General features: G+C 35.9%; 1 protein-coding gene and 1 pseudogene across 1 annotated transcript; both read left to right on the top strand.

Annotated features, from left to right (window-relative positions):
* The first annotated feature begins 33106 nt into the window (after positions 1-33106).
* On the top strand, positions 33107-84370 carry LOC131056791 (putative expansin-A17). The gene is made up of 5 exons (XM_059218816.1): positions 33107-33112; positions 33164-33231; positions 83401-83549; positions 83653-83974; positions 84061-84370. Exons 1-5 carry the CDS (start codon positions 33107-33109, stop codon positions 84368-84370), a joined length of 855 nt encoding a protein of 284 aa, XP_059074799.1.
* Positions 84371-143263: 58893 nt separating this feature from the next.
* The window catches only part of LOC131056836 (putative expansin-A17), a 10239-nt pseudogene continuing 9323 nt past the window's right edge, over positions 143264-144179 (top strand).

The raw sequence follows: 144179 nt of genomic DNA, 5'->3' as shown, positions 1-144179 counted from the left end.
AAGGTCCACAGTGTGGTTCACTCAAACTCCAAGGGGTAGTTTGACCGAATACCCCTATTTTGCTCGAACACCTAAAAAATTGAAGTTCCCACTTTCACCAAATTCCTTCGTTGGCAAAAGTGGGAACCAACTTTGTGAATTCACCCTACAACAATCTGTGACCCAGATCAGAAATAACAATCCTAGTCAATCGAGAAGCTATTCCTTCATCAACATATGTGGATCCAGAATCCTTGAAACCTTCCACGTCAAAGCAAGCAGAGCTCAAAGAAAAGTTCAAGTTTAAAGACATGGGATGTGGTGAGTATATATTTCATGTTGATCAACTCCCACTATGTCCTAACACATTTAGTCAACAAGAACAACCTATAAACAATTTGCAATGCCAAGGAATTGGGTACGAAGCACCTAGTGTTGTGGCTACTAAGTCTGAATGCAAACCTCCTCTAGTGGTGCAAGCATCTCTTGATATCAATAATCCTAAGAGTGGTTCCAACAAAGAATATATTGAGCGTATTGCCAACCCTCTTGAGAACTCACATAGCTTTACCATATCATCCACTCATTCCATTTCCACTTCTCTCCTAGACTTGGATCAACAAGAATCACAAAAGCCCTTACTAATTGGGGATCAAAAATCAAGATTTGGAAAGAAAAATCTAAAAGTCAAAAATAAAGAAAAGTCCTTTAGTACAAATCAAAATCAAAAGCTATTGGACTGTGCAAAAATCAAAGTCAAGGATAAAAATCCTATGAATGAAAAAGAACAAGGGATGATCTCCCCTAATATCAAAATAACTGGGGGTAAAAGTTCTACAATTTTAAGTCAAAAAACATACTTGTTGATCCTAAGTCTCCATCATGCTATCCTACTTTCACTTCTTTTCGCAATCATAAGCCTTCATCACTCATCCACTTGTTCCACACATCCTTTCCCTTCTAGCGACACATCATGGACCTCTAATGGAACTTCCTTGAAGGACTTTGATATTAGGGATTCCCAAACTTCTTTAGGTGACATGCATATGCGGCTGTGTAGTCCACACACTAGTAATTCTATCTCAGTTCCTTTATCAAGGAAGATAGTCACTCAAGCTACACATCATTCAGTCGAGGAACAACACAGTTACAATCACAAGGTCAAGCCTCGCACATTTCAAGTAGGTGACTTAGTTCTCAGAGAAAATCCTAAAAAAATAGCAAGACAGAGAGAAGAAGGGCTACGAACCAAACTAGCTTGGTCCTTACATCATCACAACAACATATGGATCTAGTGCATATCAGCTCTCAAACACAGAGGGTGAACCTTTGGAGGATCATATCAACAACATGTACCTTTGCAGGTTTTATACATAGCTCTTCAGAGTATCCCAATTCAAAAATACAAAAAAAAAAATCATCAAAAAATTCAAAAATACAAAAAAATCATAAAACATAAAAAATCGTTACTTGGTGAAAACCTGGCAAAGAGGCGCCTTGTGACACAAAAAAATAAATTGAAAAATAGAAAACATTTCATCCAACAGGGAAAACCACTTCGGTGGCGCCTTGGGCAAGTATCGTGGTGAAAACCAGGTCACCGACGCCATGTGTAGAGACATTGCTCCTCCCTTCTTCAGGATTCCATTTCATCCTTTCACTTTGCACACACTCATAGCCTTCTCATCCATAATAAACTTACCCACTCCCATCATGGCTTGTTATTGATCTACCTAAGATTGGTTAGCCATTCATAATAATCCTCCTTTTCATGCCTTTCCATCCATAATAAATCAGCTCCTATCTGTGGCTAAGGCAAATCCTACGTCTAGTGATGGGTGTGCAACTGAGAACATCACATGTTTCGAGGAGTACAGTTTCTTCCAATTTTCTTCAGTCTATCCACCCACAATCCACAATAAAGTAGCATTTGCATCACCAATCTACAATAAAGTTTCATCTTCTCCGCAATAAAGTATCAGTTGCATGGATTCAATCAGTTTTCGATGAGACACAGTAGCAACAATGGGCTTCAACAAATCAAATTTTTCAACAGACTCAGACAACATATGGTTCAGTGCTATCTATCCTTTTTGCGAAAGTAAACATTGTGACCACAATAAAATTAGACGTATACAAGTGACAAGCGACACTAAAAACTTGAGGACTACAGTGGATGTTGGTGTCGAGTCTTGGTTTTCTTTTGATTTTATCTTTTGGTGACATGTCTTTTAGATTTTTCAGGATGTCTCTGACTAGAGATTCTATCTCCAGGATGTCTTTGACTAGAAAGGCGAGGATGGGGTATCATCACCTATTTTTATTTGCTGTCTATGGATTGTCTCTTAGTAATGCTATGACTTGTCCAAGGATATGAGGACACTGTGAGTCTAGTATGAATTGGGGCATTCTTTGTTTGTAACTATCTTATCTCCATGCAAATGGGTACAATGACTTTTTGGGTCAAACATATGCCTCAATTGTCATAACCTATTTTGCCATAATAAAGCTCAATGATGATTACACACAAGAAGCTCTTTTCACTTTCATATCTTCTATCTTTCATCCCCCTTTCTTGATTGACTTCCATCATCCTTCTTAGGTCCATGTAGCCTTCTATCACATGACTGAGTATAATGACACGCCAAAAATATTTGCATTTCATGTAGTCGCACCTACATTATCACATATAAGCATTTCACACACACACACACACACACACACACACACACACACACACACATATATATATATCACTATTGCATCACATCCTGCACACAACACATGTTAGCACATTTTACATTTTCATCATGTAAATAGTTATTTGCATTATCATATTCATCTACATTTCATACATTCACATTCACATTTGCATCATGCATAACATATTAAACATATACATATTTGCATTTCCTCATATACATATTTGCATCCATATCATAAGCATCACATAGAAACATACATCATGAGTCATATAAAAGCATCACATAGGTACACATGCATATAGCTACTGCAAACATGAATCATCTCATATATATATCTCATAAAGTGTCATGATACAATGATGTCAAAATCATATGGCTACAATCACCCAAAGGTGTCTACATCATAATACAAAATGGTACAAAACTGATACATAGGGAGCCCTCTAAGTCTATGATGAACTCCCTCCCTCGGAGCCGCCTGGCCTCGATAGAGTTTGAGCCCTGGAAGGACCCAACCTAGGATCATCTCTCCTATCCCCACTATCTGGTGGTGGTGGAGGACCCATAACCCCACCGCTAGATGTCGATCTCCTATGACTCCCTCCAGTGGTCGTCGCTATCCATGATAGTCTCCAGAAGTTCCTCGCCCGCTACTCTGGTGGAACTGCCCCATAGTATAGGTCTCGCTAGTAACCGATCTCCTCCCCTGCCCACAAAACATAGGCATATCTAGCCCCTGTATCCTCTGACATCTGCCTCCCAGCCCTCAGTGTTGTCTCCACCTCAGTGTAGCACTGGATGGCCTGATCTCTCTCCTGCTCAGTGTCCCTGAGCTGCCTCTTGAGTCGATCCCTCTCCCTCTCTAGATCTTGGATCTTATTTGCCTATCCCTGGTAGATCTCCCTCAACTCTAATAGCTTAGCCTCCTCCTCCTCGGCCCCCTCTACCTGTGGCTCCTCCTGTACTAGTGGCTATGCCTGTGCCTGTACCTATACCTGCATCTGTCCCTACACCTATCTAGGACCCTGTGCTACTGGCACCTATAATGGCAACCCACCTTGACCCCTCACCACCCAAGCCTATCTCTCCTCTCCACCCTCCCTCCATGGAGCCACTCTCCTCTCTCCTACTACACCCCACCTCCTTCGTCGGCCTCTACCCCCACCATCATCATCATTATCATCATCTCCTCTACCATCCCCATCTATAAGCTCTCCTAGATCTATAAGGCATGGGAATGGATGCTAAGCCCAATATGCAGTATACTCTGCATCTATCCCTACATCCTCAATCTCTGGCCACATATCCCAGGGCAAGGGAGTCATCTCTACTAGCTGCATCATGACCTAATCATATGATAGAAGTGGCCCAAAGTGTCCCTGATCTCGCACTATCCATGCATACATACCAAACCCTTGTGGCATACACTGAATCCTACAAAACTGCCTGCATACCTGGTCTACCAGCTACCTCTCCAATACATAGGGCATCCACCCAATCAGATATCTACTCCAAAAGGTGTATGGTAACTCTACTGCATCATCCTCCCACTGTTCTCACTCTCGGTACAACCTCCATATCACAGTGTCAATCTCATCTAGGACTCGATGCCAATGCCCCAACCTGCCAATCGGTTGCTGCAATGTAATCATGTCATACAAATGTACAAAGCTGCATCCATGCCCCCTGCCCCTAAAGTGTATAGGTCGTGTCACTGGTAGATTATTATAGGCCCATACCTGTAACAGAGTCACTCTGTAGCCCAATACTATGGATCCATGATAAACAAACTGATGAAGCTCATAGTACAAGTGTGCCAACATGCATGGTCCCTAGGCATATCTAGTATGCTATGTAACCAGTGTCTCCAAGGTGCTCCCCCAACCCACAGCCAACCCTCGTGTTTCCCTATCTAGACAAAGGAACCCACTAATCACTCCTCCCAACATTGTTGGTAGCACTAGTCCTGTCACTGTCATGGTGTCCCAAGCAACATGTCCAACTCTCATCTCTAGTCCCAGATCTTGGAACACTTGTCTCAGGGCCTCCCTGTCTCCATCTCAATCATAGGGTATCAACTCCCTATTGACCGATAACCTCACTATCCTGTACACATCCTCTAAGGTGATTGTCATCTCACCCATCGACAAATGAAATGTACAAGTCTCTGAGTACATCTCTTAGCCAGCGCAATCAACAAACCCATGTTCACCCAAAAATCAGGCACATACATAATATATCTCAAGCCCATACCCTCAATGGTAGCTCTCTCCTCAAATGTCAGCTCTCGTAACCTCTAAGTCAATGGGAATCTCTCTCATGACTCCAGCATAGGTAGATACTCCTACAATCAAGCAAATCAATCATGTCAGTCAAAGTGACACTCACTTTTCATCACAAAGTGTTGCTTCTATTCTAGTGACACTCATTGTTCATCACAAAGTGTTTCTTTTTATCCTAGTGGTACTCTCTGTTCATCACAAAGTACTACGTGTTTTCACTCCATGTTCATCACAAAGTGCTGCTCTTTTGGTACTCCCTGTTCATCACAAAGTACTATGTTTTGCACTCCCTGTTCATCATAAAGTGTTGCTCTTTTGGTACTCCCTGTTCATCACAAAGTGCTACTCTATCTTGGTACTCACTATTCATCACAAAGTGCCTTGATCTATCCTATCCTAGGGCTATACTTGAGTGTATCCTCTTGAGTAGTTTCCTAATTGGCAATGTATGTTCTATCACAAAATTATCAATCCTAGCCCTATCTGATATCCTAGTCTTCCCTAGAGGACCTGCTTGAGTGTATCCTCTCAGCAGCTTATCCAATCGACAGCGTATGTTCATCATAGAACTGTCAATTTGACCTTGAAGACATAAATGTGCTTTCATACTACATAAATGCGCCTGCTCTGCACAGACACTTCTGAAGCACACATACGTGCCTTTGCACTGCATAGTGCCTGACCTGCATAGACACGCCTATCCTGCACAAACGTGCCCACATGACGCAAACGCGCCTGCACAATGCAGATGTGCTCACATCTGATGCAGATGCATTTTCCTTCACAAACATGCCTGGCACCAACGTAGACCCACCTAGCTAACCCAGATTCGCCTGGCACCAATGCAGACCTGCCTCCATGTTTTTGACATATTTTGACATTATCCTAAAGAACTTTTATTGCACTACCTAATGTGCATTAATGACAACATTTATTGCGATAAAGTACAAGGAGGTTTTGTGGTACTCACCAGCTCTCCTGTATTTGTTGGCCTTTAAAATCGGTGAACGCAATCAAATCTATGCACCATTGCCATCGTTGCTGAATGTTGCTGCTCTATTCTCTCTCTACACTCTCATCTCTTGGATGTGTGGATGACAATGAGGATGTTTTCCCTCATATTCTATCTTATAGACTACCCTAGCCCTCGTCTCCTGAGTTAGTCTTCTTTATCCTGTGACTCTGTCACTCTATCCTATCTGGTCAGTACATTCTAGCTTTTTTTTTTCTTATTGAGAGATTGTCTGCGATCTTTCAGGACATTCTCATCCAATCTCTTGAGGGGGCATATCATTCCCATCTTGGGGCAACTTTGTATCAGTTCATCTTATCTTCTTTGAAACAACGCGACAAGTTGTATTGTCTTAATGAGGGGCAAAATGTAGACACCTAAAATTGTCATGTCTAATTAAATAAATATCTTTATTTATTTAATTACTTTAGCCTAATTCTTCTAGTAATTAGATAAATCTTTATTTATTTAATTAATTCATTTATCCTCTTCTAGCTTTATTTCTCATTTAAATAAATATATTTATTTATTTAAATTATCCTTTTCTCTTAAATTAAATAAATACTTTTATTTATTTAATTGATCCCATTTCCTCTATTAATTCAATGAATCTTTATTTATTTAATTAATTCATTAACCTTTTCTACCTATGACACATGTCATTTATCTCTTAATTCATACACTACCTACCCTCTCATTATTTTATTATTTTCTTTACCTACCCTTTAATCATAGCCAACCATTTATCTTTTACACCTCTCAATCTTATCCCTCCATTTCTTATGGTGTCTTCTATATAAGGAGATTCTTCCTTCATTATCAAACCCTAATCAATCTATTCTAACTACCTCATGCATTCGAATACACTATGCCTTTTGCACTTGCATATGTGATCCTACTTACAACCACATTTTCGTTCTTTGTTGAGCTCTTGTGCACATAAAATTTTAGAGCAAGTATATATATCAAGCAAGATCAATGGAGATAGGAAGAATGGAGATCCAAACCCTGTTGGACATTTGATGGTATAATCTTTGTGATTTCATTTTATTTGCATTGTCTTAGGTAACCTTCATATGTTATGGTGGATCTTTGTTGTTGTTAGGCTAGGGTTTTATGGTTGAATCCACTTAGTCTTTCAATATTGTCATTGTTGTTATCCATTTTCACCATAAACAGATACTATGGTATTTTGGATGATATGCTTGAGTGTGACTTTAATTCCTTCAAATTAGTTTTGTTTGTCATCAAATGGTATAGGCTAAGACTAAATAAAAATGATCCTGATATAACTGTTATTGAACATGATAATGGATTTACAATGGTTAATAGAAGGTTGTTTGAGCCAGTTGGGATGTGCCCTATGTTCTTCCAAGACAATGTGAGTAGGTATTTTACTCAGAGGTTCCACATAAACTGGGTTTGTCATTTGTTGTTAGACATGATCCAAGAGGAAGGCCGATAAAGTATATTGAGATGGAAGAAGAAGATACCGAAGAAGTAGAAGTTGATGTAGATGATGATGATGATGATGATGATGATGATGATGATGATGATGATGTTACTAATGATGATGATGATTGTGATGGTGATGATGGTGATGACGATGACGATGATGACGATGATGATGATGATGATGATGATGATGATGGTGATGATGATGATGATGATGATGATGATGATGGTGATGATGGTGATGATGATGATGACGATGATGATGATGATGATGATGATGATGATGATGATGATGATGATAATGATGATGATTGTGATGATGATGATGGCGATGCTGATGTTGATGGACATGATGATGAGTTGGATGAAGAAGAAGATCAATGACATGAATGAAATGTATGACATTTTTCAACTTTGTGTGTATTTATGGAATTTGGACTATTTATTAGCTATGTGATGGATGGTGATTTAAAATACATATGTGATGGATTACATTTTATGATGATACATTTGACATTTTTTGAACTTTGTGTTTATTTAGGGGAATGTGAACTATCTATTAGCTATGTGATGGATGGTGATCTATGATATAAATGGGATAGATTACATGTTTATGATGATACATATGTGATGCCTATGATGCTCAATTACATATATGATGATACATATGTGATTCTTATGATGCTCATGATACATATGTATTTCTTTTGTATCAAATTACAAATGTAATACTTATGATACTCAATTGTTGGTGTTGATTTCCTCTATATATTTTTGTGTGATGCTGGCACCCTTGGTGTAAATAGGTAATTGACTATAGACATCATCAACCATTTAGTTGAGGATCCTACACAACCTACATAAAGTAAAGGTAAGAAATAAATAAATATACAATGATTATGATGATTGTATATTGTTCATGTTGTGTACTATGTAATTTTTAGTATATGTATCATGTAATTTTTAGCTAACATAATGTTAGTGGACGGATTTTGCCTTTCTTAAAAATGATTAATTTCAAACTCTGTCGCCTTCTATTAAAGATAAATGTTCAACTGAAAAGTTGGGTAAGTGTAATATACTACTTCCCTCTGAATTTTCCATAGGTACAACTCCCTTTATTAGTTATTTAGGGAATAATCTAATTAATTTTTGATTGGTATGCTTTTAAACTGAAAGCATATAAGGCTGCCTACTTCATTCTTGGATGAGAGGCCAATGTTTCACACACATTTTAGAGAAAAAATAGCTTTCTAACCACTTCAACATGAGAGATAGAAGTAACTGAAATAAAGTTCAGAACACCATTTTAACAATTCATATAAGAAAAGAACAGATAAGAGAGACCAAGTCTATCTATAAACACAAATCTCTTTTTAAAAAAAAAAAACCAAACATAGGAAGGAGTCCCAGAAAAATAATAATATTCTGCATTAGAAAGGTGATCATTGTTGTTTGATTAGATCAACATATGCAAAGATATGCCACTACACAATTTCAAAACCCACAGGTTTTCCTTCTCCCAAAAATAGTATGATCTTTTTATATATATATTTTATGTGACAAAGGCACGACAATACATCTATAAATCCTTTTCCATTCTAGATTTTTAAAGTCTGATCCTTTGTTCCACAAAACAGGACCTTTTTTAAAACAAAGAAAATGAAAACCCAAACTCACTAAAATTCTAAACAAAATATAACCCTTATTCCATCTATCTTGCTCTAATTTATAGTTTTTAGAACAGAGGAGGTCTCCCTGAAAACTTGACCTCCCCCTAATCAGTTATGAAAACTAACAAGATATAATTGGGATAGATGTCCTAAAGTCTTTGCATAAACATGAAAAACACATAAAAATAGGGCCTTGATCAATGCATTATGCTGCTTTCCCATCATCATCTTTTTCTTTGCTTTCCTGGCCATTGTGGGTAGTTGTGAGTTCCTAGATTATTGATTGGTTCAGAACCTTCATTGCATTGAGTTTTTCCTTCGCCGCTTCCTTGTTCCACCTATGCTTTACCTTCTTTTCAGCATGTTTCGACAACTGATCGTTATCGATAAACGTAATTGAATCAATCCGAGCAACCCGCGTTATATCCTCAGGAGTGAAATTGCCCTTGGCTTTGATTTTCTCCATGTATATCCTGAAAACTTTTATCGCATCCTGGATGTTCAGCCCGCAGATCCCCAACTTTTAATCGTGGTCAGGATTAACCACTTTGTTATCCTTAACTAAACTACATTGGAGATCTTGAAGTTCATACACAGAGGTCTTGGCATCAGAAATCACATGTTTGAAGGTGAGCACCCACCACATTATGGTCTTCTTCAGCACGAAGAGTTGGCATTCATCTGTTACCAATTTAATCGAATGCTCTGTCAGGAATCTAGTAACTCCATACTCTTCTATTTTCATGAACATCAACAAGACGTTCTCCCATTTGTGTTCCTCTTTCTCCCATGGTGAAATCTGATTTTGAACTTCTGCGATGAGGCTCTGCATCTCGTCACATAACTTCCAGGAGTTCGCGATATACTTTTCTTTGTCTTTGATTATTCCTTCAATCATCTCTCCATGGCCTCTGCAATGCTTTTGGCCCATTGAACTTGGCTCATTAGCTTTTTATTTTCTGGTGAAATCAGATCAAAGTTCTCTATAGCATGAGATATAGGAAGTGCCCCAAACAACCAATGTTGTCGATGAACTGAGCAAGAATATTTATGTGCCGCTTTAGCTCTCTCTTTTCCCGCCTGTCTTTCTCCGATCTAGTGAGCATTTTCTTTGCCAATACCTAGAAGAAATGATTATCTAAGTCTCTACTCATATTTCCCAGCTCCACCTTAGTGATCTCAAAATCTTCTACACTGGCTTCCTTGTTTTCATCCTTAGGCTTGTATGAGGCAATTTCAACAACCCATTTTCTGGTTCCTTCATCATTATCCAATCGAGCAGCTGTTTTGAACCTTTTTGGCTTGGGGCCCTTATCTATGTACTTAACAACCAGCTCCTAAATTGGAATAGTCACGGGAATGAAATTCCACTTTTCGTTTATCGAAGTGGTAAGCCACTTAGGGGTTGCACTGGAACTGGTTACTCCTTTGACGACTTTGGGAGGTGGTGTCAAAGTTGCGGCAACTTCATGGGAGTCCATGGTATGGATGATGTCACTATCAAGATCTTCAACCTCGAATACGTGAGCATTAAGGATCTTATCCTTCATCTCTGTATCCTTGGCTTGGTCCATCCTTCTCTGAGCAGCACTTCATGACCGGGTATGTCGAGGAGTGGAGAAATCCAAAGCTAGATTAGACTTGTGTCTAACCTAAGGCGGCTTTTTATCCTCACCTGCATGAACAGACATAGAAGCATTGTTAGAAAAATGCTTAGGTGAATGTAGGGCAACTTCACTACTTCTCGCAGAATTAGACTTGGAGCCTAATTTCACTACCCACTTTGCAGTTCTCTCCAAAACTCCTTTTGTTTTTAGCTGTATATCATCCTCCTCTTCCTCATCCCAATTGATACAAGGCACCTCAGTTTCAACTTGGGATAAGTATCCAGGTTCAAACAATTCTAGATAATCCTCTTCAAGCCCTTTGAAGTCCAGCTCTATTTCCCCTTTTGAACACCTTGAGTTCATCGCTGCAATCTTCCCAAAAGTCCTCTAATTGTGGCATTGGGAGATATAGCATTAGACCAAGACTTTGGGAAAAAACCTTATTATCAAAACCTTTCCTTTCATGGTACAGGGGAAAATTGAAGTTCTTCAGATCCACTCCAATACTCAAGGCATCCGACATTGAACTACAGGACAACATACCTAACTGGATGGGAAAATGACCCTCCCATTTATCCCTGGATTGCACCTTTTCAATCACAAAAGTCAGCTGCCTACATATCTCTCCTAAAACAAAACAATCTGAACAAAAATGAGGGAGCTTGAAGGGCTCTTCTTCAAAACCGCCTATCCTTATATAGTAGAAACAAGGAAACTGGATAAAGAAACTGCCAAACCTCTTTACCAATGCCTGTGCATCCTCAGAGATTCTTTTGGTTTTCATATTCTTCAATTCGTAACATAAATCCCCCAGAAAAGCATTGTGTACCCTTCTAAAGTCCTGCAAGGCATTATCCTTTTGCAACATGGGGTAAGAATCATATACGGGGACCTCCTCCTCAGTGGGCTCTCTTGGTATTCCAACTATCTCCTTAACACATGCCAAATAGTATATAAGGTATGAAGACATGAAGAAATTTTTTTAAAACTGTTTAGCCATACTTAGTTGCTCCCTCATTGAATCGACAATCAGCTCCACCCAATCAAGGTATTGCTTTCCCTCTAATACTAGATACACATAACAATAAATCTAGTCGTCGAAACTATAGGCTTCTGCAGAGCCTTTGACTTGATGTAGCATAAGCATGACATCGTGAATGTGAGGCAACATATGATTCTTATTGGGATTCTTGGGCAATCTGGAACCACCCCTTTGAGGAACCTTCAACCAATATTTTGCTATGTTATTTCAGTGCCTGGTTCTATTTACGTTGAACTCGGTGATTGACTGAGCAGGAGAAAAGTTAGAGAACTAGTAGTCAGGTATCTTGAAGACAGAGGAAATTACTTCGTGGTTTATGGCAAGGAGGGTTTCACCATTGTCTCTCCTGATGGTTTCAGAGGCTAGATCATACCTAGCAATACATTCCCTAACCAATTCTGGGCAAGGGATAGCTAGGGGAAAGGCTGCCGCCTCTATGAGACCGCTACTCAAAACCTCCACACCAAAGGAACCATCAATTCCCTTGAATACCCTTTCTTTTAAAACTTCAAGATTTTCCCCTTTAAGGTCGGTATCGCTAACTATGGGCTCTATACATTCAAGGCTAAAAACATTCCCGAACAAGTGCAGTGTGGACTTCATAATTCAAAATGATAAGCCTTAATTTGTTGCAGCAAACCCTACTATGAGAGAAGAAATATAGGTAAAAAGTACTGGAGAGAACAAGAAATGGACTAACCTTCACAGTTGAGCAACTAGATGACTACTAGTGATTAAAACTTCTATCCAAAATAACACCGCAGCGACAAGGAATAAATTTTTAGAGAATTAATCCTTCATACCTTATAGCAAGAGCAATGATATGGAACTATTAAGTGTAATAATTCCAATTGTCAGTTTTAGTGTGTTGAGTTTTTGGATTGGACATCGCATGCATGCATTGAATGCATGGCGGTGTTTTTGAAGTAACCACCAGTTCCCAAAATGATTCCTTACTTCGAAACTCCAACAATTGATGTCACTTAAGATATGGTTTGCCTTCCTCATATTTGGCAATAAATGCACCATCAAATATTTTAACCCACGGGACCCACCAAATTTGAACACATATGAACATTCTGAACAGACTTCATTGGGGTTCAAATAGTTCAAGGTGTACACTGCACTCAAGGGAAATCTTTTCTGAGGTATTAATTGTGTCAAGTGCTGCCGACCATTTGAGCTGTGTTGAACATGTTGAACATGTCTGAACCTTTTGAACTAGGTTCAAAGAGTTCAATGCCTAGAGAGAGATGACATAACACATCACCGAACAAGACCAATAAAGAGCCACTACAAAACACTTTAACAAAATGTTAGTATGAAAAACCCCCTAAACACCTAAGAACCCGCGAAACCTAAATGAACCTGATGAACTTGGTTCAAGATGGTTCAATGTGTTCACAAAGTTCAACCAATTACTAAAACTCGACATTTTTGATTGAAAGATGATTTACAAATGGACTAAGGGCTTAAACCGAGGCATTGCAAGAAAGACAAGGACTCTGAATAAAATTTTGAAAAGGAATTTATTCATATTATGGAGGAAGAATGATGCGATAACACATAAGATAATTGAATTACATATGTAGGAACCTGAACCCCTTTGACAAGGATCCTGCACTGTCTCATGGATCGACAGGTATAAGTCAATACACCCTATAGAAATAGTTTATTTTTTAAAAATTACTAGGAAAACAAACTTCCTCAATTATTCAAAATCAACATTAGAAACAAATGTAATACAATTATCAACACTTGAGGCCCGACGTGGACTTATTCAATTTTTAATCTCAACATCAACTTTAGGGCTGACTTGTTCATCAATATTACCATGATTTGGAAAAAATCTCTCATTTGATTGAGTGCAGGTACCACCAAATAGGTATTTATCAGATGTGTCTTCCTCGAGTGAGGGAAATGTAGGAATAGTCAATGAAAGTAATACATGTAGTAGGTCTAAAATAGGGAGATCAACTAGAGGTCAAAAGATTATAAGAAAAATCAATAAGTGCATGGAATTTTTCCTTGCTCAAGGGGAGTCATGTTCTTATGATGATGAGACCAAAGGCAACATCGAGTTTCCATTGAGGTACAAACATCTAGATAAACAATGGGTACCCAAGGAACTTCCTCCAATAAACACTGATTTTGTGTTAACGAGAGGATATATCTCATAGCACCTTCATCGCTACATGGTTTGGGCCAATTTTCCATGGACAACACAAAGGTATGTTACAAAAAAGTTGTTGAATTGATGGAGTATGTCGGACCTTGTTACAATTACAAAAATTGGATGCAAATTGTTTGATATAAAAAAAGTATGCATAGGTATGCACTGTCAGCAAATTATATACAACAAAAAGATAATGATCAAAGTAATCGAGTGGCTATATACATTGAGGGAAGGCAAAAAGAAACAAGGATATTGTAAGTTTTATAAATATTATGTGACATGGGTCAACTAATAAGCAACCCAATTGCATACTTGAGGCGTGCGAGGGAAATCATGTATTCGTATGTGCGATTAAATCCATAAATGTAGGGGAAGAGCTGCTAATCGATTACAATTTGAATCATATAGATACAAACAAATTTATTAACATGGGGGTTCTATGTACTATATACCATTTAAACTAACCTCCAATTAATGACTCCAATATACCATCTTATTATTAAGTTTTTTTTCCAAGTCTATTGGTTTCATTTCGCTAACGTGTTTATCTTTTTTCTTTGTCACAGGGCGACTTGGATCCGTCACATTGCACAGACATGGATTTAGGTCTTGACACTTCCACCAAGTAGGTAAACCTCATTGTAATTGTACAAATTAGATAGAAGCAAACTGTTACATTATTATGTTATTTTCTTGAGTGTTTTAGAGTAATTTTGATAGTGTTAACAATACTCTTGTCATAGATGGATCTTTAAGGAAAGGGAAAGGAACTTCCCTTACATCATCACCTCAACATAGTATTAAGAGATGAGGACTACACATTTTCCACAAACCCTATAGAAGTGATAAAAATGTCTATCACAAAAATTAATAAAGAGATTTTTGCTTTAGTATGCATGACCCCTCAGACTGGTGAGATAAAAGATAAGCTAAATCAATTGATGCAAGTAGCAAAAAACATGTGAGTAAGCAGTAACGAAAATTTTAATTATAACAAAAGTTTAATAATGGTTTATATTTTACACTCTTTTATGTCACTAACTAAAATATGTACATGTTGTATTTATAGAATCTCATGTGTCATCGTCAACTTAGTGGACATGATTAGGGTATTGGAGGTAGTTTAGGTGATGACCATGTTCTATACATTAAAACTACTCCTTCTTTGGACTTGTGAACTTTCTTTTTTAATGCTAGTGTTATTTACACAAGCCTTTACATATCTATACTATTTATCTCTCTTTAAAATGAATAATAATAAGTCTTGTGTGTATATATTATTGTAATAATAGTTTATTAAACTATTAATAAAGCATTTAGTTGCACAATTAGAAGTTCTCATTTGATCTGATCTGATCACTTGTATTTTAATTTACTATTATTAAATTATATTTCAAATTAGGGACATTACAAAGACCAATAAGATAGTGTGAAGTTTGACAACATGAGATAGAACATTGAAGCAATCTAAATAAATAGATTTCATGGACTATCTTTTGTAAGGACTATACTAGTTTATCACTTACACTGCCCTCTTGTCACAAATTTACATACCTTTGTACTGCATCAAAACCTACCTTCCTTATTCTCCTTCATACTATTGTATCATTAAGAATAGCATCAAACACTTAATAAAGGTTCATATTTCTTTACAACTCTGAATAAAGGTTCATCCTTGTTTACAATTCTTGTAGTTTTCATATATTTAAGGTATTATTCTTCAAGTGTTGCCAATGTTCCTGTGGAAAGGCCGCCTCATTCAAGGTTATTACCGACTGCAATGTTGGCAAGAGGTAGCATAAAGACATCCTATACTTCTCATCATGTTGGCCCTCCCACTATTGGTAGATCCCTCTTTTTCTCTCTCTTTTGTTATGTGTTTATTTCCCTTCAAGTGTTCTTTCTTGGGGGCATCTCATAGTGGATTCATTTTCTGCAGTAGGAAATGCACATGAAGATGTGCCAGAGACGAACACTAGTAATACCATACCATCGTTTCTTGGATCTTCCCGTATTGCTAGTATAGGAATTTTGTAGACCACATTGGTGGTGAGTGATGAAGAATTGATTCCCTTGAAGATACAAAAGGTTCCAGGTACTTTAAAGTTATTATTATATATAGTGTAATTGTAATTTACTTACTGATTACTCATTTTGGACTAAATATCCCATGATTTTTTTTGCAGGAAATGATATTTTTATAAAAATATTAATGACATTGCATTGTAGATGTTTGAGCCCACCATACATAAAAGGTTGAACATCATATGTGAACTAACCCAAATCCACTATTTTTATTTCACATCATTTCTAGAATAGTTTTCCTTTGATTCATTTCTTGAACTATATTAGAGGTAGCTTCAGTTTATTTATGAATCTAATAGGTTTGGTTTTTCTTAAAAGATGGAATGACTAAGAAAATAGGTTAAAATCAACTCACAAACCGTATGGTTGATTTGTTCAGAAATGACACATTCGACAAAACCAAGCTACTTGAAAAAGCTGGCATATATCTAAAGTATGTGAGGGACTAGTAGGGGACACATTTAGACAAGATCATAAAGTACGAGTGTCCCTCCATAATTCCAGAGAAGGAGTGGAAGGACTTGATTTTGGATGTGAAGGAGATAATAGAAAGGAAAAAAGGAAATCCACCACTAAACGCTAGAAGAAGGTATGCGATACTATTAAGAATGTAATTATGTACTAATTACTCTTTATATTTATATAATCTAACATATTTCAAAAGTTTCATAGAATGAGTGACATGCCAAAGGCAACCAAGGCAAGACAATAAAACCATGAGTGACACAAACACGTCTTTGGTGGTTATATGAAACTTATCACATGAATTGTAAGAATCAGTAAATGAAATGTCACATCAAAATATTTAGAAATTGCAAACAATTTTATTTTTTATCAAACAATACAAGCAAAATTCACGATACTATGAAAAAATGCAAGGCTCTGAATTCAATAGAGAGCCCACAAAAGATGAAAAGAGAATTGCCTACTAGTAAGGCTATGCAACCATGGCTGAATGACTATGAGAATTGAGTGGGTAAACACATGATTCTGGTGCATCCATCACACAGGTAAATAACCTATATGAAAATAACTTCAAATTGAATACCTTACCAATAATCTATTTGATGTTAAGTTCCAACATAAAGTGAATTTATTTATTTTAATCAAGCAAGCAATTATAACAATGCGCATAACATTGGAATGCAACCTGATAATCGTGGAACACAACCTCCAAATGAAGGTCTAGATGTGCATCCCAGTAGTGGAGGTATTCATTTGCTATTCAATTTTTTTTATGTAATTATTAATACAAATAAACATCTTAAATTGTAATTGGTGTAGAAATTAATGTAACCTTTTTTGTTAATATTTTAGAGAATATAGTCGGTGGTGACCAAGTGGAGCATGATCCAGGTAGACAACATCAGGAACATGATGTTCCCCAATCAAGCAAAGAGGACCATTGTTATTTCTTTAAACATATTTAATTGCAATTGGTGTATTGATTAATGTAACCTTTCATATTTCAACTCCAGAGGATATAGAGGGTGTTCAACATGTTGAGGTTGAGGCTAGACAAAATGATTTCAAAGATGATGTGGCCCCATCAGGTAAAGAGGGTCATAGTTATGTTCTTTAAATTAATGAAATCTTTGTAAAAAAATTTAAAAAATGATTGGAATTTAACCCATTTCTTTGTTATTGCAGAGGGCCCCCCTTTGCATCGATGTCCTCATCCTAATAAGAGGACTAGGCATACATCAAGATCATGAGAAGACAACAGAACAACTAAAGAGGTGGGAAGTGATGAAGAAAATGATTGTCCAATTAGACTTTTCATAGCTTAAAAAATAATAATAATAATAATTGTAATCTACATTATTTGATAATGACTAATTTTTATGTGTTAATGATTGTAATTATGTGCTAATGAATGTTCATGCACTAGTACATTTGGGCCTAATTTCCGATGGCTAGTTGTTGGATTTGCGAAGACCAAATGTCGGACTTCCGATAAAATTTACCGTTGAAAACTTGTCGTCGGGCTACTTGATGATGCCATTTGCATCGGTCATCCGACTGTTAGGGTTTCAAGCAGATCCGAAGCAAATATGAACTAACAATTATATGCAGATTTAAATACAAAAGATAAAGAAATAAAACAGGGCACAGATAACACAAAGATTTAACGTGGTTCACCCAGAATGGGTTACGTCCACCATACACAGTCGTCCAATCTTTCTTATTATCCAGCAAAAAGAGTACATCAACCTTATAATGCCTTAAGCATCCGAGCCACTTATAACATGCGTTTTTAGGGAAAAAAAAAAGTCAGCCTTTTTAGGATTTTATTGCAATGTCAATTTTCATCAAAAAAATACCCAAATTTTTTTTTCTTGGGGGCTCCCACCCCTAAACCCCTTCTTTTCTCGAGGGTGACAGTACTTTGCTGATCAGTCACCACATTTCAACAATCTCCCACTTGGAGACTGATTAGGCTCCACACTAAACAATCTCCCACTTGGAGACTGATACTACATGACAGCACTGCACATACAACATCTACAAGATAAAACACTAGGACTCAACTGGTATAAATTCCACAATTATCAATCAAGAAGACCAACAGAAACTGATGAAGAAATCAGCTTCTCCTGTGGAATTGCCTTCGTGAACATATCGGTAGGATTCTCACTTGTGTCAATCTTCTCAAGTTGTAACTGACCCTCCTCCAAAATAGTCCGGATGAAGTGGTACCTAAGCTGAATGTGCTTTGTTCTTGAATGAAAAGAAGAGTTCTTTGCAAGATGAATGGCACTCTAGCTATTAGTATACAATGGGCAATCCTCCTATGTCTAACCCAATTCCTCCAAAAAATATTGTAACCAAATCATCTCCTTGCTGGCTTCTGTAGCAACAACATACTCAGCTTCAGTGGTTGAAAGTGCAACAACCTTTTGCAGCCTAGAAACTCAACTGACTGCGGTTCCCCTTATAGTAAAAACATACCCTGTAGTACTCCTCCATGAATCAATATCACCTGCTAGATCAGAGTCAACAAATCCACTCAAAGCAGCATTAGATCCTTTGAAATATAATGCCTTCGTAGTAGTTCCTTTCAAATACCGAAGAATCCATTTCACAGCATTCCAATGTTCCATACCCAGATTACTCATAAACTTGCTCACAACTCCCACTGCATGTGCAATATCTGGCCTTGTGCATACCATTGCATACATCAGACTGCCAACAGCTGATAAATATGAGATGTTAGACATTTTATTAACCTCTTCCTATGCCTTTGGGCACATCTCCTTAGTCAATTTGAAATGACTAGCCAAAGGTGTACTAACTGCTTTTGCATCCTGCATGTTAAATCTTTTCAAAACCTTCTTTATATATTCACTTTGGGACAAATTCAAGGTTTTATTTTTCTTGTCCTATGTAATCCTCATACTGAGAATTTTCTTAGCTGCACCCAAATCTTTCATAGCAAATGACCTAGCTAATTTTTGTTAAGATCATTTATGTGTTCCATGTTAGAACCAGCAACAAGCATGTCATCAACATAAAGCAATGGGATAATATAACTACCATTATCCAATCTCTTAAAATATACACAATGATCAGAATGACATCTATGATAACTATGTTCAGCCATGAAACTATCAAATTTTAAATACCATTGTCGAGGTGCTTTCTTTAGGCCATACAAACTTTTCTTCAACCTGCACACCAAGTTCTCCTTACCTTTGACCTCATATCCCTGTGGTTGCAACATGTAAATTTCCTCCTCCAAATCTCCATGGAGAAAAGCTATTTTGACATCTAATTGTTCAAGATGTAAATCATCTGCAGCAACAAGACTAAGTACAGTTCTAATTGAAGTCATTTTTACAACTGGAGAAAATATTTCATCATAATCTATACCCTTTTTCTATGCAAAACCTTTTACCACAAGTCTGGCCTTATATCTTTTCTGACCTCCTTCCTCCTCCTTCAACAGATAAACCCATTTGTTAGGCAAGGGTCTTTTTTCTATAGGTAAAGGGACTAAGTCCCAAGTCTTATTTTTCATCAAGGAGTCCATCTCCTCTTTCATGCCTAGCTCCCACTGTTGTTTGGCATCCACCTACATTGCTTCTTCATATTCTTCTGGTTCACCAGAATCCATTAATAAAATAGAATACAAAGAAGGAGAAAATCTTTCAGGGGGTCTACTTGTCCTTGTAGAACATCTAACACTTGCAAGAGTTTGTGGGACAATGTTGTTGCTGAGCATTAGGTACCTATGGCATTTCATCTTCAAAAATCTCATCCAACACCACATATTCTTGTTTGTCCTATTCATGCTTCTTTTCCTGCATCTGTTCTTTATACATAACCTTCTCATTGAATATAACATCTCTACTTCTAGTTATTTTCTTATTTTCAAAATCCCATAACCGATAGCCATATTCATCTATCCCATATCCAATGAAGGTACATTTTTGAGATTTAGCATCAAGCTTGGTTTTGTTTTCTTTATCAACATGGACAAAAGCTTCACAACCAAAAGTTTTTAGAAAAGAATAATTTACCTTTTTACCAATCCATGCCTCCTCTGGAATACCACCATCCAAAGGGGTTGAAGGTCCTCTATTTATCAAATAGACAACAATATGTACAACATTTGCCCAAAAATGTAAGGGCAATCCAACATGCAATTTCATGCTCCTCACGCATTCCATGAGTCCTATTCATTCTCTTTGACACACCATTTTCTTGTGGAGTTGTTGGAACTGTCTTTTGCTTTTGAATCCCATTTAAGGAGCAGTAATCTTCAAATGCTTTGCTACAATACTCACCTCCATTATTTGATCTGAGACACTTCAACTTTTTTCCTGTCTCATTCTCAACCAAAGCTTTCCATTTCTTAAAAGTTTCAAAAACATCTAATTTTTGTTTTAGGAAATATACCCATGTTTTTCTGGTTGATTCATCAATAAAAATAACATAATAACAAGAGCTACCAAGAGATGATACCTGAGCCGGTCCCCATACATCTGAATGTACAAGCTCTAACTTCTCACTCTTCTTCTCTTTCCCAACCTTGAGAAATCTGACTCTTTTCTATTTACCATAAATATAGTTTTCATAGAACTCTAAATCAATCTTCTTTAGTCCTGACAATAGATTTTTGGAGTGAAGGGTTTTCATCCCTTTTTCACTCATGTTCCCAAGCCTATGGTGCCACATTATCGAATCTGCTCTTGTAACATTTATTATTGTTGTCCCTGTAGTAACTTTATCTGTAGCAGCTAGGGTAGAGTAAGTGTTACCTGTACATAGATATAATGTGCCTACCTTCTCACCTTTAGCTATTACTAATGAAACTTTAGCAACCTTCCACATACTATTTGAGAGGGTAACTATGCAACCTTCACTACCTAGTTGCCTTGTAGAAATTAAATTTCTTCTTAAATTAGGAACATGTCTTACCTCTTGTAGAAACCAGTCATTACCATTCTACAACTTGATCTTTATCTTTCCTTTTCCAACAATTTGACAGGGCTCATCATCACCCAAATATACTTGTCCAAAATCACCTTGAACATAATCTAGAAAATATTTTCTATGGGGTGTAGCATGAAATGAAGCCCAAGAATCTATTACCCAGGAATCATTAACATTATCCAAACATAAGATTAAAGCATCTTGTAAAGTATTACTTGCAATATTAGCTTCCTTACTGTCATTTTCATTTTTGTCTCCTTCTTTGTTTTTTTGAGACCAACAGTCTTTCTTTAGATGACCAGGCTTTCCACAGTACCAGCAATCTTTCTTTCCTCTAGATTGAGAGCATCCTTTCTTTGACTTCCCTCGTGACTTCTCATTCCAAGGGCCTTTTCCTCTTTCGTTTGATCTTCCTCTATTCTCCACATTCAAAACACTACCCGATGATGTTGGAGTCTCACATTTCCTTGCTTAGGATAACACCAACAATATCATCAAATACCAAAGTATTTTTACCAGAGACAGAGTTACTTACAGCCATAACCAAGCTATTCCAGCTTTCTAGCAAAGAACATAAAATCAAGAGAGCCCTAACCTCTTCTGCAAAGGTAATTTTTACGGAAGACAATTGACTGGTAATTGCATTAAATTCATTTAAGTTCTCTGCAACAAATCCTCCCTCACTCATTTTCAAATTAAACAAATGCTTCATAAGAAATACCTTATTCAAAGCTGAGGGTTTCTCATACAACTTAGCCAATGTTGCCATCAAATCTACAGCCATTTTTGCTTCTGTTATATTGAATGCTACAGATGGCACAAGGCATAATCGAATGGATCCCAGTGCCTTTATATCTAAAATGTCCCACTCTTTATCTGACATTGTGGTTGGTTTCTTTGCCTTTCCTTCCAATGGCCACCACAAATCCTTTTGATACAGGTAATCCTCCATCTGCATTTTCCATAACTGATAATTCTGGCCATTAAACTTTTCGACCTTGAATTTGGAATCCTCCATTGCTCCCACTCAAATTTGAGAGTCCTACCAATTTACAGAATACCTCTCTCTAATACCAATTGTTAGGGTTTCAAGCAGATCCGAAGCAAATATGAACTAACAATTATATGCAGATCTAAATACAAAAGATAAAGAAATAAAACAGGACACAGATAACACAGAGATTTAATGTGGTTCACCCAGAATGGGTTATGTCCACCATACATAGTCATCCAATCTTTCTTATTATCTAGCAAAAACAGTACATCAACCTTACAATTCCTTAAGCATGCCAGCCGCTTATAACATGAGTTTTTAGGGCAAAAACAAAGTCGACCTTTTTAGGGTTTTATTACAATGTTGGTTTTCATCAAAAAAAATACCCAAAAAAAAATTTCTCGGGGGCTCCCGCCCCCGAACCCCTGCTTTTCTTGGGGGCGACAATACTTTTTTGATCAATTGCCACATTTCAACACTGATGATGTAATGTACTCATATGATGGTGGCTATATTTGCACCCCTCACCACAAATATCATTGGATTTCCATTGGATTTCTGATGGATGTTATGATTGTTCCTCGACGACCGTTCGACATGGAAGTGATGTCAGATATACAACATCCTTGTCATCCATTTCATTACTTGTCGTCGGAAATCTGACGGCGGGAGATGATGTGGGTCAAACAACTTTGTTGTTGGTGAATGAAAGCATTGAACAAGTTCTATTTTTAAAAATTGCATTAAACATTTATTATTTATTTGATTCAGTGTTATTTGCAAAAAATGATTATCAATGATGTTTCCTTTCTCCAAGAATTGTCTAGGATCTTTCCGTCAGATAATATGTAACATCAAATGACTAAATCTTTTCTTTACAAATGCTTATTTTATTTAATTATTATCTGAGCATGAATTAAAATTTATATCTATACGGAAGCAGAACATACAAGCTTTAGAGTCATGTGCAACCAAATTTCCTAAAAGAAAGCAAGCAGGCATTATCTTGAATGACATGGAAATAAGCTCATCAATTGCCTAAAAGAGAGAAATTGGAGAAAAGCAGAGGAAAGTGTTAAAGGGTGATAAATAGATAGAGATTATTCAATACAAACAAACAATGTCTAGAGTGTCTGATGTGACGTCTCTAATTTATGTCTGGAGGGACTAACTGGTTTTGGAGTTCCTGCGAAACCTAATGGGCCACGCTTTGGAGGAAATCAATGTGTTTATGCAAGGAGCACCTTTTTCCTATTATAAGAATGATGCTTTTGCACCGAAGGATATTTGGAAGTCAATATCCAAAAATTTCTATAGTGTGGAACCAGAGTTGGTGGACTCGAAGTAATTGTCAGCTTTCTGAAGACCAAGAGGTTATGTACACAATCTCCTAATAGAAGGGATATTTCAAGCATTACCTCTCCCCCCCTTGACTATTCAGGAAGCACTTCCTCAAACAAATGACTATTGGCCTCCATGGGATCAAATAAAAAAATTGAAGCATAGACTCTAGATGATGTGGTGGTGTCCTTCATGAAGAACTCTGCACTATAATTGAAAATTCATGAGGGAAACTATAAGATAGTGAAGAGAAATACAATCTTGAAAAGTGGGAACAACAGATCTTGGTTTGGGAGGGGCCAAGTTAGGTGGCTCCTCTAGAGGTTGACGAGATAGAAATCATATTAAGATTTGAAAAAGATCACACTCATGGAACTTCGTGTGTGAGTGATCGATTGCAGTGTTTGGGTAATGCATTCCAAATAGATACAGTTGCATTCCAAATGGGTAATATCTTTATTGAAGAATTTTATCCCAAACCAAGATCCATTCTTCTCACTTTTCAAGACTATATTTCTCTTCACTATCTTGTAGTTTCCCTCGTGAATTTTCAATTATAGTGCAGAGTTCTTCATGAAGGACACCACCACATCTTCTAGAGTCTATGCTTCAATTTTTTTCTTTGATCCCATGGAGGCCAATAGTCCTTTGTCTGAGGAAGTGCTTCCTAAATAGTCATGGGGGGGAGAGGTAATACTTGAAATCGCCCTTCTACTGGGAGATTGTGTACATAACCTCCTAGTCTTCTGAAAGCTAAAAATTACTTCGAGTCCGCCAACTCTAGTTCCACACTATATAAATTTTTGGATATTGACTTCTAAATATCCCTTGGTGCAAAGGCATCATTCTCATAATATAAAAAGGTGCTCCTTGCATGAACACATTGATTTCCTCCAAGCGTGGCCCAATAGGTTTCACAGGAACTCCAAAACTAGTTAGTCCCTCCAGACATAAATTAGAGACGTCACATCAGACACTCCAGACATTGTTTGTTGTATTGCATACTCTCTATCTATTTATCACCCTTAAACACTTTCCTCTGCCATTCTCCAATTTCTCTCTTCTAGGCAGTTGATGAGCTTGTTTCCATGTCATTCAAGATAATGCCTGCTTCCTTTCTTTTAGGAAATTTGCTTGCACATGACTCTTCAACTTGTATGTTCTACTTTCATATAGATATAAATTTTAATTCATGCTCAGATAATAATTAAATAAAATAAGCATTTGTAAAGAAAAGATTTAGTCATTCAATGTTACATATTATCTGACGAAAAGATCCTAGACAATTCTTGGAGAAAGGAAACATCATTGATAATCATTTTTTGCAAATAACACTGAATCAAATAAATTAAAAATGTTTCATGTAATTTTTAAAAGTAGAACTCATTCAATGCTTTCATGCACCAACATCAAAGCCATCTGACCCATACCATTATCCATAATAGAACAAATCAATATAATAGGCTATTATAAAGAATATATACAAAAATATGAAAGAACATTAAATTACCATTACAAACCCATAAACCATTAAATAGTGAAAATAGATATAAATTTGTAAATGTCTCCCTATAAACACCACAACCATAACCAAAAAAAATAAAATTCTTACCTGCAAAATCTAAGTAGCTCGTGAGTTGCAAGTCTACAACATCTCTCAGATGATCAAACCGTTTCTTAATTTTGTTCTTTTGATTAGTCAATGGATTTAGTTGCATGTACAAGTTTTCTATTTGAAGCCTTCTATTTCCCTATAGTTGAGAGTTAATAAAAATCTTGTGAGTAGGAAATTGATTCAGGAGTTACGTGTGAAGAATTTGGCAAAGTAAATGATGACAATCAAACTCAAATTTTATCTGTCTTGAAAGCCTTTTATCCTGATGGCATTAAATTAAAGTTCTTTCTCTCTTTTCTGGTGATCTCTGGAGTAGAGGTTGCTTTGCATCGACCTGGGATACATTTAACTTGTGTTGTATCTGCGGAAATATGTATCCTAGGATGATGCAAGGCAACCTCTGCTCCACCAATACCAGATAGAAATGAAAGTACTTTAATTTAAAGCCATCAGGATAAAATACTTTCAAGACATATATTAAGTATAAAAGGAAGTCTACCTTGTCATTTGAAGGGGTTTACCTACAATTCAAGTGATCTCTTAATTATATAATCAATTCAATTCCAAGTGAACAAGAAATCAAGCATTCATCAAGAATTGAAGGAGAAATCAAGTTAATAAAGATATTTAATAGATGAGATATTTAATAAAGATATCATCTTTTAAATTAAGAAATGGGTAGGAGATTAAGAATACAAACCTTCCATATTGCACACTTCAAGGTATATTAAAATTAGTTTAAAGTGTATTCATTTAGGGACCTTTTATTAAATATTCTCAATTTACACATCATAAAAGGATCTTAAAATATTCATTGTTTGTAATGATAAGAATTTGGTTGTTCCATACACCTTCCTTTACTATTTTAAAAATATCATCACCCAAAATATTGTGTAGCAGTAGTATGGAGTGCATTCCATCTATTTTATGCCTAAATATTTCATCATACCACTTTCTTTTCAAAGGTGACTGATCGATTGTGGTGTTTGGGTAATGCATTCCAAATAGATCCAGTTGCATACCATTTATCTGTCTTGATTAAAGACTTTTATCCTGATGGCATTAAATTAAATTTCTTTCTCTATTTTCTGGTGATCTTTGGAGCAGAGGTTGCTTTGCATTGACCTGGGCTACATTTAAGTTGTGTTGTATCTGCGAAAATATATATCCTAGGATGATGCAATGCAACCTTTGCTCCACCAATACCAGATAGAAGAGAAAGTACTTTACTTTAAATCCATCAAGATAAAATGCTTTGAAGACATATATTAGGTATAAAAGGAAGCCTACCCTATCATTTGAAGGGGTCTACCTACAATTCAAGTGATCTCTTAGTTATAAAATCAATTCGATTCCAAATGAATAGGCAATCAAGCATTGAAGGAGAATTCAAGTTGGTGCAAGTGCATTTGGAAGACCAAAGGACTCAATGAATCCATTAAAGACTTTTGAACATCTTAGGAGTGAAGAGCCAATCAATTATGATGTCTTAAGGGGGCAGCCTTAAACAACACACACTAAGCTCTGACTGCTTAGGTGTGTTGTGGGCCCATTACTTCCCTTGATGTCCCTTCCCGTTCGTTTCCGTTAAAAAGACAATCACCATTAGCATTTGAATTCAAACAGTGTTCCCGCATTTGACTGCATAGAACAAAGAATTTAACTATTTGGTGAGATGCATCAAAGAAACACGATCTATGACATAGTAAGTGTGGTATTTGTCTTTTCAATATGTTGTGGATAATATTAATCAAATATGGAATTTTTTTGATGCTATATACACTATGTTTTGGATTGAATTTAGGTAAGAAAAGAGGTAATGGAAGAATAAAAGAGGTACACAAAGGAAGAAGAGTGAAATAGGTGGTTTGGGATGGAGGTTACAAGTATATATGATAATTCGTATGGATAATTTGTTGTCTATAAAGAGGCAAATAAGCTATCACAACTTCAACATGAATGAATGCCTCATCTACAGAAGCAAAAGGTACCTCTAATGGTTTCAAAATTTGTCAAAATAGTTATGATATACCAAATAATCAAGTGGAATATCCTTTAGGTAACTAATATTATCTTCAAACTATTTATTTTTATTTTCATCATATATGGACCTAATTGCCCCACCTTTAGGAGATAACTATAGGAGATAATTTATTACATTTAAAAGTCCATCATAAATAAATCAATTATACATGCTATGTGAATGTTTAGTATCACAAATTGATTTTAATTCATTTATCTACATGAATACACTCTTTATTTATTAGTTCTAGGAATGGAACACTCACATGAGCAAACAAAATGCTAGGTTTGAGAAAAATAGTTAAGAGATTGGATATATTTTTTTTATATTTTCCAAATGGCTTGAGTATAATGATATATAATTTTTAAAATAGGTTTATATCACTTTCCTTTGACTTGGTCATGGAAGATCATCTAAACCCTGAATGCACCTTAATCTTTAAAAAACATATAGTTTAAGGTCAATCATTCATATCTATCTTATCAAACATTAGAGGAGTGAGCTTCTAAAAGTAAGAAGTACCACGATGCGTGGTCTAGTATAATTTTTGTAGTCCTAAATCACTCAAAATCATAACCAAGGTTTTTGCATTGCATATCTATCATTTATTTCAATGTATTATTAAACCAAATAAGGGAATTATTCATATCTAAGAAGGCAAGGAGTGGGATGAGTATTCATAGAAATAACCCTTTATCCTTTCCATGTGCATTTCCCTTGGTTTTAGTCCCATTTTTTCTTTATTTTATTCAAAACAAAATTTATAGATGCCTCTACTTGTCTCACAATTCATTAATTGTTTGGGATTTTCATTCCATTCACCAAGGTTGGCATCTATTCTAAGAATCTATGTCATGGCCAAGCTAAATGATTTGACTCTAGTTTCTCTCCAATCTAGTCACCTAGTAGCATGTGAAATCTATCTCTTCCTAATTATTATTCTCTCCATCTTGTTAATGACCATTTCATTAATGAATCCTTCCTCATAATTTTGGAGAAGTGAGACAATGTTAGCTCAAGGAATCTTTTCAATCCTCTTTCAAGATTCTTTCCCAAGTAATAATCTTGCATATTGGAAAATACGTTACACTTCTATTTTTCCAAGCTAATCTTCCTTATAATGTTTAGATTTACTCTAAAGTTCTCATTGTGACTCATATTTACTACTCTTCCTATTAGTCTCATTCCAATATCTCCTACAAAAATATGGAATGATTACATTTATATTTTATTTGTGTCTCCTAAATATCCACAAAATTTGGAACAATAATACAATTTTTTAATAATATTTAATTGTAAAAGAAAGGATTAAAATGGAACTAAAAACTCTAAATAAATTAATCAGGGTTAAAGGGATAAACTAGTATCAATTCATGAAGGCAAGATCTGTTATCTCAAAATTAATAGACTCATGCAAGAAAAGAAATATTAAATCTAGAGATAAAATTCTTGAAAAATTTAGCTAGCTAAAAGTGAAAGAATGTTGTCAAGCTTTCATTTTTGCATAGACTAGAAGAATGCTGGCAAAGGTTGTAGAGGGTAAAGGTTGCCGGCCTTTGTAGGGTCCGACTTTATACCCACTGATCAGATTTCATTGGAATTTTGTAAATCCATTTCAACAAACATTGTTTGTGCATATCCTGCAATCATAGCATTTCATTAGACCACATTTCTTTGAGGCATGTGACCAAATAGTTCATTTCTTAATTATAAAATCAATTTAATTTGAAGTGAATAGGAAATCAAGCATTCATCAAGAATTGAAGGAGAAATCACTATTGAACTTACCCTTGTCTCATATAACCCTATGTTGGCTAGGCCCCACAATAATTAGAAGATCCTAATTACTACTATCCTAAACCTTGCATTGACCATCATGATTTCACAGTGAGTTGAGTTAATTAGTCCATTAGAAAGATTGGGAAAGAGTTTGGTATTGAGTTAGGTGTTGGTGGAAGGTTTAAGGAGGTACACTATCATCATAATTAATGTTAGAGAGTGTTGTGTGAACAAGAATGGCCATGAAAGGAGTGACTATCCTAGCTAAGTGCTTGAGACTGTCACAAAAAGTGAGTGTTGAAGCAGTGAATCTTCCTTTGACCTTTGTGTTTTTGGGAGGGTAAAGACGCATGGTGGTATATGTTGAGTGGTTTGGAGGGTAAAGACCCACATATCAGCTATCTACTTTGACATCCTAGGATGGTGTCCACCTACTCTAAAACCTTGTGGGCACTGTCTGTCTGATACTAACATATACATAACATGTGCCTCTCATATAACCCTATGTTGGCTATGCCCCACCATAATTATAAGATCCTAATTACTAAAAACACTAGATTCTCCCCTAAAAGGTTGTTGAGTCATAGAAGGCCTAACTTGATAGCCCTATAGTCTCTCATACCTAAAATGAGAGACTTTTCCATAGCTGGTTACAAACTTCTCTCATGCCTCTTGTGTCCTCTCATGTACCTCCTTTTCCATAAGAGACTTTGCCATAGAAACCCTAAAGTCATTTGGATTGGCCATGTGTAGGAAAATTGAAATTTTGGGCTTTCCACCTCGTAATGAAATAATTGACAAGTAACTTGTCTTGAATGTAATATACAAACTACGAGAACTCCAAAAACTAACTCTCATGTTGAGCCACTATGAAACCTTATTATGTAAATTGTGAAACTCATCTATGCATCTCTATCAAAAACATGTTGAAATAGAACACACTTTGAAGCACTCCAAAATGGTATTTGGAGAGGGTTTCCAATGTGAGTTGGTGCATTTTATCCTCCCAGTACCACAAGGTGGAATCAAGTCCTCTCAAAAATTGAATTGAAAATTATGCCTTTAAGTTGCTCACATATAGATGCAACCCAAAGCATAAGTCCAAGCTAAGTAACAAAGACTTAACCTCAACCCCATTTGTGGATCTTAAAAATGTAGAGGATTGGAGATGAAGCAACTCTCGAATATGATCCTTTGGCTCATGATGTGTGCTTGCTATAGTTTATACCTCTTGTATTTATGCATGACGAGGCTAGGTAATGTGTATTCATCAATATTCTGTCTCCTCTATGTGTATTTCCCAAATTCAAGGTGAAGTCCTAATAAGCTCCCAAGATGCAAGTATATGCTCCTCTACTACAAGTGGATCCTCATGGCTTGTAATATTTGAGGTCCATACTCAGGCTACTCATCTTGGTGAAAACTCTCAAAGTGATATGCCCCTTCCTTCCATTTCCTACACCCTATTTTCTAACCCACACCTCATAACCTTTACCTCACTTCCTATCATTATTACCTTCCATCTCCCTTTCATATCCCCTATCTTAACCTCCTCCACTTTCCTACATCCTATCCTAAACCTTAACCTCATACACACTTACTTTTACTTCACCTACCTAACCCCATTCCATCCTTCACATCCTTAATTTATCTCCCCCCATTCACTTTCCTACCTTCCAAACCCCTAACATATCCTAACTTACTCTTTCACCATTACATCCTTCATCACTTACCTCCCTATCTTATCATCTTTCACCATTTTATACCACCTTCCTAATGGTATATTTATGCTCCCTTCCAAAACACCAACAAAAAATAGCACTCGATCACTACACAGTGCTCTGACGGTTCTACAGCAAGGATATCACCTCAATTTGTACATATTCACCTCAATTTGAGTAGTAGTAGATATCAGAGCATAGAGTAGTGAAGGACAACTATAGTAGTAGTTGCCCACAGGATCATGAGATGGATATATCACCGAGGCTGCTTTCATTGTTGCCTCTGCCAGACTAAGGGAAGCAGTGAGGAACAACTAACACCTCTCCTTGCAAGGGTTCCTTGTTCCAGATGGAGGCTCAACTTCACTGCTTCAGATTCTGGGATAACCTTCATTCAATGTACAGTGTCGCCCAAAAAAACCACTGTTATATATGAAAAATATATCCCTATCCAACATTCTCGAAGATGAAATGTACGTTGGTTTCTCTGCAGCTATGGGAGTCATTTATGAAGAGAATTACATTTTGGCATGGAGCTTTACTACAAATGGAATTGCCCTATCCTTGAATACATCTAATCTTCCATCCTTTATGCACAAAAAATCCAAGAGCTCAAACACCAGACTTATAGCTGGCATAAGCACAACTTGCATCATCCTCATTCTCCTCGTAGTGGTAGGAACATTTCTTGGCCGGTTGAAGAGAGACCAGTACAGAGATATCATTGAAGAATTAATAGGAGTATTGGCCTCACAGGTTTAAGTATAAAGAACTACATATTGCAACCAAGGGCTTTAGAGACGAATAAATTTTGGGATCCAAAGGCTTTAGCCAGATCTACAGAGGAGTTCTTCCCACAAATGGAATCTAGGTAGCGATGAAATGTATTCCAAGAGAAACAAATGATGGGGTTAAGGAATTCATAGCAAAGATCTCCAGACTTGGTTGCCTTGAACATTGAAATCTTCTACAGGTCAGAGGGTTGGTCACTTCTACAGCCATGTCTGGGAGAATAATGATAAATGGATTGAGGGGTTATGTCAGGGCCCCTACTATTGTATGCCCCTACTATTCTATGGTGGAAGAAGATCTATCCCATCTAGTTGGAGGATCGATCCACAGTTGTTATGCTCCATCCTGGGGAAGAGGGATTGAAGCTGTTCTAAAGGATGGAGGTAGTTCACCCCCAGTTGAGAAAGTTAGGTTCTGGACAGTTCAGTTGAAGGGAGGGAGGCTCTTAGGGAATCCTAACAAAACACAAAAACAAAAACATAATAAAATTCCTAACAAAACACAAAAACAAATAAAAAACATAACAAAATTCCTACCATAATGAAGCTGCAGGAAAGTTTCCCATCACCTGGTATCCTAGTATAGCTGCTCCTCCAGTACCACTTCATTCCACGACTAGTTCCCTATAGAGGCGGGAGGAAGAGGCGGGACAAATTAATGGCAGAGATCGACGGACGAAGATGCAAGATATATAAAATGACTTGGTCTTTTATTTTTTTTGAAGTAATGCACGCAGTCATCAGATTTTCGATGAATGCGGGCACTTTTTCTAAAAAAAACAAAATGTCATTGCCAAATCCTTCTTCGTCAAAACCAAATGTTGCATTATCGTCGAAATTCTGATGAAATCGGGCATTTTTTCAGAAAAAAAATCAAATTTGATCACAATATACCTTCATCATCGGAAACCTCCATCGAAATTTTAGGCCAAATGTATTAGTGATGAATGATATGTGTTAATTAATATTGATGAATGTTGCATGTTAATGAGTGTTAATGAATTTGATGTGTTATTTAATGTTATGTGATAATGAATGAATTTTATATTTTATTAATGGATGAAACAATGAATGAATGTTAGATGTTAACAGGGAATTTAGAGTGATGTTAGTTGTTGGGGGGGGGGGGGGGAATGAGCTTCCACGTTCACTTGGTTTGCCTTGTTAAGTAGAGAATATTAAATTATTCTCAAAACCAAGTGAAGATCAATAAGATAACACACTTTTTCATATTTCATTATGTTGCATAGTTAATCTTATTGAATAATGTATATTGAATCTTAATTATAGGGTCCAACAGAGCCAACATGAACAACAACACCACAAGTAAGTGGTTTGTTTTTTCATGATAATCTAGGAAGGTTCATCTGCAGTGTTATGTGTAACTATGAAGGTGAGATTTTTTTTTTTTTTTTTGTGTTTTGACATTTTTTTTTTGTTCCAGGTGGATGAATTGGAAGAGGTCAGTGATTACTATCAAAACAGGGGTCGCTTTGATGAAATCATATTTGTGTTTGTAATGAGCAGGAGCACTGGAAGGAAATTACATATTTATTATTCAAGATGATGAATATGATAATGCTACTACTACTATCATGAACCATTCTCCAAAGGCATGGGATCATATGCAACTCAAACATATTGCAAATAAAAGTGTACAATGTTGAATTAGTGTACAAGAACACCTAGATCTTATTAATGACCTCTTGATTGTCCTTGCCCTTAGGGTAGACCACATACGAGTGGTTGACATCATGCATAAGGTATGGCTCTAAACTCTTTTATTCTATTACCATTTCTAGGATTATTGGGATTTCTTTCACTTGGGTATTAAGTTTTTCTAGATGTTCTCTTTAGTAGCTATTTGGTTTGGAAACATTTCATGACTATCTTTTGTTCTGTGTTATTTGTTATCCATGCTGGACATCTCCATCTTGTGAATCCATACATGGTTGCAGTATAGAGTAGCAATTTAGCTATTGTTAATGATGCTTTGAATGAAATTATGTAGAAGAGGAAGATTATGATAGGCTTCGAGAATCTATAGATATGCACGAAAACTTTGATCAGATAGGGCTTGCTCAGAGGGTGAGAGGAATTTCTCTATTGGTTCTTTGATTTAAGTTAAAGTGGCATGTAATTTAGCATTTGAATAGTTTTCTAATGATATTTAATTTCAATTAGATTGAGAAACATGAACTTCTTGAATTCCAGTTAAAGGATTTTCTATAGCGAATTTTCGAGGAGGCAAATGATTCTTGAATTCTATCTCGTTATATTTATTGCTTGCTGAAAATTATGAAATGCTTACTTATAAATGTTTATGAAGTTGTGCCTGTATAAATTAAAAGTATGATTCCTTGATGAAGACTGCTTCTGAAATTACCTAATTTAATTATATCAGATCAACAATAGACCAGTGCCTTCTTCCCTTACTGATTTCATACTATTTCAAATTGAAAGATCCTATGTATAACCATGGAGACAGTTTTAATAACTTGTTTTCAAAACAAGACCATCACATCAAAAGCGTCTATATGGATTATAACTAAAATATAAAATGCAGTTAGTCCTATTGAATTTTAACTTTGGTCTGAAAGACCAATAAGACAATTTAAAACTTGCTAACCAACCTTTCAAACTAATGGTCAAACTAGAAATTAGTCTCAATCACAATAGAATAAGATAGCACATTGATGCAATCTAATAAAATAGATTTGTCACATGAAGCTAATCAATCAATTGAAAATCATATATCATTCAGAATGAAGAACACTTGAAATTTATGTTGAAAATAGATAATCAAACCAATTGATATCAATATGTATCATCCATGAACTTTGATATTTCCAGAAAACAAACTGCATAAGTGCTATATAAAATTGTCTTGATAAGATCATAAAACTTGAGGTATCTCCCCCACTTGTTCTAAAAGATCCTCCATTTATAGATGATGATTCATTTTGAAAGTGAAAGGGCATATACACTTTCATTAAAACTAAAACTAACAAATACTAACTAAAAAATAACTTCCTAAAAATTATCTTTACAATATGCACATATTATAAAAACATAGAAAAACATGACTCTGGGCTCCAACTTAGACATCAGGTTTGTTCTCCTAGCATCTTACCACACTTCTGGATATGCTCCATGTACATCTCTAACTTATATGTGTCTACATCATGGATGATATCCCTGACAATGACTTCCAGCGTAACAAAGGTTTTCATCTGTTTCATAGTCTCTTTCAATTTAATTCCATCAATTTGGGCAATATCAAGGGCAACATTGAGAAGACTACGACATTCTGAGATCCATACATCTTGATCCTTTATCTCACCCTTCTGATCAATTAACACTGGGAAACCATACTGAATAGTGTGTTTGCATTCATCATATTTAAATTGTAATTGTTTATCAAATTTATTGTCTTTAGCCAACAACCTGTTTATTTTTTCAATTTCTTTTGTTTCCGCTTTTGCCATTGTTTTATCATGCAACCTTGTTCCCAATCTGTTTGAAATTCTATTGTATGAAACTATATTGTCCATGTTCTTTTGAAAGACTATCCAGAATTCTTTTAGAAAGCCTTCTAAAACCTCAAATCTTTTAGTTAGTAATGGGTAAAAGCATAAACCCATGTCACACTTTTACAAAGGAAAAGGTTAACACAACAATAACTATTCAATTTCATCACCATAAATGTGTCATTTGCATTTTGAATTTGAAGATGATGTAAACTAATGAAATGTTTAAAATTTGTTGAAGTTTAAGTATACTATTTTTTGAAATTTTTTTGTCAATAATTTATATATATTTTTAGCTTTAAAGTCCATTTTTTATTGCTGAAAAATGTTGAAAATCAGGGGGTTTAGTTCCCACCACAAAAGAAAATGTAAATCAACTTATTTTTTTCCTGATTTTAATATCCATTATAGATGACATATATATATAGTGCATGAAAAAAAATAAAAAATTGATGTATATTTTCTTTGTTATAGCATTTGGAAGTTGAATATGCTAGAATTTGATGGTTTTTGTCTCCCACCACAATTTGTCTATTCAATTTATGATAATCAAAAAACTAAAAATACCCTTTTGGAGAAGACTCTCTCTTCTAGTGAACCATATTTTTTACAAATTTTTTTGAAGTGATTCAATTTTTTTTATTTATTTCAAACCAGCCTATTATAGAACAAAAGAATACCTAGTCGTTGTATTTTCAATTTTTTATATATTAAATGTTATCAAAACAATATTAAAATTATATGAGTATAATCGTGACTTTGATCTCTACAAAAGGGTATTTTTATTTATTTTTAATAATTTTAATTTTCTATTGAATTTTATTACAGAAGCGACAAGTTTCAGAAAATCATCATTTTTGTTGATGTGGCTGCCACTTGGCATTCCACATAGATAGTTCCAGCCGGAAGGGTTCCGTCTAGAACTATTTAATATATTTCTGAGTTTCTATATTGTAATGTATTGAAAGGACAAAAGCATTCCAGTCAGAAGCGTTCCGAATGGAACCTTTTCGGTCAAAAAGTCGTTGCCACACAAGCACTACATGGCTGCCAAGTCAGTCCGGCCAGGAGGGTTTCGACCAGAAGCATTCCGGCTAGAACCCCTCCGGCTGGAATAGGTAGTGTTAGCCTAAAGTGTGACACAGATCCATACAATTACCCTAATACATTAGCCATATCTGCCCACACACTTTGCATCTATTTTAATATCCTTTTATTTTCTTGCTACAACTCCTCACATTTTTTCTTCCATTGATAGCTATCCAGAGTAAGAACCATTGGCACCTATTGCCCACTTCTCCTTAGTGTTTCTTCATATTACGCCTTGTACTGGTTCCTCTCCTTCACTACTCTAACCATCTGTGCTTTATTGAATTTTGAAATATCCACTCTGATATCAGCAGAAACAATTAGATCAATTTCACCAACTTTTAGTTCCATCATATGGCCAAAGGCCCTATCAACATCAATGATCTTTGGTCTCTTGTGGGGAGGGTATAGAGCCCATAACCTCAAAGATTCCTCATCTTGATCAAATCATGAACCAATAAATACATCATTTACACCTTGTATATCCAATTTGAATTACTTGTTTTCTGAATGCAATAAATTGTCAAAGATAAAAGAAGCACTGAGGTTCCATCCAGGAAAAAAAATCATCCCAGCCTCTGTAAGTAGTTGCCTCCCCTTTTTAGGAGTCATTGTGGTTATCTTTGCATCAATTTCCTCTTATTTCTTTAACAACTCAATCTCATTATCAGGCGTTATGTTGGGAATAGAGTCCCTCAATTTCTTCCCTTTAAAATTGTACAAGAATGATTTAAATTCTTTGGAATGAATAAAAACATCATCAATAACAAAAGCAGAAAACTCCTCTAACTGAGATTCAGTATGAACTTCTAATTTTGTCTCTATTTGGCCCTACATGTCTGACTCTTCTTTCTTCTCTGGCGCTTGCCATCTAGAGACAACTGCATTCTCATTAGATTCACTTTCTACCTCCTCCTCCTCAGTTTCAATTTCTTGGAGTCTTTGCCTCTTTTCTGCCAGTTCATTATTTAGTTGATCAATTACCTCTTTCACCTCTGCATGCTCCATGTTCGTGAAGATATCTTCAGCCTCAATATTGACATGCAGATAGCCTCCCAAGTTTTGGCTCTTCTTGCAAGAGTGAATGTATCCTTCAGGATCATATTTTTTCCTGGCATAGTGCTCATACAAATTGTATTCTTCTATTAGCTTCTTATCAATTATTTCATAAGCTTTGGTTGGAACTATGGTGAAATCACCAAAAATTAGTGTCCCAGGTAGGAAGGCTTGCTTACGCATATCTGCAAAATTTTTGACATTGGACACGCTCAATTGCCTCACAATCTATAGATAAGCTATTATGTCTGGTACTAGTTTTGGCAACATGTAGGGGCTCCCCTCAAATCCATATACTCTAAAACATGTAAAATCCCTATTCACAAACCAGTCCCTCCAGTTATGATGAACAATGTGTCTTTCATAATAATCCCTGGGTCTTAGGAACCTCTTGACTGATGAATAATGATGAACAGTTAGTACCAAACCGGTACTGAGAGGGGGGGGTGAATCATTATAGGCAATAAATCTTTCCCTGAACCGGTTTGACTGCAGACACTACACTTAACTAGAAAGCAGTAACATCGGTCTAAAATAGAGCACCACCGGTAACAAACAGTGAGACTATGAAGAACCTAAACCGGTAAAACTTAGATCTCCACACAACCTAATATCTTATTTCCACTTCACCCATATGCATACACAAGAAATACACCATCAAAAATATAAAGACTGCTGGTTCAACATGCATTACCACTTTAACAAATCAATGTTGAATGGTGTCCCGTCTTCCTCTGGTTAATTTTCCTACTAGCTGGTATATGTAGTGTCCATTCTGAGGTGTTCTTCCTCCAACTCCCCAAAGGAAAAGGGCTTATCAGGACTAGGGTCTAAATTAAAAACCTCATTTATGGTACCCAGAGAAAATCTAATAAATAGTTCCCCATTTGGGAGTTGAATGCACCTCTTAACCAAGTTATAATTCCGCACCAAAACCTCTAGCAATCTTATGTTTACAAAACCATTGGGGGTTGCTAGCTTACCTAAATTTGTTATCCAAGGATTACAGAGTGGCGTCTCCTTGCTCCTTCTCAAATAGTGGAACATAAATAGTTCATGTCCCCTTACCTTGGTCCAGACATCTCCAACCTCTCTATACTTGTCTTCTAATTGGTCTCTTCTCGGCAAGTGCTACTTCGACCTTATGGATTTTGGGTTGGGTGCCTACATTTGGTCTATCATGTCTTGGTTTAACTTCCTGACCCAAGGAATCTCTTCATTTTTTCCTTTCTTTGCCTTAGAGCCAAGGCTCTTGGAAACCCTCTTCTTTCCTATTGAACTTGAAGCTTCCATTTCTGCAATTACAATCCTTTTCTTTATTTTTCAAAGGCGCAATGTGTTCTATCTGTGTATTCTTCTTTCACCAATGTAGTATTTAGACAAGGCAATTTCTAGTTCCTTCGTATTCATTTGCAATAATGAACTTCTCATCAAATTTACCTCGTGCGAACCATAGATGCATCTACTGCAAGTATAAAATAGAAGACTTTAAAAAATTTGGGTTTTGAATTTTGATATGACAATGACTCATTGACATATGTCTCCCTGATGAATATTTCCCTTTTGGCACTCTTTGAACAACCCTTTATCCACTTTGGCATCTTACTTTCTCCTATTGGGATACCCTAAGTTGATGACTCCTTTCCCTCCTCATCAAAATATTGATATACTCATCGGGCATCGGGTGATCTCATTTAGCATTATCACGATAGGCATTATTTCCCTGATGGGCTTCACCATTGGCATAGATCTTCCTGATGCAACCACCTTCATCGCCATGAGTCTTCTCAATAGTTTCTCCACTCCACTCAATCAGTCTGCTCCTTTGAAGGGTATCGGGGTAATCTGAAATAAAACATACCAATAAGAAAAGTCTTCTTGATAGGGTATGTTCCATCGGTATACATTTCACTGATGATTTCTTTTGGCATTAGGGTGGCTCAAAGTAACACATACTAATTGCTTTGGTTATACCGATCCAACCAACTTCATTGCCATGAGTCTTCCTGATAGTGTCTTCTCTCCTCTCAATCAGTCCGCCCCTTCATCGGGTATCGGGGTAATCCGAAATGAAGCATACCAATAAGCAAAGTCTTATCGATAGATTATGTTCCTTCTTCTTATGTTTCACTGATGATTTATTCAAGCGTCAAGATGGATCAAAGTAACACATACCAATTGATTTAGATATAATGATGGACTCTTCTTTTTGCCACTCTTATCAGTATAAGTCCTACCGATACGCTCATTGGCTATTAGCAAGACAATTCTCCACTGCTGTCGCTAGTGTTTACTACGTCGATGGGTCATATCGATATAGTTTTTGTTTATGCATCAAGTCTCCTGAACTTTTCTCCTTGATTGGTATAACTTCTTTCTATGAGTACAACTCTGGCTTGCTACATGTTGTCATCGATATATGGTATCCCGATGCCTCCTCACCTTAATCGGGAGATCGTGAACTTCTAGAGGAATTGTTTGTATTTTTTGTGGAACAGGTATACAACTGGTAAAACATATAGTCAGTTGTTCTCTCTCATAGGGTAAAGTATATTTTAAATTTTCATTTTGGATTGGGGCATTTAAATGGGGCTTACTCTTGCAATTTGGAACTGCGGGACAAGAAAGAATGCTTTGCTTCATGCTTGCTCATATGCTATGACTTGATCAGACTAGATATGGCTTTGGAACTTTTCTGGATGAATAATATAATTGACTTTGTGTTTCCATACCTACTTCAGGTTCTTGATATACTCTGATGATTTTGTGAATATTTTAAGATTCTCTTTAATAAACATTTTAAATCTTCTGCACAATTAAATAGCTAATATTCAAAAAAAATCTTTTTCAAATTTCATTTGGGAATACACAAAAAACATTGATGATGTTATTAGGAACAAGTTAGAGGTTGTCCAAGAAGAGAAATCCAAGGAGAAAGAAGAGAAAGATCTTGTTTCTCAATGGGTATGCATTTGGCTTAATTAAGCCTCAAGGAGCACTTGTTCTACTCTACTAATGATTTTTTAAAATTCAAATAAATATGTGCCTATTTTGTTTACAGAATATGTATGCTCAGCTTCTTCCCCTTGCTTTGCGAGCACCTCCGATGGCATTTTAAGAGCATAATTAAAGAAATGATAGAAAATAACATTTTTAAGAGCATAATTAAGGAAATTATAGAAAAATTATTTGCTAACACATTGCATTGTCTAAAATGGATAATCTTTACAAGGATGCAATGGAAACTAGCTCTCAATTAGGTGATCAGGAACTTGTGAGGAATTGCTAGTGTATTTAATGGAACAGGTATACAATTGGTAAAACATATAGTTGGTTGTTCTATCTCACAAGCTAAAGTATATTTTGAATTGGCGCATTGAAATGGGGCTTACTTTTCCATTTGGAACTGCAGGGAAAGAAAGAATGATTTTCTTCATGTTTGTTCATATGCTATGACTTGATCGGACGAGATGTGGCTTTGGAACTTGCCTGGATGAATAATATAATTGACATTTTTTTCAGAATTTAGTAACATTTGAACTTCGATGACAATTGAACATAGTTAGACTCCAAATTTGAAGATGCAACAAGAATAAGAGTCAAAGTGCTATGAGTATACTCTCTAAAATACTAATTTATTTTGAAAATGGAGGAGATAGGGTTTAAAAAATGGGGGCCACAAAAAGTGGTCTTCTTTTTATGAAAAAAATATAACATAGCATTGTGACGCCCCTAAAATGTTAAATTTTTTATAGAATTTTTAAAATCTCTTTGTTGAGAAATTAGCTAACACCTTGTTGTTTAAGCTATATTTTTTGGCTAACTGTTTAGTAAGCATATGATGTTTTACTAATTGTTGAAGTGGACACATCCTAAAAAAATATAAAATTGAGTGTGCTTCCCCTAAGAACACACTTAAAACTAATTAAAAATCAAAAAAAAAAAATTGAAAGTGTTTTGAATGGAGCCTAGTTTCTAAAAATGTAAGTTGTTTCAAAATTTGATGACTGTGTAAAAACTATACCTAAAATAGCACATGCTGATTTTTGACCAAAAGCAGACACAATAACAAAAGAAATTAAAGATGAAAGCCTTAACAAAATAAAAATGTGAAACAAATTACATGGTTGGATAGTTAAGAGAGATCTTAAGACCACCAAGGTTTTGTTATTTGCATTGAAACACATTCAAACCTGATGGATATCACAACCAAAAATTATGTGAAGTTTTTAATTTTTTTGATAAATATACGTCTTAGGCCTGAAATGGTCATCCAAACCTTTGGGTTGGATGCCCAAGAAAAATCTAACCTAAAGGGTTGATATATTCCAAAGAAAATAATTTGGTGAGCACCAAATATGGAGCTCGCTGATAGACTTATAAAGAACTGAGAGAGGGGGGGGGGGTGAATCAATGATAGCAAAAACAATAACACTTTAAAGCTATCTACAGGTAAACAAAATTAAACCGTTTACTTAAGACTTTGCATACAATCCAAAATGTTACAAAAGAATTCGCAACAAGTAGAAAATTCACCATAACACAAGTAGTTATACGTGGAAAACCCAACTGGGAAAAAAAATAGCGAGATGGTTAACAGATCGGTTAAGGTTTAGAAAGTGCTATGTTAGGAGTGTATCATGTTAAAGATCCCAAAGCCCTGTTAAGAGATACACCTGGTTAAAGGTAACCTCAATGGAGGATGTAGATCGAAGTTAGTGAATCACCTTGTTAGAGGATTTGTACAATGAATCTTGTTAGAGCTTTCCTGGTTATGGGATTTAACTGTTGTAGTGATTAGAAAACAACAGGTGGCATGATCAGCGAATATCACATCTTGCTTGTATAGATGCTTTTCTACTCACTCAATACTACATCATCGACATACTCTACAACTCCTTCAACAAATTGCATCAGCTTTAACTCATAACATCACCTGTATCTTGCATATCAAAATAACTCATTACAATGTCTTCTTATATACATTAGAGTTCATGACAGCTCAAGAACCTCATCACAATTTTCTAGGTTCAGTGTATTTGGACAATCTTCCATAACACATCACAAATCATTGCCAAAAATGTCAGTTAGAGATAACACATCACAACCGGCGATAACTCATCACACAATCCGTGAAACTGGTTGGAACACCGATACTGGTTTAGTGTTCACCACATCAAACTCATATATTGATTGTCTTCATTTGCCTCCTTCTCTCTCTTCGTTGTATCTTGAAACTAGTGATAGTGTAATCGACCAAAACCAATTTTCTTTCTTACATATACCAGTTGTCTACATATACCGATTTGGACACCTTCACAATGATTAGTCTTACTCTATACATATGATACTAGTTTGCAATATGAAGACTTAGGAGTAGTACCGGTTGGACTTAGCTAAGATGACTATGACAATGTGAACATATGTGTGTGTATATGTGCCATCAATGACAACACATAAAGTTATCCAATACAAAAATCATCATCAAGCCAACAATCTCCCCCTTTGGCATTGATGGAAACACAAAGAAAATTTTTGTCAACTATGTGTGCTTACAAAAGTGTACAGACTCTCCCTTAATAGTATATACAAAATTTTCACCCCACATACATATTTCTACTCCCCCTTTGACAACAATGCCAAATTTGAAAGTAAAATACATATATTACATCAAAAAGTTTCATAAAAAAATGCATATATATAAATATAAAAGTTTTTAAGGTGTGTATAATGCAATTATTATGAAAATGTCACACAAATGAATCTTCAACTATTTAAGATCATTATACCATGTTTCTAGTAATGTTTAAGTGATCTCAATATTTGTCAAAATTTGTGTAGCAAATTCTTCCATGGCATCTACTATGCTCATCTCCGAAGTTGCCAAAACTGCTTTAGAATCATTGTATACCCTTTGTAGAATTTCAAGTTTTGAAATCAACTAGTTCTTTAGTTCTTTCAAGGATCTCATTCACTTACCTTGTTCAAAATTGTAAACATCTAACAAATGTTGTAAAGCATCAACCAATTTGCCAAAATCTAAAGTGGAATCATGTACTATAATATATGCATCACTTATCCTCTCTAGTTCCTTTTCTATACCTTATCGCTTTTGCATCAAATCAGAATAGAAAAATGAAACTTAAGATATTTTAGCCAAAATTTTACCTCTAGTTTCAACACTAGTTCTCAAAAGATCTCTATTTACTGATAAAGCAATCTTGCCTTTATCAATTTCTGAAATTAATTGTTCTCCCCTTTTCTTCCTATAGTCTTTTTCAGCTAAGGCATGTGTTTCCTCTTCAAGTGATTTCAATTGGTTAGTAGCATCAACAACCAACTATCCAAGATTAGCAATGTGGGTAGACAAAGTACCAATGTCAGTCTCTGGTAGGGCACTTGTCAAAATATCAACAACAGTCTGAATAGTCTCTACTTCTTTTCTTTGCTCTTTCAACCTTTTATTTTGAGCCTAGGATTGCATAACAGTAGCAATCTCCATCATTTTAGATGCACCCAAATTGTCTACATCTATAGGACCTTTCATGCTTATTGAGTCATCATCATCATAATCAGTTTTCTTCTTCTCCTTTTCTTTCTCCTCTTCATCCTTTTTCTCTTCTACCTTCTTCTTTGTTTTCTTTGTTTTTGTTTGTTCCTCTTGTGTGGTTGTAGTGACCGGTGGCAGTTGACTTTCAACTTTGTGCTCTTTTTCTAGTCGTGGTTGAATATCCACACTTGGTTCAGTAACCAATGCTTCCTCTATTATTTGTTTATCAACAATATCCGATTGTTATTTAGTTTCCTTAATTGGTTCAATGTTGTTACCAGTTGTATCAACAGTATCCTGAATTTATTTAGTTTTGTCTACATAGAATATGACTGGGGGAGAACTTGTGTCATCCTTATTCTTGACATGATAGACCACATCTGGTGTAATAATTTATTCATTATCCAACTCCGATGGAGCTCCAATCTCATTCTAATTAGGCTTATTATCATAGCCTTTCAATAGTGCATTCATCCTCTAAATAACTTATGCAATTCGATGAGTATCATCTTCAACAGGTTGAGTAATTTTGTTCAATAGTCTCACTCCTTGTTTTAGAATTAAATTGTCCTTTATACTTAGAAAGCAATGCTAATAAATCTTCATGAAACAACTCAGGAAAATGTTGAACAAAAACTCTATCAATAATCTCTTGGTCCTGATCAATAATCAACTTCCATTAATCGGTATGTGCACAAAGATGGTGGTCAGAAAAGTGAACACCACCCAAAAAAAAATGGAAAAACAAGCAGCGCATATGCGGTTCTAAAATTTGAAATGACTGCGTACGCACTTAGGTTTGTTGTTCCCAAGTGTAGATAAGGTAGCACGTACGTGTTGCTTTTAGGGAAAGTAGTATGTACACACTACCTCTAGGAAAATGAGCACGTACATACTACTTATAGGAAAATGAGCGCGTACATGCTAACAATCCCAAAAGAACCGCATACACGGTGCCTATCAAAAAGAATTTAAAAAAAAAAATTGGGTCTTATTTTCTCGTGAAAGGCACGTTTTGAGTTTTTTTTTCTTCATTTTCTCTCCTAAACTGCAAATGGGGTGCTAGATTTTTCCTCGAGACACTATGGATCAAGGTTAGTTTTTATTAATTTTTGTCTTTCTTTCCCGTTTGTTCAATTTGTTTTAAATTTTGAATTTAATTTCATTAATTTTGATTAGGTTTTTTCATTTTTTGTTTCAAAAACTATATTCTTCTATTTCACAACAAGAACAACCAAATGCATCTCCTGAAAACCCACAAGATACATCCCCAATTCCTCCTTTTGACTACACACCTGAAACACAGGAGCAATTAATTAATCAGTTAGGACAAAATACGTCTAAAATCAATAGAATGATTAATAAATTGAAAACATCCAAACTTTAACATCATCAATCCCTTGCCACTAGCCTAGAAACATTAGCTAGTGGTTCCATAGCTATTTCCACACAACTTACCAAATGGGGAAACTTTAGGCATAGGTGTCGTTAATTTTATACCGATGGGCTATCATACAAGGGAGCAAAAAACAAAAATATTAGTAAAGAAGAAATATGTGCCCTTTTCGTTGATCCCAAAAATGGCCAGTCCTTACCTATTAATGCAAAGAGGTTTCCCATATATTGGTGTACCAATTTGTAGGTTAAGAATCTTTTTTGGCAGAGGTGGTGGATGGTCTTTGATGATCCACCTTGTAATAATTATGAGGTGCCATTGTATTTTTTGAGAAAAGTATATTGTGCATTTGTGCTCAATGTGCCCCCAAACTATTTTGACATGAGAGATTTCCATGGTAGAGGTGATGGCTCTGCCCAAGATAGACCTGGAGCTCGTAGGTGATTACCTGCAGAGAGTCGCAGCCCCCTAGCACCCAAACCCAAGGTGCATCAGGTTGTACCAATAGAGCTGAAAGAGTCGATGGAGCTACAGACTCTTCAGGCGGCCACAACATTGACTGGTGCCATCATCCAACATGGGATGTCATTAGCACACCCTATTGTATTGGATGATGAGCCATTAGTTGCTCCAAGTGGCGATAGAGAGCTCATCCAGCATATGTGTATCAGTTGCTCAGGGATATGCTCGGGGATAGATGATGCAGCCGATGCAGATGGATCCACATCTTATCTATGCATGATTTGTGGGAGTAGATGTTAGGCCCACACGACTGACGATTTCACGCTGACAGATGAGATGATGGACATGGTGTTTGCCCATCAACGATAGACATAGGTGTGTTGATTTGAATTCATAGAATTTTATTTATCAATCACTTTAAATTTATAATTACATAAATGAATTTTCATATATACATCGATTTAAATTGAAACAAATAATATGCATTTTAGGATGTAGCAGCGGTATCCCATACTCCTCCCCCAGTTACTATAGGTGCAACTTCGATGCCTGAGGTATAAATTTTGCAACAAGTTAAAAAAGAATATTACACTTTGAGTTCAAAAAAAATACAAGATATACTAACTATCTTTAATGCTTGGTCCATTTTTTGGTTTGTAGGTGTTGGCAGGGGACCAAATGTCCCAGATTGATGACATCATGCTCTCAGGGATTGATTTTGGCCTACAAGGCTATACGGTATCATATTTTGTACAATCCTTAAATTATGTATTGTTTTTATGAATATGCAAGTCATTTCATTTTAGATTTTTAAAATTATGTTGAATATATTATCTGTACTAATATCTCATGTTAATTTTGTTTTTTTAGGGTACCCCCTCTGTGTCTAGAGCTCATCCTAAGAAAAAGAATTTCTCAAAGATGCCAAAACATTGGAAGAAGGTAATTAAACACATTTTTAGTTGTATAATTGTTTGAAAATGTTGAAATAAATTATTAGTTGGGGTTTGTAGATTGATTAGTGTTTTTTGTCTATTTTAAATGTATAGGGGCCATTGAGCTATGTGGATTTATTGAATGCACTTGATTCCCCCATGGATCAAGAGAGGGCGGAGGTATGTGTCTCTACTTTATTTTCTTGATTTCATGATTATATGCACACGTACATGTGAACTTTTGATATATTATAATCTTATAATTTTTTCATACAGGAAATATCCATAGCTATTTCATCAATGGCAAACCCTCCTTCGTGCACTGGAGAAGTATCTCAGGATCCGGTACACTTTTGTTTGATATATTACATTAAGTGTTTTTAACCTAGAATACTTATCATTATATTAATTGTATTTAATCTTTGAACATTTTTTATATAGGTAATAGCGATAGTTTCTCCATCAATGATGAGCCATCCTCTGTCCATTGGAGAAGCATCTCAGGAATGGGTACGTCATTGCTCTCTATATTATAGCTTTTAATTATTTTTGATATATTTATGTTAGTACATTGTATTAATTGTACATTTAATCTATAATAGACCCCTTTGTGGTACGGCCATAACGTGGATCCATTTAAGTATGTCTTCAAGAAAACTCCTAAGAGTGACAAGGAGAGGAGAGCAAAGACATTAGCTCCTAGATCAGTTGATGAGAATCTACATTTCAATTGCAAAGGAATTATAGTTAAATTCATAGTTATGTTTTTAATTGTGAACTATTTTCTACAAAAGAATTCTAACTTGGATTTTGAATTGTGGTTTTGCAGCCATCTACAGAGCCGTGTACTGCATTGAAGAGGCTTGATTTTGATGATCCACCACAAGTTTAGGATCATATAGTGTTATTTTTGGTCATAGAATGATCAATACATCTAGATATATTCTACATTTTTATTGTATATCGATTTGGACATGGCATATGCCACATTTTTGTAATACTTGTATTGACTTGGCAGACATGCCTTTTTTTGATATATATAAATGTCAATATTCTATCTAATAAATGTGTAGTGAGTTCATTATTTTGTATTCATTGTATTTTGTGGTTATCCTTTTATAAATTAAATTGATCATTTCCCTATGTAATCAACAATATGAATATAAACAACAAAAATAATGATATAAAACATTGCAATCGTGGAATATGATTTGATAAAATTTCTAAAATGTTGAATTAACCCTACAAAACTCCTTGTATTCAATTCATTATTGTGTATTTGTTGTATTTGGTGGCTGCCCTTTTATAAATTTAAATGATTATTTTCATATGTAATCAACAATATGAATATAAACAACAATATGTGTTTGGTGTGAGAGCACCCTCACGCTCCTAATGGTCAAATTTTGTTTGTCGTGTGCACAAAATGACATCACGAGCATGTCTGGGTGGGTATTTTTATGCTAGGCATGCCCCTTTCACGCATCCCAAAGCATCAGAATGTTGAGAGTCATACCATACTGGTGCGATCTCTCAAGTGCCCTGAGTCCAAAAAATTGCCAAAATTTGGCGGACTGTTTCTTCAAATCCAGGACACATATGGTCAATCCGTTTGAACTTGTGGGGTCGCATGAGGGTCCTCTACAATGGCCTATCATGGTTTTTTGTGACTCAGAGTGATTTTCAATTGGTATCATTTTTTTGCCTGCTGCAAAAACCGTCAGTTGCATGCAATGCAAAGTTGCAGGATTGACTAGAATTGATTTGCTTCGTCATGTGCACAAACTGATGTCATGAGCACATCCGGGTGGGAAATTTTATGTTAAGCATGCTCTTGTCATGCATTCAAAGGCACCGAAACCTCGAGTGTCATACCATACCGGAGCGATCTCTCAAGTGTCCTGAGTCCAAAAAATTGTCAAAATTTGACGAACTATTTCTTCAAATCTAGGACACATATGGTTGATTTGTTTGAGCCTGTGGGGTCGCATGAGGCTCCTCTACAATGGCCTATCTTGGTTTTTGATGACTTGGAGCCATTTTTAATTGGTAGCATTTTTTTCTCCTACTACAAAAACCATCAGTTGCATGCAATGCAAAGTTGCAGGATTGGCTAGAATTTATTCGGCTCATCATGTGCACAAACCAATGTCACGAGCACGTCCGGGTGGGCAGTTTTATGCTAGGCATGCCCCTTTCATGCATCCCAATGCACCGAAACATTGAGAGTCATACCCTACCGATGAGTCAAATAATTCTCCATGATTATACAAGAATCAAGAATGCTCATGATTGACCTTATCACATCACATATACTCAAAACATAGTCACAAAACATTGACACACAAAATAGTCTCAAAACATTGTCACATATTATTCAAAAATTTGCCTCTAAATATGGTTAAATAAGCTCTTGGCTATTTGATTATACTAAAAATGTCTTACAAATCATCTCATGGGCTTTTATACAAAATTTGGTATTACAATATGTGCAATTTAGCTCATCGCCATTTCAATATACAAAATTTGGCATGTACATATGTACAAATCAACTCATTTCCATTTAAATATACAAAATTAGGCCCCTAAACATGTAAAAATCAGCTCATGGGCATTTATATATACAAAAAATGAATATAGAACAATTCGTCGATGATTTATACAAAATTATCAAAATCATTCTACTCTAAACCATAGAATCAATCGAGTGAGCCTTCAAGATCGACTCTAACTCATATTGTGTCAAGTATTGCCTCGTGGTCAGATTCATGAACTTTCCATAAAATCTTGTTATGAGGTCTCAAATGAATATTTGTTGCAACAACAAGGTTAGAGAAATGAAGAATATGTCTGTGTGTTTCAAAGTCTTCAAACAACCAAACATCAAAGTTCTTGATAGGGTATCTCCTAAGCCATGTTCTTGTCATGATAATAGACCCTATTGGGTACTCAATACCCTCTCCGTCAATGATTCTGGTTGTCAATTTTCTTTTTGGCTCAACACTATGACACAAATAGTAATTTGTTCCTTCTTCATTGTTCTCTTCTGCAACAAATGCATACACATGACCTAAATTTTATATAGTGTTAATTAATACCAAAAATAAAGTATGATATACAACAAAATTAACCAAAAAGAATACTTGCAAAAAAATTAACTCAAAAAATCACTTGAATCCACTAGGTCAGATACATGGTCAAAATCTACTGATGTCTCCATCTGGCTCAATTGTAGTGCTTTGGGGATTTGATATGAATCAATGGGAACCAATGGTCTACAAGACCATTTGTCAACCCACTCTTGTGATTCACTTTCTTCCCACAAACAATACATGCATGAAGAGCAAAAACACACCATCTATCTCATATAAATTACCAATGAACTTGAATTTGAACTCATAAATGAGTGCATGTCACTCGATCGTGCAACTGTACAACAATCTAGATAGTTTTCAATGTTAGATTCAGTGATCAACTAAAAATATCTATGAACCATTGACATACCTAGATTACTTGGACCCATCATAGACTTACACCATCGCACAATTTTTTCTACATCTATCAACTCAGCACCACCATCGTACTTCAATTATTCTCTAGCTAGGGCTCTTTTCACACATGCTCCTGCACCATCGTGCTCTCCCTTACCATGTCTAGCCTTAGTGAAATTCCAAAAATCTTGTATACTGCTTGTCATATGCATCCTTTTCAACCAATAAAACATCCTTGCATTCTTGAATTGTGCAGTGCAATTATCTGACCATATTTAGTGTCAGTTGTATCGTATGTTCCTTTCCCTTAAACTATCATAGAAAACTTTAAAGCATCCTTGTACAAACTCTGATGAATGAGTACAATCATCACTTATGTAGAAGTGATACTCTCTTACAACCTTTCTATTCTCCTCTATGCTATCATCTAGATGCATGAATGCTATGTGTACAAAAATAGAAACTTGTGTAGAGTGATAATACATAGATTGCACTTCATTTTGAGGTTGTAGTGTATAATTTTCATCAAAATCAACAATAGAGACAATGGTGCCAAGACGAAATGTGTCCTTACATAACATGAATTGCTCATCTAACCATCGAGCTCTATGTGTATGCATTATGTACTCATAAACTAGTTTCTCTTGAAACATTTTCATAAATTCAACTACACATATATTATTTTTCACTAGCTAACATCTCTACAAATCTTTTCCATCTTTAACTCCATATGTGACTATCTTGTATTTTCTGAAAGAAACTAGTTTCGTACCAATTTCATGTGTGCTCTCCAAATGTACGCATCTTGGTAAACGTTGTAAACCACCACATATAGCACAAAAACCTTCCAAAAAAGGCATCTTATAATAAATGCAACCATCATGTCTATTACATAGCACACTTGAAATAATTTCTCTTACCGACTTAGGAGGTGCTTGTATATTGCATTCTTGCAAAACATCGTTAGTGTGCAAAGTAGAACAAACATGACAAAAAATATCATAGTGCATGGAAAATTCAATATGAATCCTACAACAACACATGGTGCATACATGATTAATCTTAATATAAAATAGTTTTGCCATTTAAAAAAATCTTTGAGAAATTCTTATTTGAGGAAACTTTTGAAGGAATCTTTCATAAAATTTGAGTCATATCAAAATAGTGTTTGGCATGTGGCTCACAATTTGTAGATCCAATTCTCCTTCTAACAACATCTCTTTGGTTTGGTGAAACTCTTGTGTTGTCATGCAAAAAAATTTCAAATAATGTTCTTAGTGCATCAACAACAACCTTGTCTTTGCGTGGTAGTCTACCCGGGAATTTCCAAAGAGAATTATTGTTAGGTTCCTCTATTTTTTCCTGTCTCTTTAATGCTTTACTTAATGTTGTTCTACTAACATTTAATGACTTACTTGTTTTGCTTATCAAACAATCTTTTTTATTTTTTTGCTCACTATGTTTGATGTAATGAGACGTCGAGTAGCATTAGAATCTTTAATACGTGATTTTGAACCAATAGCTTGATATGCATCAAATAGATTTCTCACAATAGTTCTTTCACTGTTACTTTCAAATGATCTTAGGCATATAATTTTTATTGTCTCTCTAAAATTCAAATTTTTAATCATTTGAACAATTAATTGACATCTTGTGGTTTGATTTAAGTTTTTAAAATAGTTTTCCATATTCTTTTAACCATTCTCCTACAAGTTCATTCATTCATTTTATTGGGCATTAGCTTCAATATTTTCTCATCACTATCAATTAGATACTTCAGTTTCCTACGAATGATTCTAGGAGGTGTTAACATTGGTGTATTATGTACATTCAATTCCTCAAATAGAGAAGGTGTATGCTCATTATTTCATTGATTATTCAATGCAGTATCTTCTTCAATTGCATTAGGTTCATATAGTAAATCAAATGTCTCTTCTTCAATTGCATTAGGTGCATTATGGTCATTTGGTAAATAGAATTGAGATGTTGAGGATGACATACCTTCTTCAACCATTGTTCTTATGCGATGCAATTTCTTCATACGTTGCCTTTGTATTTCCTTTTTAGCCTCTTGTTGTTCAATCATTCCTCGCTTGTTCTCTCCCATGGTTGATATCGGTTGTCCTAAACAGAATCATATTACATATATATGTGTTAAAAAAAGTTCATAAACAAACAAATAACCATAAATATGCATCTTATCACTATTTTTTGGAATCAAACTATTAAACAATCAAAATACTATTGACAAAACTAATAAGAACAATAATTCAATCATTTGAAATCATGCAAAAAAAAAAAAATCACTTACTTCTATGTATAAAACAGTGATAGAAGTGCAGACACAGTTCTAGTGGGGCCTTCAATGACCTCAAAAAATTCTTTTGAGGTTGTTGAGGCTCTTGGGAAACTAAAGTTATGTCTACTTACCGTGTACGCACTACATTAATAACCGCGTGAGTGCTATTAGTCCATAAAATATTGGCAAGCCCAACGGTATTTTTTCCCCCATTCTGTACTAATAAGTAGCGTGTATACACTCTTAAGCCTAAAAAATGTTATCATCAGGTAATGAATAATAGGCTCAGTACCCCGTGCATGCTTACAAGTAATAAGTAGCATGTACGCCCTGCTATGCCTTAAAAGAGTTATGGCAAGGCAATGAACTAATAGGTTCAGTACCCCATATGCACTATTTGTAGTAGAAAAAATGTGAATGAAAAGGGATGGAGGGAGAGAGAGAGAGAGAGAGAGAGAGAGAGAGAGATAGAGAGAGAGAGGGAGAGGGGGGAGAGGGAGAGAAGAAGGAGGGGGAGAGGGAGAGGAAGAGAGAGAGAGAGAGAGAGAGAGAGAGAGAGAGAGAGGAAGAGGGGAGTGGGCGAGAGGGAGAGAGAGGGAGAGGGAGGGGGGAGGGAGGGAAGGTAGAGAGAGGGAGAGATGTAGAGGGAGGGAGAGAGGGAGAGAGAGGGAGAGAGGGAGAGAAAGAGAGGGGGGAGGGAGGGAAGGTAGAGAGAGGGAGAGAGATAGAGGAGGAAGAGAGATGGAGAGAGGGAGAGGGAGAGGAAGAGAGAGAGAGAGAGAGGGAAGGAGGGAGAGAGGGAGAGAGGGAGATAAGAAGGAGTGGGGAGGGAGAGGGAGAGAGAGAGAGAGAGGGAAGGAGGGAGAGGGAGAGAGAGGGAGAGAGAGATGGGGGAGGGAGAGAGGAGGGGGGAAGGGAGGGAGGGAGGGAAGAAGGGAGGGAGGGAGGGAGGGAAGGAGGAGGGGGGACAGATGGGGAGAGAGAGAGAGAGAGAGAGAGAGAGAGAGAGAGAGAGAGAGAGAGAGGGAGATGAAGAGAGAGAGAGTGAAGGATGGAGAGGGAGAGGAAGAGAGAGAGAGAGAGGGAAGGAGGGAAAGGGAGAGAGGGAGAGAAAGAGAGGGGGAGGGAGGGAAAGTAGAGAGGGAGAGAGGTAGAGAGAGAGAGAGAGAGAGAGAGAGAGAGAGAGAGAGAGAGAGAGAGAGAGAGAGAGATGGTGTTGGCATTATGAGAACTGGTATGAAAACATGATGACATTGTATGTTGTCATTGATGTCAATATGATAAAAAGTGAACCGGTATAGTGAAGTTTGCAACTGGCAATAGAACTGGTATGTTGAGATGTGAACTGGTATATGTGTTAAGGAGAACCAGGATGGTGAGATGTGAATCAGTACATGGAATGTGATATGACTACTGGTTGGTAGTCTCAGCATCAGGGTTTCCAGTTGAAGCATTCCAAGCCTGTGTGACTCAACTGATGACAATGTGTGTTGAGTTAGCATTGTAATGAAGAATAGATCATGTTGTCACGTTATTCTTGTGTGCATGAAGGATCTTACATGAAGGAGATTGCTTCTACCTACCTTGGGAAAGTGTGAAGTTTGCAAATGGTGAAAAGGCATGATGGGTTATCAGCCGCCATGAATACGGTGGAGAACGAATGATGGAGAATGTCTTGAGATTGGTTCAAGATTGTTGCATTTAATGAAATATTGTCAATGGTCAAAATTGAACCATTTGAATTGCTCAACCGAAGAAGTTTAGGGTTTTTGTACTGACCTATCTATTTTCTTATAAGCTTGATGTTGTGTTTCTATCTGAGGTTGTTGGTAAATTTTGTGTGTGTGTATCCAAGTAAAGAGATATGTGTTTCTTGCCAGAACAGAGGAGTGGAGTGATACTTGCAGAGTGTGAGTGCAAAAGGAGAAAAGGAACTGAAGCAGATCTGTATTGGCATTAAGTGTTGTTACCAGATCATTGTAATACCTATTGATCTTCAACCACTTCAACAGTTGGAAAATACCTTAATAGGCTAGCCTTAACCGGCCTATTGTAAATCCTTTAATAGGGTGACTCAAAATCATTGAGTTCTTGAAATCCTTTAACAAGGTAACCTTTAACAGGGTTCAACCCTTAACCGGGTATTTTAGCCATCCCTTAATTGGGTTATCCCTAACAGGATAGGTTCCTAACAGAACTTGTTGTAATAAGTCTTTAACCGGACTAGGCTCCTAACAGATCGGGCTTCTAAAATGTTCAAAACAGCTTGTGGGTATTCATCCCCACCATGGTTTTTCCCAGTTGGGTTTCCACATGAAAAATCTGTGTGTGTCATGTATGGTGGTTTTCATGTGATGGTTTAAGTGATTTGTGTTTAAGGTAAATCATGTCGAACTAGTTCTTAGTATATTTTCAATGACTAATTATCTGTTCATGCATAAGGGTGAAATGGAAGTGCAGTATTAGGTTGAGTGGAAAGCTAAGTGATTAACCGGATAATGCTTGTCACAGTCATTCTGAGCTTTACTGGTTGTACTCTGTGTTAGACCAGTATTACTGTTTGCTAGTCATTTGTAGTGTTTGTTGTCTAACTGGTTTTAGAAATGTGTTTTTGTCTATACTGATTCACCCCCCCCTCTTAGTACTAGTTTGGGACTAACTGTTCATCATTATTTATCAATTGGTATCAGAGCTTCCACCAGGTCCTTTGTGTTGTAAGCTTAACCACTTGAGGAAAAGATCATATTCTAATGATGAAGAGGGAAGGTTCAAAGTGTAATAGAGATAACTTCAAGATATGGAAGGACAAAATGAAGATATACATTAAAAGCATGGGTGCTCAACACTAGAGCTATGTTGAGAGTGCTTATGTTGTCCCTACCAGTACTCTCACTGATGATCAAAGAAGAGAGATCCAAGAGAATGGGCAAGTAATGGAAGCCCTTATTAGAAACCTTTCTAACATTGAGTTTATTAATGTCCAAGATAAAGAAAATCCCAAAGATGTATGGGATAAGATGTATGGGATACTCTGGAGTTTATCTATGGTGGTGATGAGCATGTGAAGCAAGCTAAGGAAGAAAGCCTCAGAGGAAAGTTTGAAGACATGCAGATGGTTGAAGGTGAGACCATTCAACAATATGGAATAAGATTCAAGAATGTTGTTGGAGACATCAAGAGTGCAGGAGGTAAAATAGATGATGCCACTATTGTTAGCAAAGTCTTGAGATCCCTGTTACCGGTCTATGCAATAAGGGTTGCAACTATTCAGGAGTTGAGGTCAATAGACAAGACTAAGGTATCCCTAGACTCCATCATTGCAAAGTTGATAGCCTACGAGATAAATAGTTTTGATGGTAGCATTTAGAAGATTGAGTCAGCCTTTAGAGAATCAGCTACACCATCTAGAAAAGGCAAAGAAACAAGCACCAGTGATGAACCAAGACAGAACAGAGAAATGGATGATGAGGAAATCCTGATGGAATTTGAAGCTCTGCTTGCCAAGAGACTTCCTAAGGGAACCGGTAAATATAGAGGTAAACTCCCTTTGAAATTCTTTTCTTGTAACTGGATAGGACACATCGCTGTAAACTATCCTAATGGTGATAATAAAGACAAATCGGAAAGGTTCAAGAAGTTCAAAGGAGGAAACCGGAGAAACTATTTTGTAGCAATTGATGAAGGTGTCACTAATGATGAATCATAAGATGAAGAAAGTGAAGACATTATGTTTGTGGCAGTCAAGGAAAATGTATCAGACAAGAAGGCTCTTGTCTCCCACTTTGATAATTCCAATGATTGGATTATTAACAATGGTTGTTCTCACCATATGACCGAGGACCGAAGTAAGTTTTTATCTCTGGAAAAGTATGATGGTGGTGTGGTCTGTTTTGGAAATGATGCACCATGCATAGTAAAAGGAAGAGGGTCTATCTCTCTGAATGGAAATAGCAGTGCTGACAATGTGTATTGGGTTGAAGGTCTCAGACACAACCTTTTGAGTGTTGCCCAACTAAATGGCAATGGACTCATTCTAGAATTCAAGAATGGAGTGTGCAAAATCAAAGGAAAGAATGGTGAATTGGTGGCCACTGGTATACAGACCAAAGGTAATTTGTTTCAGCTGAATGCAAATATCGATACCTATCTTATGGCTAAGTTTAATGATAGCTAGATATGGCATAGGAGACTCTACCATGTAAAATTTGATAACATTGTGAAGGCCAGTAAGATCAAGGCAGTTAGAGGATTGCTGGTGTTGAGAAAACTGGAAAATCCTTTGTGTAGAGAATGTCAACTAGGGAAAATGTCTTCCTCAACCTTCAAAGGTAAATCTTTCACTGCAGACAATTTACTTGATCTTGTGCATACCGATTTGTGTGGTCCTATGAAAACTAGGAGTGTGCAGGGAGACAGGTATTTTATGATACTTACAGATGATTTCTCAAGAATGATGTGGCTCACATTCTTGAAGGAAAAGTCTGAAGCCTTTGGAAAGTTCAAAGCTTTCAGAGAACTGGTTGAAAAGGAAAGCGATAGAAGAATCAAATGCCTTAGAATTGATCAAGGAGGGGAATTCACTTCGGGTGAATTTAATAAATATTATGAAGAAAATGGCATCAAGAGACAACTATCTGCCCCCAGGCTCCATAGCAGAATGGCTTAGTAGAAAGGAACAACCATACTACGGTTGAGGTGGCTAGAACTATGTTAATCCAAGGAAAGGTTGCTCACACCTTTTGGAGAGAAGCAATGAGCACTGCAGTCTACACAATGAACCGGGTACTCATCAAGAAAGGAAAGGATAAGAATCCTTATGAGTACTGGACCGGTAAGACACCAGTGGTAAGCTACTTTAAAGTATTTGGTAGCAAATGCTATATCAAGAGGAGTGAGCATTAGAGCAAGTTTGATGCAAAATGTGATGAAAGAATATTTCTAGGATATTCCACCAAGAGTAAAGCTCTCAAGTGTTTCAACAATAGGAATCAGAGAATTGTTGAAAGAATCAATGTTAGGGTTGATGAAAACTCTGAGGAATTTGAGGAAATCGGTAGTAAGCATGTAGGAGATGAACCGGTAGTAACCTTCTGGGAACTAGTTGCAAATCAGCCCAACACTAGTAATAGTGCTTCTAGACCGGTTGATGCTGATGCTGATGAAGATGAGGATGGTGAAGAAAATCAAGAGGAAGTTGTTAAGAACATACCTAGGTATGTCAAACTCAATCATGATCCAAAGGAGATCATAGGAGACAAAGATGCAGGAATTCTTACGAGAAGAAAGGTTAGAGAAAATACATGCATGATCTCTGAATTTGAGCCTAAATCATTCAAAGAGGCACATAAAGATGAAGACTAGATCAAGGCAATGGAAGAGGAACTTGATCAAATAGAAAATAATTGTACATGGTCTCTAGTACCCAAACCAGAGCATAAAAATTTCATTGGTACCAAATGGGTTTTCAAAAACAACTTGAATGAAGATAGCATAATGATAAGGAACAAAGCCAGACTGGTGTGTAAGGGGTATGCTCAAGAAGAAGGAGAAGACTATGGAGAAACCTTTTCTCCAGTAGCAATATTGGAAGGAATTCATATGCTTCTTGCATATGCAACTTTTAAAGGATTCAAAGTATACCAAATGGATTTAAAATCTACATTCCTAAATGGAGTACTTGAAGAGGAGGTATATATATTGCAACCAGATGGGTTTTCCCTATCTGAAGACAATGACATGGTGTGTAGGCTACATAAAGCCTTGTATGGTCTAAAGAAGGCATCTAGAGCATGGTATGAACGCATACACTCCCATCTTGTGAAGATTGGATTTGAGAGAACAAGTGAAGATGGCAATATCTACTTGAAATCAGAGGGAGATCAGATTCTGATCTGTGAAGTATTTGTTGATGATATAATCTTTGTTGGAGATGACAAGATGAGTCATGAGTTTGCAGATGAGATGAAGAGAAAATTTGAGATTTCATTCATAGGGGAGATTAAGCTCTTCATTAGATTGCAGATTCAACAGACGAAAGATGGAATCTTTATCACTCAGTCCAAGTATGTCAAAGAGGTGTTGAAGGCTTTTTGCATGGAAGATAGCAAACCAGTTGGTACACCAATGGTGACTGGTTGTAAACTATCCAAAGAAGATGACTCAACCTTGGTTGATGAGAAGGAATACCGATCAATGATTGGTAAGTTGCATTATGTAGTGCATAGTAGGCCAGACATTGCACATGTAGTAGGTATTACTGCTTGGTTCCAGAAATGCCCAAGAGAATCCCACTTGGTAGCAATCAAGTGGATTCTTAGATATCTGAAGGGAACTATTAACTATGGATTATGGTATCCATACAATGATGCTTTCAACCTGAAAGTGTTCACAGATGCTGATTAGACTGGTAATGTGGATGACCGAAAGAGCACAACTGGTGGTGCATTCTTTCTCTATGGTAGACTAGTCTCATGGATGAGTAAGAAGCAGAGTTGTATCTCTCAGTCTACAGCAGAAGCAGAGTATGTTGCAGCTTTCATGAACTGCACCCAGACTATTTGGATGAAGCATGTCTTAAATGGCTTCAAAGTTTCTGTCTCTAAACCGGTAAGCATATTTTGTGATAACACAAGTGCTATCAATATTTTCAAGAATCCGATTTTGCATTCTAGAACCAAGCACTTTGAGCTTAAGTACCATTTCTTGAGGGAAAAGGTTCAAAACAAAGAGATTTCACTGGAACATGTTTCTAGTAAGGAGAAGTTAGCAGACATATTCACCAAGCCTCTCCCAAAGGCTACATTTATCTACTTAAGAGGAGAATTAGGGGTGCTGCCCCTTCAAGAGGTGAACTAAGGTATGTGCTCCACATCAGTCAGATATTGCATTGTCAAATCTTTCCAGGATTGATGTGTTGAAGGACGCTACTCCTCAGGGGGAGTAGCATAATGGATAAAGGAGGCTTGTGTCTACACTTTGGCATTGTTTTCAAAGGGGGAGAAGATGTGAAGCGGGGAAGATATCCTACAAAAACTGGGGGAGAAGATGTGATGCGAAGAGATATCTTTGTATATTGCCATCAATGCCAAAGGGGGAGATTGTTGGCATTATGAGAACTGGTATGAAAACATGATGACATTGTATGTTGTCATTGATGTCAATATGATGAAAAGTGCAATGGTATATTGAAGTTTGCAATTGGCAATAGAACTGGTATGTTGAGATGTGAACCGATATATGTGTTAAGGAGAACCAGGATGGTGAGATGTGAACTGATACATGGAATGTGATATGACTACTGGTTGGTAGTCTCAGCTTCAGGGTTTCTCGTTGAAGTGTTCCAAGCCTGTGTGACTCAACTGATGACAATGTGTGTTGAGATAGCATTGTAACGAAGAATAGATCGTGTTTTCACGTCAGCCTTGTGCGCATGAAGGATCTTACATGAAGGAGATTGCTTCTACCTACCTCAGGAATGTGCGAAGTCTACAAATGGTGAAAAGGCATGATGGGTTATCGGCCGCCATGAATACGGTGGAGAACGAATGATGGAGAATGTCTTGAGATTGGTTCAAGATTGTTGCATTTAATGCAATATGCTCGATGGTCAAGATTGAACCGTTTGAATTCCTCAACCTAAGAAGTGTAGGGTTTTTGTACTGACCTATCTATTTTCCTATAAGGTCGATGTTGTGTTTCTTTCTGAGGTTGTTGGCAAATGTTGTGTGTGTCTATCCAAGTAAAGAGACACATGATTCTTGCCAGAATAAAGGAGTGGAGTTATACTTGCAGAGTGTGAGTGCAGAGGGAGAAAAGGAACTGAAGCGGATCTATATTGGCATCGAGTGTTGTTACCAAATCATTGTAATACCTGTTGATCTTTAACCACTTCAAGAGTTGGAAAATCCCTTAACAGGGTAGCCTTAACTAGCTTGCTGTAAATCCTTTAACAGGGTTACTGAAAATCATTGAGTTCTTGAAATCCTTTAACAAGGTAACCTTTAACAGGGTTCAACCCTTAACTGAGTATTTTAGCCATCCCTTAACCAGGTGATCCCTAGTAGGATCGGTTCCTAATAGAACCTATTGTAATAAGTCTTAAACCATTCTAGGCTCCTAACAGAGTGGCCTTTTAAAGAGTTCAAAATAGCTTGTGGGTATTCGTCCCCATTGTGGTTTTTCCCAGTTGAGTTTCCACGTGAAAAATTTGTGTGTCATGTATGGTGTTTTTCATGTGATGGTTTAAGTGATTTGTGTTTAAAGGTAAATCATGTCGAACTAGCTATTATTATATTTTCAATGAGTGATTACCTATTCATGCATAAGGGTGAAATGGAAGTGCAATATTAGGTTGAGTGGAAAGCTAAGTGATTAACTAGATAATTCTTGTCACAGTCATTCTGAGCTTTACCGGTTGTACTCTATCTCAGACCAATATTACTATTTGCCAGTCATTTGTAGTGTTTTCTATCTAACAAGTTATAGAAATGTGTTTTTCTCTGTACTGATTCACCCCCTCCCTCTCAGTACCGGTTTGGTACTAACTGTTCATCATTATTTATTAGATGGAAGGAGGGAGAGGGAGAGAGAGGGAGAGGGAGAGAGGGGGGAGGGAGGGAAGGAGGGGGGAGGGATATAGGGAGAGAGAGACAGGGGGAGAGAGAGAGAGGGAGGGGGATGGAGGGAGAGAAGGGTTATGGAGGAAGGTAGAAGGGGAGAGAGAGGTAGAGGGAGGGAGAAGGAGAGGGAGAGGAAGAGAGAGGGAGAAAGAATGATAGAGAGAGGGAGGGAGAGAGAGAGAGGGAGAGGAAGAGAGAGAGGGAAGGAGGGGGAGAGAGAGAGAGAGAGAGAGAGAGAGAGAGAGAGAGAGAGAGAGAGAGAGAGAGGTAGAGAGAGGGGGGAGGTAGGGAGAGAAGAAGGGGTATGGAGGAAGGGAGAGGGAGAGAGAGAGGGGGGGAGATTAGGGGGGAGGGAGAGAGAAGGAGGGGGGAGGGGTCATATGGTGGGATAATAAAATGATATATTATTTAAATTTAGGAATAGAACATCATACAATAGAACATCAGTAGTTTAGTTTTCATATAGCTAAGTTAGACCATTTTCAGCATAAGAGAGACTCCAAGAGAACAAACAATGAGGCTTCGCTAAAAAGAAAGTGTAAGAGATTGACCTAACCCTAAGAGTACTGCCTTTCTAAAACATATGATTCTATTAAATTTGCAAGGTTATAGGACTAATCTCGATTGTGACTATAGGAATTACACACTTGATTTATTTCATGGGTATGTACCCTTCCAAGCCTTTTGACAAGTGATGATCATTGTATACTACCACTTCCATTCTTACAACAAACTTTAATATCTTTAGGTGATAGGCATTGTGTAACAACATGGGAACTCTCGCGTACCCACCACTATCATTCTCCCGGACATCATGTGTGTTACTCTCCCTCTTTCTCTTCCTACTAGTTGTTTCCTTCTGAAAAACATATTGTAGGTACTCCGACTCATCATTTTGCTTTGTTAACACTATTTTCCACATCTGCTTTGCTCATTAAAAACACATTCGAGAAGAATATTGCTGCAGGTTTCCTTGTTTGTCACGGTAATGCACTCATGGTTCAATTTTAGACCCTTCCTCCTCCTATTCAATACACACACACAAATCCATCAGTCAATTTTCTTAGGAGAGCATACGTGATAAACATAATTTAAACAAACTTATAGTAAACATAGCGCGTATGCATTGTTTATAGTAAACATAGCGCGTACACCTACTTATAACATAAGTACCCCGTATGCGCTTTTGACTGTTTAGGCTTAAAAATAGGCCTAGATGACAAATCTACGGTTTGGAAGTTTGATTTCCCTCCATTTCCCTCATTTTTGACGTGTTTTATTTTATCAACTTGGTTTATCGACTTTATCATCATCAGGTTTACACTTCATCAAGTGGGTATTTCTAAAATTACCACCATATTTTCACCCATCTTCTGATCTTTCTAACCATATAATTTTTTAAAAATTTGAACAACAATAACATATTATTATTGAATTTCTTTTACCAGTGTCTCCATAGTTCTCACGTACATAGGTGCACCATGGTTTTAATAACTTTTGATATACTTATCCAAATTTAAAAAAATCTATATATTATTGTAGTGCATTTGATTCTTTACAATTTAAAACAAAAAATTGTATTTTCTATTTGTTTAGTGCAACTTATGCTTCATGCATGAACAAGTGCATAATTTTCAGGATGTGCTCAATTGGAAAAATCATAAAAAAACAAATACTCAACAAAAAATTACAAAAAAATACATATCTTCTAGTGCTCACTCTTAACTATCTTTCTGCCAAAGGATTTGTCAAAATACTAAATATAACTATGACTTTTTTGATGTGCATGTTAGACACTATGTTATGTTTTTTTAGAAAAAATCACGGTTTGTTTTTCATGCGCAAAGGATTTGACCCCCTTGTTTTTCGTGCGTGAAGGATTTGACCCCCTTACTATTATCCAATTTTGGAAAAGTTTAGTATTTTGGAAACTAGATTCAGAGTACTACAATATTTGTTGTTTGATTGTCTTCATATCTTGAGTAGATGACTTTCAAATTTTGCCTCCAAGTTCAGGTTCACCTGATTTAAGAAAATAAGTGTCCACTTATACCCCCCTTTTTGACCACCATCTTTGTGCACTTACCCTTATTTTAAATAATTAAATATAAAGAATTAGAAATGTACTTTTGAATATATTGTGGTAATATGTTATTTTGACATAGGTGATTGATTGCCTCTTGAACAATTTCTTGTTTCTGACCTTCATCAAAAGAATCAAAATGTTTTTTTACATTATCAAACCACTTTCTTCTTAGTGTTTTTAGAGTCCTTTCAAAATCACTCATTGGTTTGAAATATTTAACATTAATAGGACTAATTTTATTGGAAATTTCTTCTATTGGTTTAGACTTCTTACTGGTTACCTTCATCTTCTTTGATTCTTCTTTAGATTCAGTTTCCTTAGATTCTTCTTGAAGAATGAGATGTCTACCTCTTTTCTTCATGACAGACTATTTTTTTGCATATACCATAGGTACTGGTTCCTTCTTGATTTGAATACTCCTTGTTATTATTGTACCTATGTACACAGAAGCTAGTTGATCAACTTTCTTCTTTTTCTCCTTTGTACTACTAGGTTGTGTAGGTGTAATCATTTCTTGATAACTTCCCAGTCTTTTCTTCTTTGTATCCTTAGGAGATGCCAAAAGGTTGTTGGCATAACCGATTAGTAAGTCATAACTAACTTCAAAGCTCATTTCCTCTATTTATTCTTCTCTCGGTTCAACGACATCCATAAGGAAAAAGTCAGTGGTCACAATGAAACATATGTCTTTTTCAAAGTGTTTCACCACTTCATCTGATAACCTTAATCTCATGCTCATTTTCTTTTGAAAACCATTGAAATACATGTTCATTGCAACTGGAAATGTGTTCTTCACAGCCTTTGTAATATTCTTAATTTGGGTTGTAACCAGTGTATCCTTAACCCATTGTATATCACCAATTCCTCGAATGAAATTATGAAAGTAGAAAAACAAACCAATCAAAAGTTGACCATATTTAAATTTCTGACCATTGTCTTTGTTTATTAATTCTAAATTCAATATCAATTGAATTCTCATTGCCTCACACAGATCATAATCTGCATCTTCTTTCATCATACTATAGGCGGGATGCATAGCAACAGATGATACAATGTTCACTCGTCTAGAATGGAATATCTAGTAGCCAATAACCATAGTTGCAAACCTTACTCCTTGATCTACAATGTTATTGACCGATATAGCATGACCGTCAGCAGTGGTCTTTGTCAATTTAATAATGGTCTCCTTTGATATTTTCCTCAATTTAGGTACTTCACCAGTTTGGAAGAAACCAGTTACTACATGAATAGCCTCCTTTGTGATAGTATGAGAACTATCAATATAAATGTTTCCACCATGTACATGACTAAGGATAATCCTGCCATGTTCTTCCTCAAAATCTTCAAGAAATTAAACTGCATTATGAAAACCTTTTTCATAAACCCTAATATATTTAGGTTTGATTTTCCCACTCTTTTCTCATAGAGATTTAAGCTGAGAATAGATTGCCATTGACCCTAGATGCTCAATTTTACAATCTATGTAACTAGACAAGTCACCTTTAATAAGAACACCTTGGGGAACTTGAGGCAATGTATTATAAGACTCTATCTTATCTGTTCCCATTCACTCCATAGCTTCAACAATGATAAAAAGATTATGTGCTGGTGTAGATGATGATACCATTTTAGATAATCTTGATTCGAGAGAGATTAGCAAAAATACTTTATTCCATTTGCACTGGTAGTGTTTCTGGTTGCTCTCTCATATGCACACCTGATTCTCCTTTCCTTAGGTTCAAATCCTATTCCACTTATTAATCTGTAGCATAAATTCATTCTCAATCTACTAACAATGCTCTATTTTGCTATGCAAGTGCTCACAAATTCTTCTTTGAATTCAATTAGGGTAAAAATAACTTAGTGAAACTTTCTTTTATTAACTTACCCACTACATTTATTACACTACCAATAGGGTAACAAACCCTAATTACCACTTAACAAACTCGGTTGTACCGGTAGGTATATAATCGGTTGGTAATCCTTAGAAAATTGATTGACAATAATATCAAAAAGTCTCATATTAAAACTTGAAATGAAAATTTTTCTTACCATACTCTCTTCAAGGGGTTCGAAAGTAGATTTACCAATATTCTCCCCTTAGGATTGTTGAAAAGCTTAGTTTATTGGTGTAGCATTTTCCACACTCGGTGAAGGGTTTGATTCTTTTGATGGCTTGTCCTCACTTTTCTTCTTCCAAATTCTATTCATCTCTGCTCTAGTTTCTTCAACATCAACTATCTTCTTTCCTTTCTGATCTTCATTGTGGTTTACTGGCTGGTTCTTCTTAGTTCTACAAAACTTGGCAATGTTTCTCGGTTTGTGACAATGATATCAGGCCATCCCATATGCTGTCCAAGGTTCTGCATTACCTCTACCAGTTCTTCTTCTAAATTTCATAGCCACATGTCCATAGTTATTACAAAATGTACAAATCACATTGATTAATCTCATAGGGATAGAACCGATTGACATAGGGTTTTTGCGAATTTATGTTTCTCTGGTTGTCATAAGTCCTTCTCCAGACACGTATAGGTCTTGGATTCATGTGAGGTACTAGGTTGTTCACTCCATATCTGCATTCAATTGTTCTATGTCCATACATGTTGCATGTGTAACAATGACCTTCAAATCTTCTAGACACATATCTAGTATTAAAATTATAACCCATGTTCTCATTAGATATTCTTCTACACACATTAGTAGTATGGCCAGGTTTATGACTAAAAAAGAAAACAAGTTTGTAAGCTTTCTTATCGATAGCCTCTTTAGCCTTATGATCAATTTTACCTTCATTCATGTTGCTCTTGGTACCAAAAGATTCTCCTTTCTCAAATGTATTGAATCCTAATCTACATGTGTCACCTTTCATCCTCTGAGATTGGATATGTTCATCCAGCATAGAGGAGATCTTGTTGAATTTGTCAAGTTTCCCATTAGCCTCAGTAAGCTCTTTGGTAAGATCTTCATTATGCTTTGTAAGAGTCTCTCTAAGAGACATTTCCATCTCAAGATCTAACTGTATTGCTTCTTTTTATTTCTTCTCCTCAAGCCAATGTTCATGCAAAGCTGCATTGTCTTGCTTGATCTTAGAAATCTCAAGATCTTTCTCTTTGACTAGGTCCTCAGCTACCCTCCTTGCTTCAAGTTCTTGAATCATGCGGATTGTAAGGGCTTCAAGTTCTCTCCTCCGGTTAATTTTTTCACTATTCAGTTTCTCCAATTCTTCATCAAGATCATCAATGTTGACCTCATCTAAAGAGTTGTTATTAGAGATCTCCAATAATTGCTCAATCAATTCTCTCCTCTTTACTTTTGAAGCCTTGAATCTTCCTCTCAGAGTTTCAAGGTCATCCCTAGCTGCATCAAGTATTCTAAACATCTCTCTATAGCTCATATCCACCATAATGGCTTTAGGGTTTCCTTCCAAGGGATTAAGCCTTAAGGAAGTTAGGATCTGATACCAATTGATAGACTTATAAAGCATTGAGAGGGGGTGGGGGGTGAATCAATGATAACAAAAAACATAGCACTTTAAACCAAGACTGATAAAAATATTTAATAGGTTTTCTTAAGACTTTGCATACAATCTAAAGTGTTATAGAAGCATTCAAAACAAGTAAAACATCCACCATAACACAAGTAGTTATACATCGAAAACCCAACTAGGAAAAACCATAAGTGAGATGGGACTCACAAGTTAACTATTTGCAAAAATAGGTAACTAACCGATTAAGGTCTATAAAGTGCTCTGTAAGGAGAAAATCTTGTTAAAGATCCCAAAGCCCTGGTAGGAGCTATACCTGGTTAAAGGTAACCTTAGTGGAAGATTTAGATCCAAGTTAATGAATCACCTTTTTAGAGGATTTGTACAATGAAGCTTATTAGAGCTTACCTCGTTAGGGGATTTAACTACTTTAGTGATTAGAAAACAACATGTGGTATGATCTAGGAATAGCACATCTTTCTTGTATAGATCCTTTTCTACTCACTCAATACTACATCAATGACATACTCTATAAATCCTTCAACAAATCACATCAACTCTAACTCATAACATCACTTATATCTTGCATATCAAAATAACTCATCACAATGTCTTCTTATAGACATTAGATTTCATGTCGGCTCAAGAACCTCATCACAATTTCCTAGTTTCAGCGTATATGGACAATCTTCCATAACACATCACAAATCATCACCAAAAATGGCAATTAGAGATAACACATCACGACCAGTGATAACTCATCACACAATCTATGAAACTGGTTGGAACACCAATACCAGTTTAGTGTACACCATATCAAACTCATATATTGATTGTCTCCATTCACCTCCTTGTTTCTCTTTGTTGTATCTTGAAAATGGTGACAGTAGAATTGGCCAAAACCGATTGTGTTGCCTGCATATATCGGTTGTCTACATATACCGGTTTGGACACCTTCATATCGGTTAGACTTACTCTATACATATGATACCAGTTTGCAATATGAAGACTTAGGAGTAGTACCGGTTGGACTTAGCTAAGATGACTATGACAATATGAACATATGTGTGTGTGTATATGTGCCATCAATGACAACATATAAATTCATCCAACACAAAAATTATCATCAAGCAAACACTTGCCCTATTCAAAAAATGGACTTTTCACATTTTGCGAGTGCCAAATTTGGCACTATTTTAAAAATTGTAGAAGGTGTACTGAATGGGAAACTATTCTAGTTTGGACACAGGTTATACCTCATCCCTAAAGAATAATATATACATAAAATATAACATTTCAATATTTCTTTTTCTTTCTTATACTTTGTGTAGACACCTAAAATTGTCCAGTCTAATTAAATAAATATCTTTATTTATTTAATTATTTAAGCCTAATTCTTCTATTAATTAAATAAATCTTTATTTATTTAATTAATTCATTTATCCTCTTCTAGCCTTATTTCTCATTTAAATAAATACATTTATTTATTTAAATTGTCCTTTCCTAAATTAAATAAATTTCTTATTTATTTAATTGATCCCACTTCCTCTATTAATTAAATGAATCTTTATTTATTTAATTAATTCATTAGACTTTTTGACCTATGACACATGTCATTCATCTCTTAATTCCTACACTACCTACCCCTCTCATTATTTTATTATTTCCTCTACCTACCCTCTAATCATAGCCGACCTCTTTTACACCTCTCAATCCTATCCCTCAATTTTCTATTGTGTCTTCTATATAAGGAGATGCTTCCTTCATTATCAAACCCCCGACTACACTTTCGAACTTACATATGCAATCAAGTCTACTTACAACCACATTTCCGTTCTTTGTTGAGCTCTTGTGCACACATAAAATCTGAGAGCAAATATATCAAGCAAGATCAATGGAGATAGGAAGAATGGAGATCCAAACCATATTGGACATATGATGGTACAATCTTTGAAATTTCATTTGCATTGTCTTAGGTAATCTTCATATGTTATGGTGGATCTTTGTTGATTGTTAGGCTTGGGTTTTGTGGTTGAATTCATTTAGTCTTTCAGTATTACTGTTGTTATCCATTTTCATCATATACACTTTGAATTATATTTAATGTATAAATTGGCAGGATGCTTGAGAGTGGTTCCAAGTCTATAGGAGTTATAACGCAGATTCTAGATTTTTGTTGGTCATTTAAATTTTCTAATAGTCAAATTTTAGAATAAACATGTCGAATTTTAGTAATAAACATGCTCCTATTATCATTCTTTATCTCTATATCTCACTCTCTTTATCTTCTCCAAACTCTTGACCTATCTCTCTCCCTCTTTTTCCTCTCTCACCTCTCTTGGTATAGACCACCATCTCCACCTTTCAATCCCTCGTTACCCTCATCTCTATCCCTGACTCCCTCCCTCTCTCTACTTGTCTCTCCATCACTTATTGTTTTTGTCCCCTCCCTCTCCATTCTCTTGGTCACTACCTATCCCTTCTACCCTTTGTCTCCCCAAATCCAGGTCTCTCTATCCCTACCTCTTTACCTCACTACCTCTCCCTCCCTATCTCATTACCCAACTATATCTCCCCTATAAGTATCTCACCTATCTATCTATCCACTCTCTAGTTATCTCCCTTCCCCCTTACTCCTATCCATTTATTAACTCTCTCCTTCTCTTATCTCTCTCCCCTCACCTATCTATCTCCTCCTTCTCTAGGTGTCTCACTCCCACCATGTCTACCTCTCCATACTGTTGGGAAAAATGGTGTCTCAACCTTGCATTTATGCGAGGTTACTATTTATAGTAAGTTTTCATTTGAGCACGAAATGGTGCGAAACTCTCCCTGAAGCTTCTGGTTGGCTAGATAAGCATTCCGGTAAAGTTTCGTCGCAAGGTCACAACTAGTTTTGAAGATATTAAAGTTTTCATCTTGGAGGGGTGCAATAAAATATTTAAACTTAATTTTGGGGACTGTAGAGGCTCTAAAATGCCCTGAAAAGTGGTCATAACCGGCGATGCTAGTTACGAGGTGATAGAGCACTTCGCAAACTTTCCAGCACTTCAAACAGTTCGTCAATCGGACACCCGGTTCTCAAGTTATGGCCTCCGGAAGTTTGTACTCCTGAAATAGGAAAAATAATTTGTATCAGATACATAAATGAGTTGTAAAAGGGAGCGACACATGTTGATGTATTCTTTAACATGTCATAGAAGGGAGATAAGGTCGGCTACACCTTATTGGGTGGTTTTAGCCCATGGTTTTGTAATACCGTTTGACGGTTTCTTGTATTGTATCTCCTATTTATGAGGTGTGTGAGATAGAGGTTGTGTGTAAGAGTTCTATGGCTATTGAGTTGCCTCTGAATCTCTGATTAGTGGTACTCCTGCGAAGAGCTTGCCCTGCAAGTATGTTGTAATCTGTTTTTGATTGCTGAATAAAATATTGAGCTGCTTTTGGAGGGTGGGGTTTTTCTCTCGAAAGGGTTTTCCCCACGTAAATCACTATGTTGTGGTATGATTGCTATTATATCTATTTCTATTTTCTGTAACTGTTTTAATGATTTGAAAAAGTTTTGCATTACCCTCCTCTCAAGGTTAGTGTAGGAAGTTGTTTCCGCTACTTAACTTCCTTACAAGTGGTATCAGAGCCTGATCACCTTTGGTTTCAATTGTGGGCAGTTGGGTTTTTTGAACTAATCCAGATTTGAGTGGGAGCTTGTGCAGAAGACACTTTTTGATCTTGTTGCAGGAATATTCAGATGGCGAGTTCGTCAGGGAGAATAGAGGTGGAGAAATTTAATGGAAGTAATTTTGAGATGTGGAAGCTGAAGATGGAAGATCTGCTAATAGATCGAGATCTTTGGGATGTTGTTGATGCGAATGTCCAAAGGCCCTCAGATCCTACTGCGGCAGCTCAGTATGATGTTATGGACCGAAAAGCCAAGGGTCTAATCAGACTATGCCTGGCAGACTCTGTTCTAATCAATGTCCATGAAGAAAACTCTGCAAAGAAGCTATGGACTAAGCTTGGTGAGATGTATCAAGTGAAATCTTTATTAAATCAAATTTTCTTAAGAAAGAAATTTTATTCCTTGAAGATGGAAAAGGGTGGACGAATTGTAGACCACCTGGAAGCATTCAATATGTTGGTGGCTCAATTAGTATCTGTCGATGTTAAGATGGACGAGGAGGAGAAATGTCAGATCTTGCTTTGCTCTTTGCCTGATTCATGGGATTCTCTTGTTATGGCTATCGGTAGTACTTCTGTTGTTTTGAAATCTGAAGACGTGGTGGGTGCCCTACTCGGTGAAGAGATGCGAAGGAAGGTATCCATCAGTTCAAAGGAAGCCCTAACCGTTCGTGGAAGACCTAAGGAGAAAGACAAGAAGAATGAGAAGCGCGGCAAGTCCAAATCCAAAGGGAGATCGAAATCTCCTGGAAAGTCCAAAGTCATTTGCTGGAATTGCAGTAAACCGGGTCACATCCGTAAGGACTGCAAAGAAGAAAAGAAGAAGAAAAAGAAAAAGTTCGATTCTGATTCTGAGTCCGACAAGGAAGATGGCGATGCATTTATTGCGGCTTTGGCGACTCATGCAGATAATGATGCCTGGCTAATTGACTCAGGTGCATCTTTTCATATGACTTCAAATAGAAATTGGTTTTCTGAATATGAAGGATTTAATGGAGGTAAGGTGTACTTGGGTGATGATTCACCTCTAGACATTGTTGGTCGAGGTAAAGTTAGAATCAGGTTTTCTGATGGTAGAATAAAAAGGATTAATGGTGTGCTGCATATCCCTAGATTAAAACGAAACCTGTTATCTGTGAGCAAACTAATAGATGCAGGTGTGCAGGTAGTCTTTTCTGAAATAGGATGTAAGATGATTAAGGGTGCTATGGTAGTTGCTAGAGGTGTCAGGTTTGGCACTTTGTATAAGCTTGAAGCATACACTGTTGAGTGTAATAGCACTTCTGTAAAAAGTAAATCCACGGATACTTCACTGGAAGATTTGTAGGTTTCACCTTCAGCAGATGGAAATGGTTTTTGGGTACCTAAGGGTGCTCTTTCGTCTGAAGCAAAGTTACCCGCAGAGAAGACTATGTTATGGCACCAGAGACTTGGCCACATTGGAGAAAAGGGTCTAAGGACCTTGAAAAATAAAAATCTTGTTGAAGGTTTGAATGATTGTAATCTTGACTTTGATTTCTGTGAGCATTGCATTTATGGAAAACAAAACCACGTTTAGTTTTACTCGAGTTCTCATAAAACTTGTGGTGTTTTGGATCTTATCCATTCTGATGTGTTTGGTCCAGTAGATGTCTCTTCGATTGGAAAATCCACATATTATGTTTCATTTATTGATGATTTTAGTAGAAGGACATGGGTATATTTTCTAAAGAATAAATCTGAAGTTTTTAGTCGTTTTAAAGAATTTAAAGCAATGGTTGAGTTGTAGACTAGAAAGAAAATAAAATGTTTGAGAACTGATAATGGCAGTGAGTTTTGCTCTAATGATTTTGATAGATTCTGTAAAGACTATGGAATTAATAGGCAGAAGACAACTCTATATTCTCCACAGCAGAATGGAGTTGCAGAAAGAATGAACAGGACACTGATGGAGAAGGCTAGGAGTATGTTGAGTGGTGCTGGTCTCGAACAAAAGTTTTGGGCTGAAGCTGTTGCCACTGCTTGCTACCTGATTAATAGGTCTCCTACATCAGCTCTTGTTGATAAAATGCCTATGGAAGCATGGTCAGGTCACAAGCCTTCATTGAGACATCTTAGAGTTTTTGGTTGCGAGGCATATGCACATGTGCCAAAGGAGAAGCGAACAAAGTTGGAGAACAAGGCTGTGAAATGTATCTTCATCGGGTATAGTTATGGTGTGAAAGGATACAAGCTTTGGGACCCTGTTGCACAAAAGGTAATTCACAGTAGAAGTGTTATTTTTAGAGAAATTAAGTCTCCTTCTATTACATTGCAGCCAGAACAGACTAAAAAAGAAGATGTGATTCAACTTCCTTCTACACCTGAAAGAGTTGAATCGAGACCCCTAGATAGGCAAGAATTTGATGAGAGCTCGTCTAGCTCTAAATCTTCAGAAGAGGAGGAAGAAACTCCAACTCAGCTTGTTAGAAGGTCTACAAGACATAGACGACCACCTGAAAGGTATTCACCTAATGATTGGAGATGTATTTTTGCTCTGAATACTAGTGTGGATGAACCGAAATCTGTAGAAGAGGCATTAGGTATGAATGATGCAGAATCCTGGAAGATTGCTATGGAGGAAGAAATGGCAGCTTTGAAAAAGAATGATACATGGGATCTTGTACCATTGCCTGAAGGACGAAAACCTGTTGGTTGTAAATGGGTGTTCAAGAAAAAGATTGGTTCAGATGGAAGCATTGAGAAGTATAAAGCAAGGTTGGTTGCAAAAGGCTACTCTCAGGTTGAGGGTGTTGATTATGGTGAGATATTTTCTCTTGTTGCAAAAATGATGTCCATTAGATTTTTGCTTTCTATTGCTACTGCTTATGATTTAGAGGTTGAGCAAATGGATGTGAAAACTGCTTTCCTTCATGGTGATTTGGAGGAAGATATTTATATGACACAGCCAGAGCACTATGTGGTGAAAGGCAAAAGTAATTTGGTCTGTAAATTGAAGAAATCTTTGTATGGCCTCAAACAAAGTCCTAGGATGTGGTACCAGAAATTTGATACATATGTGTTGAGTTTGGGATTTGAACATTCTAAATCAGATCACTGTGTTTATTATAAATCTTATGGTGATCATTTCTTATTCATTGCATTGTATGTTGATGATATGTTATTCATTGGTAAAGGGAAAGGTATGATTTCAGAACTGAAGTCTCAGCTCGCTGCTAAATTTGAAATGAAAGATCTTGGTGCAGAAAAGCACATTCTTGGGATGGAAATTAGAAGAGATAGGGTGAACAGAAAGCTATGGCTAGGCCAGAGTAAGTATGTGAATTCAGTGTTACAGAGGTTCAACATGCAGAATTGTAGACCATTGAGTGTTCCTTTTACAGTTGGAATGAAACTATCTATTTCAGATTGTCCTACATCTCCATTAGAGATGGAAGACATGAGCAGAGTGCCTTACCAGAGTGCGGTTGGAAGCTTGATGTATGCTATGGTCTGTACTAGACCAGACATTGCCCAAGCAGTGGGAGTACTTTCTAGATATATGTCTAATCCTGGTAGAGTTCATTGGGATGCAGTCAAAAGAGTCTTCAGATATTTGAAGGGTACTTCAGAGTATTCTTTGTGTTATCATGGTAATTCAGTTGGAGACATGACTTCCCTTGATATCCATGGTTATGTGGATTCAGATTGGGCAGGTGATATTGATAGCAGAAGATCCACCAATGCTTATGTGTTTACTTTGTTTGGTGGTGCAATTAGTTGGATGAGTAAGCGACAAGCTGTGGTTGCTTTATCCACTACTGAAGCAGAGTATATGGCAGCTACTCATGCTTGTAAAGAGGCCATTTGGCTTAAGAGACTGTGTTCGGATATTGGAATAAAACAAGGTACAGTGACAGTTTACTGTGACAGTCAGAGTGCAATTAGCCTAGCTAAGAACCTGACATTTCATGCCCGGACCAAACATATTGATGTTCAGTATCATTTTGTTAGAGATATGGTCGAAGATGGTAGGGTGAAGCTGGTTAAGGTGGAAACTTTGATGAATGTTGCAGATGCTTTAACTAAGGCTGTGAGCACAGAGAAGTTCAGATGGTGTTCAGAGTCTATGGGCCTTATGGCCCCTAGCAATTGATTCATTGTGTTGACATTCCCTTCCGCTCGTGCAAGGTGTTCGACAAGTGGGAGATTTGTTGGGAAAAATGGTGTCTCAACCTTGCATTTATGCAAGGTTACTATTTATAGTAAGTTTTCATTTGAGCACGAAATGGTGCAAAACTCTCCCTGAAGCTTCTGGTTAGCTAGATAAGCATTCCGGTAAAGTTTCGTCGCAAGGTCACAACTAGTTTTGAAGATATTAAAGTTTTCGTCTTGGAGGGGTGCAATAAAATATTTAAACTTAATTTTGGGGACTTTAGAGGCTCCAAAACGCCCTGAAAAGTGGCCATAACCGGAAAAGCTGGTTACGAGGTGATAGAGCACTTCGCGAGCTTTCTGGCACTTCAAACGGTTCGTCAATCAGACACCCGATTCTCAAGTTATGGCCTCCGGAAGTTTGTACTCCTGAAATAGGAAAAATAATTTGTATCGGATACATAAATGAGCTGTAAAAGGGAGCGACACGTGTTGATGTATGCTTTAACATGTCATAGAAGGGAGATAAGGTCGGCTACACCTTATTGGGTGGTTTTAGCCCATGGTTTTGTAATACCGTTTGACGGTTTCTTGTATTGTATCTCCTATTTATGAGGTGTGTGAGATAGAGGTTGTGTGTAAGAGTCCTATGGCTATTGAGTTGCCTCTGAATCTCTGATTAGTGGTACTCCTGCGAAGAGCTTGCTCTGCAAGTATGTTGTAATCTATTTTTGATTGTTGAATAAAATATTGAGCTGCTTTTGGAGGGTGGGGTTTTTCTCCCGAAAGGGTTTTCCCCACGTAAATCACTGTGTTGTGGTATGATTGCTATTATATCTATTTCTATTTTCTGTAACTGTTGTAATGATCTGAAAAAGTTTTGCATTACCCTCCTCTCAAGGTTAGTGTAGGAAGTTGTTTCCGCTACTTAACTTCCTTACACATACATCCCCTCTTATGCATCTCCTTGTTCTTCTATAGCTCCTCTTCTACCTTCCTCCCCTCTCTAAGTACCTCTCTTCCTTTATTCCCCTCTCCCTCACTATCTCCCTCGCTTTCTCTCTATTGTTCTATCTTCCTCTCTTTGTTGTCTAGGTCATCACCTCTCCATCCTATCCTCTCTCTATCCCCTCTCTAGGTTTATCCCTCCCTTTCTCTCCATCTATCTACCTCTGAACATATATATCACTACCCATCTATCTCTATCCTCCTCTATTTATCTCACCCCTCTCTCTGACCATTTATGTCTCTCATCTTTGTTTTCCCCTCTAGTTATCTTACCTATCTATCTATCCCCTTTCTAGTTCTCTCCCTTTACCTCCACCTATATATCCCTCTCATTTTACCCATATCTATTTTTGAACCATATCCTTCTCTTCTCTCTCTCTCTCCCCTCTCCTCTATATCTCCTTCCCTAGGTCTTTCACTCCTTCCATGCATGTCTCTCCACTAATCCCCTTTTACTCCTCTCTCTCTTTACTATTTTATCTCTCCTCTTATTCATCCATCTCCTTTCTAGGTATCTCCCTCTTTTCTTCCCCTCTCCCTCTCTATCTCCCCCTCTCTCCTTACCCCCAACTCTCTCCCCCTTCCTTACTAATTCTTATTCTCTCTATCCACTATTTACATCATTATCTTTCCATCACACCCTCTCTAGGTTTCTACCTCTTTCCCTCTCCACCTCTCTACGTGTTCATTCATGGCTCATTACCAACCTTTCTCAATCCCCCTCCATCTATCTTAACCCTCTCTCTCCCTATCTAGGTCTCTCACCTCTCTCTCCCCCTCTAGGTATCTTATATATCTATCTAACCCCTCTCTAGCTCTCTCCCTCCCTCTCCAACTCCCTCTATTGTATATCTCATATCTCATATCTATATTGAGGCTTTAGTGTATATGGTTTATGATTGAGGAAGTATAATTTAGGTTTTACCTTTCACCTCCTCCCTACTTCCTTTCCTCCTTATCTCCATCTTTTTCCCAATATCCCTCCCTCTTCTTTGATCTCCCTCTATTATTATTTCCCTCCCTTATCTTACTAAAATATCTTGATCACTACCTTTCCCTCCCACCCTCTCTCTCTCTCCCCCTCTATAAGTCTCTCCATCCCTATCTACTTAGCCACCTCTTTCTCCCCAAGCTCTACGTCTATATTATATATATATATATAGTCTCTAGTTATTTCCTCCCCTCTATACAATTCTCCCTACCTCCTAACCCCTCTCTTGATCTTCATGATCTTCTCTTTATCATTCACTAGTCTACCTCTATCCTCTCTAGGTCTCTCAATCCATGTCTACATATCCCTCCCTCACTCCCTCTTTATCTCTTTCTCTTTTTTCTCTCTCCCTCCTCTTCTATCCCACATTCCTCTCTAAGTCATCATGTCTCATCTTCTTTCCCCCTCTACCTATCTCACCCCTATCAACCAATCTAGTTTTCTCCCCTCTCCCCCCCTCTAGGTCTCTCACCTCTCCATATGTACCATCTCACCTTCTCTCCCTCGCCCCTTACCTCTCTCCCTTAATGAACTATCTTATTCTCTTCTCTATCTTCCCTCACATATATATCTCCTTCCCTTAGTATCTCACTCCCTCCAACCTATTCCATAAAACCTATACCCTAAACCCTATAGTAGATGGTGAGAGAGACAGATACATGCAATTATCCATACAACCAATGTCCTCAACCCTATGTACCCAAACTTGTACCATCAATATTGTACCCTATACCCTATATTATCTAAACCCTATATAAGGGAGGGATAGGCGATGACCTAGAGAGGGGAGTAGAGAGAAGAGGAGAGGAGGAAGCATAAAGAGAAAGAGAGAGAAAAAGAGGGAGGGAGATGTGGAACTAGAAAGGGAAGAGGTAGAAAAATGAGGGAGAGAAAGAGATTAAAATAAGAGAGTTAATCTCACAAATAGAGGATAGGGGGTAAGAAGACAAAGAGGGAAGAACTAAAGAGGAGAGAGATATAGAGGTGAGAAAACTAAAGCCTAGGAAGAGAGGGATGAGAAAACTAAGATCAAGAGATAGAGGTGAAGGAGATGGAGGGGGGATAGAGGTGGGTAATGAGATAAAGAGTGAGAGGTAGAAAGGTAAAGATGGAGGGAGGGATCGATATAGGGTTGGAGAGAGAGAGATTAGGAGGGAGAGGTAGTGATCCCGAGAACAAAGAGAGAATGGAGAGAAACAATAAGAGGGGAAGAGAGATGAAGTGACAAAAGGATAGATATGGAGATTAGAAGGAAAGATGAGAGAGAGGGTAGCAGAGACCTTGAGAGAGAGAGAGTAATAGTTCTAGTTTAGGGGAGATAAAGATGTGAAGAGATAAAAAAGTGAAGGAGAGATTTCATAAAGGTAGAGGGGTAAGGGGTGATAGAGATATAGAGGTGGGGATGGAGGGAGAGAACTAAAGAGGCAATAGATAGAAAAGTGATACACCTATAGGGTGAGAGAGAGGTTAGATACCTATATGGGAAAGAGAGGGGAGAGATAGATAGATGGGGATAGAGAGAGGTGCCTAATGATACATGGATGGGTAGGTATAAGTCCTAGGTGGAGAGGGAAGAAGAGAGAAACCTAGAAAGGGGAGAGAGGGTAGGAGGGAGAGGTGACAACCTAGATAATAGAGAGAGAATAGAGAGGTAGAGAGTATAAGAGATAGTAGGGGAGATAGATATATATGAGGGTAAGAAGGGAGGGGGAGATAGAGAAGGAGAGAGAGACTTGGAGAGGGGAGAGGAAAGTATAAATATAGGCAATACCCTAAACCCTATACTTAAACCATGTATTATACTCTCTATTTTCTAAACCCTATACAAAGGAGGGACATGTAGTGATTGAGAGAGGATAGGGAGAGAGGAAATAATAGAGATAAGAACAAAGAGAAAGAAAGGGATAAGGAGAGAGGGAGGGAGATGTAGATAGGGAGTGAGTAAGGGACCTAGAGAGGGGAGGGATAGAAAGGTGAATGAGAGAGATTAGTTTACAAAGAGAGAAACAAAGGTAAGGAGGAAAGAAGAGAGGTGGACAAGGAGGCAAAGAACTAGAGAGAGGAGATATATAAGTCCTAGAGCGCAGGGAGAGAGGGGAAAGAGATTTAGGGGACAGATAGAGTGACAAAGATATAGTGGGGAGAGAGGTTGGTAATGAGATAGGGAAGGAGATATGAGGTAAAGATGGAGGGAAGGAGAGACCTAGGGATGGGGAAAGAGAGGATGAGAGGGAGAGATAGTGATCAATAGAACGAAGAGAAAGGGGATAAAAACAAAAAGAGAGGGAGAGAGAAGAAGAGTGACAGATGGAGGGAAGGATAGATGGTGGGGTGAGGAGGGAAGGTGAGGTAGAAAGGGAGAGAAGGTGGGAGAGACTTGGAGAAATAGAGGTAGGGAGAGAATGAGATATAGAGAAGTAGAAAGGGGACATAGAAAGAGTGATAGAGAGATGCATAGGTCTAAAGTTTGGGGGAGATTAAAAAAAAAGTGAGATAGAGAGACTGGGAGAATGCTGATAGGACCATGTTGATTACTGAAATTTGACTGTCTGAAAATTATATGATCTTCTAAAACCTAGAATCTACATTACAACTAGAGATTTGAAACCACTCTCAAACATCCTACTGGTATATACATCAAATGACTTATACTTAAATGTTATATTTCATGTATTTATTATTCTTTAGGGATTGAGTATAACTTGTCTCCAAATTGGAACATTTCCCCATTCGCAAAATCTACAATTTTCCAATGCAGAACATTTGCAAAAAGTACACTTTTCACATTTTGCAAGTGCCAAATTTGGCACTCGTCAAATGTGCAGTGTTCACTTTTTGAATTTGGAAAGCACCAAATAAGGTGAACCATATTTGGCACTCGTCAAATTGTTTAAATTGGAAATTACCAACCCTTTGGGTTGGAATTTCCTTGAGCATCTAAACCAAAGGTTTGTACGGCCATTTCATGCCAATGACGCATTTTTAAGAAAAGATAAAAATTGGCATCTTTTTGGTACCATGTCTTGGTGCACTTACCCCCTTTTATTCCAAAAATTATTTGAAGGTCACATTCTAAACCTACAAAAAATACTTCCATAATTTTTAGTTATGTATGACATTTATCTTCAATGGAAATGCAAACCAATCAATAAAATATTTACGTATATAAAAATACATAGAAATTTACTAAATAATTTTGGTATTTTATCGAAGAATTTTTTTTTCATCACAATTAGGGAATTCAAATTATAAATTTGATTTGATAGTTTTGTTCCAATCATGGATGGGAGACCCAATGAAATGTAACTTTCTTCTTATAGAAAGACCATACAACACCATTTTAAAAAAGTAATAAGATTCCTAAGGCACCAATAATTTGAATTTAATGACTCTCCCATGGATATTTAGATCTACTTAAAATTTGTACCCACCTAGACATTGGAATACACCATGTAATCATTGGTTTTGCATTGGCTAAATTAAAAAGTAATCTAAATGCTATTTTTTAAATTTTAATGGATCATTATCACTAATAAAATTCTACTATTTTTTAAAATTAGAAATGAAACTTAACATATTTACTATCGAACTTCTTATTTTTATCAACAATTAGTAAATACCAATAAGTTTGAATTTATTATTGTGAAAGAACAACATTATATAATATGACTTGGAACTTTTTTGACAACATAACACTTAAAATGTTAATGTGCTCATTTGATCTAAACTATCTCAAATCTATCCAACACTCAGTCTAAAACATACAATAAAAATAACATGAAAAATAGGTAGCCCTATGTCGAAATTAGCTCCATTACTAACTTCAAACTTTGCACTGCTTTGGTTTAACTTGATTGTGTAATGAAATGCTTTGGGAGAAATCTTCTACAATGTTTCTTTTTTCTTTCTTATAATTATGTCAAATTTCAACTTGCAATAAGATATTTTGGTGGTCAAATTTTTAAGTTAAAATTGAGGAATGTTCCAATTTAAAGTTACCAAGAAAGAAAAATATAAAGATTACAAGGTTTTTTTGACTGTTGCATTCAATTCTGATTTCTAGTACCAATATAGGGGTTAAAATTCAATACATCATGAATGGAGTGTCAAATTTCAAATTGAGTCAAGTAACCATACATTACTTCAAATAAATTCTCTTAAAGAATAGGAACTGTGAAACACATTCTACAAATGACATGCAAGTTTATCTTTTGAATTTGGAAATCTTCATTTATTGAATACATAATTGATTAAGCATTTAAACATGTCAGATAAAGGTTGTTCATGCATTTTTAAACTCTTCCTAAACTCAACTCCGACTCTTCTTCAACTCAATACGGGGCTTCACTTAGTGAGCTTGAGTTATAGCACATGCGTTTATGGAATACTAAACAATCCCTCTGTTTTCAAAAAATATTGCCCTAAACTCCTTTTTTGTCACCCCTCCCAATACATAGCTCAAATTTAAATCCACCCTATTTTCCACAAATATTATATTTATTTCATAGCCAAAATTAAAAACCCCTCTATTTTTACAGATAGGCAATAAATGGCACCCTCATTTTTTGATATTAAACCCGTTACTATGAATGCATGTGATATAATATTGCCTAGCTAGTGAAGCCCCCATGCAATTCAACTCCTTAAATTTCTCTATCCAGACACTTACACTGCTAAGCATAAAACTTGCGAGTGGAGTGAAGTATCATACACATATTGGCTACCTTTTTGAGAGGGAAAAGAATTATTTGAACTTGAATTTGATTTACAACTAGAAAATACCAAAAATATTCTCATTTACATGTAGAGAGCCAAACAAATAAAGAGCACAAACTCTTTTATTATTGATGTTGAATGTTAATTTACCAAGAGGTTTGTGCATAAATTTACCCCACACACATAATTATATATAAATTGCATAAACTTTAAAAAAAAAAAAAAATGTACTTAGGTCATGACATTTAAAATTGAAAACTTCCTAGTAATCGATATATAAATTAGGTAAAATACCATATCCTATTCAAAACATCAGTTTAGAAGAGATATCCTTACATTATGATGAACAGGTAGTAAATGGCATCTAAGATTGATGAATTTGATAAATCTCTAATATTGCATGTTTGTGGGACTTAGGGTTAAGGTTAATCACTCACAAACATACATTATTAGGGAGTCATCAAGATTATATACTATATAACATCATGTATGTTGTAGTGTAATGGTATCTCTTATGAATTTTAGAATTGGATGTGATAGTTAAACTATTTTATATATGTATTGTTAGGGACCTTCAAATTTAAATGTCATAATTTAGGTATGTTTCTTCCAAATTAGATAGAGTAGTTTAGTCAATCTATATAGATAATATTAGAGAGTACTTCAACTTAGATGGTATGACTTGGGGGTATCTCTTTTGAATTAGATGCGGTAGTTTAACCGATTTATGTTCATATTGTATGGGAGCATTTACACTTAGAATAGAGAATGAACATAAGAGAGAGGATGTATATGATAGAATTTAGATAGAAAGATCGAAATTAGATCCAACAATTAATTTATGAAATTTATGATCAAAATTCTATTGTATCATACTCATACTATCATATTATTAGATCCAAGAGTTCTAAACCAATCTCATATTTTATCATACTATCATTACCTAACCCCAACACTAAACAATTGTACATGTAAATATCTGACATATCTAATTCAAACACAAATCTTCATTATTAAGATGTCATAATTTACCACTTGAACTCATTCCAAATAATTCAATACTCATGCTCAGATTACGGAAGAGCTGTTCTTTATAATGGAAGCGTGTTTTTCTTCAACTACAAGGATTGAGCCCTCATTTTTTCAATTTGAATATAACATAATCAAATATAAAAAGTTGACAAATCTAAGTAGTGACTTGCACATTACGAAAGCGAACGTTAAAACCGTTATTGCCCGGATTCGAAGCAATCATTCAGATTGAAAAGCACAATGTGCGTTGACATTGCATTTGGTTCAGTTTTATATGTACAAGTTGAAAGTTTTTATATTTAGACTTCTCAAAACTAACTAAGTCAGATTTGTCAAAAGTGAGCAAGAGCATCATCCATGTGCTCTATTACCCAAAACCAATTGCGCTGGGCTGAAAACATGGCACAAACAGAGGAACCGTACCAAAATCTGTAAAAGAAGTACTAGTAAAACAATTAACATATCCACCCTACAAGATTTTAAAATTTCTATAATGTTTACCCAAAAAAATCCTTGTCAGCTTTGAAACATTCTAGTGGCAGACTTTCTGCCACCAAAAGTGCTGAGAATGTTAAAAATTGAAATGTACATATAAATCATATTAAAACATTGCACTTGATAAGGCATTTATGAAACTTTTCTTGTGGAGACATTATAGCTTGAACTACTTATTCATGGTGTAGACAGAGACTTTTGGAGGGAGGAAAAGTATTTTTTACCAAATTACAGCCACTTGGCTCCAAAACAAGTGAATTTTGTACCTCTAAGAATTTATGCATTGAGTTTGTTACTATGGGACCTGATAGTACTTGTCCTAATTTTATCCTTCTCGGCTTAATGATACTGGATAGCCTGAAATGTTCAACTTATCCATAGTGTAGAAATAGACTTTTTTGAGGGGAGCAGAGTTAGTAAAGAAAGTATTTTGTATACCACTGGCTTCAAACCCAATGAATTTTGGATTTCGTACCTCTAAGCACTTATACATCGAGTTTGTCACCGTGTTGCCTCGTAGTATTTCTCATAATTTATCCCATTTGTTATCAGGGTTAAGTTGACCAGAATAACTGAAATATGTGTATATATATAGGAGGGTGTGAGTCGAAGAAATCATCAGTTCTTTCAGTTTGTGGAGCTTTGTAAGGCTGTCAGAACTGAAAAGAATAGCAATGATGAAGATCTTGATGGTGGCATGTACTTTGGTATCTCTTTTAGTAAGAGCAGTACTAGTTCATGGTTGGACTGCAGCCCATGCTACATTTTATGGAGAGGCTGATGCCTCTGGAACTATGGGTTAGCTTCAATTCAACTTATATTCATTCATGACAGAGCCTTAGTCTTATTTTATTGTATGTGAGATTGATAGAATTTAATTTGATTGGAATTGTTTCTGCAGGAGGTGCTTGTGGGTATGGTAATATGTACACTTTTGGATATGGGACAAATACTGCAGCTCTAAGCAGCGCTCTGTTTAACAATGGGGCATTGTGTGGAGCTTGCTATGAAATAAAGTGTGATGCCACAAAAGTTCCTCAATGGTGTCTGGCTGGCAAATCCATTATAATCACTGCTACTAATTTTTGCCCTCCTAATAATGCCCTGCCGAATGACAATGGAGGGTGGTGCAATTTGCCTCTTCAGCATTTTGACTTGTCACAGCCTGCCTTCCTGCAGATTGCCAAATACAGAGCTGGAATTGTTCCAGTTATGTATAGAAGGTATGCCAATTTTTATTTTTTTCGAAAAAATATAAACTATAGAATCGCATATTCCTATAAATGTAATATGTTAAATTGAATTGCAGGACTCCTTGCAAGAAAAGTGGGGGAATACGCTTTGGCATAAATGGGAGAGACTACTTTGAGTTAGTGCTGATAAGCAATGTGGGTGGAAGAGGGGATATTACAGCAGCATGGATAAAAGGATCAAACACTGGATGGCAACAGATGAGCAGAAACTGGGGAGCCAATTGGCAGAGTAATTCTTATCTGAATGGACAGAGTTTGTCATTAAGAGTGATGGACAGCAAAGGAAGAATTCTGACCATGTCCAATGTGGTTCCTTCCAATTGGAAATTTGGCCAAACATTTGCTTCCTCTCAAAATTTCATATAAAGGATGAAAGGGTAAATGTAGTTTGTAGAGCGACGCTCACTGCTCAGCGAGACACCAAATTGGTGTTTGAGGCCCTCCTATGTAAACGTATGTTTGAATAAATAAACGTGGTTTATAAATTACAAGATATTGGTAACGCAAGTGCAAAAAAGGAAAAAAATCTAAACCAAGTGACAGATTCATCCTATTGAAGGAATTAGTGCAACTGAATTTCCTCTGAAGTGAAAACTTCTTTGTTGTAAATTAAGTGTGTTGTAAAATATGTAAGTTTCCCTATCTTGCTATTTTATGCTTATACCTGGTCTTGTTTGAAGAGCTTAGTGGCCTATGTCCTTGTATAAAATTAAACATTGTAATTTGTTTTTTATTAAAAATTTCAAAAAAATCTTATTGTAAAGATGGCTCATATTTAATTCACAATCTATCATTTCAGATTAAGGATAAATCAGAAAGATGAGCTAAAAATGTATGGATATAGCATATTGTTTGAAGGAAAAAATCAGTCATAAATAAGCTAGATTAACCCAAATCTAACTAATTAGACTGATCAGATGACTATGACTGAGTTGATTAATTTGTAAACTAAATTGATTGCAGAGTTGAAAAAGGTGATTGAGGAGTTAACTGGGGAGATGACTGAATATATTGCTTATTTTGACTGAATTGATAGCCTAGTCAGACTAAAAGTCAGTGGGAGTTAGAATTTCAATTAGAATTTCAACATGTGTTGTAGAAATTTTGACATGAAATTGTATTTCATTTTTATTTTATTTGAATTTGGATATTTGAAAGGTGAAATGCACATGTAATTTATTGAAATTTGATGAAATCAGAATTTGGGAGAAATTTGGAATTTTAAATTTTGAATATTTGAAAAGAATAGGTTAGTTAGTTAAATAATTTTAAGAAATTATTTAATTATTTAGAAATTGAGTTTAATTAAATAATAAATATTATTTAATTAAAGGTTTTAATCGCAATTAACTAAATAATAAAATATTAATAAATTTAAAGAAGTGGTTTAAATGATGAATTGATTAAAAGAGATAGAAATAGAATAATTTGTAATTTTGGAGAAATGTGATGACTAGAATTAATTCAGAAGAATAATAATTAGTTTAATTAAATAATTAAATAATTAGTATGCCATTTATGAGACATTTTTAGGTGCCTACATTTGCCCCTTTTTGAGAAAATGTTGGAACGGTGTTGTTTCAAAGAAAATGAAAAAATACATGCTCCAGTATACCCCGATGACGCTTAAGGTATAAATATGCCCCCTCAGAAAATTGGTTGAAAAATGATGAAAGTGGGACCAATTTCATGACATCCTGCTAGTGAGCAATATTTTTCAGTTGAATGCGATTTCGAGTCTGTTTGATTGTCCTACAACCGTGTTGAAATTCAGGGGGATCATAGCCATCAGAGAGAGAAAATCCTAATGTTGAACTATAAATAGAAATGTGACCCCTTCATTTGCTCATTTTGGTTCCTTGTGAGTTCATTGAGTTTTGTAGGATTGTTTAGCTTTCTTGCATCCGTTTGAGCACTATCGTTGGCTATAAAGCACGATAGCACCCATCCTAGTGGGCTTGATCATTCTTGAGACCACCTAGCACCGGAGACATGGTACGTGTTTGAAATTTTTTCCCATTTTTTCCTAATTTTGTCTAATTTTTCAAATTTATCTCAGAGCCCAAAATTTTAAGTCTTTCATATTAGTTGTTTAATTATGTGGTATGCATTCCTATTGTTGCGCATTAGTGTTATTTGTCTCACAAGCGTCTAATTATTACGCATACATGCTAAGTGTGTCGCATCCAATTGTGTTTTTTTGCATTATTGTTAATGTGTCGCATAAATCATAAATGTTTCACATGCATGATAAATGTCCCACATAAGTGTTAACTATCTCGCATTCATTAAAAATTTTGATTTTTAATGTGTGCTATGAAAGTTTGTCATGCAAGTATAATATCTGACATTTTCATCATTTTTATCCATAGGAGACACTTTGTGTGCTTGGATGCAGGCAAACAAGGCCTAGTGGACTTGATCTTTGTGATGGGCTACCTACTGAGGATATAGCTCTTATTAGACATCTCAGTTTGTATCATGATTTACATCTGCCTGAGGTTACGGCCCACAGGGCCTTGATCACTGTGTTGGTCAAGTGGTGGCACTCAAAGACATGTTCATTTCATCTTCCCACTAGTGAGGCCTTGATCACATTAGAGAATGTGTGGCGTATCTTACATATTTTGATTCAGGGCGAGCGAGTAATCTATGATCACAAGGTTGGTATTAGAGAAACTTGTGAGTGCTTTGAGTGTGAGGAGTAGGATATTCCCTTGAGTGAACAATGTGAGATTGTATGGGGTCAGCTAGAAGAAACTTATGATGACTTGACCATTGTAATTTGATACCTTATTGGAGGTCTTCTAATTCTAGATAGGAGATGTCATGGATTCCTAGTTGGATGGGGTAGGGTTATCTATGGGATGATCATTGAGAGATGGATCTATATAAGGTGTCCTTACTTTCTTGTGATACTATACCACCAGATGCATGGGATTGTCTACTTGACATATAGATCTATCAGTTGTGGTGCCACTTTACTTCAGGTTTGGGCTTGGGAGCACATAGATCTATATAAGGTGTCCTTACTTTCATGTAGCTCTTCAGGTAGAGGAGATGTATACATTTAGATATACTCTAGGGATCAAGAACAGGGGTTTGGGGAACATTATGCACTAGAGACACCAGATTGATGTTCTAAAGCATTTCATTTGGAGGTATTATTTGGATTACCCTGGTTGGACAGATGATGCACAACACTTACCATACTACCGATAGCAAAGGTATCTTATTGGGATGACGGTTGACACATAGAGGATTATTGAGTTACTATGAGAAAGTTTGGAGAGATTTAGGGAGTGCTTGATGTGACAACATATTTTGCTCTTGAGTAGCTCATGAGGTTTCTGATTTATGTGCCTATATATAGTCTCATGTAGCAGTTGCTTAATTTGACTCTCTTAGGGTAGTTCAGCGGGGTTAGGTTATAGGAGTAGTGCAAATCTGGGCATGACACCGCAGTATCATGCATGGTGGTTGAGACAATCACCTGTCCCATTGCTAGACCCGATCATGCTAATTTCTCCTCAGTAGATACAACATCGAAGACCACAAAGGGGAGATGATGGGGGAGATGGAGGGGATGGAAGAGGTGGTGGAGATTGGGGTGGAAGAGAAGTTGCAGCTATCTCTGCTACAGAAGGAGATGAGGAGGAGAAGGATGAAGGAGAGGACGACGAGGGGGAGGATGTGGACATTGGTGGTGACACCAGTTCTAGATGTAGTGATGGAGATAATGATTAGATTCCTTTGGATCATTGATTAGTGAGGGAGGTGAGAGAATTGAGGACAATGACATGCCCAAGCTCAAGGATGTACCGTTTGCCATGGTACATGGTGAGGGTGGAGGAGGAAATGGTGATGATGATGATGATGATGATGATGATGATGATCCATAGGTCCTTAGAGATAGGATCCAGAGCTTAGAGGATGCATTGGCTAGGGAGAAACATGGATGAAGAGATGATTGGGCCTGAGTTTGACAGAAGTAGAAGACATGGATTCAGGAGTGAGATGCATTGATCGCTAAGTGTGGTCTCTTACGGAGGGAGAGGGATGATACCATTCGAAGGGAACAGTTAGCACATGATGCTTATGAGCAGTATATTGCATCGAGTATAGGTATCATGACTCTAGATGATCAGATCTTTCATTTAGCTCAGGAGACTCTATATTGGCAACATGAGTACGAGAGAGTTGTTCCTGAGGGCAAGCGAGTATGAAGCTACCATTCTTATAGTTCAGGTAGATCAGGTAGATCGAGTAGATCAACTACTCGAGATGCAAGTAGCATAAGTGTTATGGGACCACCTAGGGTGCCATCCAGACATCCTAGGGCAGGATCCAGCAAGCAGGATCCTCTAGTGGAAAGAGGCAATGTTGGTTGACACCTTGTTTATTATGTTATATGAGCCTTGGGGTAGTTCATTATATTATGATACATTACCATTATATATATATATATATATATATATATATATATATGATATGCAGTTTTGGTGGCGATGATTTGGTTTAAAATACATTCATGATTCTACATATTCTTCTTTAAAAATGATGATGCATGAAGTTATTTACTTATCTCTATACTAATGATCTTATGATGATGTAATGACAAATGATGTTTAAAATGAACTAAATGTTTCAAATGTATTGAACTAAAATGGAAGTTTTTTAATCGAAATGAATGCCATATAATAATGCAATCAATAAATTATACTATAATGTAATTCAAAATTTCATTAATGCACTTAAATACTAGATCTATATGATAATGAATTAATGCAATTACCTAATGAATTAATGCATATGCAATTTCATGACTATAAATAAAATGAATGCAACTAATGCAATATAATTAATGAAGGTGTATGAATTAATATAACTAAATGAATGAATGCATAACAAAAAAGTAGACAACTATATGATAAATAAAGATTTTTTGCTTAAATATGCTAGAATATTATTTGATTACTTGGCTCAATTAATTTAGAAGAAATGTTAGCATGAAGAGAGAATTGAGGAAAGAATATGTCAAACGAAATGATAGAATTGATTTGAGAGGATGATTGGAAAGAGAATGATCAAGCAAATAATATGAAAAGAGTGGAGATGAAAGTACCACCAAGTTATGTGCCTTATTATGTAACAATGGAGCTTTGCACACTAGGGTATGAGGAACCAAGGTGTAGAGATCTCTCATTGTAGAAATAAGCACTTTACTAGACAAGGAGTGAACCCCTCCATTTTGGATATAGTGCCAAGGGTCGAGGTATGGGCAATACTCACAAGCATTGTTATCCTTGACTTCTTTTTTGCATAGGATACTTTCATAATGAACATACCAACATAGAAACCAATTGGTACTATTTCCCTACAAATTCATTTGTTCACACCACAAAAAACAAACAAAGAAAAAGATCATGCCCATCACAGCTCCTGTAGTCACTTGTGGACATCCTTGAGTACGATAGTAACATGATTTATTGCCAATTGATAAAAGATAAAGACTAACTTGGACACAATCTAGTAGCCATACTAATTTGTACTTTTTTTTTGATTGCTTGATGTGATGGTTGATAATATTTAGTTTATGAGATTTGAATACCCTGTATAAGTCCGATTTGTTTGGTTTCAAGTGTACTCTTCACTGTTTAAGACCAATTGATAGATTGTTAGGGTTGGTTGACTTGATTGATAAGACAGTTTTGATCGGTTTGATTCAAGATGTTCATAAGGTATTTTTATCCTTTTGTTAACTTTATGCAAAGTTTTTACTAGGTTTCCACTTGTTGGCCTGATGATGATTGTAATGAATTCATCATATGTTGTCATTGATGAAACACATACACACACATATGTTTATATTGTCTACTAGTATAACTTCAAGTTATTTATATTACAACTGGTATGCTAGAGGTTATACTAAGAGGTTTATCTCTAACCGGTACTTTGTGACAACTGGTATATGCATAGAAGACAACTAGTGGATACACATTAATTGACATCAACTTGAAGATCAAGCAGAGATTATATTAGGAGATTCAAGGATAACGGTTCATATGTTTAACTCTAACCAGTATTGATTGTTCCAACCAGTATTCATTGATTGTGTGATGTTATCACAAATCATGATGATTTATCCCACCAACAATTTTTGGCGGTATTTTTGTGATGAGTTATGATCACTTGACTAGATACACTGCACCTAGTAAATTATGTTATGATTTCTTTGGGCCGACATGAAATCTAAATGTCTATATATTGGCATCATAATGAATTATTTCATATGAGTGAAAGTGATATGTTGTGTGTGAAAGTGAAAAGAGTTAAGTTGCAGAAGAGCAGTGTTGAATATCTTGAGAAGGATCTAATCAAGCAAGTATTGTGTTACACAAACAGATCAAACCAATCCTGTTATTTTCTAACAATCACAACAAAATTAAAATCCCCTAACCGAGTAAGCTCTAACAAGCTTCAATGTTCAAATCCTCTAATAGGGGGATCCATTAGTTTGGATTCATAAATCCTCCACCGAGGTTACTCCTAGCAGAGTACTATGTTTCATAGGGTATAAGCTTCTAATCAAGCTTTAGGATCTCTAACAAGATTCTCTCCTAGCAGAGAACTTTGTAGACCCTAACCGGCCAGTTATCTATTACTGCAGATAGTTAAGTTGTGAGTTCCATCTCACCATGGTTTTTTACCTAGTTGGGTTTTCCACATATAAATATTTGTGTTATGGTGGATGTTCTACTTATTGTAGATGTTGTTATATCATTTTGGATTACATGCATTGTATTTAAAGGTCTTGTTAAGTTCATCTACCGGTTGGTGTTTGAAGTAGTTTTATTTTTCATGTCACTGATTCACCCCCCCTCTCAGTTCTTTTCAAGTCCATCAATTGGTATTAGAGCCTAACTTCTTTGAATCCTAATCGCTTAGAAGGGAGCCTCGAAACCACCATGGGGGACATGAGCTACTTTGAGATGGCTAGAGAGCTATAAGCTAGAAGAATTGAGCTTGAAACCCTTAGGGTCAAACTAAAAGCTTCACAATTCAAAAGGAGAGAGCTTACTGAACAAGTTTTAGAAATATCCGATAATAGTTATTCAAATAAGGACAATATTGATGCTTTAGCCGAGGAAGTTAAAAAGTTAAACAGTGAAAATCTAAATCTAAGGAGAGAGCTAGAAGGTCTTACTATTCGCATGAGTCAGGAACTGGAAGGCAGAAGAACAACTGAAGATCTTATTAAGGAAAGAGATCATGAGATTACCAAGATCAAGTGTGAAAATGCTACCTTGCATGAGTATTTGAATGCTGAAAGAGAAGAGAAGGAGAACTTACAACTAGATCTTGAATTAGCATCATCTCTGAGAGAGAACCTGTCAAAGCATTATGAAGATCTCACCAAACAGCTTACTGAAGCAAATGGGAAAATGGAAAAGTTCAAAAAGAGTTCTACCTTGCTTGAAGAACAAATTCAATCACAAAGGATGAAAGGTGATACCTCTGGACTTGGTTTTCATACATCTGAGAAAGGTGAATCCTCTGGTACAAAGAGCAACACTTTTAAGAACAAATTTGCTCCTAAGATCAAGAAACCTACCGGTAAGAAGGTCTTTAAACTTGTTTTCTTTGTTTGCCATAAACCTGGTCACACTGCAATTGTTTGTAAAGACAAACCTAACAGAAATGCAAGCTACAATACTAATGCTAGGTATCTGTCCAAGAAATTTGAAGGTTATTGCTTCACATGCAGAAATTATGGACAGATCTGTTGAGTGCAGATATGGAGCAAATAATCCTATACCACATATGCATCCAAGACCAAATGACAACTGGATGAGGAATTTTGACAACCACGTCAACTTGAACTAGCAAAGACCCTATGGCAACCCGTTTAGTCCATTTGAGATGGAAAAGGTAAAAAATGTCATTTTCACCATCTGTAATAACTTTGGTCATGTGGCTATGAACTACAGAAGAATAACTGGGAGACAAAATGCCAGACCTTGGAAACCATCTAGTATGGCCTGCTATCACTTTAACAAATCGGGGCACTTAGCAAAATTTTGTAGATCCAAAAATATCAATCTATTCAATTGTTCTAAGGATCAAAAAGGAATCCAGAAAGTTAATGTTGAAGAAACCAGAGAGGAAATGAATCGGATATGGAAAAAGAAAAGTGATGACTCACTTGGACAAGAAACTGTTCCTTCACCCAGTGAAGAGAACCCTAAACCAGTGAATTAAGCCTTTTAATATGGCTAAGGGAGCTTAACGGTAAATCCACCTCCTGACCCCTTGAGATGAATGAGCGGTAAGAGAATTTTGAAGCATAAAATTTTGATAATTTTTTGTTAATGTGTTATCAACCGTTTTTCTCCTTGAGCAGTGAAATTAGAGTTTGTACCCCTAACAGGGGAGCATTTAGTGCAGTAGGTAAAAAGGATAAAAGTGAGTTTTTACTTTGCTATTTTTACCCTAACGCATTCAAGAAAGAAATTTGGAGCGCTTACTGAACTAAGAGAGTTTGTTGGTTGATAATTGTAGAAAGGTTAATGATTACATCTGAGCCAATGGACGTTGTAGAGGCAGAACAAATTATGTCGTATAATGCATTATCACAAGTTCCTAGTGGAGTCTTAGTAAAAGGAGATTTGTCGAGCTATATTGTTTGTAAGATTGAGGATCTAGGATCATTATATATTTACACTTAGATAAAATCCCTCTTTGATGAGAATGAAAAGATTCAAACATAGTATGCTAGGGTTTTCGAGAAACTTTTTCACAATGCCACTTATTTTCTAGAAGATTTTGAGGAAGAGCATATAAGACTCATTTTGATTCGGGTTCATGGTGAGAAAACGTACTTAGAGAGAACTCACACAATTACCAAGGAAGCCATTGAGGTTGTAACTAGTTATTATTCAACCGATGAAGTACCTGAGCTAAGACAAATTTCAAAAGAGATAGTATACTCTCTAACCAGTTCAACATCTGATAAACATGCTTTTTCTCTTAACAATATGAGGGACCCAACGGTGAAACTTGTAGCTATGATTATAGGCTACCAGGTATTTTACTCTAGTAGACTAAATAGTGTTCCATCTACAACAATTCATATAGCTCATAGGATGATAGTTGAAAATGTAGATTATGATCTTTGTGAGGCAATTAGATGACAATTGTTTCTAAATTTGCAATCTATCAAGAAGGAAAATAGTCTAAATTTCAAGTATGGACAGCTATTGGTCGGGTTATTCTTTTATTTTTAAAATTTGCTACCGAGAATAGGTGATATTGAATGGTCAAAGGACCTACCAGTATCCACACAAATCAAGAACAACATCAAGGCTGTAAAGAATACTTTTCCTATTGCTATGAATAAGTATTTCAATGAGTTTTAGAAGAAGATGAGCATGAGAATGAGATTGCCTGAAGATGTGGTAAGACATTTTGCAAAAGACATTGTTTTCACAGTTACAACTAATTTTTGTTTGATGCAAGCAATTGAGCGAAGAAAAGAAGAAATGGAAGATATGAGTTATGAGGTGAACCATGACTTATTGGTTGGTTATGCTAATAAACTATTAGCATCTCCTAAAGATAAAAAGAAGGAAAAACTAGATATTGTGGTAGTCTAGGATGCACAAGCCAAAACCAGTATTGCTCCTGCCACAAGTGGAAAATGAATGAGAAAGAAAATTGATGAAGAACCTCCAGTGATGAAGAATACAAGGGTGACTCAAAGTATCCAAACCAAAAAGGAACCGACACCTAAAGTCTATACAAAGAAGGAGAATGTACCAAAGAAGAGAAATTGAAAACTTATTCTCTAAGAAGAATTTGAGGGTACTGATACTAAAGAAAAACGTAAGAAGATGAAATCTATCGGTAGAGTAGCAAAGTCAGTAAAGGAAGTGCCAAAGGCAGCTGTTCCTATTGATATCTCAACTTTCAAGCTTGATACCCATTTTGAAAGAACAATGAAGACATTAGGGAGGAACAAATTTGACAATGTCAAAGCACATTTTGATTCCTTCACTAAAGATGAGAAGAAGCAAATCATTGAACATGTAATCACTCATTTGTGTCATTATAGTAGATATCCACATGATCTTTCAAAGGATATCTCAAATTATTTGTACACTATTTTGTTAAATAAATGGGAGGAAACTATAAAATTAGAAAAAAAAATATATTAATGAGATATTTGTACAATATTTTTCCAATTTGTCTAAGGATGAAATAAGTGCTTTAGTTGATCAGTACAAAATTCAATTTGCTTTCAAAACAAGGAGATTGAAGCTACTTAGTGGAAAAGTGTAGTTATTGAGACTGAGATGCATCAGAAAGCCTGTGAAATCAAATAGATGGAAGAGGTCTATCTTGTCAAGGATGACACCATTATTCATGTTGTTGATGATGTTCAGGATACACTTGATCTATCTAGAGATAACACTGCACCAGATATGGATCCTCCTGAAATCACTGAGTTACAGGTTACATTAGTTGAGCAACCAACAACTCAACTAAAAGTGGTCAATCCACCGAAACCTGAACAATCAGAGAAACCCCAACCTCCACCGGTTTTTCAAGAAACTCAGAAGGAGTCTATGGAAATTGTTGTCACACAAACTTCTGAAAAGGAAATAGAGAAGAATCAAGAGAAAGAGATCATTAAGGTTACATCCTCTGAACCGACAAAGCTAGTAGTCACTCCACAGACTGATGGGGTTGATGATGATTCATTAGGCATTTCAAGGCCTATCAATTTTGACAACATGAGCACATTTGAAATGATGACGATTGCAAGTGTTATGTAATCTAGAGCACATAAGAAGAGACTTAAAGAGCAAAGGGTTGAAGCTGAAACAATTCAGAGTGTAGTAGATATTCTATCTAGTCTACTACCAAAAACTTCTACAACACATCTGACATCCCCTGTTAGAAAACTTGCTCAGTTGGTTGCTGACACATCTACTCAAATCAAGTCACTTGAAGAAGCAGCACAAACCTATGTTGAGAAAAGTCACAAGAAGTATGGGGAGAAAATTGTAAAGATCATTGATACTGGAAAAATGGCTCTATCACATAATAAAGATTTGTTGAGTAAAGCTATTGAAAGAGGAGGAAAATATCTTGTTTCTACCTCTAATGTTTTATTCTATTATTCTGATATCAAAAAAAGACAAATAGAAATAGAGCAAGAGCTAGAAAGGATATGGAATACATATGTCCCACTTCAGGACTCTATATTTTCTTTTAGCAAATCTGTAGATGATTTGGACAACAGGTTGGATACTTATGAGAATGAGAAGGAAAAGAGACTCTTCTCTCTAAAGGAACTCAAGAGTCTACTCACATCACAAGTGAACATACTACAGAGAGCCCACTCAAATGCAGAAGCTATCTTATCAACTCTAGAAACCTGTACACTTTCGATGGAAGAATTCCATACATAGCTTATGTCAACAAAAAAGTACACTGAGAACGTACTAGTGAAATGGACAATTGACATATCATAGTTGAAGAACTTTAATGATATTTTTATGAGACTAGCTAATGCATGAATCTTGATTCAGGTTTTTTTTTAAGTTGTTTTTGTATATACGAAACACTTTGATACAAATTTTCTATATATATATATATATTTAGTTTTTCAATTTGGCATTTTTGTCAAAGGGGGAGTAGAAATATGTATGTGTGTTTTTGAAAATTTTGTATAATGTATGCATTAAGGAGGAGCATGTGTATATGTGTAAATTTTGCTTTGTATGCACACTTAGCGCTATTACTATAAAAATTTCTAAGTGTTGCCATCAATGCCAAAGGGAATATTGTTGGCTTGATGATGATTGTAATGAATTCATCATATGTTGTAATTGATGAAACACATAGACACACATGTTTATATTGTCTACCGGTATAACTTCAAGTTGTTTATACTACAACCGGTATGCTAGGTTATACTAAGAGGTTTATCTCTAACCGATACTTTGTGACAACTGGTATATGCATAGAAGACAACTAGTGGATACACATTAATCGACATCAACATGAAGATCAAGCGGAGATTATATCATGAGATTCAATGATAATGGTTCATATGTTTAACTCTAACTGGTATTGATTGTTCCAACCGATATTCACTGATTGTGTGATCAGTTATCAAATATCGTGATGAGTTATCCCACTGACAATTTTTGGTGATATTTTTGTGATGAGTTATGATCATTTGACCAGATACATTGTACCTAGGAAATTGTGTTATGATTTCTTTGGGTCAACATGAAATCTAAATGTCTATATATTCACATCACAATGAATTATTTCATGAGTGAAACTGATATGTTGTGTGCGAAAGTCAAAAGAGTTAAGTTGCAGAGTATGCAGAAGAGCAGTGCTAAATATGTTTAGAAGGATTTGATCAAGCAAGTATTGTGCTACTCAAACAGATCAAACCAATCCTGTTGTTTTCTAACAATCACAACAGAATTAAAATCCCCTTACCGAGTAAGCTCTAACAAGCTTCAATGTTCAAATCCTCTAACAGGGTGATCCATTAGTTTGGAGTCAGCAATTCTCCACCGAGGTTTCTCCTAACAGGGTACTACCTTTCACAAGGTATACGCTTCTAATCAAGCTTTGGGATCTCTAACAAGATTCGCTCCTAGTAGAGCACTTTGTAGACCCTAATCAGCTAGTTATCTATTACTGCAGATAGTTAACTTGTGAGTTCCATGTCAGAGTGGTTTTTAGCTATTTGGGTTTTTCATGTATAAATATTTATGTTATGGTGGATGTTCTACTTATTGTGGATGTTGTTATATCATTTTGGATTACATGCATTGTGTTTAAATTTTTTGTTAAATTCATCTACTGGTTAGTGTTTGAAGTAGTTTTATTTTTGGTGTCACTGATTCACCCCCCCCTCTCAGTGCTTTTCAAGTCCATCACCGCTAGGGTGTTCGATTTCTTGTGAGGCATTTTATTGCAAGATTTTGATTAGATTTTCAAATTTTTAGTTCATTTTGAAAGAGCATTTTAAATGTTTTTTTAATTTTTTCAGGATCATATTTGACTTTTTAGGGATTTTTTCAAGACATTTTTTTAGTTTTAGGGATTTTTTCTAGACATTATTTGATTTTTATGGTTTTTTTTAGGACAACTTATGATTTTTAGTAATTTTTTCAGGACATTTTATGACTGATGATTTTTTTGGACATTTTATGATTTTTAGTGATTTTTTTAAAGACATTTTATGATTTTTAGGGTTCTTTTCAAGACATTATGATTTTTAGTGATTTTTTAAGGACATTTTATGATTTTTATTGTTTTTATGAGCTATGCTCCCAATATACAGACCTATGATGATATGAAAATCTACATAATGCTCGTGGAGATGATTAAATTTTACCGATGCAGTATGCAAGGTGAAAGTGCATTGGACAAGGATGGTTTTATACGCTTATCATTTTGTAATGCACAAATTTAATTAAAGGGACAAAACATTTCAGAAATAAGGGTTCAATTCATTCTCAAAGACCTTTGATCATCCACAGTAGCATACTGAGTAACTAGGCTTTATAAATGTAGATGCGACCCACTAAATCCTCAAACCATTGGTCAGCATTTGCCTATGTGCGTTCAATTGAATTCATTATGGCATTTGCAATCATTAGAGACCCTTAGAATCTTATATGACTAGCTACATGAGTTATTATGACTTCAAAAGCATCCTAGATAAAGCCTCATTGTCAATCAAACGTCTATAGCCCCAACAAGGTTATCACTCTAATCTCTCAAATATTGTAACATTGCCAATAGGTATCTATAGCCCTGATGGATTTATCTGCATGTTCCCATTGACAAGCGTTTAATGCTATTTTTTGCATTATAAATCTTTTTAATATTTTTTCTTTTGTTCTTGTGCCTCAATATTTTGAAATGCAATTTGGCATAACTATTTTCCTTTTTTATTCTTGCATTGGCTTTTTAGTAATGAAACCTTCATGGGTGTGACAATTATAGAGGTGTTGAATTAGAATTTTGGATTTATCACTAGCCATATAATCAACTAGGTATCTATAATAACATAGGGAAAACGATTAATGTTTAAGATATATCAATTGATAGATTTTTGATAACAAGACTTAATAGTGAAACTTCTACCCAACCATGGATAAAGCTCAATCACAAGGTGAAACTAAATATGAATGACATTATGCGTTCAAAAATGTTTATGCACAAGTATCTAAGAAATGAGTTTTTCCTTAGTCCTATTTTTTTTTTTTTAAGCGCAAACAAGTGATTAACTAGGCCAACTTCCTTGGTTTATTGATGCAACTATAACATTTGTGACTATGATACAATTTTAAAAATGAACTATATGCAATGCAATGCTCGAGAAAAAATATGCAAATGCAGAAAATGAAATCTAAACTAGCCCAACCCTTAGATGTAGTATCGTTTAAGGTGCTAGTTGTTCATAGGATCAAGAAGTGGATATCCCTCCATCACAGACAAATTATATTCCCTATTACCAATGACTCATGTTATAATGAAAGGACCCAACTAGTTAGGTTCAAACTTTCCTAGCTTTTCACACTTTGCTAGGTTCTTATGATTCTCTATGAGGACTAAATCTCCTACCTCAAAGTTCCTTGGCCTTACCCTTTTTTTATATCTCCTTTTTAGTTTATTCTAATAGCCTTGCAGGTGATTTAGTGTGATTTGCCACTTCTCATCCAGTATTATTAGCTCTTAAAGTCAGGCAACTCTATAGTCTTCGCTTGATATGATGCCTTTTAGGGAAATGCTAAGAGATGGCAATTATACCTCAATAGGAAAAATAGCTTTAGTACCATAGACCAATGAGTACGGGGTGGCACATGTGGTTGTGCACACACCTATTCTATAAGACCAAAGTATCAGATTTAACTAGAGATGCTTGTCTCATCTTGCTTCATTGATAACTTTCTTTAAAATTTTCAATATTGTTTTGCTAGTTGCCTTTGCTTGACCATTACTTTGGGGATAATATAGTGTTTCAAACCGATGTTGGATGCAAAATTGGTCACATTGTTTAGGTAGCTCTTGATTTTTGAATGTGCACCCATTAATAGTAACTATGCACATCGGGACTCCATACATGCAAATGATATAATTAAGAAGGAACTACACTATCTACTTTCTAGTGGTATAGGTTAGATGGATTGCCTCTACCCACTTGGTAAATTATTTAGTGGCTATCAAGATGAATTTATATCAATTGGATGAGGTGGAATTTATCTTTCTTACAAGGTCTAGTCCCCACTATGAAAATGGCCATTGTGATGTTATTGGTTGGAGATCTTGTGCAAGTGCATCTCCTTGTAACTGTCATTATCTACACTTTTGTACATATTTATATAGGCATCATTTTCCGTATTTGTCGAGTAATATCTAGTTCTCAATAATTTCTTTACAAATTTAGGGCCACTAGAATGTGCCCCATAGATTCCATCATGCAATTCTTGTAAATCTAACTATTATTCTTCAGCATCCAAAAATCAAAGAAAGGTCCCATCAAAGCCTTTTTTGTACAAGGTGTCAACGATGATGACAATTCTAGATGCCTAACGTATGAGAGCATTCCTTTGATTTCTAGATAGGTCAGGAGACATAAATTGATCATGCAAATATGCATATATCTCATTGTACCATGGTGACTCAGGACCTACTATCATGCATACATACTTAGAAGAAGGGATCTCATATGCCAGTACCATTAGCTGTTCGACAATAAACTCAAATTGAGTTTCATTATTTGGTATATCTAAGATGGGTCCTATAGTTGCCATAGCATCTACTAATTTATTTTGTTGTCTAGGAATTTTCTCAAACGTGATATGACTAAAGTATTGTTTGATTTCTTCAATCAACTATTTAAAAGGCATCAATTTGTTGTCCTTGGTATTTTAATCATCATTGACTTGATTAGCTATGAGTTGTGAGTCTCCATAGATATTTAGTTGTGTTATCTTCCATTGAATGGTAGTACAAAGTCCTATGATGAGAGCTTTGTATTCAACTATGTTATTTGTCCATGGAAATCTTATTCAATAGGATTTTGGAATTGAGTCACCTTGAGGGGTGATAGATAGGATACTAGAACCTATGTCGTGATTGGTGTAATAACCATCAAAATATAGCTTCCAGAGCATGAGGTTGTTATAGCTAACACAGATTCACCAAGGAAATCTATTAGAAGTGGGTGAGCATCCTTTGCATGAGCTTCTGGCAATTGATCTTCTATTATTTGTCCTTTAATCACCTTTCAATCTACATATTTAATGTTGAAAACACTCAATATCATAACCCACTTGGCCAATCTTCATGTCAATATGGCTTTTCTTAAAAGGTAGTTAAGAGGATCAAACATGCTATGAGTTTGACCTTGTGACTCAACATGTAATCTCTGAGCTTTTGGGATGCAAAGATCATTGCCAAACATGCCCTCTCAATGGGTGTATAATTTAGTTCAGATCCTACTATCATTCAACTGATATAATAAATGGCCTTCTTTTCCGTTATCATCATATTGTGCTAATAGTGCTCCTAAAGAAGAATTGGTTGCTGATATATATAAAAGTAAAGGTTTACCCAATGTTGGTGGAACAAGTACCAGTGTTAACAATAGGTATTTTTTCAATGTCTCAAATGCTTCCTGAAATTGATCTATCCATTTGAAAGTTACACCTTTCTTGAGAAGGCATTGAAATGGTTGACACTTTTCTGCCAGTTGTGCTATGAAGCATCTAATTTATTGTAATCTTCCCTGTAAACTTCTAATGTTTTTGAGTGTAGATGGAGGTGGCATTTCTAGTATAGCTTTAACCTTCTCCTAACCCACCTTGATTCTTGTATTGGATATAATTAATCCCAAGAGCTTACTAGATGTGATACCAAATACACACTTTTTGGGTTGAGCCAAACATTGTATTCTTCAATCCTGTTAAAGATTTCAGCTAGAACATTAAGAGGATGATCTCTAGTTTTGGATTTGGCCAACAAGTCATGTACATAATCTTCCAGGATATTATGTATCATGTCATGGAACAGGGTGGTCATTTCTCTCAAATAAGTGGTGCCAGCGTTGTTGAGACCAAATAGCATCACATTTTAATAGTATGTTCCCCAAGGGTAAGTGAAAGTTGTGTTATGTTGATCTTCTAGTGCAATCCTTATTTGGTTATAGCTAGAAAAACCATCCATGAGTGAAAGCATTTCATGGCTAGCAGTTAAATCCATAATTATGTTTATATTGGGGACAAGGAAATCATCTTTAGGACAAACCTTGTTTAGGTCCTTGAAGTCCATGTAGATTATTATGCCCCTAGTGGGTTTGGTTATTGGTACTAAGTTAGATTTTCATTCTGCATAGTCTATCGATCTTATGAAACCCACATCCAAAAGCTTTTGTAGTTTTACTTTCACAAGAAAGGCAATTTGAGGATGCATTTTATGTAACTTTTTCTTATACGACTTTGTTCTTGGGAATAGTGGAAAATAATGTAGCACCAACTCTCGATCCAGTCCTGGCATGTCGGCATATGACCAAGAAAAATTTATTGGTCATTTTTTGAAGAACTGGCTAAATTTTTCTTTTTCTTTTTGTTTGAGGGACTGATCCAAGTGTATCTTGTGTATGGTTTTAGTGTCTTCAATGTTAACCTCCTCTGTCTTTTCCATAAGCAATGCTAACCGTTCTTGATCAATAGGAAGATCACTAATTTTATTAGTGCTTGGGTGTTCATATCCTTCCACCTCTACAAAAGAGGAACTTGTCTCTCTAAAATAGGTCGTCCTATCCAAATCTATTGCAAATCCAACTTTATGAGATCATCATATGGAAGTCCATCCCAAGCACCTAGGCACTCTGGAATAGTTTCATCATTTTGAAACCAATTAAGATGTGGTTCATCTTTTTTCTCCTGGTCTATTAAGTGAGAATACATCAGACAAAGATCTCTACCTTCTTCTTGAGGAGGCAATACCGATATCATGCGAATGTGGCTGTCATAAATATATTTGATTGATTTTGGATCTATTGATTTGTCTTAAAAAATAATGCCATCGTCAACAGGTGATTGATTTTCATAAGCTCTAAACATTGTATATGTGCTACAACTATGAAGAGATAGGAATTCATACTCATGGGAATCAGTTATACTTTCAATGTATGTTTCCCTGTCCAATTCTTCATCATTTGGATCATCAACTTCCTCAATGGGAGAGAGAGAATTTTCAGCAGTATTGATGGATAGTGGGATGTTCCCATGACTTGTAGATATTTTCTTAGTGATAGATATATCATTCAGTGCTTGTGTAAGAGAATGAGGTAATATGATATTACTATTACTAGGTGGGGCTATGTTTATTTCCATTGATGCTCTACTTAATGATGATGGTGTGGAATGGGTACTTGATTCATCTGTCGGTGCAATGTTCATTTTTATAACTATATTTACATGTCATTTAGGTGCAAAACTGATCTTTGCCAAATTATTTTGGCTCTACAATTTAGGATCTTCATTCTCACTTATTACTACTGAGGCTGCTAAAGCTAGTAGATTTTGGGTAACCAAAGTATCAGGTCTAAGTATTATTCTTCTATGTCAGTTTATTATATCCCAAACCTTCATTTCTGAGGGTTTCTGATGGTAGCATACGTTCTATAATTCCTGTACCATATACCCCCGATCCTATTGTGCCATCATAGCCATGTATTTGTAACATTTTGAAGCCATTGCCATATTCATCTAAAGGGAGTCTAATATTTGAACTCTCATCTTCTTCTTTATACAACCATTTATTCACATGTTCTTCCAAAGATTCTTCATTTATCTCCCCTATCTTATGAAGGAACAAGAATTTGATAATTGAACTATTTCTTTGTTAGTAGTAATCAAGAAGGAAGGATGAGAAGGGGTGGTGAATCAGTCTTCACTAGATGCTCAACAAATTAAACTTCCAAAACATAAAATGATAAACCACAACAATAACAGATAAACAACACTACACATAACACCAATATTTTGACTTGGAAAACCCGGTTAAGGGAAAAACCATGGTGGGAACCTACCCACAATAAGATGATACTTTGTAGTAGTATGTGAAAATATTATAGTGGGGAATACACATGCATTCAGGTACACTGCCTAGAGCGCACTACTCAAAAGATATATACCCAGAAGGCTACAACCCTTAGGAAAGTCTCACGGACTTACAAAATGATTCAAGATATAATTTGAAAGGAATTAACTGAAATAATAGCATCTACAAATACCTGATGACAGTTTTGATTAAGTACAGTTGTCTGCCCTACAACACCCAACTCACTACAACAGTTCATTGAATGATATATCCTTGTTCGCACATTTACTTCTCTCTAATAATGCAGACACAATACCAACACCTAAATAACTTAAGTATATCACCTATATATACAAATCATCAACCTTGGTAACAAGGTCAGCTAAACTCTCAACCCTTAACTCATAATTACAAAAAATACATTACATGATACAAAGATCGACCACCAGACCAATATTATGATTTACATTATATAGCATGAACCTAATTCAAATTAAAAAATGATTACATCCATTGGAAATCCCACCAAGATCAACCGTAACACGCTACACCACCAGAAATACTGTATAACACACAAATTATCACTGGTTCAAAGAAATCACCAAAAAATCTCTCAATGATCAATGCAGATTGCCAAAACAAATAGGGAATGACTAGGAAACACCATCAAGAATTTTAGAATCATCTAGAACATTTGCACTAACATCTCTAAGTTTCAAATCTTCATCAGTCAACGTCTCAAAGCTCAAGAACACAACCAATCAACAACTATCACGAAGAAATGTCATTTGCATTGTGCCAAATCATGAACCATCTAAAATGAAAACACGTACAAGATCATCCCAAACAATAATCCAAAGTCTCAGCACAAGATCTAATCACACCGGAATATATCGAAGGGAATACCAGATACTACACAATAGTGATCAGGAAAACCAAACTAGAAAACTGGACCAAAAGCCTTTTCCAAACTCACTGAAATAACTCACAAGAATATGTTGACATCAATGACAACAACGTATTCTAGCAGCAATAATGAACAACCAAATCCAACAATGTCCCCCTTTGGCATTGATGGCAATATATGACTGTGAAAAATAGTCAATGCAAAGAAATAAGATATCACCAACAAACTCCCCCTAAGATCAAGGTAGATAAAGAAATTTTTCACATGATCTCTCTCCCCCTTTGATAGAAATGCCAAAGATCACCAAAATGAAAAAAGAAAACTCTCTCCCAAAATAGAAACATGAATCTTTCTATCCCAGGAGATACATATTAATCAAATCAATAGAAATCTCAAAAAACTCTCTCCAAAACACAGACTTCTCTAGCAAAGGAGCAACACCAACACATCAATCCAAATAAAAGAATATAGTTCTAAATTCCATTGGATCGATGCAAATCAATGCATTTAGTTCTCATCAGGAGGGGTGGATACCCCTAACTTGTCTCTCAGATAGACAAATGTATCTACAGGAAAAGGCTTAGTAAAAATATTAGCAATTTGTTCCTTTGTAGATACATATTCCAGCTTCACCTTCTGTTTGCCAACTTTCTCTCTCAAGTAATTATATTTTATTGATATATGTTTAGTCTTAGAATGTTGCACCAGATTCTTAGTCATGCTTATAGCATTAGAATTATCATAGTATATAACAATAGGATCATCATAAATAAATTTGGTATCTTTCAACATTTTCTTCATCCAAACTATTTGAGTGCATTTAATAGTAGAAACAATGTACTTAGCTTCAATAGTAGATAAAGATACTAAATCATGTTTCTTGCTGCCCATGAATCCAAATTCTTACTTAAAAAAAATGCTCCATTGGTAGCACTTTTCCAATCATCAGCATCACCTACCCAATCTGCATTAGTATAAGCATATAGCACAAAATCATAATAATTTGGATACCATAAACCATAATCTTCAGTTCCCTTTAGATATATGAATATTCTTTTAACGATAGTAACATGAATCTCCTTCGGATCAACTTGATATCTAGCTGCCATACATAGTCCACCAACCATAGATCTATACAAACTCTTATTAGCTTTAGGAGATTCATCAATTTTAGACAATTTACAACCAGTGACCATAGGAGTTCCAACCGGTTTGGAATCATCTAATCCACATTTCTTCAACAATTCCTTTACATACTTAGTTTGAGATATAAAGATACCTTTTTCTATCTATGCAATCTACAAACCTAAGAAAAATTTCATCTCACCAATCATAGACATCTCATATTCCTTTTGTATATCATCAACAATTTTCATGCTCATATCATCATCACCACCAAAAATAATATCATCAACAATGACTTCAACAATCAAAATGTTATCATTTCCAATCTTAAAGTACAAATTACTATCAGCAGCACCTTTGACAAATCCCAATTTTAGTAAGTATTTATCTAATCTAGCATACCAGGACCTAGGGGCTTGTTTCAATCCATAAAGCGATTTTTTCAACTTACATACCATGTCTCCATCATCCAACAATGAAAATCCATCAAGATGTTCAATGTAAACTTCTTCTAGATCACCATTCAAAAATGTAGATTTTACATCCATTTGATATACCTTGAATTTTTTATAAGCAACATAAGCAACTAACATTCTAAGAGCTTCAATTTTGGCAACCAGAGCAAAAGTTTCTTCATAATCAAATTTTTCTTGTTGCGAATATCCTTTGTAGACCAGTTTGGCTTTATTTCTGACTACTTCACTGACTTCATTCAATTTGTTCCTAAAAATCCATTTAGTACCAATAACATTTTTATCCTTAGGTCTAGGCATAAGTTCCCAAGTATTGTTCTTTTCAATCTGATGTAACTCTTCTTCCATAGCTCTAATCTAGTTATCATCTTTACAAGCTTCAACAACATCTTTAGGTTCAACTTTAGAAATCAAACATATCTCTTCTGCAGCTAACCTTCTTCTAGTCATTACACCTTTATTCTTATCACCAATAATCTGATTCAAATAATGATTCAATCTTACATACCTCTGAGTCTTCTGATTGTTTTAATTCTCATACTTAGGCTCATGAACATCCTCATCGGCAGTAGCAACAATCTTTGTCTCTACTGGATCATTCTTCTTAGGCTCTTCAAGCTGAATAGGAACCAAAACAACACGTTGACCTTCATCATAAGCTTTGATTTCCTTCCCAAGGTTTTCATCCACCTTCACACTTGCACTCTCAACTATCTTTCTCAATCTCTTGTTGTAGCACCAATAGGATTTTTTATTTGTAGAGTATCCTAAAAATATACCTTCATCAATTATAGCATCAAACTTTAAAATATCCTCATCTCTCTTGATATAACATTTACTACCAGAAAAATTGAAATATTGTATAGTAGGAACATGACCAAACCAAATCCATAAGGAGTCTTATCAGTATCACCTTTGATATGAACCCTATTGAATGTATAGACTGTAGTGCTAATAGCTTCTCTCTAATAAAACTTTGAAAAATTTCCTTTAATCAACATAGTTCTTACAACACCTAAAACAATATGGTTCTTCCTTTCAACAATTCCATTCTGTTGTGGGGTCCTAGAAGCAAATGGATGTCTTCTGATTCCATTCATCTCACAAAAAAAATTGAACTCATCGGAACATAATTCTCCATGTTTGTCAAATCTCTCACACTTCAATTTCAATCTGGGCTCAGTTTCAACTTTAGCTTTGAATATCTTGAATTTATCAAATGCCTCTAATTTTTCCTTCAAAAAGACAACCCACATCATTCTAGAATAATCATCAATTAGTAAAATAAAGTATCTATCACCCTACACACTTATAACATTTATAGGTCCACACATGTCAGTATGCACAAGATCTAATAATCCATCTGATGTGTAGCATTTTCTCTTGAAATAAATCCTTGTTTGCTTACTCAACTGACATTCCTTACATACCAGATTAACAGGTTTAACAATCTTAGGGCAGATCCCTAATAGCTTGTGTAGAACTGGTCTTGATCAATGAATCAAATTTTACATGACACTTCCTTCTATGCCACAACCAAATCTCATCTATCTTAAAAACCAAACAACTTTTCTCACTGGCATTCAAATGAAAAATGTTACCTTCAGTCTTAGTTCCAAATGCAATCTCTATACTAGATGAATTCAAGATCTTGCATTTACCATATTGGAATTGTAGAACATAACCCTTATCAACCATCTATCCAATACTCAAAAGATTATGCTTCAAACCTTCAACATACAAGACATCATCAGTGTTATGCTTACCATCAAAATAAATAGAATCTCTCCCATAGATTACACAAGATTTTTCATCTCCAAATCTAAATATTCCAATATCATACCTTTCCATTATTACAAATTTGCTTTTGTCACTAGTCATATGATGTGAACAACCATTGTCAATCACCCATTCACCCTTTTCTTCTACCTTGGTAGCCAAAGCTTTCTCCTCAACAAAGCAGCTAGTGGAATCAATACGCACATGACTATCTTCTTTAATAGAAAAAAATACAACTTCATCTTCTTTCGATTCTTCATTTGTAATACCTTCATCAACAACATAATAATAGTTCTTCTGGTTCCTAAACTTTCGGTTAGACTTATAAGGCTTATCATACTTCTCATGCTTCCCATATCTATCATTTATATCAAAGTTATCATGTCTATCATTCTTAGCCATTCTCTCTAGACATTTAAAAAAATGTCCTATCTTATTACAAGAAAAACATTTTAAGGGCAACTTTCCATCATACTTACTGACACCTTTAGGCAATCTCTGGGCAATCAACACTTCAATCTCATCAAGCTCTCTCTCTTTCTCTTCTATCTCTCTCCTTTCTCTTTCATATCTAGATATTATGCACTTATCAGGATCATACTTTTGCTTACCAAACACAAATGTTGATGCTTTGAATGTTATTTTAGACTTTCCATGTGATTCACCAAATTCACTCAGCTCAAATGCAACAATTTTTCCAACTAATACATCTCTTGTCATAGTAGTTACATTCTAGATCTCATCAATAGTGGCAACCTTATGTTTATAAGGAGGCAAATATCTTAGCACCTTAGCAACAATATCATCTTCTTCAATCTTACCACTGGCAGATCTGATACCAAGGACAAGCTCATTCACCTTAGCCATGTATGAATGTATGTTCTCATTATCTCCCATATTCAATGTCTCATACTTCCCTTTTAAACTCTACAAATTAGTAACTTTCACTTGACTATCACCTTCATACAGGATCTCAAGCTTCACCCAGATCTCATGTACAATTTGAAGTTCCATAACGTTTGTCATTTTAAAATTAGTGGGGGCACTGAGTAATCATTCCTTTGCTCTGATGTTATATTCAGCTTCTGTAACCTCATCAGGAGTAGATGGTCCATTCTAAGGAACAAGATAGGCATTCTTATTAATCTTCCAATAATATTCTCCAAGACATTTCAAATGCACCTCCATCTGTTTCTTCCACATAGTGTAGTTGCTTCCATCAAACCTTAGATCTCCTCAAGGGATTAAGATTCTATCGGAGGATCTTGCTTTGATACCAACAATTAGCAGCAATCAAGAAGGAAGACTTAGAGGGGGGGTGAATCAGTCTTCACCAGATACTCAACAAATTAAACTTCCAAAACATAAACTAATAAACAACGACAATAAAAGATAAACAACACAACACATAACACCAAGATTTTGACATGGAAAGCCTGGTTAATAGAAAAACCACGATGGGAACCTACCCACAATAATATGTTACACTATAGTAGTATGTGAAAATATTACAATGGGGAATGTACATGCATTTAGGCACATTTCCTAGAGCTCATTGCTCAAAAGATATATGCCTTGAAGGCGACAAACCTTAGGGAAGTCTAACTAACTTACAAAATGATTTGGACTATAATCTGGAAGGAATGAACTTGAATAATAGCATCTACAAATGCTTGATGACAGTTCTAGTTAAGCATAATTGTTTTCCCTACAACACTAAACTCACCACAACACTTTGTTGAATGTTATATTATTGTTTGCACATTTACTTCTCTTTGATAATGTAGACACAATATCAACACCTAAATTACATAATTATATCACTTATATATACAAATCATTTGCCTTGGTAACAATGTCAGCTAAACCCTCAACCCTCAACTCATAATTACAAAAGTTACATTACATGATACAAAGATCGACCATTAGACCAATATTATGATTTACATTATATAGCATGGACCTAATTCAAAATTCCAAATGATTACATCCACTAGAAATCCCGCCAAGATCAACTGCAACACGCTACACCACCAAAAATACTGCATAACACCATCAAGAACATTAGAATCATTCAAAAAAGTTGCGCCAAAATATCTTTTCAAATATTCATTAGTCAACGTCTCAAAGCTCAAGAAACAACCAATAAACAATTGTCACGAAGAAAGATCACTTGCAGTGTGCCAAATCATGAACCACCTAAAATGAAGATACACAAGATCATCCTAAACCATAATTGAATGTATCAGCATAAGACCTGATCACACCATAATATACCAGAGGGAATACCGAATAGTGCACAAGAGTTATCAACAAAACCAAACTACAAAAATGAACTAAAAAACTTTTCCAACTCACCGAAATAACTCATAGGAATATGTTGACGTCAATGACAACAACATATCCTAGCAACAACAATGAACAACCAAATCCAACATTGTTTCCCTTTATCTTTACTTCTTTGATTTTGCAAGGATTTCCCAAAAGATCTAGGAGACAGTTGACCAACTAATAATGTTCCAGAATAGGAGTATTCACCACATCCTTCATTTGGAGAGATGGCGTTGTAGGTGTGCAAGATGATGATTCTTGTGTGTCTAATTTTTTTAAGGGATTCTAGATGGTTGGTCAATGGAGCCTCTTGATTGATAGGAACTTGGTTGTTTGTGCTAGCTCTCAAGTAATTACAATATTGGAATGGGTTTAGATCACCATGTATGATAATCTCAATGCTATTATAAGGGAACTTAACATATTGGTGGAAAGTTGATGGTACCACCTGCATGGCATGTATCCAAGGGTGACCTTATAGCATGTTATATCCCAATTCTCGATCTAGGACTTGAAATTTTACATCAGAGGTAACATGTCCTACATGTACAGGAAAGGTAACCACACCCTCAGATGAGCATTCTTCATCATGATAAGTTTTAATGTTTATTGTCTTATTAGGATCAATATGATGTTGTGAGTAGCCCAATGTTTTGACCCGATAAAGGGTGCATATTTTGAGTCCTTCTCCACCATCTATTAATACTCTTCTAACTTTTAACTTATTAACAAACACTTCTAGATGGAGAGGATCATTGTGCATGGGTCTATATGTTGGGACATCATGTTCTATAAATGCCACATGAGAAGCAACTAGATATCCAACCATGGGTTATAAGGTGTTCTCATCTATGTCGCTGGCAACACAAGATTATTGAAGAGCTTTATCTAGGATTTCTTTGTCAGTTGGGGAGATGTGAAGCAGCTCAAGAAATTAAATTTATGCAAGGTTCTTCCTTAATTGATCCACTACATTATAGCTAGCTGTTGATGGAGGAGGATTGGATGATACTCCTTGCAATGTGACCCTCGACCAGAGAGTAAAAACTGCACAATCTCCATTCCTTGGGTTGACACTGATCATGGCTACTATTTCATCTCATGCACTGATTGCCTTGATTGTATAATCATATGCTACTTTGGTATAATTTGTAGTGTTGTCTGGTGTCCTTGAGCTAGAAACCTTTTCTTTATCATGTTTAATAAAGGATCCTTGAAGATTGTATGATTTGTTTTTGCAAATGCATTATTAGCATCCATAGTAATTTTTCCCTGATCTATGAGATCTTGTATCAAGTTCTTGAGCTCATAACAACTTGACATTTTATGGCCTTTCATGCGATGGTATTCACAAGTCATTATCATTCCACCAGCTGGGTTTGAAAGGACATGGTTCATATGGTTTGGTTTCTGGTAGGGTGATCATATTGGTTTATATTAGCTTCTTGAGAGATGAATCAATTGGTTCTCCAAGTGGCATGTATTTTCTTCTAAGTGTATTAACCCTTGGAGGTTTGGGATTACCAAACTAAACTACATTCATACTCATTGATGCCGCACTATTATCATTGGACTGATTCTTGTCTGGCACAGAGGACTCAATTGATCCTTGTAATGATACCACTGGTTGAACTTTGTTAACCACATAAGCATCTGCAACCCCATCATTTGTCACATTCTTATTTTTTGACTAGAATTTTGATTTTTCATTGTTTGTGATCTTGGTCAATCCACTTTCCTTGTGATTTTTAGGACCCATTTCTCTACAAGACCCATCTCACACTTTAGACCTTTTTCTGCGATCTCTTTAAAGGTGCAGAGACATTGCATCTAGAGTGGATACGTGATTTGGGTTCCATGAGATTCTTGATAAAGATATCCACCAGTTCAACTTTTGGTATATGACTAAGGCATCAGCAGTACAAGGATCTCCATCTTTGTTAAAATTGAATGAATGTCTAACCATCCATTTGTTTGGAAACACATAAATCTATTAAAGTAACTACATTATCTATATTGTGTGAGAAGTTTGTTGTAAACTTCTTCACTAGCTCTCCCCACAAGGAAATCTTCGGTGGAAGGTGTGGAAACCACTCTAGTGTTGTTCCTCTTAATTTTTTGGTAAATAGGTCCATCAAGTATGTATCTTCATGAGCCACTTCAATACATGTAGTGAAGAATTCCTTGACGTGATCTTGGGGATCATCTTTTCCTCCGTATTTATCAAAATTGGGAGTTTCAAAATATCGTGGAAAGGGTGGTATGTACAAAGTCCTATAAAAAGTATATGGAAAGAGATCCTCCATGGTGTATATATTCTTTTCATTTGATGTTTGCATAGTTGTCATTTGTCTTTGGAGATTTTGGACTTGCTAAGATAAGATCTTTGTTTGAGTCAAGGGTGCACTGGCCATATATGTATTCTCCACAAAAGGATTGGTGTTTAAGTATACTAGAGATTGTCAAAACATTGACTGATTATATAGTTGTGTGTTGTAACTTCCATTGGGTGCTATGAAGTAAGGAAATTAAGTAATGACTTTGGATTGACTGGGTTCGTACATCTCGGAGAATCCTTGATTCAAATCCTTAGCATTGTGAGTAGATCCCATAGAAACTGATACTGTTGGTTGAAAGGTACTTGTGGGAATAGTATTCTGAGTCATACTTGCTTGAGTTTGTGCCAAGGTGTTCGAGGCACTTGTTGTGACATTAGCGCCTGACTAGGGACTCCCAGTTGAAGCTTTGGTAGATTGGGTTGCCACCGTTTGTGCGTTTTGAAGTACACCAGGGGTTGAACTTGAAGATGCAGCTTGTGTTTGTGTCAAATTTAGTGTCTGATTTATATTCTTGTTTAGAGTTACCCCTGGTGATAGTATCGCTGAAATGTTAACATTTTGGGGAAATTTGGCCCCATTTTGAATTAAAAGTGAGAGGTATCTATTCTTGTTTTTATTAATAAGAAGTTTTAGGATCATGAAGATGTGTGGATCTTGTTGAGCTATCTTGAGTTCTTTTGGTGTCAAGTTTCATTGGGTTTCTTTTATTGAAGGAATGTTGTTCGTATTTATTGGTAATGTTGTATCTCTTAAGGGTTGTGTGTGTGAATAGCTTGATAAGTTTATGTTCCATGTGGGATTAAAAAAATCATCAATACTCATATCCATCTTATGCTTATCCCTTTGCGATCTGGTTAATGGCATGAATGACTCCTATGACAACTTGGGAATGCAAGACCTATGACAATTATGGTGCACTAGGATGACAATATTAGACTCATGAAAGAGTATGTATACAAATTACCATGATACTTTATTAAGGATGGAGACAAGGAGGTTAAATATTAGGATGAGGAGGTTGTTGTTGTTGCAATCTAAGTCTTTGAAGCCTTTACTAAGTGATTTCTCTTTCAACTACTCTATGGATTTGGACTACAAAATTCTTATTTCCTCGTCTATAACAAACTTGACTCCTCTATACTAGGGGACACTTGTTCTCAACTTTCATGCAAGGTTATCAAGATCATTAATGATTTTTCCTTGATAATCATTTCGGCCAAGATTGGGTTGCTCAAATGGGAAAAAAATATCACTATGCAAGAGGGTTGATTCACAATAGTGGGTCCCACTTTTACTCAAGAAAGAAAATCATGGGTGTGGGGAAAATAATTAATGTGGTACCTACGAACTAGTGCCTTTTGTTCAGACTAACTAGGGGGGTTCAAAAGAACCCCATTTTTGGTTGGGGTTCAAACAAAGCCAAACCCAAAATTGGGTTCATTTGAACCTAATATAATATTATATTTTAAGGGGTTCACTCGAACCCCGCCTTCGAGCGAACCCCTATTAAAACTCTTTTTATAAAAATTGTTTGCGCCTTCCATGTTTGTACAAACATAGGTTTAAATGAACTATGGGGGGTTCATTTGAATACCCTTCACTCAAAGGGGTGTTCATTTGAACCCCCTTTCTAGGAATTGATGGTATGATGAAAGAATAAGTATCCAGTCAACTTCTGAGGGGGGGGTGAATCAATAGATAGAAAAATTGATAATAAACTTCACCAATCAATCTCTCAAAGTAAACTTAGAATAATAAATATTTCAAGATAAAAACTCATAAGATAAACCGATCATCTGTTACAACAAATTAACAGTAAAACAACTTCTGCATACCTCAATGATTCTGGTTATCATGAATTATCAAAAATAGTTAAGTAGTTAAGTAAATCAACCATGAAATCATAACCACAAAAACATTCACCACTTGACACAAATATTTTTGACGTGGAAACCCAAATAGGTAAAAACCACGGTGAGATGAGACTCACAGGATAACTATCTGAACTCTTCTGAAGTTCACCCTGTTAGGAGCCTAGCCTATTGAAGCTTTACAAAAGGTCTTGTTAAGAACTGATCCTGTTAGGAATCACCCGATCAAGAGATTGACTACAAATGCCTTGTTAGAAGAAATACTATGTAAGGAGTAACCTCGATAGAGGATTTCAATATCCAATCTAATGGACCACCTTGTTAGAGGATTTGAATAGTACCAAGCTTGTTAGAGCTTACCCAGTTAGGGGATTTCAATTCTACTGTAATTGGTAGAAAAAAATAGGAGTTTGCTGATCTATTTGAATAGCACTACACATGCTTGATCAGATCCATTTCATGCTCCTATCTGCCTTTACTCAAATTATAGATACATCATCTGGTTCAACAACCACACACTTGACTGAATTGTGTCTATCTCTTTGCCAACTCTATTAAAACTAAACAACTTCATTGACCTTAAATACAAATCAATCAAGTCGGTAACACAACAAAAACCTAACTCTCATCGATATTACAAACAAATTCAATTCAAGTATGACCATTGGATTACATAGCAATCTCTACACATCAATCAAGATAACCTTGATTGCTCTATGATCACTGCTTCATTGAACTTAGTAACTCATCATGCGCTTTGCATTAGATGCAATATATTTTTTCATTCCCTAGATAAAAACCGTTACAATAACTCGCCAAAATCTCTTGGAATTTTCTTCATACAATAATCATGCGTGTCATCATCATTACCGCTCATCATCAGATCATAAACGAATATAACCAATTCACCAAACTTAATTGGTTAGGGTTTATCAAAAACAACATGTAGGGTTTACTAGTTACAATAATAGATAAGGTTTACACCGGTTACTGGTTCACTCCACAAATTCTTCATACCGGTTACAGTAACAATATTAAAACAATATCATTACCGGTTTAATTGACATCAATGACAACATAGCATATCATTAATGCAATGTTCATGCAAATGGCAACAATCTCCCCCTTTGGCATTGATGGCAATACAAATATCAATACCATTGATTGTTGCATGATTGTGAATAGGAATCCTGGTTTACATTACCAAGTATTCACCATGCTCACTATGTCTTTAGCTTGTCACTAATTCTCCTTCCCATAATCACATAATTCTTCTCCCCCTTTGACAAAAATGCCAAGTTGAAAGTAAAACATGTAATGTCAAATTTCACTGTGCATCATCAACAATCTGCAACTTGATGCTCCCCCTGTGGAATACATCCACTTCTACACCAATACTCCTATAAAATTCTACACCTATCTCCAGGACTAATGTAATCTACATCATACTTAAACTAACTTCATGAATAGGGACAACCCCTAACTGACTTCTAAGATATTCAAAATTAGTCTTAGGCATAGGTTTAGTAAAAATATCTACAAGATACTCCTTGGTAGAAACATGCTCCAAGATAACATCTTTACACTGAAATTTTTCCCTCAAGAGATGATACTTCAATTTAATATGCCTAGGTCGTGCGTGCAAAATAGGGTTCTTGGAAATATTTATGGCACTTGTGTTATCACATAAAATCTTTATAGGTTCTGAAATCTTAATCTTAAAACCTTCAAAAATGTGCCTCATCCATATAGCCTGTGTGCAATTCATGTAAGTTACAACATACTCAGCTTCCACGGTAGATTGTGAAGTACCACTTTGCTTCTTACTACTCCATGAAACAAGCCTTCCTCCAAGAAAAAATGCTCCATCGCTTGTGGTTTTCTGGTCATCAACATTTCATACCCAATATGCATCTGTGTACACCTTCAAGTCAAAAGTTCCTCCATATGGATACATGACCCATAATCAATAGTACCTTTCAAGTATCTAAATATTCTTTTGGTTGCTATCAAATGTGTTTCCTTATGATTCTTTTGGAATCTAGCAACTATGCCAACTACATGAGCTATGTTCGATCTGCTATGAACAACAGTGCAATTTTCTAATCATTGACCTATATTTCTTCTCATCAATAGATTTGGACTCATCTTCCTTAGACAACTTACAACCTATAACCATAAGTGTCCCAACAGGTTTATAGTCACTCATGCCAAATGTCTTCAAGACCTCTTTCACATACTTAGACTCCGTGATGAAAATACCATTCTTCTTTTACTGTATTTGCAAACCTATGATATTTTTTATTTCTCCCACTAAGGACATTTCAAACTCATTTTTTATTTCATCTACAAAACTATTGCTCATGTCATCATTACCTCCAAATATGATATCATCAAAAAATACTTCGCTAACTAGTATTTTATCTCCTTCAGATTTGAGATATATGTTACTATCATCACTGGTTCTTAAAAAGCCCATCTTCATCAGATGTGTATGAAGCCTTTCATACCATACTCTAGGTGCATGTTTTAATCCATATAAAGCTTTATGCAATCTACATACCATGTCTTTCTTATCAGTCAGAGCATAACCATCTGGCTACTCAATGTATACTTCTTCTTTAAGTATCCTTAAAAAATGTTGACTTAACATCCATCTGGTATACCTTGAATTTATTGTGTTTTGCAAATGCAAGTATAGTTCTGACACCTTCCAGTCTTGCCACTGGTGCAAAAGTCTCACCATAGTCTTCTCCTTCCTCTTGTGGATAACCTTTGCAAACCAATCTAGCTTTATTGCAAACTACAACACCATCTTCATTCAACTTGTTCTTGAAAACCCACTTAGTTCTTATCACATTTTTATTTACCAGTCATGGTACCAGGGTCCATGTGTTGTTCTTCTCAATTTGATCTAATTTCTCCTCCATAACTTTAACCCAATGATCATCACCAAATGATTCCTTAGCAGTTCTTGGTTCAATAGTGGAGATCATGCAAGAATTTTCTCCGATTCTTCTTCTAGTTATTGCTCCAGCATCCTTATCCCCAATAATCTATTCAGGATTATGATTCAGTCTCACATATCTTGGAATAACATGATCATTATCTTCAGGTTTAGCTTCTTCACTAACACCATCTTCTTCTAAAATTTATTTGTTCTGGTTGGACTGGTACATCAATATTTACTTTGTCGGTTTTAGATTTCACAATTTCTGGTTCCAAAAACAAAATGCAAAGATCTTCATCCTTTTTCTCTAAATTGGTTTCCTTTGAGACTTCAGTAAATTCATCCACTCCAACATCAATAATCTCAACAATTCTTTGTGTCCAGTTGTTAAAACACATGTAGGCCTTACTCTTGGTGGAATAGCCAAGAAATATCCATTCATCATTTTTAGCCTCAAATTTGCTAATATAATCACCTCTCTTAATAAAACATTTGCTTCCAAATATTTTAAAATAACTAACATCAGGTGATCTACCATACCAATATTCATAAGGAGTCTTGTCCTTACCTCTCTTTACCAGAATCCGGTTCATAGTATAGATAGTTGTGCTGACAGCTTCTCTCCAGAAATTTTTTGCTACACCTCCTTGTATCAACATCGTCCTAATAGCTTCAACAATTGACTGGTTATTTATCTCTGTGATACCATTTTGTTGTGGTGTCCTTGGTGTAGAAAGTTGCTTCTTGATACCATTTCCTTCACAATACCTAGTGAATTCCTCAGAAGTAAATTCACCTCCCTGATCTATCCTTAGACACTTTATCTTCTTACTGCTCTCTTTCTCAGCTAAGGCCCTGAATGCCTTGAACTTACTAGAATATTCAATCTTATCCTTCAGTATTGTGACCCACATCATCCTTGAGAAATCATCAATGAAGATCATGAAATATCTGTCACAGTAATACTTTTTGTTCCTATTAGTCCACAAAGATCTGTATGAACCAAATCTAACAAATGTTCCACTAAAAAAGATTTGCTCTTGAAAGTTGAGGATGTCATCTTTCCCAATTGACATTCTTTGCACAAAGAATTAACTGATTTGTCTAACTGAGGCAAACCTCTCGTTGTCTTGGACTTACTCACTTTAACAATGTTATCAAAGTTTATATGACAAATTCTCCTATGCCAAAGTCAACTATCATCTATCTTTGCAATTAAACACTTGTTGACTTTAGGATTAAGATGAAATAAGTTACCTTTAGTTTTCTTCCTGGTTGCAATCAGTTCACCTTTATTTTCATAGATCTTATAGATACCATTTTTAAATTCCAATGAGTATCCTTTGTCATTGAGTTGTGCCACACTCAAAATATTGTGCTTTAGACCTTCAACCCAGTAGACATCATCTGCACTACTCTTTCCATTAAGAGAAAAGTTCCCTTACCTTTAAGCATGCAGGGTGAGTCATTACCAAATCTTACAACTCCGCCATCAAATTCCTTAAGAGAAATAAATTTTCTCTAATCAGCGGTCATGTGATGTGAACAACCACTATCAATGATCCAATCATCAAAGTTATCCATCCTGGATACTAATTCCTTCTGTTTTGACATCTCTTCTTTAATGGCTACAAATACAATGTCTTCAGTAGCATCACCATCACATTCCTCATCAGTGATACCACCATCAACAACAGTAAGACAATATATTTTGCCTTTACCCTTGTACTTCTTGAATTTTTCTCACTGTGCTCATTATCACCATTAGAACAATTAGCAGTAATGTGGCCAATCTTGTTGCATGCAAAACATTTCAAAGGTAATTTACCTCTATATTTACCTGTACCTCTAGGCAACCACTTCGCCAACAATGCTTAAAGCTCAACTAAACTGTCTTCATCATAAGCTTCTCTGCTGGATCTGGATTGATAACTATGACTGGTATCTCTACTTTTCCTCACAGATGGGTTAGAAACAGAAGCTCTAAATGTAGACTCAGATTTTTGTACACTACCATCATAACCATTTAATTCAAAAGAAGTAAGTTTACCAATGATGGAGTCAAGAGTTACCTTAGTTTTGTCAATGGACTTCAACTCCTAAATAGCTTTAACTTGAATAATGTAGAATAGTAGCAGGCTTCTCAATGCCTTACTGATCACTATGGAATATTCCACTTTACCTCCTGCTCTCTTAATTTCACTGACTATCTCTTTTATTCTTTGACCATACTGCTAGATATTCTCACCTTCAGCCATCTGCATGTCATCAAACTTTCCTCTTAGAATCTTCTCTTTACCAATATTAACATGTTCATCACCGTTATAAATATCTTCAAGTTTTTTTCATACCTCATATACAGTTTCAAGACCATGAACATCTAAACACTCTGCATTAGACAAAGAACTGATAATAGCCTCCAATGCTTGCTGATTTTCTTGTTGCTCTTTCTTCTGATCATCAGTAAAAATCCCAATGGGTGCAACATACTTAGTATCAACATGTTCCCAATACTAACTTCCCAGACTCGATATAAATTTCCATTCTATCACTCCATATCCTATAGTTCTCTCTATTAAACTTCGGACATTCCTTCTTCATCATGATCAATAGATCTTTACCTCAAGCTGTTAGGCTTACACCTTGGAGGACCTGAAATTCTTTGATACCAATTGATTGTATGATGAAAGAATAAGTATTCGATCAACTACTGTGAGGGGGGTGAATCGGTAGATAGAAAAACTAATAATAAACTTCACCAATCAATCTCTCACAGTAAACTTAGAATAGTAGCTCTGTCAAGATAAAAAATCATTAGATAAACTGGTTGTGTGTAACAACAAATTAACAGTAAAACAACTTCTTCATATCTCAATGCTTTTAGTTATCATGACTTATCAAAAATAGTTAAGTAGTTAAGTAAATCAACCATAAAAAAATTCACCACTTGACACAAATATTTTTGACGTGGAAACCGAAATAGGTAAAAACCACGGTTAGATGAGACTCACAAGATAACTATCTGCACTCTTCTGAAGTTCACTCTATTAGTAGCCTAGCCTGTTAAAGATTTACCAAAAGTCAGGTTAAGAACTGATCCTGTTAGGAATCACCCGGTCAAGGGATTGACTACAAATGCCTTGTTAGAAGCAATACCCTCTAAGGAGTAACCTCGATAGAGGATTTGAAAATCCAATCTAGTGGACCACCTTGTTAGAGGATTTGAATAGCACCAAGCTTGTTAGAGCTTACCTGGTAGGGGATTTCAATTCAGCTGTAATTGTTAGAAAACAACAGGAGTTTGCTAATCTGTCTGAATAGCACTACACTTTCTTGATCAGATCGATTTCATGCTCCTATCTGCCTTTACTCAAATTGTAGATACATCATCTAGTTCAGCAACCACACACTCAATTGAACTGTGTCTATCTCTTTTCCAACTCTATTAAAACTAAACAACTTCATTGACCTTAAATACAAATCAATCAGATCAGTAACACAACAAAAACGTAACTCTCATCAATATTACAAATAAATTCGGTTCAAGTATGACCATTGGATTACATAGCAATCTCTGCAGATCAATCAGAAAACCTTGATCGCTCCTTGATCACCACTTCATTGAACTTAGTACCTCATCACACACTTTGCATAAGATGCAATACATTTTCTCATTCCCTAGACAAAAACCATTACAACAACTGGCCAAAATCTCTTGGAATTGTCTTCATACAATAATCATGCATGTCATCATCATTACTGCTCATCATCAGATCATAAACAAATATAACCAATTCACCAAACTTAATTGGTTAGGGTTTATCAAAAACAACAGTTAGGGTTTACCGGTTACAAAAATAAATAAGGTTTTACCAGTTCACTCCACAAATTCTTCCTATCGGTTACAGTAACAATAATACAACAATATCATTACCGGTTTAATTGACATCAATGACAACATAACATATCATTAATGCAATCTTCATGCAAATGCCAACAAGCATCTCTTCCCCAATATCTTCATACTTATGATAAATTTTGGCCTTCAAACCTCTAGTTCAAGGCTCAAATGATAGAATCTTGACAACCCGAAATGTAAGATAGTAGTCCTCGAAGCAAGCTTTCCAACGACTATAATTTTATTACATTCTGATTTTATTATGATATTGCTTTAAATTTTTTACCAAATATAGGTTTTTCACCGAACATGAACTTCTTTGTTCAATGCATTGAGAAAAATAATAAACTAATTAAAAAAAAAATGAATTTTGATATATATAGAACAGGTATTGATGTCTTCTTTCTAATAGAAAAATGAATTTTGATATATATATATAGAACATATTATGTGTTCAATCGCACACCTATGTCTAAATTATAATTATTCTGACTTCAAAACTTAATAAAATAAAAAATGTTCAACATATCACTATCAAACCAATTGCATGGACTAGGTATTGATGTTATAAACCAAAATTTGAAAATTTGAGTTTTTATCATTTATAGAAAAAAGAGTTATACATTTAAGGGTGCACAACACTCTTAAATAATGTTTGCTATAAAAACCTACTTTTCGAGGGCAATGGAAAAATCAATACAATTTTCTTGAAAAATAATTGAAAAAAATATATTTAGAATCTGTAGATAGAATGTTACAAATCACTAGTTTGCATCATCTTTGAATCCTTAACAGTTTATAAGTTATAGGTGTTGAAAAGTGAAGGTTTTTTTCAAAATGTTCATCTAAGTGTCATAGTTGGGCAAAAAGTGGGAACTAGTATTGTCAATTCACCCAAGACCATTGCAACACATTCTATGGGGACTCTCTAAAGAACATGCAATGTGACTAAAGGAGACTTAATCTATTGATTAGGTAGATGGCATTGCTCAAATGATGTTAAGAGTTTGTTGATGACACAAATTGGAATTTTGGAAAACAATTCTCTATGCTAGATTATTGAGAAAGGGAGCCAAGATTGATATCATGATTGACTCAAAGTAGGGTTCTTTCTGAATCAATAATATTTTGGGAGAATGTTTGGACTTGATACAAATTAAGGCTTATGCAACAACTAAGTGAAAATGATACTTAGATTTGACACCAAATCCAAAAAAGGGGGACTAGGGAAAGACTATGCATACACTATGAAAACTTAAGCATAACATAGAGACCATATGAAGAAAGATGTAAATGTAAAATGAACTATTCAAGGGCAATATGAGGACTAAGGAAGGACTATACAAAATGAAAGTTAAACTTAGGATAAGAAGCAACAAATGCAAGACGTACTAGGTAAGGACATTGATTATGCAATGAAAATATGAGGACTAAGGAGAGACTATGCAAGATGAAGAATAAGGACTTGAAACCAACCTATGATCAAAAAGGGTGTAAATAAGATTTGTTTTTTTGAAGCTTTTGGATCTTTTTCTATTGAGATGTGATGCAGGACCACCAGTGTAGTTCTTACCGGTTTGAGTAGTTAGGAGTGGAATTGCTTGGAGATCATCACATTCCTTCATGTTTGAGAGTTTAGCATTGTAAATTTGGATTTATCCCCTTGAGTTCATGGTCTTTATCATGTTTGAGATTCATGGTATTTGGATTTAATTCTGGTGAGATATCGATTTCGGTATTAGCCCGGTTGATGTGTTCTTATTGGTTAGTCTTGCAGTGTGTTGAGAGAAGTCGAATCAGGTTGTGGTTGATTTCTGTGACTTACGAATCGCTGATTGATTTTTTTGGGGCCTTGGCTAGTATTTCTGGAGGTCCATGCATTGTTTTATGCTTTTAGTGATGTTCTTACTGATTTGAGCTGACTTGTTACCATTAGCACATTTGATTTGGTCTTTGGGCCGACTTGATCAAGTTATTATTATTTGCGGATGGTGTAAAGAGAATTTTTTAGAACCATTTGAGAAGATACAAGATAGAAGACAAAAGTTATAGATTGAGTGAAGATGTAGAACCGGTGAGATTCTGGTCCATTAGGACCGAATCCGGAAGGGCTGAGGTTCGGATTAGGGTTGAATCAATAGATTGTTTCCAGAGGCCGAATTGATGTGTAGATGATTTGCGGATCTTATATTTGTGCTGTAAGCATTGTTTGTATCCTGGACTATGATCCAACATGTGGCATATGTAATTCTTTAAACTATTATTAAATTTGTTCATATTGTTTACTGGTTATATATTTTATGATGTTACCAATTGTTCTTTCTACTTTATCTGGTGTTGTGTTACCGATATATCTTGCATGATGTTGGTGTTAGGCTGAAAGAATGGGATGTTCTTCATTGGATCTCCCTACCTTGATTGCATTAAATGGTATCAGAGCTGGTTTGTGAACTTGTTGTTGGAGGAAGACTCGGTTATGCACTGGTTGGTTGGAAAGGAAGTTGAGGCAACTTTTGGACTTGTTCAAATCACCAAACATGAGGCAGAGCAAGGTTTGCAAGTAGATCGCTGATTGTTGATCTTTAACTTGAGGCAGTTAGTGGGTGGAGACTTGATCAAATTGCCGATTGAGGTAGGTTGTAGGTTGGACTGGTAGATCACCGAGGAGAGGCAACCAGAACCTAAAGTCAGATCGGTGAACCCCCGAGGTAGTTGCAAGTACCTATTGACATATCTTCGAACTGGATCAAGTGATGGGACTCACTTTTCATTTAACCCCAAGAGTCTAATGTAGGAGCACCCATTTAGTTCTTACCAGTTTGAGTAGTTAGCAATGGAATTGCTCGGCGATCATGGAATTCCTACATGTTAGACACAATGTACCATTGAGAGGGGGAGGGGGTGAATTAGCAGTTCTCAAATCTTTTCTTCTATACTTTCTTATGTGGATGGCACCAGTAGGTAAAACAAGCATAGAGAAGACTTGCCAGTTAGTACAGAAAACCCACTCAAGCACACACACACAAGGAAACATCACATAACACCAGTATATACAAGGAAAACCCGATGTGGGAAAAACCTTAGTGAGCAATGTTGATGGAGTCTACTGCTCCAATCCAACCTCACAATGAAAAAAATTGTTACAAAATTTATGACATTGACCCAAGCAGCACCAACCCCTACCTTTAGGGCACCAACCCAAGGAGCTACAACCCCTACACCGAGCTACAACTCAGTGTTCACACAGTAAATTTCAATTACAAAAGTAGTTATCTTGTTACAAGTGAATCTTGTAGCCTTTTCATATACTCTACCAGTGAGATACTTTCTCTGCTACACTGACTCACTCTTATGTTGCTTTGCACCTACTACTTCTCTACTAGATTTGCACCACACTATTTTCACATCACCGGTTTCACACTCTATTGGTGTGGTCGCTACTAGTTCTTCTCTCCTACTGATTGAAAGCTTCAACTAGGTTCACTATCCCTCTCTTGCTCATTGAGCACTTGGCCGATCTTGTCTCTACTTGCAAAAGTTTATAACTTTGCAATAACACAATATTCACACTATTCAACAGCAACAAAACAATCTCTTAGGCCATTTTCTTATAGCCCAGATTTCCTGCCAAATGCACATTCAAAACTCAGGTGGGTACGATTTCTTCACCTTCTTCAAGATAAACTAAATCTAATTAGATATGCAAGATCTGATCCTTCTTACATCTGTAAGCATATCTTCGCCATAGTCATGTTTCCTTGATCATGCCCTTTAATCTTGGTGATTTTCTTTTTACTTCCTCTGCAAATCCTTTGGTCAGTCACAAAAAGATCCATCAGGCTATATCCTACATAGCCTCGATCTTCTTAATCTCTTAGCTAGCTCGTAGTTATCATCCAGACCTCAAGCCTCAACCCTCTGATGTCCTCCTACAACACGTCCCGTGATTTGAGTGACTTTTCATTAAAGCTAACCAACCCTGCAACAACCCCTTCATTGTACATTCTATCCTTATCCAACCATGGGTTTACCATGTTGAATCCAAGTCAACGAATTGCTAGCTTGTCACTACTAGTCAGTCAAGGGACAATCACCAACCAACCCACTTTACTAGTTCCTCACTTCGACAGGTTTGCCAACCTTTCCAGTCTACAGCATTTCACCGATTGCCTTGTCATATCTTTTTCCATCTGATCTGTCGATGGAACTCTCAAACTGGACTCATGACTGAAAGGTCCTTAGTGTGCTTATTTCCACAATGAAGAGGCCTTCTACGACTATACCTTGCTTATATAACCACTAGACTTACATATCAGTTACCACTTATAGATGTCTTCTTCTTACCTCTATGCATCCTTTCTTCCTAATCAAGGATGTTCCTTCTTCTACCAGTTTGTCAGAGTGACAACCACTTCAAACTTCATCTGACTATTTCTCCAAGATGATTACAACTTCTTCTAGTGGAGTCTTTCTATTTTCCAACCTCACTTCATACCGATTTCTTTATTCTCTTCTAGTGTTGAAGTGATTCAGATAACACTCTTCCTCTTCATCATAAGCAATCACTCACAGTACTTCTCCATCTCATCACACAAGTCAGACACTAGCTTGTGTACAAATGACCTCTGATGTCACCTTCCTTTCCTTTACTAGTGCTGAGTAACACAAGGTGATATCCAAGATATCACATTCTGTATTCCTTCATCATAGTGTTGCATATACATCTCTTCTATCAATAATCATCTCATACCTCTTGACATCAATGACAACACAATGCCAACTATATCTCCCCCTTTGGCATTGCTGTCAACATTTGTAGTATCTGACATACTACAAAATTATTCTCCCCCTTTGACATAATGACAAAGGGTATTGTTAGGATATTATTTCTCTTTGTATCCACTGGTCATTGACAGAATACTTTCTCCCCCTTTATCTTCATTGGATTTAACCCTTCCTTTGATGTCGCTTGTTATCCTATCACCGATTGTTACATCTTCTCAAGTCACAACACTTGAGGTGGGGAACATAACCATCAATAGACACCAATTGTTGATGTGTCAGTGAATACTGTTCTTCTGCCAATCAAACTACAACACCTCACAAATTTCATCTCCTTCAGTTTGAGCAGTCAGTAGTTTTACTAGTTCAAGCAAACCACCTCTTCATCATGAGACTTTTCATGATGAGCACTTGAACTCCCCCTGATTTGTACACCTTAGGTCCTCATTTCTGGTTAGGTGCAGTACCAAAACTTCATTCTTCATCATAAGCTGGTTTATCTTGGATGAGTGATCATCTGATGATCCTTCAACACCATTATAACCAACACAACTTAAGACATGATCCTGGATCTACGCAATGCCAGAAAAACAAAAACTAGTTAGCCCAAAGGCATGCATGCATGTATGAACAATCATAGGGCCAACATATGTCATTCAGGTCTTTTCCAATACCACCTGAGACATAAACTCAACATTCTCTCGTACTGGAGTTACTGCAATGATTTCCAACATCATTGTCTTACATAACCCACAAATACCCATTAGCAGCCATATCGATAAAATCCTATACATATCGATTAACATCTAATTCCAATTATTAACCTTTACTCATTGAATTCTGCTGAGGTAATCCATCACTAATCAGTAGATGTGTATTCAAAAGACACCTACACACTCTTGTCATCTTCTTCTTTTATACTAGCAACAACATGATCTTCCTATTGTTTTCATTGCTGAGGGGGTGAATGATAAATTCAATGTGCAGTACTCCTCCTAAGACCTTGTTTCTCCTTTAGGCTTTGGGAGATATTACCTATGCCTTGACTGCACAGTGCCGATCCATGGTCTTCTTTCTTTATACCTGCTTGATCTCACTTTTCTTCCCCTTTTCAAACTGGGAAGCAGGATTTACCTTCTTCTGTAGATGGGACCTTTCTCTTCTTGATTCTTCATAATGACCAGAGGTGCTATCGTAGCACACAACATCCATCCCAACTTCATGTTTGGGGAATCTTCTATCATACCAGTTTGACCATCTCCTCATGTTACTATTTCTCTGACTAGCAGCAGGAACCGATGGACCTCCTACTCTTCCCGGAACATATCTCCTCTGGTTCGATGCAGATCTCTGCTTTCCATATACTCTATTTTAACATTTTTCGTAGACCATGACCATTTTGTTGGCCTCCATGTAGCTGCAGTTTCCTCTTCCTCAACTCAAGTTCTCTATGGCCAGATCTATTGAAGTTATGACAAACACTCTTTGCATAACTAGGAGATGAAAGATGCATACATCTATTTCTAGATACATTCTTCCTATCATCATGTCTTCTATGAGATCCTACATTATCTTTTCTAGATCTCATTCTACACTCCCTTACCTTATGACCATAAGCTTTGTAGGTAAAGGAGTAACCAGCAAATGATTGCATATGACTTACCTATTTGCATTACAATGTACGAGGAGATCTTGCTAGTTTTGCATCCCCATATTTTCCTTTTTGAGAAGAGACCCATGATTGCTCATTCTGAGCGGCCCTTCTATCTGATCTCTACTTCTTCTCCCACATAAGCTTCTCCCTATGAGTGGTGGCATTTTTCTGTCCTCTTCTAAAGGGAGGTCTCTTTTGTTGCTTCCTCTTCCTCCTACTTCCGATGAGATTTTCTTCCACCCTCTTCTCCTCACTTCTAGTCTTTGTGTGATGGTACCTTCCTACAACATTGATCTTCATCTTTGTCTGCAAGTGCACACCGGTTGTGGTAAGGTCAACCTTCTTTCAAGGAGCACATCTAACTAGTGAGCTCTCCTCATTGTTTTCTTCAAGAAGCAACTTAAGTTGTCTATCTTTTGTCTCTAGCTGCAAGGCCAGATCATCACACTGACATACCTTGGTGTCTTTTGCCCAAGCCTTCAGCTCTGAGATACATTTCTCTGACTCTTCAAGGCATTTGACCAACTGGTTCTATTCCACAATAGGAGCATTCTTGAATAGCTTGTATTCTCTTTTAACTCTATTGAGTTCTTCAAATGTATTTACAAGCTCTCCTTCAAGGTCAACTTCTTCTTCTCCCTCATCATCAGAAGAGACTAGATGGCAAGATCTTTCTGCCATGTCTTCCTCTTTATTATCATCACTGCTCAACATTTTTTGTTGAAGAGAGGTGGTTGCCCAGCCACTTTCAGATTCTTGGGCCACTAGAAGTTGAGCACCTTCTCGTTCACTACAACGGCAACAAGAAGATCCATCTTCCTCATTCAGATGAATATGAGATGTATCTCTTATATTTCCTACAAATACAGGATCTACTGTTGAGGGTTCATTTCCACAAAGCTTCTTCAATCTTTCCCATAAGCTCTTTGTTGTGTTACACCTGTCAACTTGTGAAGAGAAATCACTGGTGAGTGCATTGAAAATAGCCTCCATGGCTTCTTCATTGCACAAGTTTCTTCTTTCTTCAACACTTCCAATAGGAACACTGATCTTTCTAGGGAGACCTTCAACTACTGACATCCATACATCAAACCCTAAAGAGGATAGAAAAACTTCCATTCTACAACTCCAAATGAAAAAGCTTGAGCCATAAAAAACAAGAGCATATGTAGATGCTGAATAAACCATTGTGTCCATAGGCTAGAAACTACCCAAGTTGGAGAACACTCTTCTAACTGGGAACCTAGGCTCTGATACCAATTGTTAGACAAAATGTACCACTGAGATGGGGAGGGGGTGAATCAGTGGTTCTCAAATCTTTTCTTCTAGACTTTCTTCTGTGGATGACACCGATAGGTAAAACAAGCATAGAGCAGAGTTACCGGTTAGTATAGAAAAGCCACTCAAGCACACACACACAAGGAAACATCACATAACACTAGCATATACAAGGAAAACCCGATGTGGGAAAAAACTCGGTGAGCAATGTTGCTGGAGTCTACTGCTCCAATCCAACCTCACAATGAAAAACACTGTTACAAAGTTTAGGGCACTAACCCAAGGAGCACCAACCCCCGCCTTTAGTGCACCAACCCAAGGAGTTACAACTCCTACACCGAGCTACAACTTAGTGTTCACACAGTAAACTTCAATTACAAAAGTAGTTATCTTGTTACAAGTGAATCTTGCAACCTTTTCATATACTCTTCTAGTGAGATACTTTCTCTGCTACACTGACTCACTCTTCTTCTACTCTGCACCTACTGCTTCTCTACTGGATTTGCACCACACTCTCTGCACATCACTGGTTTCACACTCTGCTGGTGTGGTCGCTAGTGGTTCTTCTCTCCAATCAGTTGAAACCTTCAACTAGGTTCACTATCCCTCTCTTTCTCATTGAACACTTGGATGATCTTGTTTCTACTTGTAGAAGTTTATAACTTTGCAATAACACAATATTCACACTATTTGACAGGAGCAAAAAAATCTCTTAGGCCATTTTCTTATAGCCCAGATTTCCTGCCAAATGCACATTCAAGACTTAGGTGGGTAGGGTTTCTTCACCTTCTTCGAGACAAACTAAATCCAATTAGATATGCAAGATCTAATCCTTCTGACATCTGTAAGCATTTCTCTGCCATAGTCGTGTTTCCTTGATCACACCTTTTAATTCTGGTGATTTGCTTTTTACTTCCTCTACAAATCCTTCGATTAGTCACAAAAAGATATGTCGGGTTGTTTCCTTCATCGCCTCAATCTTCTCAATCTCTTAGCTGGCTCGTAGTTGTCATCTAAACCTCGAGCCTCAACCCTTTGTTGTCCTTCTGCAACACATCCCATGATTTTAGTGACTTTTCATTAAAGCTGACCAACCCCTGCAACAACCCCTTCGTTGTACATTCTATCCTTATCCAACCGTGGGTTTTCCATGTTGACTCTAGGTCAATGAACTGCCAGCTTGTCACTACTAGTTAGTCAAGGGACAGTTACCGACCAACCCAATTTAATGGTTCCTCACTTCGTCTAGTTGGCTAACCTTTTGGGTCTCAAGCATTTCACTGGTTGCCTTGTCATATCTATTTCCATCTGATCTGTTAATGGAACTCTCAAACTAGACTCCCAACTGATAGGTCCTTAGTGTGCTTATTTCCACTACAGAGAGGCCTTCTACGACTGTACCTTGCTTATATAACCGGTAGACTTACATACCGCTTACCACTTATAGATGTCCTCTACTTACATCTATGCATCCTTTCTTCCTGATCAATGATGTTCCTTCTTCTACCAGTTTGTCAGAGTGACAACCACTTCAGACTTCCTCTGACTGTTCCTCCAAGATGATTGCAACTTCTTCCGGTGGAGTCTTTCTATTCTGCAACCTCACAACACACCGGTTTCTTTGTTCTCTTCCAGTGTTGAAGTGATTCAAATAACACTTTCCCTCTTCATCACAAGCAATCGCTCACAACACTTCTCCATCTCATCACACAAGTCAGGCACTAGCTTGTGTACATATGACCTCTGATGTCACCTTCCTTTCCTTTACCAGTGTTTAGTAACAGAAGGTGATATCCAAGATATCACATTTTGTATTCCTTCATCACAGTGTTGCATCGACATCTCTTCTACCGATAATCATCTCATACCGGTTGACATCAATGACAACACAATGCCAACACTTCATGTTTGAGAGTTTAGCATTGTGGATTTGGTTTTATCCCCTTGATTTCATGGTCTTTATTATGTTTGAGATTCATGGCATTTGGATTTAATTCTAGTGAGATATCGATTCTGGTATTGGCCTCATTGATGTGTTCTTATCGGTTAGTCTTGCCATGTGTTGAGCGAAGTTGAATCAGGTTGCGGTTAATTCCGTGACTTGTGGATCATTGATCGATATTATTTTAGGCCTTGGCCGATATTTCTTGAGGTTTGTGCATTGTTTTACGCTTTTTTTGATGTTCTTAGTGATTTGAGCCAAAATGTTACTATTATCACATTTCATTATGAACCAGTTGGTCTTTGGACCGACTTGATCAAGTTAATAATATTTATGAATGATATAAAGAGAAGTTTTGCGAATCATTTGAGAAGATAAAAGATAGAAGACAAAAGTTTGAGATCGAGTGAAGATGTAGAACTGATGAGATTCTATTCTTGTAGGACTGAAGCCGAAAGGGCTAAGGTCCGGATTAGGGTTGAACCGATAGACTATTTCTAGAGGCTGAAATGATGTGTAGATGATCTGTGGATCTTATATTTGTTTTGTAAGAATTGTTTGTATCTTTGACTATGATACAAAATGTGGCATATGCAATTCTTCAAAGTGTTATAAGAATTGTTCATAGTGTTTATCGGTTATGTATTTTTTGATGTTACTGGTTGTTGTTTCTTCTTTATCTTGTGTTGTGTTACCAGTTACTAGTATATCTTGCATGGTGTTGGTGTTAGGCTGCAAGGATGGGATGCCCTTCATTGGATCTCTCTACCTTTATTTTTGAGCAAGGGAGCCAAGATTGATATGATGATTGACTAAAAGTAGGGTTCTTCTGGACTCAATAATGTTTTGGAAAAATGTTTGGAATTGATATAGATTAGGACTTATGCAAGAATGAAGTGAAAATGATAGACTTATATTTGACACCAAATACAAAAATGGGGGACTAGGGAAAGACTACACATACACTATGAAAACTATTAAAGGGCAATATGAGGACTAAGGAAGGACTATGCGAAATGAAAGCTAAACTTAGGCTAAGAAGCAGTTTATGCAAGACATACTAGGTAAGGACATTGATTATGCAAGGACAATATGAGGACTAAGGAGAGACTATGCAACATGAAGATTAAGGACTTGGAACCAACCTATGATCGCAAAGGGTGTAAATAAGATTTTTGTTTTTGAAGCTTTGGGATCTTGTTTGATTGAGATGTGATGCAGGAGCACTTGTGTAGTTTTTACCGGTTTGAGCAGTTAGCAGTGAAATTGCTTGGAGAGCATGGAATTCCTTCATGTTTGAGAGTTTAGTGTTGTGGAATTGGATTTATCCCCTTGAGTTTGTGGTCTTTATTATGTTTGAGATTCATGGCATTTGGATTTAATTCGTGTTCTTACCAATTAGTCTTGCAGTGTGTTGAGTGAAGTTGAATCAGGTTGCAGTTCATTTCCCTTACTTGTGGATTGTTGATCGATGTTGTTTTGGGGCTTGGCCGGTATTTCCGGAGGTCGCATCATTTTATTATTTTTGTGATGTTCTTAGTGATTCAGGATGAAATATTACCGTTAGCACATTTCATTATGAATCGGTTGGTATTTGGACTGACTTGATCAAGTTATTATTATTTGTGGATGGTATAAAGAGAAGTTTTGTGAATCATTTGAGAAGATAGAAGATAAAAGACATAATTTTGAGATCAAGCAAAGATGTAGAACCAATGAGATTCTGGTCTGGTAGGGCTGAAGCTGGAAGGGCTGAGGTCTAAATTAGGGTTGAAGCGACAAGTTGCTTCCAAAGGCCGAATTTATGTGTAGATGATCTGCAGATCTTATATTTGTGTTGTAAATATTATTTTTATCCTAGATTGCAATCCAGTATGTGGCATATGCAATTCTTCAAATTGTTATAAGAATTGCTCATACTATTTACCAGTTATATATTTTCTGATGTTACCGGTTGTTCTTTTTGCTCTATCTGGTTTTGTGTTACCAGTTACCAATAGATCTTGCATGGTGTTGGTGTTAGGTTGCAAGGATGTGATGTCCTTCATTGGATCTCCCTACGTTGACTGCATTAAGATGATTGTTTGAGTGACCTTGTTTGGGAAAAATTTTATGTTTTTGAGGAATTTTGCAAACACAACATACCGATATGAAAGACGATATGACCTAAATGGAAAATAGAGTTACATGAGTGAAAGGGCCTAAATGAACCCAAGAAGGACTGAATCTTACTTGTTTAACACATTGAATATATTGAAGACATGAGGAAAATATTAACAACCTAGGCTGAAATGAGGAAACCATCTGATGGGGCCCCTACAACAAAATACCTCATCCGAGATGGATAGATAGAGACTCAAGCAACATTAGCACCCCCACTATGGCTCTCACTTCTTAGGCATACCAAACTCTCTTACTCTAAAGATCTAGAGATCTTATAACTGGGGAATTCATGTCTCATCAAGATGGGTGCATGAGTGGTATCTACCAGGTACGATCCGTAGTCTCTGAACCATCAAATGTGGGATTTTGGGCAACTAAAACATTTGGTTCGTAGTGTAGTTTCAGTGGATCACCAATCCAATGACGGATTCTCAAGGAAAGCCACTTAAGGCTTTAACTGAGCTTATCGGTATTGAGGGGGCCTCCACATACATTGAATTCACTTAGCACTCCATCCGTCTAACCAACGTATTTATATAGCATCTTGGAAAACCCATTTGAGATTGGATTGGGAGAGTCGATATCCCCAACATGTGCCAATTCAGGATACCTCTATGGGGTAATGAAATCCCCAATCAAATAATATCCCTCACTACAAAAATAAAAATGGGTGTCGTTGTCACTTTTCCCTATCTCCCAAGATGTTGAAGGTGGGTGGAAAGGCACTTCACACAACTATGGATCCACCCTATGGAATAAGAAAGCGCTCCAAACACAACACACATAAGTTCATTAACCTTAAAAACATTGCAATGACTAAACATAAAACAATTTCATGTCCATTTTAAAACCCAAATCGAAATGTGAGTTGCATACACGAGTTTATTTTAGAGCACCAAAACCAAATGTGAGGAATAAATTGGACACCTTGCAAATCACACATTAGTATTTTCAGATATTAGTCCTCGATCGATTTTTTCTCCCCTGTACAACCCGCCACACGCTGCAGACAAACTATCAGTAGAACCAAAAAACTCAGACAAAAAATAACAAAAAGAAATAGAAAGAAACCTATACTATCAAACGAATGTGAAAAAACTTCTAAACGAATGCAACACAACTTAAAAATGAATGCAAAATGAAATCAGAACAATTGCAAATTTGTAATAGAGCAAATGCCAATTTATATCAGAATGGATGTGAGACAGATATTGACAAAAAAACTAAAAATTAAAATTTCATACAAATAGAGTGTTAGACAATTAAAAATTTAATAATTTTGTGTTCTAGAATCCTACCGTTGTTCATTCTATTGTTCCATATTTTTGTATATATTCATACACAATTTTTCGGTATTTGGCATAAGAAATTTGTAGCTTGGGTTTGTTGAATTTCCTCTCTGCTTCTAATAATTTCTGGAAGTATTATTGTTGATTTCTCTATTCAGTGCTCCTCCTTGACCTTGCAAATCTAAGTTTCACCTTGTGTGCCATATATTAAGAGCATTTTAGGTAAATACATAAAAAAGAAAACAACAAAATGTTAAATTTTCAGATTTAAATAATTTGATTAAGATAGGGCCGAAATGTTATTCGTGAGTTGAAATGATTGAATTCTAGTCATGTGTTTGTGTTCTTAATGTATGTGACATTCTATATCAATGATTGAAAAACATGTTATAGACGAATGCGAAATCTCCGAAGGACAAATGCGGAATAAGCACAGGACGCATGCAAATTTATGTGCCTATGCATGCGAAACACTTTTCTCTATCAGTGTGATGCCATATAGGTAACTTGCAAAAATGTCAAATCAAGATGAAATCCGTACATAGGACCTACAAAAATACAGAATCAAGAAAATACATTAGTTTTTTGTTCTTCACATCGAGTTCACCATTTGTTTTAAGGAAAATATCAGTCATAAATAAGATAGATGAACCTAAATCTAACTAACTAAATCCTTAAGCACAATGAAATAAAAAATAAAAATCAATTAAAATTAGAAATTAAATACATAAAACTCCCCCATTGACTCCATTGATGGCTTCCATTTCTCTTCTTCATCATCATGTTGGCATGGTTCCCAGTGTTGTGCTAGAGTACAGGTGCATAAGTTAGACACACTAAATCTAAAGATAATGGTTAAAGAAAATGAAGGAGAAATGAGCTGAATTTATAGATTTTGGAGGATGTGAATGGAAAATTGAGATTCATTTTGGAACAAAATTGATCAATGGATAAGATTGCTTGAGACAAAATTGATTGATAATTTAACTCATTTGATTGATGATTCAACTAGATTGATTGATCAGTGAACTGATTAGATTGAGCAGATGACCGAGTTGATTGATTTGTGAATTGAATTGATTACTTTGTTCCAAAAAGTTGATTGACAGTTGAAAAATGTGATTGAGGAGTTAGCTCAGTTAACTAAAGACATGACTAAATAGATTGCTCAATTGACTAAATTAATTGCCTAGTCAGATTGAAAGTCAGTGGGAGTTAGAATTGTAATGTGGTGAAATGTGTGAATGAGTGATCAAGAGGAAAACTACCCTTTCCCTCCAAGGAGAGATGAGAGTTTCACTATGTATTTCCCTTCAAACACTTTTCACCTAATTACATTGGAAGAGGAGAGGAGAATTCACTAGATTCAACCTTCAAAGAAGAAGATAGAATTCTAAGTGAAATAGGAATCATAAGCTAATCCCCTCTTCCTATTTGAAATGGAAAGGAATTGACTGAATTATGTAGTGTAAAAGTGATAAAGAACTAATTATAACTTAAGATTGGAATATGAGATGAAGTTGTGCACCTAGATCTGGCAGTAATATGTCAAGATGAAGTTGCCCTATGAATTTGAGGAAAAGTTGCCCAAGCTGTGGCAGGAATGTACACGGTCCTCCCAAAAACCCGAGAAATGAAAAGGGTTTTTCCACCTCTGCAAATGGAGCCCCAATCCAAAAGTATAGCTGCACACCTGCAACCTACACATAGAAAAGAGAGGAAAATGTATTGGGATTGGGGGGTTTCCTTTAGGTCAAACCCTAGTTTTGGAATTAACCAAGTAATGAAAGAAAGTACTTGCAAGTAGATGTAAATGAAAGTTTGAATTGTAAATCACCTCAAGGGAGGTTGTGGTAGGAATGTTGATAGAAATTCTTATGTGGAATTGAATGTTGGAATCAATCTCATCTTCAATGGTTGAATCCTTTACTTGAATGCAACACCTAGCCTTGAAGGGAGACTTGAGAATGCTCAATGCTAGAAAAGAATGCTTGAATGCTCTTGAATGCTTGATCTCTTATGCAACTTGACCTTATCAAAATTAGACCTTATGCAAATGAGAGGACAAATGCCCCTTAAATACATGTCAATAAATTTAATTTTCATCATGGGCTGACATTGGGGGGAGTTTCCCACTCACTGCACAACCCCCAATGCATGGTCTAGGAAAGGTCTTGCACCAATATAGGGCAGGGACAGTGGTGCCACACCCCTATCATATCCCTTTCTCCTGGGCATAGTGTAGACATGGTGATGCAGAGGCCAAGGAAGAAGCAGATTCTGAGGGTTGAGAGGTCTCTCGTCTCCGATCAGGTTAGAGGATTCGATCTCACATGCGTGAGGACCCTAATGCAGTCAAAAATTGCTAGGGTCACTTTTTTGTGACACTACAAGAATTTCAACATGTGATGTAGGAATTTTGACATCAAATAGCATTTTATTTTCATTTTATTTGAATTTGGATTTATGAAAGTTGAAATGCAATTATAATTTATCAAAATTTGATGAAATTATAATTCAGGGGAAATTTTGCATTTTGAATTTTGAATATTGGAAAACAATAGGTTAGTTAATTAAATAATTTTAACAAATTATTTAATTATTTAGAAATTAAATTTAATTAAATAATAAAGATTATTTAATTAAACGTTTTAATTACAAATAACTGAATAATAAATATTTAATTAATTTGTAGAAGTGGTTTAAATGATGAATTGATTAAAAGAGATAAAAATAGAATAACTAGTAATTTTTGAGAAATGTGATGACTAGAATTAATTCAGAAGAACAATAATTAGTTTAATTAAATAATTAAAGAATTATTTAATTAATAAGATGATTAATTAGTATGTCATTGATGAGACATTTTTAGGTGTGTACATGGGCACAAGCATGAATTTGTGTCGCAATAGGGGCTAACTTGGGGTAGTTTGGCTAGACTCAGTCTGACTACACTCAGTCCATTCAGACTACCACCAGACCACATGGCACTTCGTGTCACTGGCATGGCGCCTAAATGATGTCGAGAGTTTGGTCGAACTAAGTTCAGTCGAACTCAATTTGTTCGGACTATTGGCGCCATTATCACAGTTTGCGCACACTTGACTTTAGTTTTTTTCAAAAAAATTCAAAATAGTCTGGTCGAACCCTATCTAGTTGGACTAAGTCCAACCGAACTCACCTATGTGTCAGGTGATGTGGTAGCCAAATTACCTATTTTGTTTGTATTTCTGAAACTTTTCACTTCTACTTAATTTTTCTTTAGGTTGAATACTTTTCTACAGAAAATAAAAAATATCTTTTTGTAGAGCTTGAAGTCACGAATCTAAACATATAATTTTTTTAGTATTTTGATTAATTTTAATATTATTAATTAATTAAACATCACGAGTAGGTTTTTAAAGTTAAAAAAGAAGCTGATTAGAAATTTAAAAAATATTAAATGATATTAAAAATTTTGAAAAATATATTTTTCACTCGATGAGAGAATCTTCTACAAAAGGGTATAGTTTTTTTTTATAATCATAAATTTAGTAGAAAAAAGGTGACGCTGAATGAAAACTTCCAAATTCAACTATGTTGAACTTTAAAATATTATTATGATAAAAACTACATCAATTTTTTTATATTTTTTTAACACTACATATATATGTTCTCTATTTGGAGAAAAAAAAAGTTCGTTTTCAATTTTTTGGCAATGCCGACTAGAACCTCTAATTTTCGATATTTTTCAGCAATGAAAAATCTGTCTTTAAATTTATAAAAAAATATGATTTTTTTTCCAAAAAAATTTAAAAAATAACAAACATAAATTTCATTAATATTTTTATATTTGATCAATTTACATCATTTCAAAATTCAATTTAGAAATGTCACTTTTATGCAGTCGAAGTTAAATAATTTTAGTTGTGTTGGTCTGTTCCTTTATAAAAGTGTGACATAGGTTTGTGCTTTAACCCACACATATGTTATTGTCTAGTGTTTTTTTATGATAATCTTAATTATTATTAAATTTTATTTATTTTTAATCACACTTTAATAATTATTTTAATTGATTAAACAGTTTTAATTTAGTTTAAAAGTGTTATTTTTATTGTCTTATCAATCATAGCTCTAGCATTTAAACTCTATGACACAATCTTATGTACTTGCATTAACATGGTAAGCTCTTAGATCTCAAGGTCATCCCTAGACCTCAAGAGTTATTTTATGATGAGTTTACATATCTATTCCCTTGTTGAGAATCAAAGGAATCAATAGTTCACACATCAATAATAGAGAGAATTCGTCATCTCCATTGATATAAGATCTCCAATGTCACTCTTAATTTCACCAATATTAATCTATCTTACACTTCTAATTCAATCCAATCATTATAGTATAATAGAAAATACATTTCAGTCAAATGTTAGATTAAGTCAAAATTCATGTATGAACACACACAAAACTACATAGGGACTAGCTCATACATACCCCACACAAATAATATTAAAAATTCATGCATGTGTCACATATGCATAGTGTGACTAGTTAAAGTATACAATCCATATACACAATGTTAATAACTCATGCATGCATCCTATACACATATTGATTAGCTAGTAAAATGAAAGAGGTTGTAACCTTAATTCAAGAATCTTCCCCTTTACCTATTGAATTTAATACATGATCCTCTAAGTACACAAAAATTAGAAAAAGGAATGTCAATACATATTCCTTACTATGTTGTGGCTTCCATTATTTTTCATATTTCTTTGCTAGACATGGTAATGAATATACATCCAAGCATACTATATGTCTTCACCACCAAGGGCACAAGTGTGACAACAAATAACACATAAAACCATTACTACATATAAATAATGATTCACTCATAAATACATAGTGACCAACTAGAAATAAGAAATGGAAGTGAGCTACTACATTACTTTTTTATTACTTGATTCACTAACACTTATTCTTTAAGTACATCACAGCCAAACAAAAGAATGCCAATGCATTTGATACTAGATCATGGGTCCAATCATTTATCTTGGTTCACTATTGTGCACTTGATTTGTTGGAGGCTTGCAAGACAACAAGAAAACATCAAATGCACCCATGAAACATTATATCAAGAAATATAAATGAAGAAAACATGTTCATCAAATCAAATTCCTCAAAACTGTCTCATGGTCCTCTATCTCCAAGGATCTTAAAGATTCAAGGTGGCCGTCACTTGGAAGAGCACTTGATCTTTAATATGACAACCTAAAGAACGAAATATGAAGAATGATCTAGGATCAAAATGGATGAAACTAAGATCCTAGTGATTAGATGAAAAACTATTGATATGATATGGATGAAGAACTATGATAGATGATATTGAAAATGGAGGTGTATTTCCAAATTGAAAGATTAAGTGATGTAATTAAGCTAAGATGAAGATCAGATATGAGAATGCTATGGAATTGATATGAAATTAAGCTAAATGATAATCTAAAACATGATATAATCTAAAATATGAAACAATTAGCATGCCTTAGATGCTTGAGGGTGAACAATTGGAGCACTTTGATAGCACAATAAAATAACTATAATATGAATAAAAAATATGATGGATCCTTAGATTGAAGAAATGGGCTCTATTTATAGAGAAAATAGAGAAATGGATGGTCAAGATTGAGCAATCTTCACAAGGGATAGGATTGAAATTTATCAATCCATGAAGGAAATTCAATCCAATCCTAAGCTGACAAATGTCACCTTGTGGAGGCTTGAGAGGATGCTAAGAAAGAATTAGATGCTAAGTAAGCATTAGGGATAACCTCAAGAGATGACATCATTGGATAATGCCATTATCCAAGGGAGCATGCTATTGTCCAAGAGGCAAACTCTTGTGCAAAGTTGAGGGATGGCCAAAGGGACAACCATCATGGGCTAGGGTGATGTCTTGTAAGAGACAATAAATGCTCTTTTAAGACTTTGGAGGTTAGCTTGTTGAAAGTTAAATAACCTTACAAGTTTGGAATACTCAACAAGTTAACTTATTGAAGAAGGTAAAGTCTTCAACACATTTTGAAGACTTCCCCAAATTTGGAGAAGTGACTCACCCAAATTTAGGTATGTGACATGATTAGAGGAATTAGGCTAATTAATGAGGGGTTAAAGAGGTTCTACAATAATATTAGAATGCTAATGGAAAATGTAGGAGAATGCAAATGTAAGGAAATAGGCATTTTTAGATAAAAATAAAGATTTATTTTAGCCAAAAGGGGTGCAACTTGCATTTGTAGGATTTTGCATGTGGGGGGACTATTCAAAATAAATAATGATTTATTTAAATGCAAAGAGATTTTAATCAAATGTAAATTCAATTAAAAGGTAAAAGGGGTTTTAATTAAATAAATAAGATTTATTCAATTAAATGGCTAATGGGGACTTAATCAAACCTTAATTTAATTAATAGGTCAGGTTAGAAGAAATGGATTTTAATCAAATATTTAATTTGATTAATAGGCCAATTGGAAGAATAGGGATATTAATTAGACCTTAGTCTAATTAATAGGCAAATAAATAATGATTAAATGAATAAAATTAATTTAATTAGTTGTGCAAATTTTAGGTGTCTACAACTACTAGTTGTGATGACAACCAAGCATCCCATACTACTTGCACTCATCACTATCCAATCTATTAGAGAAACAACACACATCACATATGGCTATTAATAAGATTTCACAACTCAATATTTTGAATTTGTGGATCCTCACATCTATAAACATTGTTCCACAGGTGAAAGTTAGTCAAACTTTGTATGGGGTATCTCTTGGCATCTACCATCTATATGGTATTTGTGACTTTTTTCCAAGACATCATATTAAATATAGATCCCAGCATCTATCACCTTCATGCTACTAATGATATCCAACTAAACACTAAGATATAGCAGTTAAATATTGGTATCTATCACCTACACGATATTGGCAACATCCAACTTAACCACTCGTATATCAAAAATGGAGAGCCCCTAATATATTCGCCTACAAAATACTAGTGAAATCAACTAGTCCTTAAGATATGATGGAATACTCTTGGAATCTCTCAACTGCATGGTATTAGTGTATTGCCCATCATAAATATTAGCACAACATTATTCACCAAATATATATGACAAAAACCATAACACATTTTATAATACTCATAATTGGTAAAGACATTGACTATAATTATGAAACAACTTTATAAAATAGGTCTTAACAAGTTAACTCATTCACTATGATTATATTCGTCAAATGAATGCAAGCTTCTATTTTCAGTTTGTAACTCTTACTTAATTGAGCTCATTGATTGAACATTGAAAGGTATAAGACAAAGGCTATTTCAACATTTTAGAATTCTTGCTAAACTCGACTCCAACTTGTTTTGAACTCCTCAATTTTCTCCTTTGATATGCTCGAATTGCTAGAATAAAACTTGTGAGCAAAGTGAAATATTCAACAAATATAAGCTACCTTTTTTTAGAGGAAAAATAAGTTTTATTTGAACTTCAATTCAATTTACAAGTAGATAATATCTGCATTCACACATGTAGAACAAATAAAAGAAAGAAAACATAAACTATTTTTTTGTTAATGTTGATGGTCAATTTAACCAAGATACATGTACACCAAATCTCTCAATCTCTCTCTACATATGTGTGTGTACACATATGTGTATATACATATACACACACATATATACACCTACATGCATTCATACCAACGTGTATAAACACACGTGCACACACACACACATTCACTCACACACACATACAAAAATATGCATAATAGTATACCTAATCCATGACATTTAAAAGTGAAGGCTCTCTAATGATACATATATAACTTAGGTAAACTACCACATCCAACTCCAAAATATTCAAGTAAGAAGAGATACCCTTACACTATGATGAGCATGGTGTTGTATAGTATCTATGTTTGATGTCTCCTTAAGAATGTATGTGTGTATTATTATAATACACACACATTATTAGGGAGTCATCAATCTTAAATGTCACATACCACCATGTTAATTGTAGTGTAGCAATATCTCTTTTAACTTGAATACTTTGGAATTGCATGTGTTAGTTTGCCTAATTTATATATGGATAATTAAGGAGCCCTCAATTTTAAAAGTCATGACTTGAGGGTATCTCTTTTGTATTGGATGCGGTAATTTAATCAATTTGTGTACATGTTTTTATAGGAATATTTAGGCTTGGATAGGGTAACAAAGGTGATGTTAGGGAATGAGCATAAGAGGTAGGTTATGTTTGATACGATTAGGATAAAGGGTCTAGATTAGATCCAACAATAAACCAATGAAATTTATGACCAGGGCTCTAATCTGAACCCAATTGTTCGTCCACCTCATGTTTTGCCCTACTATCTATAAGAAAATATATGTTGTATTCTTCTAATTAAATGTAATAGATTACTTAACTCAAACACTAGACAATTATATATTTAACATATATGTTGTATTTTTCAGCAGCGAGCAAGAGCATCATCCATGTGCTCTATTACCCAAAACCAATTATGCTTGGCTGAAAACATGGCACAAGCAAAGGAAACGTACAGAAAACCTGGAAAGAAGTAATACTAAAACATTATCATATCCACCGCACATGATTTTGGTTTTCTCTAGTGTTTAAAAAAAATCCTTGTCAGGATTGAAACATTCTAATGGCATCAAATGAGCCGTCAAATACGGTGAGAATGTTAAAAATTAAAATGTAGAGATAAATAACTATTAAAACATTACAGTTGATAAGGAATTTATGAAGCTTTTCTTGTGGAGACTGAATAGCATGAACTACTTACATATGGTGTAGACTGAGACTTTTGAAGGGAGGAACAGTATTTTATACAAAACTACAGCCAGAAGGCTCAAAAACCAATGAATTTTGTACCTCTAAGAACTTATGCACTGAGTTTATTACTATGGGACCTAATAGTACTTCTCATATTTTATACTTCTTGCTTAATGATGCTGAATACCCTGAACTACTTACCCATAGTGTAGACAGAGACTTCTTAGGGATTGGAGGGTTCGGAAAAAGTATTATTTTGTATTCTACTGCCACCAAAAATAATGAATTTTGTACCTCTAAGAACTTATGCATAGAGTTTGTTACCGTGGTGCCTCATGGTATTTCTCATAATTTTATCCCATTTGATATCAGGGTTAAATTGACCCGAATAACTGAAATATCGTATATATATAGGATGGTGTGATTAGAAGAAATCATCAGTTCTTTCAGTTTGTGGAGCTTTATAAGGCTGTGACAACTGACAAGAATAGCAATGATGAAGATTTTGATGGTGGTATGTACATTGGTATCTCTTGTAGTAAGAGCAGTACTAATACAGGGTCGGGCTACAGCTCGTGATATATTTTATGGTGGCAGTGATGCCTTTGGAACCATGGGTTAGTATCCATTCAACTGTTATTCATTCATGGAAGAGCCTCAGTCTTATTTTAGTTTATGTGAGATTGTTAGAATTTAATTTTGGTTGGAATCGTTGCTGCAGGAGGTGCTTGTGGGTATGGAAATATGTACACTTTTGGATATGGACTAATACTGCAGCTCTAAGCAGTGCTCTGTTTAACAATGAGGCATCGTGTGGAACTTTCTATGAAATTAAGTGTGATCCCACAAAAGTTCCTCAATAGTGTCTGAATGGCAAATCCATTATAATAATTGCTACTAATTTTTGCACTCCTAATAATGCCCTGCCAAATGACAATGTGATAAAAAACATGGTGAGAAACTCAAAAGAGGCCCTTATCATTGAAATTATAAGAAGATACATATATTAAATGTTTAGAAGACTCTGGAGAAGAGTTAGATACAAAATTAATGGATGGGCATTTGAAATAGTGCACTCATGATTCATGTGAAGTGCTGAAATCTCTAGAAGTCAATCGTTGCTGGTTTGTGCTGACAGATAATTAATTTATCTTCTAACATTCCCACATAAATTAATTATCTAATTGTTTTTGATATCCCCTAATAAATTAAAATGGATCAGTCCCGGCTTAAAGCCTTCTTACGTACCCATTACAACATTTCACAAGTTTTGTCTAAATGGGCTTTTATGGTCTTCCCCTTAAAAATCACTTTCCCACATCAAAAGCACTTTGATTTTTTATGGCTTACCCCCAACCAATACAATTCTCAAGTGGTTTGAAGCTCACCAGAAACTTTCGCTCAAGTGG

Source organism: Cryptomeria japonica, chromosome 4 (assembly GCF_030272615.1).
Source record: "Cryptomeria japonica chromosome 4, Sugi_1.0, whole genome shotgun sequence".
Taxonomy (NCBI): domain Eukaryota; kingdom Viridiplantae; phylum Streptophyta; class Pinopsida; order Cupressales; family Cupressaceae; genus Cryptomeria; species Cryptomeria japonica.
The sequence above is the reverse complement of the archived record's forward strand: the minus strand, read 5'-3'. Positions and strand labels throughout refer to the sequence as shown.

What these genes read in the sequence shown, in the direction of transcription:
- LOC131056791 (XM_059218816.1), top strand. An exon ending in TTTGATGAAATCATATTTGT is followed by an intron (nt 33,232 to 83,400) that starts GTTTGTAATGAG and finishes GAGCTTTGTAAG; the next exon opens with GCTGTCAGAACTGAAAAGAA. An exon ending in GTTCCAGTTATGTATAGAAG is followed by an intron (nt 83,975 to 84,060) that starts GTATGCCAATTT and finishes ATTGAATTGCAG; the next exon opens with GACTCCTTGCAAGAAAAGTG.